Below are 144179 nucleotides of genomic sequence, written 5' to 3' on the forward strand. Positions count from 1 at the left end.
TTTCAATCACTATCTGTTTAAAGTTGCCTCTGGCTGACTCTGTCTGACTCTGTCTGACGCTAGTGTTAAACATGAGAGGCTCCTCGGTCATCAAAGAGGCGTTTTGCTGTTTCTGTAAAGGAGTGCACCAAGAACAAGACAGTACAGAGTGTAGTTAAAATTCAAAAGTCATGCAATCAATGAATGTGCCAATTAAATAAAATAAAATTACAATAGCAATGTGCCTCATTTTGAATATCCAATTTTTTTTTTTAAAGGACAAGAAATGCAAAAACATTTTAAAAGTGAAAGCAGTAACACTCATTTTCACACATACCCGTACATACATCTACACTGGGTGTTCTGACGGTTAAGGCACGGTAAGTACAGTATCTTTAATCTTTTTAAAAGCTGAAAACAAACTATGCATCATTGTCAAGAGGATCTAAAGCTGCTGGATTTGGTGCAAAATGTCTGAACGAAAACTGGTAGCAGTGACTTGAGTGCTGACGTTCATCCTTGTGGTTTCGGAGGATGGTTCTGTGACTTGGGGAGCTCATGGATACCATGTATAACTGGAGGAGAGCGTGAGGCGTTGGATAGAAAGACACACATTCTCTGGTGCTGCTACAAAGTTACCTGGATGTTTAGAGGCTACAGCATCTCTGTACACAGCAGAATATTGTAAGTGCAAACCCATTCTGTGATGCTGAAATCCATGTGTATACTTGACCAAAGTAAAATCAAAGAAACATTTCTTGCACATGCATCACAAAATTGCCTAAAAATGCATATACTCGTGTATCAACAATGTTCTACCAGTAATAACATATTATCACTTGCTTGAGAGAATTCAGGGGATTGGATAAAAAAGGCTCTATGGTGGAGAGTGGAGGCACATGCATCTCCGCATATTTTTTCCTGGTGGAGGTGATAGCTTGTCCATAAATATTTTCCATTCGGGGGGCTACAGCATCTCCACATAGTTTTCAGGGATGAGGCCCCTCTTTCCCTCCAGCTCCCCCTCCAGCCATCCCGGCTCTCTCGACTGGGTCACTGCAGGAAGAGGACACAACGTCACCGGGGGGGGGGGGGTACAACAGCACAGGGAGGGTGAGGGTGGGGGACAGGCAGAGGACACAGAGCCTCCGTTGAGTATAGAGCGCGTGCATGGTGCATGTGTCAGAGCAAACAGAGCGCAGGTCTGCAGAGGATACAGTGATTACGAGGTTACACTAAACTCCACTGTGAGTCATTTTTATCTCTACTGTACATCTCAAGTCTGTTTTTGGATCCCATTTTTCTAGAATTTCACCATGAGCTTAACTTCAGCAGCAAAGCAGAGCTCTCACAAACCGTTTAGTTATGACAGATGTGTCAAGGCACAGAACATTTCTGTGGCATGCCTTCTCAAAATCCTCCCAGGACTCATGATTTGCCAACAAAGTGAGCCAATTTAAAATTTTGAGTGCATTTGCAAGTCAGCTATTGCATGGATATATTGTCAGTTAGAACTTCTGAGGCAAAATCAAGACATAAACTAATTCAATGCTTCTTTTTTTTCTTCATGTAACATGTCACAGGACACAAAGAAATGTGTTTACCGAGACTGTATTGTGTGTTAATTAAACACAAAATGAACAAGGAACTTAAAAGCCGAGTCTTTTATACAGGTGTAATCAAAAGAGTTGACCCGCCACTAAAATTCAAAGCGGGATTCAAACATGTTTTTACTCCTCAATTGACTGACAGGTCCTCTAATAGAAGGGCAACCACAACAAAACAACTCATTGTGCATTATTAATGTTTTCTGACATTGTTAAAGGTATTTAAACATCAGCTCGTCCTCATCAAACTGAGAGACAGGTGATAAACAAACAGCCCCACTCCTATCCGAGCACAATAACATCGATTGTTTTTACTGCTATTTTTAGGGGTTTTATCGTCACGTAAATTATATATTTCATTCTTTAGTCAACACATAATAAAGCTAATGCATGTCCTTAAATGGAAGGACAACCTCTGTCAACATTCACTGCACTTCTCTACTAAGTACAACTAAGAACCTTATCTGTTTTGTTGTAGTTGTGTCCATGTTAACACTGACTATGTCATATAGAAATTGTTTTATGACACAATTAAACCAAACCAAGCCAACAATTATTACAGACTGCACCTTTAAGAAAATAAATAAGCGAGGCAAAGTTACATTTTCAGTTTTAAGAGTGAGGAAACATAGACATATGTTGATTTTTTTTTTCTTTAGACAAACTGTATGTACAGTGTTTGCTCAAGCATTCAGACCTCTTGACCTTTTGCACGTTTGTTATGCACATAGCTCAGGCCAAAAAAAAAAAAAAAAAAAAAAAAAAAGGCATATACATTTAGAAATAACTGAACAGTGCAGCAAAATATGCAAAATGTCAAGGGTCCTCTAGATACTGCAGATGTTTAGTTAAGGAGAGCCTCGTCGTATAATATTTATGTTGCAATGCTGTCTCTTCATTTGAAGCCTGTTCACGAGATGAGGGAAAGACAGACTATGAGCAAAACTATACTGAAACCTTCCAAACTCTGCATGTGGAAGCGAAGATTTAAGTTGAGATCATTCAGTCACACTTTTACTAAGCAAAACTTCAAAATTAAAATTCAGATAAAAAGAATGGCCTATGGAACATAACCTAATTTAGCTTTGAAAATTAATTTTATGTTTATTATTATTCAGATAATATGAGTTGGAAATCGGCTTTCTAGTAAATTACATTTTGCCATTGTAGGCATTTATCCTGGCATGAACTCTTTCAACCAACAATCAAATATTGATGTTTTAATGTGCAGGCAACATAACAAGAAATATTGTATGTAGAGTAGATAGAGGTTAAGGCGAGGTTTCAGTTTGTCTTATCCTTATTCATTAATGAAAGTTGTCAGATTTTGACATTTAGATCCTAATTTTTGATCATTAGACCTCTGATGGATCGCATTGGTTATATTTGCAGTGGAGGCTAACAATGTCAAAAAAGATGTGATCTCACCTTTTAAGCAAGAAAAAAACAAAAACAAGAAACTGCAAAGCACTGTGGGATCTTATCAAAGACATCCCCACAGTTAAAACCATAGCATATCTATAATATCTGTGTCTAACCAAAAAAGGCAAAAAAAAAATACCAACTACAAAATCCTCATTTCCTCTGAGAGTGATTAAAGCTCAGTCGAGCCTCTTCCAGACACACTGAAGAGAAAATCTGTGTCTCCTGCCCCCCTCCCTCCCCGTTCTCCTTCTCCTCGTCTCATCTCTCTATTCGATTGAAGATCAGATTGGGTGTTCGGTTTTCCTCCAAATCCAATATGCCAGGGCTGGTTCTGAGTGAGCGACTGGTGTAGGCGATAACACTTACCGGCATTGAATATTGCGCCGACCTGGAAGGAGAGCTCAGAGTCGTGCTCAGCCTCACATGGGTACACTGCCTTGGCTTTCCTGCTGGTGACACTGAAAAATGAAGGCAATCAGTGAGCTGGCGGAGCTTTGGGGAGGATTACCGCACAGTTCAATCTGGGCCCGAGGCCTGCTTGTTCATTCACTCACTAGCCTGAAACAGCAGAAATGGGCCAGGCTGGAATATAAGCAAAAGTACTAAGAGAGAATCCGGGCCGCTACACACTCTTGTCTTGCCCTATCTCCAGTCTAGACAGAGTAGCGTGTGAGTCAAAACAGACCCACGTGCACACGTGTACATGCACAAACACAATGAGATGCAGCGCTGTTTGTAGCAGGTTTTGTGCAGCCGAAAAGGCAGGCACACATCAGGTCCGCACAGCAGACAACCATCTATGGTGAGATAATTAAAAAGTGGCGGGGGGATTCTAAAGTAGGTTTGCACACAAACAGAGGCAGAATAGAAATCTCTCTCCACGGTGCTTCAGCTTTTAAATCCACATTTGTGAGCTTAGAAGCTGCATTTTAAATCAGTTTGATGTAAAAGAGCGCCGTCAAAGAAGCCATATTCATCGCTCTGAAAACGTTAGTAAAAAGGCGTATTTATGCCATTGCGCTTCAGAAAACATAAAAAACGTTTTCCACAGAAAGGTTGTTTTGCCCACCATTGCAAACCGCTATCTCAAATGCCAGCAACATTACCATGTAGAAATTGTGCCTTCAACACACGATGCCCTGATAAATATTTCATATTCTTTCTGCCGAGCAGCAACAATGTAGGATGAGAGAGGAGAAAGAAGATATACAAACTGAAAAAAAAAGTTTGTGGTCACAGAGTTGTCAATACAACAATGTTCAGCCGAGTTTCTGAATTCAGAATTGGAAGAATGCACTCTCGTGGAACCGCATTTGGAAAAAATGAGGATTTGTATTTCTATGAAAGTAACATTAATGGATTGCCCACAGAATGACCGAGCTGTTTACAATTTCCTCGGTAACATCTGAAAGCACTGAAAATGAATTCATCATTTAGTCTCAAGCAAGGAGAGCAATAGATCAGTGTAATGGGCAGCCTGAATACGCGGTCCCATCCGCTTCGCTCAGATACCTGTGTGTGTATCTGGGGCTCGACTGAAAGGGGAGAAGGTTGCTGCCCCTGCTACAGGCAATACTTGTGTTGCATTAAGAGAAAGTCAGGGAAAATATTGATGTGCAAGACCGCAAGTAGATGTTAGACGAGTGAGGGAGTTGGTGATTCTGTTGAGTGAACATGCAAGATAAGACGAGCAAGCGAGTAATGGAGCAAGTGAGGGAAAACAGAGAGTGAAAGAATCCCAGTGTGACATTTAGCCAATATGTGAGTGTGAAAATGACTAAACGAAACAGAGATAAAGAGAGGGGAAAAAAAGTAGTCAACTGCAATTATTAAATCCAGTTGGGAGGAAAATAGGAAAATAGTTGAAAGAGAGGGAGACACTGTCTCACCTCTCCTCTGGTTTGTCTTTTTCAGAGGCAGCGGTGGTGGAAGCAGGTTGGCTTTCTCCTGAGGCTCCAGTGCTGGACCAGGAGGCTCCTGCTGCGGGGGCCCTGCAGATTAAAAAAAAAAAAAACCCTTATTCACCACAGATCCTATGGTGCTGTATATTGACTGAAAACACAGCATATTTGCCCTGAACTGACTGTAGCATGCGTTTTCCCCTCAACTACCACCGTGTCTTTTTGATAGAAAACTGAAGAAAACACACAGAAGGCAGCAAGAATGTGGCCCTCACGTTAAAAAATGCTGAACCTGTTGGATTTTTAGCAAAGCGGAGAAGGTGAGATGTTTGCCACGACAAACAGACGCAGCATTGTCAGGTGTTAGATTGTTTAGTATTGGTAGCAACTACTGAAAGTGGTGGTATCAGAGCAACAGGTAAGCTAAATTGAGCAACCTGTTGTTATGGAGACAAGGTGAGAATACATTTCTACACCAATCCAGCACTTGTGAGGGTGGGAATTCAAAACAAAAAAATTGCACCGGGGTGTAGCGAGGTTTGCGAGTGGCAGATTTCGACACCATCCACAACCATAATTTTAACTAGCTGACTCCAGATGTCATGAGAAGACTGTCAAGTTGAGAATTACACAATCGGAGATGAAGATAAATGAAATCACTGCAAACTTAGGTCAAGTAGAGTCATGAAAAAACATCAACGTGCAGCATAGAAATGATAGTTTGATGATATATCACACATCAAACTTGACAAAAAAGGAAACGACTATTCCATTTTATTTCACTCTGCTATGCAGCAGCTATACGCAGAGAGACTCGCACTTTGAATTCTCATGTGTGCAGGCTGTACATTCATTCCAATAACAAGGACAACAGGCTTCCATAAATCAAATAATCCATTCCACTCCATCTGCCAAAAAGCCCCTTCGAGAGGACTGACTCTCGACAGTGGTCCTATATTAATCTGAAAGGTAGTCATCAAGAGCAACTTTGATTTATTTATCTGTAGGTCTAAAATTGAAACTCAAACACAGACATATAATCGACCTTCACAATTTTGAGACTTCTTGTGCCGCATAACGCAAGCAAACTAGGAACATCATTGTAGGATTAACTGACTCAACCCTAACTTGTCAGCCTGTCTAAAGTAAACAGGCCAGACTAACAGCAACTTCTCAGGCGAAATAATTGGGATTGACTGTATCTGTGAAACGCCAACAGGGTGGATTCAGAATGAGGGATGCAAACAGTCATGAATTAAACATAACGTCTGAATTCAGGAGGAATATTCATACACGGGCCAGTTGTTTGCTTTTGTGTTCTGAGAACAACCAGAAGTCAAATTGTAATTCAAACCTGAGAGTGAACCACATTGATAAAATAATTATACTTCTGAATGTAAAGTAATATTAATACATTAAAGCACCAAATGAGGGAATATCTTTTGGAAAAATGGTCTTAATGTTCCAGATATTTGTAGAATCTATGCCAGTGTGTTGAAGCTGATCAGAAGGTTTATGGTGGCCCACTTTATGCTGCTTTTTCCTTTAAGTTGTCACCCATACGTGCACCTTCAGTTCCTACAGGAATGTTTTTAACTTCTGTATGTGTTAAGTCAAACAATAACACTCCCACACTTTCACCATAAGCTTTATCTTTTACAGTTGTAGCTGTGCTTTACACTGGCTGCTGTTAAGGGCCAACGAGTCTATGGTCGACCTACAGGATGGAGGTAGGGGTCCTGGTAAAGGCAGAGTGGAGCAGAGGAGAGCAGGAGTCTAAGCCAGGCATCCCTCTGTGTTCCATGCCTGCCCCAGGGCCAGTGCTAATACAGTACATAATGAGCAAATTGCTCCTAGCTGCCGCTCCCATAGAGACGTTAATAAAGGCAATTAGAGGGAGCAGCTGGGGAGGGGCTGGAGGTTGAGAGGATGTTGTGAATAGTGGTTACGTTGGCACTGGTGGAAGGGAGAGAGTGAGACGGCCTTAAGGGGGGAACATGGTAGGGGATCTTGTGTGGACATAGGTGAGCACGCAGCACCGGGCTCATGCTTTCATTCCCTCCTCTGCATTGCTTCCTCCCTCCATTTCTTCCCCTGCCTCGCTCTCAGTGTGCTTGTCCATCCCCAGCGGTGGCTGTTCCGTTCGGGTCTGGCCTGACTGTGGGTGATTTATAGCTCTGCAGCAGTGTGGGGCCACTGTGGTGCTCAGCTGCTCCACATCAGCATGGGGGGATAGTGCGCTGCAGTGCAGCAAATCCACTCATTAACCTGGGCCCAGGCACAACCACTGTCTGCCTGGGTCACAGCCAAAAGAAGGGAGAGCAGAGGAGCACCAACATTTCACCCACCTGCAGGTGAACCCACTCAGATACACACAAAACACCTGAATGCCATAAAATCAAATGCATGCACACACATAAAGAAAAGTTAACATATCTCGCTGCTTTTTTCCAGTTGAAAGAGGATTATACAGATCTTTTAAATAAACAGATATCTAAATAATTATAGAATAAACAGTTGGGGAAAATCAGTGAATGCCACATGGCTGCCCTAGAAACTTGTTAAATGTACCAGAGGTAAATGGATTCATCCCAAAATTGCTTTCACAATTATAGCTAAGCCAAACCGAGGGAAATCGTTTGCCATTTCTCTTCAACAAAAATAGCATCAAGCTTTGAATTGCTCATCCGTTGTTTTCACCCATCACAGGCCTAGCTAAGCTTCTTCTGTAAACATGATTAAATACAGTAAATGGGGAAAATTCACTGTATGTGAGGCCCGCATGAAAATCCCTCTCGAGATGCTGGTTTGGGTGTAACAAGTTTATTAGTGACAAGTTTAAGAATATCATGTTGTGAGGAGGCATATCCTGTATATCATAATATGCAAGGGAATTGACATAAATATACATAAAAAAGCATCAAATTCCAAAGTGAGCTGCAACTGAAGGTCTCTTAGTTTATTATCTTAACAATTGGGGTTATCGCCGATTATCACACACTGCCAGGTTAGTAGCACAGTGAAATTCATCAACAAGAGTGGACTGCTGTTTCTTATTACTGCAGGAATTTCACCCTCCAGCATCCAGGCCTTGTTGATCCTGGCGTGAAGCTAACACGGGGATGATCAGGGCTATCAACGGTCTTTCTATTAAAGGAAGAAGGGCAGTGGTAGGATTTAATAGTGTTTCTAGTAGAAAGTGGGATCAAACCTACAGCCAAACTGCCCGCCCAGCCACCGCCAGTTTGGGTGGGCAGGAAATAAGCTCTGATCCACCATTTTATGATCTGCAGCTGTCTGCCAGCGAGAAGCATAGAGGGCTGGAGGTAGGGCAGGGGGAGAGGAAGGCAAAGTGGCCAAAAAATGTAACCTCATTGGGCAGGACTTGAGGCAACAGTACCACTGGGAGAAGCGGTGACTGAATTTAGGGAGAAGAGGAGAAATGAGGCAAGACATCGAAAATGACGGAGATGATAAATCATGCCACAGTCCACATAGAGTCATTGCATGATATAGTGAGTCAGGATGCATTTGTGTATGACCAGGCAGATTTCGCTGCAGCCATCCTGCAGGAAACCAACTAAAATGTGCTGTTTTCCAGGTGTACTTCTGAGCACACCAGAGTGCAGATAATACATTTCTGAGAGTGGCTGGAAGTAATCTAACAGTTGCCTTCCCCACTGCTCCTTTTGGCGAGGACTGAAGCCGAATCCCTGGGTTCCAGGCCAGAGAGGTGCTGTGCTAACAGGTCTCCACCATCTCACATGCTAAGATTTATGAGCGAACAAAGCCAGGGCGACACCCTGTGACATATGGCGCAAGTCTTCATAAAGGGACAGGGGCTGCGGCTATAAGGGTAAACAAGATGAATATCTCCCCAATGTCAATACGATTTACACGGCCAACGCACGGCCACCTGTCTCCCAAACAAATAAGAGCTGAGATTTACGACCTCCTCCTGGTTGCTCCTTCCGTCCTCCAACATGATGCCACATATGTGGGAAAGTGCAAAAAAATACCCGCAGGGGAAAAAAGAAAAAAAAAAAAAAAAAAAAAGGAGTTGGTTACATAAGTAAAATACTGTGGAGCCTTGTCTATCTAATCCTGCAACTTAGAGAAATCAGTTGATACGCACATGCCTACACACGCAGGTGGGCACATACCCACAGAGGTCAAAGTGAGAAAGGAATCACATTGTCCTCTGTCAAGTTGTAAGGTGGATTTGTTTTTATTTTACAGCTCTTTTCAGCTGATGGAGAAGGAGAAGGGGACAGTGAATGAGGAAAAAGTCTATTTCAAGGTGAATCTGTAGACATGACACAGCAGAGAGTCTAACATCTGCAGCATAACCCAATAATTCATCTCTCACATCAGCATTCAAGACAAGCCATGGGCTGGAAACAACAAAAAGGACCAAGGACTTAGTAGAGAGAGTGAGGACAGAAATGAGAAGCCAGAAAGAGGCAGAGCACCAAACTGTTGAAGCATTTTCCATCCAGTGCATTAATTCCACTATCGATTAATCTATTGTCTCATTTTGTATCAACAAGAAAAGAATTCAAGAATTGAGATGCTTATAGCTGCAATTCTGAGTCAATTCACAATGTTCAAAAATCGATTCTTGTTTGTTAATAATAGTTTCTCTTTGCTAAATACTCTTTATCAGGGTGGAAGAGATGGAACTGTGCCGCAACCACACAGTGCAGCGCTGTGTAACTGCTGTGATGCTATACAGGAGTAAAAATTTATTCAACCAGTCATTCTACAATGAGGGCAAGATGCATTTCCGATTTAATAATCTCCCGGGGAAGAGGGAACAAGATTTAAGAGAGACTATTTTCAGGCTCTTTTTCGTGTGTGCTGATTGTTATTGTGGGGAGAATTTACTCAACGTTTTATTCTGCTGCAACAGGAAACATAACGAACTAACTAGCAGTTCAGGTCATCATTAAAGTTACCAAAAATCTCAATCAAATTCCCTCCTAACACAAATTAGATTGCCAATAACACTCTGAGCATTACTACTGTCACTCATATAATCACAATAACGATAATTATGCCATCACAGAATGCAACCACATAAAAACTAACGATCCCCACAATAAAGAAATGGCTTCATACTGCAGTTGTAGTTTGCCTGTGTAGTGAAAGTGCTCTTGCTTGAAGTCACAGCTGTGTGTAGCTTAGTTCCAAACCTATGAGCCTCCGCCCACATCTTCAATATGTTCAGTGACTCACGTAGCGAATGAATGAATTGAAATGAAATGTCTGATTATCAGGCTAAAAACCAGCTAATTACAACATGCTCGGATGAAACACTAGTGACCATGCATGTCAGTGTGATATCAATGATTTGATGGAGTTAAAGGACTCTAAACACAAAGCAGTAATTTAGCCTCTAAACAACATTAAAGGTACACTATGCAGGATTGCTAGTTACTGTCTGCTCATCAGCAAAAGCTAAAAACATCAGATTCACTCTTGTTTTGTGTTTTGTCTTGCTTGATTTGCATATATGCAGCACTGTGTCTCTTGGATGCCTGCTGCTCATGGTCTGGCACCTAGTCGCTAACTTTTTATACAGCCTTGACCTCGCCTGAGTGCAGGGGTACACGCCCATGAATGTTTCAAGCACATAAAAGAGGGCAGAGTCGCACACTTTTAGTGAGTCACAAGTAGGGTTAGGTACTGAAACCTATACAACCAGAACCGACCTGACTGAATCACACCGCAGATTTTGGTGCCTCATTTCGGTTCCAGATTGTGTGCGTGGCAAGTGTGTGGCGAGACAGAAGGAGAGAGTGCGTGTGTGTGAGAGTGATGCTTAATAGTGACGCTGCAGCAACTAAAGCAGATACTATGAGGTTAAATACATGAATGAGAAGTGTGTGCAGTTTGTCAGTGAATAAATGCTATAACTCCTCAAGACTCAAGCCAAGTTCCTTGTGTCTTGCCACCTGCTGATTAAAGTGAATGGGATTAGCCCCGAAGTTAACGAGAGGTTAGCTCCCATTGGAACCTGACCAAACTTACTTGAGGTGGACTGTTAAGGTGGACCAGCTATTCTCGCTGCGGTGACAATATCAGCTGCTCATAAACAGATAATGGAGAAATGTCTGGCTGCTGAGTCTCTCCTGAGTAAGTGAGACAAATCTGGACCACAACTCAGAATTTATTTTGCTGTTATTAGTACTGTGGCAGATAGGCGGTATGGTGGTGCAGTGGTTAGCCTTGTCAGCTCACAGCAAGAGGGTTCCTGGTTCAACAATTGGGTGGGGGAGGCCTTCTGTGCGGAGTTTTCATGTTTTCCCTGTGTCAGTCTGGGTTTTCTCCAGGTACTCCAGCTTCCTCCCACAGTCCAAAGACATGCAGGTTAATTGGCGACTCTAAATTGCCCGTAGGTGTGAATGTGAGCGTGATTAGTTGTCTCTATGTGTCAGCCCTGTGATAGTCTGGTGACCTGTCCAGGGTGTACCCTGCCTCCCGGCCTGGTCAGCTGGGATAGGCTCCAGACCCCCAATGACCCCCAACAAAATAAATGGATACGGAAAATAAATGAATGAATAACTGTAATGGTTAATTAGTGTCAAATTATTGTAGTTGGGTTAGGTTTTTAGGTGTATTATGTGAATGTGTCATGTGAATTTGTGAAAAGTGTTTATATTCATTCATATTTATATATTTTAGCATACTTTCAACTGTTGAGAGGTAATAAATTGTTCAATTTCAAGTTCATATCTGCCTTTGCAGTAAAAAATAGTCATTCTTTCACATCATTGACCTTTGTTTTGCACTTCATTTTGAAAACAAGTATCAGTTCAGGCACCGGTACCATTTTAAAAGTATTGTTTAAGCACTGGTGTCAGAAAAAACCCAAACGAAACCCAACCCTTGTCATAAGTGATGACTGAGAGGGATAACTTCTGTATGAGTCTATACATTTTGTTAGGAAAATCCTGCATAGTATATCTTTAACTGTGGATACTGTGAAAATATTAAATTCCAATATTTCCGTTCCATTTGCAATCCATGAATCTAAACCATACCGATTCATTCATGGCTCTACTCTCCTCACAATCAATAGTTGCACAGTCACATATTGATCTAGGACTTCAATAGCGAACCACTCACCTGGAGTTGCTGCCTGAGCTGAGGGTGGCACTAAGTGGGACATGCTCGCTCTTCTCTGTTGGCACCTCTGAAGCCGAGGCTGACGATGACTGGGATGATACAGACTCATTGCTGCCCATCGACGTCTCATCTGTAGCTAGACTGGAACTATCTCCCACTGCTGACACTTAGAAGAAAGCAAACAAACAAACAAAAAAAAGCATTTGTTTTAATTACTTACATCATTTGATTAAGTTTATTCTACAGTAGGAGATTCAGCCTATTCCAGCGTACTGATGATAGCTTGCCTGATAAAACAGCTGAATAATTTATCAATAGATAAGGCAATGCTGCATCAACAGGGGATTTTATGAATCAAACTGCTGTCAAAACAGGCGAGACTTACAACCAAGTTTGTATTGTTCATAATAATACACTTCTGCAGTCATAGACAGGAACCTAAGAAACACTGGGGAGATCCAAGCTCTTTTATTTCAATTTTACTGTCAAGTAAAGATCCTGCTTTTGGGAGATGGGAGAGGCACGGAAGCAACTGCTGTTAATGTTAAAAAAATATATAGTTTGTTTGGACCATTTCTCCTTTTTTTCCAGCAAACACATATCAAAGTAAAACTGAACTGGTGCTGAGCTTATGGCCTAATCATTACCATATCTAATCACAGTATTTTTACATTCTGGGTGGACCATGTATGCAACCACGACATCACTGGTCTTATGTATTGTATAATTCGCTTGTTGTGTTTTGTTTACCCTGTAATATCAACCCTAATGGAATTAAACTCATTCATTTACTTCTACATAATTTTCCTCTTACCTGTAGTGCCATTTGTCAGCTGGGTGTTGGAGATAACAGCCATAGAGATGTCTACCTTCTCTTGAATATAATGGAACTAGATGCACTCAAGATAATCCACAGACCTTGTTGTGAGCAATTTCATATAGGAACTCGTTTCTTTCTGCCAAACTACAACCGCCAACCATATGACTGCACAGAAATAGCATCTACTCAAGGACAAGAGTCTCCTGCTTGTGACAGTGCGAGATGGAAACATTAATGACGATATGCAAGAGCAGGCAGACATCTCTACAGACGATATCTCCAACACTATGTAATTACCACCAAAACTATCTCGACTGATAAACAGCACCACAGGTGAGAGGGAAAACAATTTTATTTGGGGGTGAACGGTCCCTTTAATAATCATTTAACATGGAATATTTACAGATGTAACATGAGATGAGAAAGACATTAACAGCTTTAATGTCTGTATTTCACTTTGCTCTGTGAATTTCTTGGTTTTATGTCCTTTTGTCGGGGACTTTGTACTGTAGCTCTTGCCGGAAATGTCACATCTTTTTCTTGATAGTTATATAATAAAAACGTAGCTAATAACAATGTGAACACATAGTGAAACGGGTTGCTTATAGTGATGAAACTACAGAAAACTATCACCCAAATCTAAAGCTCCCCTCAGCATTAAGCTTTATAGTGACTTTTAGCTCATTGTTATCTGTCCAGCTTGGTTCATTCTCACCGCTCTCATAGCATTTTTTTTGGCTGCAGCTAGCAACTGTTCAGTGACAACGCTCTAAAAATCCCCTGTGTTCACTACCTGCTCAACACCAAAGAGCAGACAGATGACTAGCTGGTGAACACGGTGGAGAATGCAACTGAAGAGCCAGATATTACTCTCAGAAGTTGGTAGAGACCACAAACAGAGCCAGAAACATGACTACAAATGAATAATAATGTTGACCCATAAATGCTGAATGTGTGAATTAGCTACTATTTGCCAACAAGCTCGCCATATCAACTTATAAGTGTGTTCTTGTTTCTGCTGCACCCAATTAGCCAAAAACAAAAACCAGATATTGCAGGTTCAAGCAAACCCATAACAAATAAACAACTGTTCTGAAAACCTTAACTAAAAGTCATAATTGGTCTGCATTGTTCTCCTACACTGTACTTACTGTAAGGCTCCCTAAAACAAACTCCAATTAATGCATGGTATGTTGTCTTGTCTGCAGGTACATTAGACACATGCAGCATCACAGGTAGACCCACAGGTGCACATAAACACTCTTCTCTAGCCTATTTCATCATTTTAAAATTTGCTTTTACCCGCTGAACGCGGAGACAACAAAGTTTAAAACCATTATGTAGGACTCATATAAAAGACACAAAGGTTAAAAAAGGATTACGCCTTTCATCCCTGATATTAAACTACCCCATGCTAAAAGCTGCCATGAGGGAGGTAAAGAGAGGCAATCTGGTAAGCAGATTTGGATTCCTTTTGTAATGGCGGGGAAGGGATTTGACTGGCCCTGGATCAGAAATTGCTAAAGTTAGATCGTTTGGGGTCACAAGGTCCTGTGATCAGCTCATCTGATGCACAGGAGAAGGCCCCCATCATGACCCCCCCCCCCCCCCCCCCCCCCCCCCCCCCCCCCCCCCCCGTTTCATCAGAGGAAACTAAAGTTTATTTTAGGCATTTTATAGAAAAACAAAAAAACAAGGGCACACAAAGTCAGAGATGCAAATCTCTCCACATAGTAACACAGAGATGAGGTGACTGAGTTCAATGTGTCATCTGTAGACACTGCTATGGTTCAAAGTGGTCACTAGGGAACAGACAAGCTCATCCTCAGTGAGTGACTGAGTGAGTGAGCCCAGCAGGAATCAAGGGTTCACTCAGTTGCCAGTTTATTAGGTACAACTAGCTAAAACTACACTAATGCAGTCTAATGCAGCAGCCATGCAGCCAATCCAACCTTTATGAGGTTATAATGTTCAGTCTTTTAAAACTTTGTTAGAGAGGTGTTGATTCAAATTTATGATCATCTTGGAAGATGCAGTTTGGGGTGCTGTGAACTGTCTTGTGTTATACAGAGAGGTGTTTGTTATTTAGCACCCTCTCATTGATACAAATGAAGTGTACCTAATAAAACTGGCAACTGAGTGTGTTTTGTTAATCAGCGCACAAAAACTCCTTAGTTGTGATCTAAACTTCAAAACTTGTTAATGCAGATTGCCAATTCATATCCCTGATTTACCCTAAATTTGTGCTTCGATATACTTTGAGTATGAAAGCCCTGAGAGGCGAGTGAGAAATAGAAACCTCTGGTGATCCATTTTCTAAATTAATCTGAATTGTTTTCTCACCTCCGCTTATTAACTTAGAATGGGCGTAATGAAAAGTTTTGCCAGAATAATCTTTCTACGTTCCTTGATGCTTTTTTTTCACCTGTGAAAAAGTATTGTTAGGTGATTTTTTCGAGTGTTTGCTGTTGTAATACTCACTCTGGCCACAAGAGGCTACCCCATTTTCTACATGCGACTAAAATCATAAATGTTTCCTTCCAGGTGAGATTTGAATTTTCCGCATTCTCTAAACACAAGGTACACGTATTGCGCGTTAGCAAGTTATGTAACATAACTATCATGTCTGTCTTTTGGCTAGAAATGTATTTTAATTGGCACTAATTTCCATTAGTGTTAGCTATATTAACGTTGCTGTACAGAAAACATGAAAACATGCTTTGTTTAACACAATTTGCTTGCTAGCTTCTTAACTCTGCAGCTACATCTTGCAGGAAAATAGCATGGACTTACAGATATAAAAAACTAACAAAGCCACAGATTTCTTTTATCTCTGTAAGAAAAAAAGAGTTAAGCAAAATACTTGCAGCAATTCTAACTGCAGCTTCCGTATGGACTGAAAATGACAATGGTTAAATGGATATGTCACTTGCTGATTGCTTAAAGCAAAACGAAACAAATCCCCCCTTTTCCGACAAGATGTGGCTAACAGGAACACAAAGTTGGGATGAAATGATGACGCAAAACAAAATGGCTGACCATCAGGCTAGCATACATATGGATAACAAATCTAATCTTTAATATTTATCCCCCCCCCCCTTTTTTTTTAACAGGGAAACAGGTTGTTTATGATCTGTTCATTTGTGTGCACTATTATTTCAAAAACAGATATTACAAGTTCGGGCAAGCAAGTTATTTAAGAACATGAATTACTAATTAGCGCACACAAATGATTACACAAATTTAACCCTGATACATGTTGGGCTCCGTAAATGATGAAATGAATATGTGAGTTGCATACTCTCTGGATTACGAAGGTAGTTTACATCTAAAGAGGCTTATTACTAAGGTTTATATAATCATCCTAATTTGTTTTGTACATTTGTATAATGATCATACAACAATCTTAGACTGATCTTATAAGTCTTTTGCCTGGTTGAGTTCCTTTAAGATATCTAGAGGTGTGAAAATATGCAGGTGCACACGTGTATGTCTCTTACCATTCTGAATGTCTAGGGCTTGTGGATTGTAGACAGCCAGAGGCCGATTCTGTCGACTCAGCTTCTTGGACTGCCTTGTGGGAGCAGAGAATACTGGGGCAGCAGGTGAAAGAGGGCATGACTCCGGAGCATCTGCAAAGATCTGAATGCACAATGTGAATACAGTAAGTCTCAACCAAGCCTAAACATACAGTGCAGATACTCAGAGTGTCGAGCAGCAGCAGTAGTAGAAGCAGCAGCAGCAGCATGTCCTCAACTGACCTCACTTAGTGAACGGGTTTTGAAACTCGGAAGCCCTATGTAGTGGTAGATGAATGGAAAAGGCCATTTGCAGCCACAGCATGTGCTCCTAGGGAGAGCCGAGCAGCTCATTGATTGGACCCTAAAAACTGCATGTGAGAAGATTTTGTTTGTGCCAAAATAAACAAGAGCGGCTCCACATGCAACGCAATCACATCCCGTCCAGAAATCTGGGTCTGAGTTAAGGTGACATTTCTCCTCAGAGAAATTGACCCACTCTCTGAAAGAGTGGAGAGTAAAATAAACAGGACTTGGGCTCGAGGAGGGCTGGCCAACTGGCGCAGCCTGTTTACACCGGGCCGTGTTTACATATAAACTTCAGATGTGGAGTTAAAAGAGAATAGGGCTGCAGAGGAGAGGAAGTCTCAGCAGAGCCGCAGAAAGGATCACAGACGAGGAGAGGAGGGAGGTAGGGAAGGGAGGAGAGAGAGAGAAAGTGGCAGAGAAAGTGAGACAGAGTGTGAACGAGAGAGGCAGACAGGGAGGAGGGGGCATGAGAGAGAAAGTTTGTAGGAGAAAGGCAGATAGAAAAAGTGAGAAATCTGATATGGCTGAGAGTTTCTGCTGCCTCCCTCTCTCCCTCTCGCCTCTCTCTGCAGATGGAGGTGAATGTAAAACAGAGTCTACTGTTGGTATCTGGGGGTATCAACAGTCTGGAGTGGGACTAAGCTGTGAGGGAAGTTAATGCCTGTCTGTCTGTCTGCTCAACTTTTCCCCTGCTCTAACACGCTGTACTTTCCAAAATGCTCTTGCTGCATTCTAACACTACATCCTTTATCACCTGGACGGTGTTGGATACCTCTGGGTAGTCTCAGCGACTAGCAGTGTACACTGTGTTGCTGGTGTTGTTTTTGCACATTTGTATACCCCGCTGGTTTTCACCAGACCTCTGTATTCTTTCACACCCCATTTTAGATTTGTGAGCTTGGGTGGAGCTATTATTCACACAACGCCCATCATCTTCAATCTAATGAAGCTTAAGGATAAAAAATAAATAAATAAAAATAAAAAACTAAAAGCTCCTGGTTTCATCTGATTCTATGTAGAGTGCAGTGCTGCTCAAAACAGATTAGAAAACTAATCTCAAAACCTTTTTCTCTTTTGACACGGACAATTATCCCCCTTTGAGGATTGACACCGATTAATGACATTCTGGGGAGATTACATGATCCCGTGAACTGCAGGTTATGAAACAACTCATAAGCAAAATACATTCATTTAGGCAGGCAAAGGACCTTCCAAATATAATAAAACGTATATGATAAATCTACAGAATAATCAGCCTTTTGAAAATGAACAGAATGCAATGTGTTCAATCCTGGTTGGAGCACTTAGGGCTCCCCCTATTGGCCATATAAAAGACTGGATATTAAACTGCTGTCTAGCTCCTCTGCACCTTAACAACTGGGTGAAGGGGTGCACTGTCCTAAGGGTTCAAGTTAAATGTGGTACAAGTCTCATTATCTGAGAACTTTATTTCTGCTCATTATTTTGTAGAGCGAGCAATAAATGTGATACGACAGACAGCCCAGTAAGGACCCATTATTTAATATGATGCATTTTCATTGCTGGAACATTTGCTTAAAGAGGCTGAATCTAAGGTGGATCTGGTAAGATTTTTATGTGACTTTGTACGAGTTTAAACAGCCTTAACAAACAGGAAACACAGCTGAGAAGAGCTTCACATCCACCCTAATTGAGACTCTACCCAAATGAAATTCTGGTGTCAGGTACAGTAAAGTATGTGCACTTCTCTGCCAACAGAAACTGCCAAATCGAAACTTAAGAGAAAAAAAAAAAACCTTGCAAACAATAGTAAGAAAGCGCTCAGTGCCAAGAGACCAGGACTTCCAAACATTAGATCTTTTGCTTTGCTCGCACATTATTATCCTTGGGTATCAAGTAATTACACGCCACCCAGGTAGATAAACACAAAGGTGCTGTGTGCTGCTTACTGATGTCATGTCACCTGATTCAGATTTGATTTGGTGTTGTCATTGTGCCTCGTGTTGCCTGGGGTGCCTCGCATTTAATAAATGCAGTTCTGGATGGCAAGTGGAAACCCAATTACACACAAAATGTTGCACAGACAGACTGGATCATTGATGTGCAGTCAGAGCAGTAAAGCATCAAAAAAGAGACATTTTGAAAGAAAATAAAACATAACACAAGACTTTTTCTCTATTCTTACATATATGGAACTAATTACTTCCACTGCAGGATACACTGCTATGAGTAGACACTTCCCGTCTCCTGGAGTTCAGTTTTATGTGTATTACTTTGTGATAATACAGTCAATACTGCACTGTGTGTCTGGCAAATCCAGGTATTGAGTGTTACCTTTTCGTGGTGTTCAATGAGGATCTCCACCACAATGTTCTGGAACTTGAGATCCATGATGGCAGCGACAGTCTCCTCCTGTGGCCTCATTAATGTGGGGCCAAACACCACGCCCAGGTTGGCCACAGTCATCAGATTCTGTTTACTGTGAGCCGCCACACTGAGGAAGATAACAACTCGCATTAAATATGTTTCAATCCAACTCACTAACTCATCTTAGGAAAGAATAAAACCATATTAAAGTGACAAACCATTGAACACTTGATAGAAAAAGGGATAGATTAAATATGAACAAAGAAACAGGGCAAAATTGTACTATAACTGTAATGAGTTGCTACTTAAAAAAAAGGTTTTAGAAAATGAAAATAAAAGTTAAGTATATGGGCAAATAAATGTCAAGTATGGCTCGCCTGCTGCCTTAAAAACACCCTTGACACACAGTACAGGTTTTCCCCATGCAAACTGTTTAAAGAGGTCTTGCAGCTTCTGGTCTCATGATCAGTCTAGTTCCTGGGTCTTCAATGGCTGGTCCGCAACCCCTGGGCAGTCCTTAAAGTTCGAAAGGAGGGCTGCCAAATTATTGCTTGGTTTTAATCTTATTCTTTATTCAATTAAAATGTGTCTGAAAATACACATTATTATAAAGCCAACAAATTATTAGCAAAGATATATTGGCCTTTTTATGAATCTAATTTAATTTACAGCACAAAACATTAATGATAGGCACACTGTTACCCATGAATAATTGTGCAATCATGTGAGCTAGCATATGATAAATCACTGCGCCGCACCCATTTTTCTTCACATATTGGATAAATAGCTGTATTGTTCTTCCAAGTGTACCAACATTCTTGTGACCCACGACGGCTGGTTATGCAACTTTACCAGCAAGAAACTATGACATAGTGTCCACCTCAGAAACCGCCGGTGAAACTGCAAAGGGTGAGTATTATTTCAACTGCAACTCAATTATATACAAAATATGTAGTAAGGAGTCCCTGCTCTGTCTCTCTTTTAACTAAGGGGCCTGAAAAATGTTGAAAGACGTCTGATCAAGTTGGTAGATTGCAGCCTAAAAAACAGCCACACTCATTACATATTACACATTTGCTGTGTAAAATTGCCCCTCTGCTCTTGTTTTTGAAATGTCAATGTTGAATTTCATAAAATTGTAATTGTTTTCTATGGCGTTAAAAGAGAGGTGGTCTTTGTTTTAGGCAAGGTGGCCCACTTCTGCTAAAAAGCACTGCAGGAAACCCTCAAGTATGTATTGTTTCTTCCTATAATACATAATTCCTCAATGAGCAAGCATACAATGAGATGTTGGTATCTTTAGGGATCACTTTAAACCCTTTCTTGATCTTTTTGAGTCGGTGTATCACTTCTTAGTTTTCTTGTTTTTCTTGATGATCCAAAATTTTGTCACAGATGCCCTGAAACCTGCGAATACATAAAGCAGCCACTGCATTCTGAGATAAAATGACAACTAAAAATGGGGGATTTTAGCACATCTTCTGACATTTACATTTTTTGCCAACAACAGTAAGCTGTAGCAAATCCTTGCCAATACCCTTCAGTCCAAACATTAAGTTGTCCTGCATGTACAGTTTGGCATTTATAGTTCTCTGCACTGAATATAACATTAAATCAAAAATGAGAGATTTGTGCATCTAGATTTTTGAAGTTGCATACATGCGACTGATAAGGCTTTCCTTATCAATTCCAGCAACAACTATGAATACTTCTGGCTGTGGCTATTCTGGTTATTTTAACAACACGGTAATGACATTCGATATGGGGGAATGATAAGTTTTATTCAGCAGATGAAACACCTTCAGCAGATGAAACTTTATCTTCAGAGGTCAAAAAAAGTGGAGGAAAAAAAAACTCAATTTGGGAAAAAAAAAGTTATACGGACAGGTGAAGAGATTTCACACTCAAAATATGATGATATGCAGTGCATCTGCAGAGAGACAGTTTAAATAGCTTCAAAGGATGCCTTTGAAGACAAAAACATTGGTGACAACTCACATTTATAACATCTCTGAAACCATTTCAGATAGGAGTGTGAAATTCTGGCTTTGCTTCCTTCCCCTGCAGGACATGCACACACGCCAACTTCAGAAAAATATTCGAGTCTCTCCAGTCTGGAGAATTTCACGCTGGATAATCCAAATTCAATTTCAATAGCGCTGCCTTTTTACCAGAGCCTGATTCTGCAGCGGGTTTCTATGAAATAAGATCCACCAGACTTTCACTGCCTCAGGGAAGAGGGATTATTTACTTATCTTCAATTTGCTCATATTTAGTTTATAAAAAGCTTGCTGAGGTAAAACCTTGTAATGTTAGCTAACATTATTTCTTAAATCTTTCTTCCTATCTAATCTCACAAATGGAGTGATGCACAATAGTGGTCTATCCAGGGGTGTATAGAGTAATCTCAAGAGAGGGCTTAATTTGAGAGGTCCATTTCATTTCACTTCACTGGTGGGCTGCACAACAGCATGCTGAACAGGTATGGCAGGCTACACAATTCTTCCTAAAATGACCTATGAAAAGCCCCCCCCCCCCTTCCAAAAAAAATGTTAAGATGCTAGCAGCATCAATTTTCTTACCCAGCAGTCACTGAGTAGACAGAGAGGAGATAGAGTGACAGCAGGGAAGGGGGAGTGAAGAACGTGGGAGTGAGGGAGAGAGAGAGAAAAAAGCATGTGGAGTGAGAATGAGGAGACAGACAGGAAGAGCAGAAAGAGAGAACTGAGAGAGAGAGGGGGTGGAGATTGGGTGAACTATGACCAAGTAACTATGAAGACTCACTTGGCCAGATGCTTCATGAGCAGCCCGAGGACTTGTCGATTCCTCTCCGGTAGTTTGTGGACCAGGCAGTGGACGGCTTGGATGCGAGACTCTGGACTACCGCCCTCTGTTCAAACACAGAAGCAGCCATGCACCGGCATTAAACTACAAGGTTTTCTCTGTGTTCCTCAGGTGGCAAAGAGCCAACACAGCTGTGATCGAATACTGTACAACATTAGCAGGCAGCAAATTTAAAGAGATGATGATACACTACATACAGTTTGATCTGAGCAGTTCACAATCAGAGTTTATAAAGTACAGACACCAAATAAAAGTCACTTTGTGGAAGAAATAAACCCTCTTCTGCTTTAAAAGTCCTAAAACACAATTTGGATACATTCTGGAAAACTAATAATGGAGCAAAAGTCAGCGGACCTTTAAGGACACAATGATCGGAGGCTATACCCCTCAAGTATAAAGACTGGAGGATGATACATCCCAGTTTAAATAAGTGAAGAAGAGGTGTGAAAGTGATATATGGTTTGAAGCCTCCCAGAATTTGGCAGCAGGGCCCACTATGCTGGCGAAGGAGATAGCTTTACGTTACTGTCGCTACCGTATAAAAGGGTTGTGTTAAAACCCCCCAAGATCATCTCTTAAACATTTCCTCACACATGGGCATCTGACCGCCCACACACCGACACACACACACACACACACATACACAGACACACAAAATATCATTACTATGGGAACGACAAGGATTTAAACATGGAAAAAAGCTGCTTATGGATGCTGTCATCCATCAAAAAAATATTCGTTGCTAATCCATTTTTTCCCCCTCGTTATGAGGGCATTGCGAGCGCCTGATAAAAATGTCAACCTGATCCAATTATAGCACTTGTTGTAATAAGATTCAAGTTTGGCTTGCTTTAAAAACATTCCCCACATAAATGATGTTATGTGGGCGAATAAAAAAAAAAACAAAAAAAAAAAACATGTCTTTCTGCTGTTCAAGGTCACTCACCGGACCCTTAGAGGGCATGCAAATTACAGCATATTTATCATTTAAAACCTTTTAGCTTTAACCTTTAATGGCTTATTTGGCCACACATTTTTAGTAGCAAGTTAAAACAGGTGGAAATTAGATGGAGATGGGCAGTAAGCTCACATGGGATTCTTGAATGGCTAATAAATGTCAGAAACACAGTGTTGTAAAACAGGCTGAAATGTCAAAAATGTATGTCTAAGCCAAAGTCGGCTCAAAGGTTTTTTGGGCCACCGGAGTGGGAAGACTGTATTCACTGGCAGTCGGCAATAGATATTAAAACACAAGACAAGAGTGTCCTCATATATAGAAGTGCAAATTTCTGAATGTAAGTAAGAGGACATAAAAGTAGAGCGTTAAACGTTGAGACCCTTGTCAAGTGTTTTAAAAGTCTAAGGATGAGGACAGCTGTGGATGCATCCTCATCAGCATTCAGGGCATACACAGACCAATAGCTTTCAGACTATGAACACTTTACTTAAGAGGACTGACCACTATTAGCCACTTAAAAGAATTAGTAAAAAGGTTCCCAAGAGTTAATAAAAGTAATTTCACTGTTTTTCACTTGACTGCATGTTTTCAATAACTCACCAAAGGAGAACAAACCATTGGACCCCAGAGCCTGAAGTGATGTCCATGTCAGACTGATACAACACATGTGTACACTGTTGTTTGATTATAGTCTTTACTCAGATTAAGTGGTGGTAGAAGAGGTGATCAAACTTACTCGCAGGGCTAATAAACTCTTTGTAAAGTCCATAGGTCATCAACGGCTCAGGAAGGCTCCTTCACAGAGATAGTGAGAGAAAGAGAGAAGGGTGGGGGGGGGGGTTAGAGGCAGAGAGTTGAAGTGAGCGAGGGGGGGGACAGAAATAGCCGGCACACTGTTTTATAGGGTCTGCACACAGCAATGATTAATGTGGCCGGGCCAGGGGATGGAATTAGATGGTGCACACGTTGAGATAACCAAGTTCATCTGAAGGTACTTTCACACTGCAGCTGGCCAGCGGCCAAAGGTACTTAGCCTCAGAGGAAACTGAGGAGATTGACCCTGCTTTATTCCAGCAGGCCAGACACAAAGTAAAAGACAAGTCAGAGCAACACTCAGCATGGTTTAATATAGCATAACAATATGGATATGCTGTGTTAGCTTAAACAGCGTTTAAAAATGACTAAATGTTGTGGTGAGGGTTGCCTGACAAAACACAGCGAGGCTCTCCTTTACGCTGGGAGTTGAAATGAGAGAAGGTTATTGGTCCCACAGCCCACAAACTGTTACAAACTGCTTCCTTGAAAAGGTTAAAGCTTAAAATCAGCCCATCACAACACAATGTTAGCCTTGTCATTTACATCCTGATCAGAATACTTGATGGGTAATAGTCTAACTCATATGCTGTAGTGAACACTTAAAATTACATGAAAAACCACTTTAAAGATTTCATTGTGGCACATTAAAGGGCGCCTCTATTGTATTGTATTGTATTGTATTGTATCGTATCGTATTCTTATTCTATGTATTTATTTATTTAGATTTTTATGTCATTCTGAAAGCCTTCCAGTCGTGTCCCTGATGTATTCAAATCTGACAGTTCAAATTTTGGTCTAAGTATGTATGTTTCAGTCTCAAAATGCTATTACCCCAGGCCCCTTCTAAAATCTTTTTTTGCCACGGACCTGACGTAGGTTTGTGCACGAAGTTGCCCTACATATAAACCAAAGTTAGTTCAGTTCCAAAAGTCATACAATAACAAACAAACTAACCGATCACGTTGGCAATAGACCACCAGCTTCCTGTGTGCTGAGGTAAAATTACTGTTTCTGTCAAAGGAGTCTGGTGACTCTGAAGAGAGCAGAGATAACAGCTTCAGTTCTTTGTTGGAAAGGGCTGTCTGACAGCAAGGTGCAGCCTTAAAATAACGTTAAGATAGCGTACACTTAAACTGATGTTGATTTCGCTGAGGTGGTCCTTCTTTCAGCAGGATAAAATGTGTTTTACTGCTGCTCCTGTACACACCCACCAGACTCCTTTGATAACAGTAATTTTACTTTGCAGACCACACTAAGTTACTAGTTATCACTGCAGCTGATCGGTTAGGTTGCTTGTGTTATTGTGTGATTGTCAGGGCTGCATTAACGTGGCGTACATGGCAGTAGGCTACACTGTTTTGCTTTTATGCCCCAGTACTCCCGTCTGCTTCTCCAAACTGGGAGCGTACTGACCACCATCTAAATGTAGGTACACTAACTGGTGATCTATTAATGTGTTTATACAGTACAAATGCAGTTTCACATTGAATCTCTGTTTGTCTTTACCTGGTTACATAAAGGTTTAATAGCACCGTGTTCCACTTCAAAGCTTAAATCATCCAAGCTAACTCTCTTCTGACTCTCTGTGCTTACACTATCAGCAAAATCTGCTCTGTAACCTATGTCACCATATTTTGAGCGGGAGTTTCCACTTGAAAAACACAGAAAAGAACACAGATGGACCCGCCTTTTAATTAATAGAAGTGAAAATAAAAGGGGAAATTAAACAGAACTATCACTGTCAATTAAACTGTTATCAATGACTGAATAAGTAGCTGACAACAGTTTGATCATAATTAATATTTTGCTTTTTCAATTTGACATTTAATTGTTTAAATATCTAAATATCAGTTTCTTGTGAGTATTTCTTGGTAAGGACAACAGGCAAAGTCCAAACTCAGAGTACACAACTTTGCTTTCATTTAAATCAGCAAAGCCAACTCAATTTATTGCTAACCGCACATGTTTACAAAAACAAATTGGCATTCAAATAAAAACTGCCTCAGCTTCTTGCAACCCTGCTACATTTTTAATCTTTGAACTTCACCCACACTATCTGTCAACCAGGAAGGAGTTGGTGAATGTGGAACAGGCATACAGTAAGCAATGTGACCTCTCAAGGAGTTAATTATGCAAAGGCACTTTGCATAATTAACTCGTTTTTATAAAAGACAGAGACAACAATGGATTCAATGTTTCACATGCAAGTGAACAGAGGCTCGATCGTATTCATCAAAAGAGAGAAAGAAAATGTTGCATTAACCACTGGGGTTCTCTCAGGTCAGAGAAGGATTTGCTTAGACACATGGCAGCTCTGAATAATACAGTTTGGTGATTTATGATTCAGAAATGATCAATCCAGATTCAGGTGTTTCTGGACTCGTCAAGTTATGTCACATCCTCCGTTTGAATGTGTCAATACAAGGACAACTGAACTTGCATCTCCAGTGTGTTCAGGGTATGGCTGGGTGATATGGAGATCACAATATTTTTGACCAAATACTTTGATATCGATGTTGTAGGGTTGACTATTGGTGTCTGGAAAGTTCAGAATATTACATCACTTTATTGTAATGAAGCCTTTAAAACCAGGGAAAGACGACACTGAGGATATTATGATATCTATTAAGATATCTAGTCTCATATCATGATTTGATACTGAAATATTGCCTCGACCTAGTTCAGGGGTCACATTACTCAGAAAGGAGGTTTAACCAAATAGTTTTGTTGTAAGTGACAGTAAGATTTTAAGTAATCAAAAGAGATTATTAGCGTATTAGCAACATCATCAATGCTTACTGGGTAGAAACCAGGCCCCCTAGGAGGTGCCCAAGGCTTTGAAGCCAATTTTCAAAGTGGTCAAAAAGTGGTATTGCAATTTCCGAGGTTCGTCACATGATGCCACTGGTCCAACAAAGGCTTTTTCCCATAGACTTACATTGGGAAAGAGACGTCTAAAAATCAGTGGATGATTTTTTCTGAGCATCACAACCATTCGTGAAATGACTCCTTCCACTATCAATTAATTGAATCCATTCAGTCTGATAATATTTATAAAGTCTAAAAGAGCCATAAGATTAAATTATTTTATCCCTATTCAAGTTAGTCGAGTGCTAAACTGGAAGTCAACCGTTTGGCAGGTGGAAGTTGACCACTCAGCTGCGCTAGGCCTTGCTAGGTGGCCGTAAGTCTCAAGTGCGCAGGCTCTATGGGCCTGATGATGTGAAGGCAGTGCTCATCATCCGGGTAATTTCAAACCATGGACATACAGTAGAGAGATTTTGGTTTCATGTACCAATTATATAGGCATTAACAGTGCGCTAGCGCAAATGCTGTATCCAGGTCTCTTAATACATCCGTGGTAGAAGCTGATGGTTTTTGAGCTGCAAGTAAGGATTGTTCCATCACTGATTAATCGACCCATTTTTTCTAACATTTCTGCATGTTTTATTCATGAAATGTTGAAAAATATTGAAAAATGTCAGTAGTATTTTCAAGCAGTTCAAGATGATGCATACCTTATTTTTTAGCCAACAGTCCTTAAACCAAAGATACTTAGTTTGCAATCATATTTAACAAAGTAAAGAATCAAATCTTCACATTTGAGAAGCAGGAAACAGTGAATATTCTTGTCATTTTCACAAACAATTCATTGACGATAAAATTAGTTGCCAATTAATTTTCTATCGACTGGCTCATTGATTGTTTTACAGCTGATGGTTTACATTAGTTTATGTGTCTGTGCGTCTTCCATCTCACTGATTCTTACCTGAGATAAAGCTTCAGTGCACTTGTTATTGTCTTAACATCCCAGTCGTCATTGGTAGACAGATCCACTTCGTTGCTCTTCTCATCTGAATGAATCACAATCATAATCTTACTGGAAAAGTCCTTGACTGAGATAACACAAAGCACCAGCTAACTATTGTTATTGCATTCAGCAGCCAAAGAGTCTAGAAAGTCAAAATATGTAATATAAATATGTAACTTGTAATTAGCCATGTGAGGATAAAAGCAGTGCTACCAGCCTTGGGGGTCGAGTCTAGCCCCAGTGGATATGGAAGGAAGTTACAGCTTCTGTAGAGGGCTGCTGGTTCTATACTCATTACAAGTTTAATTAATCCCTCACTACTTCATTGGCTCCACAGGGACTCCAGGGCTGTGTTGTGCTGAAAATTCAGGGGGCTTTAGTCACACCTTAAGTAACCTCTGATGAATTACAGAGGATGGGGAAGTGCAGTGTGTCAGTGAAGTGTTGTGAGTCAGGCACATGCACTGTACAGGGCTCAGGCCACTTTAGCTTCGTGGGAGGTAGGTGGTCTGCGTTACGTGGAAATTGATGTTTCTGATTTCATCTAAGCACTGCGGCCAGGAGGACTGTGTGTTTCTCCGCCTGCTCTGTCCACAAAATGGCCTGTCCAACATCAACCTCTGAAAGCAAATGCTTTTGAAGAGTGTTTGTAGCCAAAGCTGTGCCTCAGTGAGTATGTATGAGTTGAGATTGATGGGGTCTGCACAGGCTCTGTGGTCTGCTCTTGCACAAACAGACTTGGACTTGGTTAGGTCAAGGACACAAATATATATTTTTGGCAGTAGCAGTAGAAGTAACATTGATTATGAAACTGCTGACCACAAAGCTGCAGCAAGTTCAAATATATAATTCTTTGTTATTTTATCTTAGTTATCTACATAAAGCCCTTGGGGACATAACCGCACTGCATGGTGACTGTAGCGTAGTAGCTAAAGTTAGAACTGCAGCTCCCATGATACCCTGGGATGCAGAAAAACATTTTGCCATATACATCCATTATGAAAGCAAGGTCTGTTAAAGGGACAGATCAAAAATACATATTTTTCCTCATACCTGCAGCGCTGTTTATCAGTCTAGATTGTTTTGAGCGCTGGAGATATCGCCCACTGAGATGTCTGCCTTCTCTTGAATGTAATGAAACTAGCTGGCGTTCAGCTTATGGTGCTCAAAACACCAAAAAATACATTTGAAACTCAGCAACAATGTCTCTTTCAAGAAATCATGACCTGGTTAATCAAGCCTAGACAATCAACAGACCTTGTTGTGAGCAGTTTCATGTAGGAAGTGGTTTCTTTCTATTGACCTACACCCGCAAACCGTATCACAGCGCAGAAGGAACCATGCCTCTACCCATAGACGAGAGGCTTGTGCTTGTGACAGTGCATGATGTAAACTTTAATGGTGTCCTCCTCAGCTGAGCTGTAATGTTAGCTAGCTTAAGGAATTCTTGAAATCGTCTTTTCTTCAGTGGGGTGGATTATGGAAGACCAGTAAATTGCTGTTGAGTTTTTCAAATGTTTTTTTTTGTGTGCTCTGAGCACCACAAGCTGAGTGCCTTCTAGTTCCATTATATTCAAGAGAAGGCAACGACAGATATTTCCAACACTTGGCAACTCACACCAAAAGAATCTAGGATTAAATATAACACTACAGGTAAGAGGAAAAATGTGTATTTTTGATTTTGTGTGCTGTCTCTTTAACTTAAAAAAATGTCCTGACCATCACATATTTTAAAAATGAGAGATAACCTTAACCAATTATCATGTACTGGCCATGCAGCAACATCTGGGGCTGAAAAATGAAGCCAAGTATAAGTACGGACAGGCCGCTTTGAGTGACAGGTTGTCTGCCAATAGACAGCCAGCACCCCTCACTCCTCCACAGCTCCAGCCTCTCGCTAAAATATGGTCACACAAATAGCAAGATGGCAACAGCCATAATGCCAAACTCAAGGCTTTAAAATGGGAGGCCACAAACCAATAGGGGACATCACCATAGCTACCTCCACTATTTTTAAATTCTATGGTGTTGACCTTAACCCAAATAAACAATGAGGTGTAGAAATTTTCAGTGTCATCGATGCAACATATGGATATGTGATAAATGGTACCAAAATTGAAAGAAAGGAGAAGATGCAGAGTGGAGGCCAACGGGTAAAAGGAGGAGAGAGTTAGCAAATGTGTCTGCTTAACAGCCTTGTGTGGTTCCCAACATTTTTGGCTTGTTGTTCCTTAAGAAGAAGTCACGTCTACTTGGCTGCACCCTTCCTATGTTATGACCACTTTCACTTTTAGTTTCTCTTCTATCTTTTTGATCATCTCGTGACCCCTTAAGCTTCCTGTTTGCCCCCAACGTCAGATTAGGGGGGCTGTGTCCGACCATTATTGTAACTTTCCGATATTTTTGACCGCCTCGCGCTGTGATTGTCGAGCAGTGTGGAGATGAGAAAGGAGCCAGAGTTTGAACTTTTCTCTCTAACACTCTTTTCTCCTTCTTTGCACATCTATTTCTGTCCTTTTTTTAATGTTAACAACAGAGTGCAACACTATGAATGTCTTCCAGAAAGGACTTTCTGAAAATGTACGCTGTTATATTTAAAGCTAGGGTGTGGGATTTCTATATGTAAATGAACGTCCGTTACATTCAAGCTCTTACCAAACGCTGATTGAGCCTATTGCCGCTACGGCAAGCTCTCTGTATATTGTCAGTATACCAGAATTTTGGCGTCAGGTGTCTGTGATGACTTTCCTGCACAGTTGCACCAGAGTGATGCGTTTCATGTCAACCAGCCTGTGCTAAAGAGGGGGAGATTAATTAATTTATTTGAGATACATTTTCTTCTGGTACTATGTATGTTGACAGTTGGAAATAAAGATTACAAAATAAAAAAAAAAAAAGAGTTTCTCCCCTCTCTAAGACGGACCACCCCTCACTCCCTCTTCATGCAGCTATTTGGAAAAACTACAAATACATTTGATTGACAACACATTGTGCAAACCAGTTTTGTTCTAGCATAACCTGACCCTTAGTGGGAGTCCTGACCCTCAAGTTCAAAACCACCAGTCTAGAGGGCCCTGGCTGACCCAGTCTGAACTGAACTCAAAGAGGCGAGCCCACTAGCCACAACGCAAGGTTGCAACATTAACCTTTTAAGCATCTGGTCAGCTCTCTGGAATAAATGGGCCAATATGATCCTGCGTTTGATACATTAATGGTCATTTCCGCCTTAGAACATGAAAATGGGGAATGTATTGAGTGTTGCTTTGGAAACATCTCACAGCATTCCTCAAATTTTGCCTCCCTCTGCAATAATATCTATAGAATCAAGAAGTCTAACTCAGCAACAGTGATAGCCATATCCCGACCAACACCACGCTCTCCCCTGCCACATGCTGTACGATGGACAGGTCAGAGACAGAACGCAGCTCACTTTTACAGTCTTCTTCCTGTTATATTGTTGCCTGACATTCAATAGGTGCTGCTCTCTTTGTTTGTACTGTAATATGATGGGAGACTCATTTTCTATCACTCTGTCCTCTCTGATTGGACCCTGGCCATGTCGGTGGGTGAGAGATGAAAAGGAGGAGGAGGAGTGGGAGGATCCGAAGTCTTTCTTCAGGGTTTAAAGCTCGCTTCACCCACTCACTGTGAACTGTTGTATGCATGAAATGTTTGTGAATGTGTTGGTTTGTGTAGAAGTAGTACTACCTCTGTCATTGCATGTAGAAAGTATAAGTAAGATTCTAGGTATCTAAATGAAAATATCAGTAAACCAACATTTGCAGACATTAACGTGCAGGTAATATCTATATTTCCCTCTCATTCACAACAGCATGTGGAATGTCAAGCCCACAGACAAACGCTTATTTTACTCTATCCAGGCTTTAAAGAAACTTCTCGGAGTGCCGCAGCTGAGTGTTAATGGAGTCTACAGCATGAGTCGGCAGGTTGCGAGGCTGGAAGGTTTTGGAGAGGAAGCTGAGACAAGCTGGCGGCTGCCTGAGTTTGTTGTCATTCTGAACACAGAGCTGAAAGTGAGCTGGTGTCTGCTGGAGACGGCAGGAAACCAGAGAGCAGACGGGGAGCAATGGAAAGGACAGAGGACAAGCTCTATAGAAAGGGACTTGAGTGAAAGGGGTTCAAGACAAGTGCGAGGCATAAAGGCGACTGACGGACTGAGTGAGCCGTGAGCACATAAGAGGCGGTACTAGTGGGGTGTTAATGAAGCAAAAGCCAAAAAGTGCAAGGACGTGGATGGGAGGGACCCTGTCTGGTTGTCTGGGGGATATAAAACTGAAATGAGGCGAGGCAAAGATACACCCCTTCACTTGTTGCACTTTAGACAGGCTCTGATAGGCTGAGTCATGGGCCGATTGTCAATCACTATCTTTTTTAATATCACCCCGACAGACACATCCATTACGTCAGCACATTCTGCTAACTGGGGGCAACCTAATATCACAGAGATAGTGCAGTAGCATATAAATTAAAATTTTAACTTTATTCAGCTCCTACCAGAAATTCTCTGCACAGTAATACATTTCCAGAGCAAAAAGGAAAAGAACAGACTTTAACTTACCGATCATTAATGAGAGGAGCTTCTGGACCTTGGAGCTCACCCCGACAACTCTGTACAGGCCTTGGTCATTAATACCTGATAAGTAATAACAGTAAGGAAACATTATTTGTATAGCACTTTTCTTAATGACGTTGCAAAATGCTTTACAGGGAAAAGAACAAACAAAACAAACAAGAATAAGGACAGAATATTATATACACACAATAACCCTGTACATTTATGTGGAGACTATGCAGCAGGTACATGAATTTGGCAGTGCAATCTGCACCAAATTCAGTGAAATAGATAACTACTTGCATAAAGAAACATTTGTCCCGTTGAGAATGACTAGACCAAAAGTGACTCTGATTGCAAAAGAGGTCAGATAAGCATGTGAGGACTGGAGAAAATTAATAAGAACTTCAGAGCTACCCAATGAAAGGCATCAGTATTATCTACAGTACACACCGCCTGCAGTACCTGCCAGGCAGCCTTTCTGTTTCAATATTGGAGCAAGTCTGCCCCCTTGTGTACACATATAGACACTGCACCCATGTTACCTGCAACCCATCTGCCACTTTTCATGTTTAATAATTCACCTTGTAATTCTCTCAACTGAGCCTTTCCATATTTACACATCTGAAGCTCACCTCTGGTCTCTATGGCGCTGATGGAGTTCTTCATAAAACTCAAACCCACATCATCCAGCTGGGCATCAACTGCAGGTGGAGGGAAAAATAAAAACTTGAAATGTGGTGAAGCATTGCGCTCAATAAACTTTATAATATTGGTTTACAGATACAAAGTCTACTACAGCTCGACTACTTACTTCCTCTTTCTTTAGAGAAAGTCCTCCCAAGATAGTGTCCAATCTGTAGAAAATATAGAAAATATATATACGTACAGTATAAACTATATATATATATATATATATATATATATATATATATATATATATATATATATATATATATGTTGGAAGTATATTAAACTAAAAAGGATGGTTTTCTATAAGATGGCAGCTAAACAGAATATAGTGGGGCTACATAAGCCAAGTGTGAGCGGTAGATGATGACACAGTACAGGCGGCTGACTCACAGGTTCCTTCCCACCCATGGCCTGCATCCAAAACTTGTGGTCATCCTCTGACAGAGCCTGTACTGTTAGCACCGTGCCTGGCCTGAAAGAGAGCCATACCACATCAGCATTAGGAGAAGCCTCAGAGGTGCAGCGCAGCGAGGCATTAGGGGGATGTCAGTGTCAATATGAAACATCAAATGTGTTTTGTAACCAGACATTACTCAAATGCTATTGCTTTTGCTTCCTTAATTGCTAGAAGCCTTGTACTTATGGGGTGGAAGCAGGAGCCCTCTCCCACTCATGTCCAGTGGGCTGGAGAACTTATGAGTCTTTTACACTAGAAAAAAATAAGTGTAAGCTGGGTGGCTCTACAGGAAAAAATTTTAAGGACATGACAACCATTTCTGACATATATGAACATGCTAAAACTGTGTACCCTTTCGTAACTAATTATTATTCAAACCAAATTACACTCTAGATTGGCTGTGGACAACTGTGAATGCCATTTTGTGTATGTGCGTGTGTATAGTTGCTCTGTTGTTGCAAACAAGGGAATAAAATCAAAAACAAAAGTGTGCTTAGCTATCATTAAAAGAAAAAACACCCTCTGCCAAGGACACTTGCACCTTGGATTTGTAGTAACTACAAATATGAGCAACTATTAGTCATCCCAGCTGGTTTATGAGATCTACAGTCACGTGAGGACCAGATGGATATCAAGTTACTCATCCCAATCTGAATGGGTGTTTGGACTCGAATTTCCATACTAAATCTGGGGTATTGCTCTTCTATTAATACTACAGAAAAAGGGCAGGGCAGAGTTAAGTTGTGTGACAAAATGTGATATCTATTACAGGAGTGCACAGCAGGGTGTGACAAATCCTCCCAGCTAACTGTGTGAGGGCAGCCCTCCAACACAAATCCTGCTGTCCTGCCCTCTGCGATCCAAAAACACATAGAGCAACAAGCTAAACTGTAATCAGCAAGTGTGTGGAGCTAAGATCTTTAGCAAAACTGATAATGTGGACTAACACAGTAGATAATCTACGTGCTCTGTGGCTGCTATGGGACAAGACACAGGAGAATATTTCACATTGTGTTCCAGCAAGAGTCATCCAGGAAAAAAGTAACTGTGTCACTTGTGACATAATGTAAAATGATACCTGCGACGACAAACACAATATCATTACAGCGTGAGTAAGGTGAAGATGTACCGATCTGTTATGTCGAGCTCTAGGCAGAACCTCCTGTCCAACATGTCTGTCGTTTTGCGGAGGCAGGATTTGAGCGTGACAGACTCCATTTCACCCTGAAAACAAAACAACAACAAAACTTTGAAAGGTGAAAGACTGCACAGTGAAAGTGGTAGAGAGAAAAACAGCATGGCATTTAATAACCCAATTCTATGTGGTCTATGACTACTCACCTGCTTGCCACCAGATCTGTGGTCGAAGGTCACCATGTGCAGGATTTTTTGCTCTTTGACAAATGTGCAGTAGCGCTTGACCCAGCTTGAACCAAAGGGAGGTGGCCCTGCAGAAACAAGGGCATGACACATATGTTTAACATAGTGTCATAGTATAGAGAAGATGTCTGCATTGACTATATGTGTCAGCTCAGCAACATTTCACAGGTGCATCACAATGCATCACTGCTGCTGCCGCTGCTTAAAATATGCATTTTATCCTCCATGTTTTGTTCATAATAGAAATGAAAGAGAATACTTTTCCTGTCCAACAACCCTTTAGATAATGTCACTGACAACCTACAGTAGGTACAGAGAACAACCCTCAAGTCGTGTTTTAATATGTGGCAAAACTACTCCTCTTACACACTTTTACAGGAGTTGAAGGAAATCCATAAAAGTGCCCTTTAGACCATGACACTGGACAGAGTATTTATGGAGAGCTTGTCATGCATTCTTGCCTCGACTACGTTTCCTCGCAGCAGTGTGCCTTATGAATGGGTGCAATATGACACCCCATATCAAAAACACATTTGAACTATATAAAGCTCTTACGTTTTTCCTGTACATAGAGGTAGCCTTCATAACTGATAGGGCTGGTCTGCCTGTATTCTTGAGGTGCCTCCCTTATCCTCTTCATCAGCTCGTACACCTCCGACCGCGCGCCCTCAAATCGACTCCTTGTCTGGGAGGGAGAGGAAGCAAACACACGTTCCAGGAAGTCACTTCCTGGTGCTCAGGGGTTAGGTTGGATGACCTTCCTAACAAGAGGTCACTGCTAATCAAAAGTTATGAGCTCCCCTTGGGAACCCTTTTATCTAAAGGGGGTAAAAATGAAACTAAAAATGAAACCGAGATAAGGCTGCAATGAATGGCACTGCAGAATAAGAAAACAAATTGACAGTGGTATGAAGTTAACAAGTGGCTCAAGAAGTGAAACATGGAGCAGAGCCAGATATTGCTCAGGAGTGGGTGGCCTAATCAAGACAAAAAGGCAATTAAATACTGGACTTGCATCTGAAGACATTTTCACTTTCACTATATTCACACAGCAATAAATGAGACAGATAATCTGTGGGGGAAAAAAGTCACTCTCCTCTGCCTACTCTATTGCCTTGTAACACTGGCCTTATGACGTGAATGAAGACTACCAGTCTGAGCCGAGAAGTCTCTAACTCAGGTGTCAACCATGTCAATCACAGCTCATGCACTGCGGTCAAGCTGCGTTTAAACTAGGCAGTGCTGATCAAATATAGACCAAGATTCTGTTACTGCATCGCCTATTTCTTACCTCAAATGTTTTCACAAACATATTTCAGTGCACTGTTTAGCTGTAAAATTAGAGAGTTTGCCCCAGCCAGTGGGCGGTGCTTGGTTCTTCCGTCAACTGTTTATAACATGGTGGCCGGGTCACAAACTTTCTCATTTTAGAGCTAAAGAGTACACTAAAATATGTTCCCGAGAACTTTCACTGGGGAGAAAAAGAACACACAATGTATATATACAAATGTTGTGATGGTAAGAATCATCCTTATCCACATTTTAGATATAATAATCAAACATTAATACTTCTTACATTCTGAATATTGATCTGCAGTGCTCTTTTATAATGGTCAAAGTCCTTGGCGAGCTCAAAGCCCTGGTGGTAAAAGGTGAAGACGGTCTGAAAGAAGGCCAGCATCTAAAAAGACCACAGCACAGGAAGACACAGAGATGTTAATCTAAAGAGTCTGCAGCTGAAATAGAAACTCATAACAACATCACGCATCACTTGACCCCATGTGACACCTTATATTGCCCTTTGCTTTTGTTAATATGACCAATATGCCACGTCAGTGCTGCCAAGCCACTGAGGTGAGTCACTCACCGGCTCCACACACTCAAACTTCTTTCTCTCTTGGATCTCCTGCAGTTTGCACACATAGTCCAGTGACTCCTCCTGAAAGTGCTGCCTCATGGTTTCCACCTGGATGTCTGCCTGTGGAGGTGGAGAACACACACCTTGATGATTATAGAGACGGACGGACGCATGGAAACAGAGCAGAAACATTTTGATCCCTCTGATGCAGTGTAATTTGAGGTTTTTCTTTATATGGCATCATATTCTTACACAGGGGATACTGACGTTGGTTAGTGCTCCATCAAATACTGATGATTTTCAACTCAAGTTAATTTTTATATCCCAAAATAACAAGTTTGACTCAAAGGGCTGTAAAATCCGAACAACATACAACCCTCTTTACACTGTCAATTCAGCTAAGGAAAAAATAATACACACAAAAACTAACAACAAAACCCTAAGGAAGTACAACAGAGGAGGGATTCCTCTTCTGAGATTACATGTATAGACAGATGACCCACTTAAACTTACACCTATGGGCAGCTTGAGTTTCTAATTAATAAACAGCGACCTGCATGTTTTTGGACAGTGGGAAGGAACCAGAGCAACCAGAGGGGAAATTTAAACACAGATAAAGAAAAAAAGCCACAGCCAGCCAGCCGGCCGGCCGGGGGACATTTGTTTCCTTTTTACTGTGAGGCGACAACACTAACCACTGTGTGCCCCAGAATTACAGCTAGAACTAACACTATAGTAACACTATAAACACAGTATATATACATTAGTGAACCAACATTTGCAATGTAACACAAATAAAGCATCTTTAAGCGTGACACGTGATACATCTTTTTAATACAGTAAGATTACTGACTAACATCATTGCCTACTAAATGTCAGCTACTGATAAGTAACATTTATTTTGTAAACTTTGAAATGAGTAAAATCTAAGCTCACATGCTGCTTTTCATTACACATGCAACTGTTCACTGAGTGGGCTTAAAAAACTGATGCAGTGTTGACTCATGACTCTTATGGCTGTGAAGGAATCAGTGGGTCTATTTATTCAAGTCTGATAGAAATCAGTGTTGGTACCACAGACCCTTGTATCAAAAAGAATCGCAGAGAACAGAACAGCCTGCAGTCATAATGTCAACAACTTCAAGTGTCCTCTCTGGTTGGTGTATACAACATATGGGTAAGCCTTAAATGGCTACATGGCATTGCAAAGCCAAGAAGACAGAAACCTTGTTCAGTGTTGCTAAATTCTCCACAATCTGAAATGTCCATGTCACGCTACTGTAACACATCCCCCAAACTGCAGCAACCGGGTTTGACCTTGGTTGTACAGTACAAGTGAGCACACATTTCCTTTCCAAACAAGCCAGGAAAACTGTTGCTGCGAGGCATGTCAGTGGAAACTCACATGGTCCAACAGGCTTTGCAGCAAAGGCTCTTCCCCCACGACACCAACGGCAGAAAAAAAAACCCAAATCAGGGAATCTCAACCCAAACAAAATACCCTTTTCCATCCATTTTGCTGTCATCACAAATTGCTACTCTGCATGTCACATATCTGTTGGGGAGTTCAGGCGAGGATAAATACCTCTTGTAGCTGTGGCTCTTTCTTCTTTGCTGACATGTTCAGAAGCTTTTCCAGGGAGCTGTAGTATTTCTCTGTTTCTTTCTCATACTTCTTTCTTTCCGCCTTCAGAGGGTATAGTGAAAGGAGCGGAAACATAAGGAGAACAAGATACTAGATTATTCTTGGGACAATGGAATCAAAGCCATGTGCAGTGTGTGTAGTGCAATTCATATGCCATTAGCAGTCAGCTGTAAGATATGGATTTTTTAACAATCATTAGGGTGCACTAAGCATACAGGCAGATCAACTAAGAGCTGCTACACATAGTAGGGAGAGGAAATAAAGCATCATACGTTACCCTTACTATACCAAGATGGTCTTTCCTGAACTTCTCCAAAGGTTTCATTAAGGTTTCTGTGATGTTTCTCATCTAGACAGAAGCCACAACAAGGCTTTCATTACTGCTCAACTCACTGACAAACCCCATTGACATTTCATATGACACAACATTTTCCAGTATTGAGTGACTCCAGTGAAGAGTGGCCGCTGGTACTAAATTACATAACTCACATGACATAACTATTATTCTAAATGTATCTCTGTCTTCCAATAATGAGCTCATAAAGTCAGTGTATTTTTCCTCATTCCTGCAGTGCTTCTACTATGTTGGCTGTAGGACGTGTCTGTGCCTGCATGCCCATCCTCCTCCTTTTCCTCACTTTGCACTGTGATGTCATCCCACTGTGCTGAGCAGCGTTGAGCCAAGCTGAGTGTTTACCATTATGGTCTAAGCCAGGCGCTAAAACAGTCATCTCAGTCAGCTACTGATGATGGGCCCACTCCCTGACCTCAGACACTACAGACAGACATTACAACTCAATGGCTCTTCAATAGAAAGTCGCAGACGGAACGTTATGCGTCCCTGTCCAAAGAAGAGGGATTTTTTTTTTAATATGTTTTTATTGTGAATGTATTTTAAAAAACTGGCCATGAAGCCTACTGCTTAAATTAAAATAAGTCTTCAAATGAGGAGCTTTGACAAGTATATCTATTGTATAATATCCAGAGGTCACAAACAAACTACAGGACCAGATGGCGCATCATCTCTGTACCAAGGTTATTATAGTTCATTTAAAATAAACTAAAAACTAAAACTATGTGGGGAAAAAACCCTTTGGTTAACAGGAATAAAGATAAGAACTAGACTTCAGAAAAAACAACTACCAACTGAAAAAATATTGTGTATCAACAAAACTAACTAAAAAAAATAAAAATAATAAAAATAATTGTGAAAATTTTGAACAGCAGGAGAAATTACTTTGTTTATCATAATTTATGCTTTACTTTGTAAACTGCTGTCAAAAAAAAAAAAAATAATAATTAAAAAAAAATTATAAAAAAATCCAAGAAAAAAATGTGTCAATACAGGAAGCAAGAGGAGGCATTAGTGCATGTTTATTGAGCCTGCTCATATTTAGAACTGCAATAATCATGTTTAAAGTGATGAATAATTTACTTCCAGGCAACATTAAAAAAATATTTTGTGACAGGGGAGTGGGTTACAATTTAAGAGGAGAATTTAATTTTAAAAAAACACTGTCTTCATGCAACTAAGAGGAGTCCGTGTATTGTGTAAATTAATTTAAAAAAATATATTTTTGGCAAATATACAAATGAGGAAAAGCTGTGTTAGAGGAGTGCATGTTTATGTTGTAACACTTGTTGGTACTTGGACTGTAAATAATCTGGGTTTATTACTTATTTATTTAATTGGTGGTAAATAGACTGGGGATAGTTGTATATTATTTGTAAACATATTTGGGAATTTGTTGAAATAATATATGGGGTAAAAGAAGAAATGTAAGAAAAGGGTGGGGACATGTAAGTTTAACTTCTACCTACTCCTTTTCGGACACTGTTATCTTGTTTTTTTTATTGTGGTTTTTTATTTATTTTGGTTTGAAATGAAGTTATTCATTCAATCAGACAGGGATGTCTACATGACTTTGAATCAACTGCCTTCACAAAGTGTTGTGTTTGTATTGTAATACCTATTTTTAACTTCTTAAATCTTGCCCCTGACATATATTCCCCCTGTAAAAATAATAAAAAAACTAAAACTAAAACCTATATTTAAACTAAAAAAAGCAAAACTAAAACTAAAGATTTTTAAAAAATAAAAAATAAACTGAAACGAGCACACCCACGCTGGAAAATAAACTGAAATAAAAACAAAAACTAAAATCAAAATCAATCCCAATAAAAAAATACATAACTTTAACAACTCTGTCTTATTATATAATTGTGCGTAGTAGAGTGACACTTTTAATACTTGAGGATAGCAGTTTATAAACCGCTGTCCTCCTCTAGGAGTGTTTCCTCTGTACTTCCTTTATATGAGACGTGTGATTTTTGTGGTTTATATATGAGCAACTTTAACGACGCAGCCTGATGCAGAAGATAGTTTTATGGTGGTGTCTCATAATGGGCTGTATTGTTGCGGACCTTGCTGCCAGTAGTAGCTTATGTGAATCTGTCTTGGTATTTAAAGCCTGGCTGTAATAAATTGGATCCCATCCTCTCTACAGCCACTCCCAGGCAGGTGCTGTGGCAGTGACCCTTAGACAGGCACGTGGGCAGGAACTGTGTGAACACTATCAATACGTATCCACCCACTAGGGAGCTGGTTTGCTCTGCCTGCTGGATGCTGTGGCCACACTGTACGTTGGAGAAAATTATATTATGAGTGCCTGTCTGGATCTCTGGTGGATGACAGAGTCGGACATTAATAGATGCAAGCACCAAATATGGGCAGCGAAAGGTGTAGGCTGGTTGGAAATGCACACGGTGCACTGTACAAAGTTAAACAAGTCAAGTACAATACACCACACAGACACACAGGTATTTCCCCTGGCTTTTAAGCAGGTTCTGACTGGTTGTTCTCACCATCAGCTCTCTTTGGTCTTCGAGGTTCTTGAGGAATGAGGAGAACTCTTGCAAAGACTCATCTGAGGAAAAAAAATCAAACACAGTAATAAATGCAATCAGTCTGCCTCTCACACACACACACACACACACACACACACACACACGCACACACACACGCACACGCACACACACGCACACGCACACACAGCCTGAAAACATGATGATTAACAGCTGTTCCCACCACAGGTGCACACACCAAAAGCTGCTCTTAAATGACTGGTGGAGAAAGAACCATAAACAAACATTTACAGTGCGTGTCTGCGTGGTGGCAACAAAATTAGTGGTTAGTTTCCATCATGTGAGGAGATAAACCCACACTTACCAATACATCGTTCATCATCAGTCTTCGCATCGCCGATGTACTCAAACTGAAACTCGCCCAGGCACTGTGCAAACTTTCGCTGTGCCATCCCAAGCTCTGAAAGAAAGTTTCAAATATTAAAAAAAGTGCATTTAAAAGGAGGCAGAATGCTGAATATGATTATACTGTATGTTCTTCAGATCTACAAGTTTAACTGTCCTGACAAAACATTTGCAAAAATGTTACACAATATAAGCCATCATGAAAAGAAGATCTGGTTGATGCATCACGCAGAGTTAACCACTTTGCAAACATCCTGTTTGTCTACAGCCTGCTACATCCTGTTGCACCTCAAACCCTAGCACACCAGGAGGGCAGGTACCACAGGTTCGCACATGCCAAAATATAGAGCAAACTATATTTAGTCATCTAACACTGAATCATGTGTGTGCCGATCATAGCTTGCACAAATAAAGAGCGAGGAAACAGTATGACACCAGTGTGCAACCGGAATGCTGGGTAGCCACAGAGACAAGCTGATAGTAAACCCACAAGTTGTTCAGTACACGCAAAGTATCATATCAGTTTCTAGTTTTCAAGATATATGACAGTGTTAAGCTTTTTCAGCTGAAGAAACAGTTATGAAAGATAATGTCAGTCACTTTAAAAGCTGCGGTTGGTAACTCTTAGAAGAGAAAAAAAAAAACGGATCGTATGTGCTTTAACTGGCACTATACTCACACAGCAACAAGTGAGACAGATCATCTGCCTACTCTATTGTCTTGTAGCGCTTCTAAGGGCATTACCACACATGAATGAAAGCAACCTGTGAAGTGTCAAAAATCGGTGCCTGGAAGTGGGCCTGTAGGCTCCCGACCTTGAACCTCTTGTCTCCTGTCAGTTGTTCTCAGATGTCGATTTGGTACCTTAGGCTCAGCTGGCAAATACTTAAAGAAACACTGGAAACAGGCAAAGTCCGATGCAATCAAGTTTAATGTGTCAACAGGCTTTAACACATACAACTTAGCGAGTCAGACTCCGGAGTGTGACTGAAAACCTGCTCTCAGAACCCCGGCTTATATGCTGGTGGAGATTCAAATGAGTCTCCGCCTCTTTTTGCTAATCTTTCCCTCTTAAGACCAATTCTATTGGTGGAGAACCTTTCTTTGTGTCCAATTCTGATTGGGCCCATTTTTAATGGTGTAATGCAGCCTAGAATTTCCCAAGTTTTCTTCCCTTAGATCTGGTCTCGCTTTCACTCTATTTTTAAAAAACATGTGTATTTTGGGGACTTTTCTATACAGTCCTCAGTGCTCTCAGTCTTATGCAAGGTGAACCTTTAGAGTGCAATCTGTGAATGTGTGTATGTATTACAGCATTTGAGTATGTGTTTCATCGTTAAACAAGACACAGTGTGTTCTTTCAGTAGGTGCATACAACATGATTACATAGTCTGGTGCTATGGTGCTATGAGTACTTTTACACATACAGCAATGTTTTACCATATTTAAATGCAGATTAAAGAGCTTTATAATGCCTTGTACATAAAAACATGATCATATAAGTTTCTTAATCAATTTATACATCTTAACCTTACTGCTTGATTTGTTGGCACAAACTTTTACACTACACCTGTCAGAGCCAAGGAGTCTCTAACACAGCTGTCAATCATGTCAATCACTGCCCGTGAACTCCAATCAAACTGTCAAACCAGGCATTTAAGGCAAGAAATAGGAAACGCAGTTACAGGATCTTGATTCATATTTGATCAGGGCTGCCTAGTTCGACACTTTGACTGCACACAAACAGTGACTGACATGATTGACAGCTGCATTAGAGATTCCTCGGCTCTGATTGGAAGTTTGCAGTGGCAGGAGGGACTCTTTTTTTCTCACAGACTATCTGTGTCATGTATTTCTTTAAAAATACAGTGACAGTTTCAGCAAATATGACAAAGTTAGTTTCATAAAAGTTACCATCAGCCATTGCTTACATTAAACCAGCATTCTAGCAACGACAAAAATGGTTAGTATGGGCTTTTACTGAATTAAAGTCTATTCTCATTTGGTTAAAAGTGCAAAGTCCTTTGCACTGCAGGTGTAATATGTAACTACATTGTGCAAATGTACATATATGGCACTGATGACTTATAAAACATGCAAACTTAATGTCAGTAAATCTCTTATTACAATGTACTGCCCAGCCCTAATAATCTAAAACAGCATTAATATTTCATTAATCAAAAGGAAATGCTGAGCAATATAACAAATACATACACCCATCCTGCTCTTACAATTTCTTATGAGACTGGCACAAGAACAATTAACAATAATCTTGTTGGTGCTGCATTAAATCTGCATTAAAACAATTTTAAGATATGAGAGGTGGATAAATGCAGTTTAAATCCCCCCCTCCATTACACCCCTGCACATCAGTAAACACAGCAAACCAAATCTATTTCCAAACAGTGAAGAGATTCCCCGAGGTGGGATCTCTGACCCATGGTAGTCCCCTCGGGAAGCATGACAGAATGCAGCGAGGGTATTTTAAGACCGGAGCTGTAAGCAGTATGCTGAGGAGAGGAGCAGTGTCATTAGATTTGGCAGATAGCTGGGACTCTATAGGGAACAATCAACTGAGCTTCACCACTGACTAGAGCTGTGACTGCCAAGCATCTGTAACTGCTACAAAAGCACTCGACAGCTGGCTGGAATGCGGAGCTGCAACTAATGATTATTTTTGACTGACTCACATTTTGACTGACTCATTTCAGAAAATATTCTAAATTGTCTTTTTTTTCTGGTGTAAAAACTGCTAATTATACTGAGAAATATCCATCATTATTTTCCGGAGCCGAAATGTTTTCAAAATGCTAATTATGTCTGACCAACAAAGCTATGTAACAAAGGAAAATACTTCAGTGGTAGGCTAAATACAGAGTATTGCTCTCTCGTTGCAGTTCACAAACTCTTTAAAATAATCGAATCTCACTGCAGGGTTCCTGCAAATTTTCATGGTCAAAACTACAAAAAATTTCCATGACTTTTTAAGGATCCATAATAAAGTTTCCATTTCACAAAACCACGCGCTTCGCTGTGTCTGCGGCACTTGCCTGCTGGGTTTTGGCACTTTTCTACACACACGCACACAGCAGAGTCTCACTTGCCATAACAAACATCGCTGCACTATGTCACATAATACATGTAACCTTTCTTAAAGGGGAAGGCTTGCTCAATATTTGTCATGGAATATGAGAACAGTGCGAGTTTTCCTTTTTTATCAAGCAGCAAATAAGTTGTTTATGTTGATTTGTCTCACTTGACATTACACTTCCTGCAATGCGACTATTGCGCAACACAATGTTGATGCTTAAACAATATATTGTGCCCTAATCAGCATATTGAAGCTACATTATGTCAACGGCTATCTTACAAGAAATACACTTGCAGTTATGTTACAACGTATGAAAGGTTATCCCCGGAAAATTATTGTAGCAATTAATTTCATTATGCACAACAAATTTTGACTTTTCCAAAACTTTCAATGATCTTTACTAATACCATGACTTTTTCAGGCCTGGAAAACAAGATTTTCCACAACCATTGCACCACAGGAACCCTGTCATTGGTTACCAGGGCTGCAACTAACGATTATTTTCATTGTCGACTAATCTGCTGATTATTTCTTCGATTAGTCAACTAATCATTTTATCAATAAATGTGTAAAAATGTTGAAAAATGTCGGTCTGTCTCTCCCAAACCCCAAAATTATGTCATCTAATGTCTTGTTTCGTACTCACGCCAAAGGGTTTTAGTTCACCGTCATGGGAGAGTGTGTAAAGCTGCCAATATTTGAACGTAAGAAGCTGCAATAAGAGTATTTTGGGGTACTTTTATAGTACTTTTCTATGAAAAATGACTCAAACCGATTAGTCGACTACTAAAATAGTCACTGATTATTTTTTATAGTCGTCAAATTCGGCCCCTCCTATCAGACTCAACTCTCCCGGGTGTACGGAGCCCGGAGGTACGGAAGAAGGCTTCACAGAAGAGGTTCAGGCAAGGCTTGCGCTGGTGCACGCTCAGACACGCTCGGGCACGGCACCTGCGTTCTCTCATTGGCTGGGGAAATCTCCGCCCAGAAGCGGTCCGAGCTCACAAAAACATCAAAATACAGTTAAAGGGCAGGAGCTCTGCAAACAGAGTCACCACCACACAAGAGTAGAAGCCCATAGGTGATGATTAAGCAGGATTTCATTTGTATATGTCTATATTTTGTTTTGTTTGAAAATCCTCCAGATCCTACCTTTAAAAAGAAGTCAGTTTTAAATTCATTTATTTGAGCTGTTTGCTATGTCTCTTTAATTTCTATCTATGGCTAACCTGCTGCGTATACACTCCAGGTCCTCTGAGCAGTGTGTGTGTACACATGCTACGGATTAAATCTACAGCAGGGCCCAAAGCCCAAACATGTGAGAGGTGTTGGACAATGTCTGCCTGAGCCTGGCACAAAGGGCATAGCTTCTGCCTCGACAATTTATTTCAAACAGTTTGAAATCCACTGCTGGTTGCTCTTCAGCTCAATCTCAAATCTTTACGATCCCAAAACACACAAGGAAATGTGGGGCGACCAAACACCTGTGGTTGATTCCTTTGACCAATTTGTATAAATCGTCAAACTGCAGGAAGCTAAGGGATACAGAGCAGACAATGGGACAGCTTGTGTATTGCAGTATTTACAATTGTTTGTTCTTTGAGTGGGTCTTAATATAGCACTTGGAGGAAATGTTCTTTCTTTACTTGTGGGTGAAGTAATTGTTGTGTTTAAGAAATTAAAAGTTTAAACAGCAAAAGAAATGAGCACACAAAACGCAGGCTGAGTCACGAGTAAAATTACAAATCAGATACAGCTTTTAATCCACAGGAATGTCGCAAATATACTCTAATGACAGTGGGCAAAACAAAAGGATTCATAATTTGTTTATGGCTGCTAATAGCTCATTTCTTGGCTCATGTACTCCTGCAAGACACTGAGCAGGCCTAACTTTAGATCATTAATCAAGGCGGGAGTGGGTCTACATTTGTCTTTCCCTCAGAGACGTGGTAAACAAAAACAGGCCACTGCACAAGCAACATTAAGAAACTCTGACAAACAATAGCAGCAGAGCGTTGAGTCCTCTGTCCCAGGCACCTCTTTAAAGACAGTATTTTGGTGAGGTCAGAGGGGGGAGGAGTATTATGGGATGGCCTTACTAAAGTCAACTTATAATCAGATGTGACTTACTGCGAGAATTCATTAGACTAGAATAGTTTAGAGTGGAAAAGTTATATTATAAACTCATGTCAGCCACACCAAATAAATTTGGAGCTCTTACTACTAATACACTTCTGAATACATTAAAAGCTTTTCACTTTTTGGCTAACATGTTTCTGTCACAGAGGTGACTTCAAACTAGTGTAAACACAACCTGATGAACTGCTATGTGGGAGTATGTAAGTACGGGTTACGGGCATTATTTTCAAAATAAAGGTATGGCAAATATAAGCCTGTCAGGTCATTATTTTGGGAGCAAACACTTGCTATGCTGAACATGGCAATTTTCTTTAAAGTTACAGTAGAATCTAAGAGAAATCCAAGCCACACAGACAGACGGGACAGACGGCTAAACTCCAGACCAGGGTGTGCAGGTCCATAAAAGGTGATTCTGGTCACTCTGGTGTAGACCATAGTCCTTAATTTGCAGCACATGGAATGACTGCAGACAGCACAAACAATCCTATATTGGTGTGGTCTATCACAAACTCTATAATTTGATATATTCAGTAAGCAGCATGGAGGCAAGACATACTTTTCATTGGATCTAGCATCTTATACCTCTACTAGATTCAAACTGGCAGGCTTTATCTATGAATATATATAATTCAACACTGCTGGTGTTTTTATTGTCCAACAGTCACACAATGTACTAAGAGTGTTGTAAGGTGTGTTGTAAGTATACATTTTTTTATGGAACAGCATAGCTTTATCAGCATGGAAACCTCCTAAAACAGGCCACTAATAGTATAGTCAAACAAATATACCTTTAATCATGTTAAATCCTGTATGAACCTCATTTTAAAGCTCACCACACTAGCAAGATGTTCTAGCCAAGCAAACTAAAAACCTCTTCATCCCTGCTGACACAGCTGACTGCAAAAGCTGGTTCTGATAATGCCATTCTGGTTAGGGGAACATCCACATTGGGTAAAATGTCCATACGTAATGTGAGAGGGGTGAGTACCATTTCAAAAATTATGATACCAGTAACCTTAAAGTGAAACCAATACCAGATTGAACTTAAGGCAATATTGGGATATGCAATACCGAACACATGGGAGGTCTAATACCTAAGCAACCTGACAAAAGAATCTGTTCAACGTAAGGATTAATCTAAATCCTTTCAGCAGCAGCGATGAAGGCTATTACCAGGAAATGGCACAAAGAGGATCCTCCTTTTCTTAGTGACTGGAAAGACATTGTTGAGGAGATATATGACATGAAAAGACTCATTTACTAAGACTCCAAAAATCAGAATTCACAAAAAAATGGTCCAAATGGACTGAATATATGGCCCAGCGCAGAGACACCAAATCTCTTGATGGTCATGGCAAACGTGTTTCAGGTGACCACTAGGATAAGTACAGTAACGCCTTATGTGTAATTTACCTCAGTGACACGCCAGTTTTGTTTTTATGTTTGTTCTGTGATAACAGATTGCAAAAAAGCGATAAAATTCAAGTTAAAAAAAGTGATACCAATAACAATACAGTATTTAATTTGATACCCATCATGTGGATGGAGTAACGTGTAGCATAGCCATAACTTTAAATGTTTTGATGGCATCTTGGCTGGCTAAATGTGTGCGCAACTTCTACACACTAAAGACTGTTTGGGTTGTAGCTGCTGCTGTGGGAATGTGAGCTCTGTGTAGTAGACAGTTGTGAGGTCCACCTGGCTGCACGCACACAGTGACAGGGCTAACTGTTAACATCACACAGCTAACGGTTATTAATGGGTTTTACAACAGAGTTATCTGAGATGCTAGCTGTTGCTGCTGTGTTAGCTTGTGCTATCCACGCAGAAGTTGAACCGACTGTTCCCCGGGAGGAGAACAGCTACGGAGATGGCTGCAACAGAAAGTTTGCTGATCCTGCAGACAGTCAGGACGGTCTGGCATCAGACCCCCAGTGCAAAAAGGATCAAGGGTATTATTTGACTGGAGACGTTCTGATACAACTTGGTACTGGGTTATTTTGGTTGATACCTTCAAGGGGGTCCAAACTTTTTTTGAATGGGGGCCAGATTAGATAATGTGAAAATACCTGGGGGTCAAATGCTTCTCGCATCAAAAACAAAATCCCACACAAATGAGGCAAGCACGACTGTTTCATCTTTCACTGAGAAAGTATTCAACTTTTCACCGCTCCTGAAAGTGGCGGCCTTCGCTAACAACTTTACGCGTCTTTGCTGTGGCCATGTCTGCTACCTTGCAGTGAATGTCTGCTGTCAGGTAACCATTTGTTCTCTTGTTTACTGTCTGTTTATGAAAACACAATAGTTACAGCTGTGTAGTTCCTATTTCTAACTGCATGAAAGTCCTGCCATCGTGAGGTAAACGGAAATAATGCAAAGTGAACTTGTTTGATTAACAAATATTGTGTGGTGGGCCACATATAGAATACTCTGAACAACAAACCAGGGGACATTTAAATTGTTCCGCGGGCCACGATTGGCCTCAGGGCCAGAATTTGTACGTGCCTACCTGCTTTAAAAGGTATCATGTAGCCATACTCAGCCCTATCAATTGTAGTGACACTCTCACAAACAGGTATCACCAGTTAAGCTTAGCGTCTTTCAGCACATTATTTGGCATGACACGCTGCTGAAAATTATATGTAAATATTGTGTTTACAGGCTGTTCCACTACCCCTGAGAGGCTAAAAAAATACACTACTACTAACATCCTTGAATCATTTTTATGTTGGGACTGGATGTTCCTTCCTCGGCCCTTGGTGCCTTTCAATTTACAATTCAACTCAAAGCTAGGCTCCTTGCTGTTTCCATCACTATACCCCATCATAGTGACATCATTTTGGAAATATAACATTTACTTTGATTGTTGTAACACAATAGTCCTTGTTTGACCTTGTACTGACCCTCATATCCAGGCTTGAAACTAAGAGTGACCAGGTTCCTGCAGTTGGCGGCTCTCTGTGCTTTGAAGCAGTCTGCCAGAGGAACGTGGGGAAGATGAGTCTGTCATCTTTTAAATCCCTGCTTTCAACCTTTTATAGAAAAGCAATTTTAGAGGTTGTATATCGTTTTATTTCATCCTCATACCACGTCTCTACTACTCATGCCTTTTCTAGTGATTTTGGTTCTGCTTTGTTTGCAGTACTTTTTTCACTTGTACATATTTTCCACCTGTATGCCGTAAAAGAATGAAGCTTCAGCTACAACAGGTGTTAATGTTATAAATAGCAAGCACATGTTGTTGTTGATATTGGTAGCAGTAGTGTTTGGAGTCCTGTAACGAGTTATATTGTGAAATGAAGCATTGAAAACACACATCATAACTTAAACCTGAATTCTCACCCTCTCTAATGGGTGATCAGTGACCCTTATGGAGTCATTGTTGGTCAACTGCAGCGCTCAAATGATCTCAAAACACACATGAATGTAGAGTGGAAAGTTCAGCTGCTCTCCCACATAGTAAAAACATGTTTTGTCAACATTACACTGAACCTTGACACACCTTAACAAAGCCTCGCCACACTGTATCGTGTCTGACACGAAGTCAGAGCAGTGTCCAATGTCACTGCATTGTAAAAGATAATGAAGAGCTGATGGGATGATGACAGTAAAAATCAATACAATTCGAGCATTCTTTGAGGTGTGATAAGAGCTCTTTTCACTGCCCCATTACAGAACATCATAAATGCAGGAATTTAATAGGGTTGTTGAATGTTGCAGCACTTTGGCATCTCTTTATGATGTACACACCAACTCATACTTTGCTTTCAATTAAATGTGTTGGCCTCTTTTATTATCCAGAGATAAATCTACAGTGAATTTGAGTCATGTACATTTTAGTGTTGCATTTATTAGAATATTAAGAGTATCTTTTTTCCCCAGCAAAGACAGCATCAAGGCTCAGGTCACTGTGGACAATTAGTGTGTACTACAAGAACAGTGATGTCAATAGATAGATTTGCAAGCCCTTTATTGGAGCCATATGTGAGCATGGTGCACGGATCACACCCATCCACAATCTGATTACACAGGCTGCATGCATGTTTAACTCAGCGCAGGGTGGACAGCTAATATGAGAATATATGAGGCCAAGCTGTGCGGACGTGATTACATAAAACATGAAGAATGAATGTTATCTGGTTACATGAAGCTCCAGAGTTAATCGACAGCAGGCAACATCGAGAGGAGGAAAAAACAGCGACAGCATTCGGGTCCCTGTGCAGTGTCAATTGAAGTTAAAACAGCATAGATCAACTGGATACAATCAGTGGAGCAATAAACAAAAGTGTCAGATGAGAGGTCTGCATAACAGATTGAAATGATAGCTGCTGTCCTGGAGGAACGAACTATCACAGGATAGAAATACCACACACACTAGGGCACACAAGTCCAAGCCAAAGGCTTCTCCCACTTTTTGCCTTTTAAAGCAAGGCATTTCAGAGCAAACCTGGGAACTGTCAAACTTGGCTAGTTTCTCTGCAGAAAGCCAGAGACCCCAGTCTACTGGCTTCAGCGTGTGAGTCATGCAGACCCCACCTTACATATATCTGACGTTACGGGCCAGATTGTTCTGTAATAGGAAAAACATGGGGGGAAAAAAAGCCTAAATTGTGACATAAACAGTAATGCCGCTGTTCAGATGAGGTGGGAAGGAAAACAAAGATGACACAATGGGGAGGGGACTGAATTAAAGGGCTCTGGTTTTTATGGAGCACCACAGTCCAAAGCAGAAGTGGCTTTGTTGTGACCACTGTCACTGTGACCACTGTCACAACCAGACAGAAACATGATACAGAAATCACATATGTGGATAAACTTCCTAGTTTTAATTATGATTTTTTAAATGTCCACCGTTGAGTTAAGATTATTTTGTCATGCATGGCAGTACAAAGGTTAATAACAAGCGTCCAACTTAAACTTTTTAACAATTTTATATCAACATGTTATGTTTTTATGTTTTTTATTTTATGTTTTATGTTCAACATATTTTATATCAACCAATCATCAACCATCAAACACTAAGGTTCTTAGTGTTGTCGATTAATTTGTCAATTATTTTCTTGATTAATTGATACACTTTTTGGTCTCTAAAAATGGCAAAAAAATTTCCAAAAGCCCAAGAAAACATCCTTCAATGTCTTGTTTTGTCCACGACCCAAATATATTTAGTGTACTGTCATAAAGAAGTGAAGAAAATATTCACATTTAAGAAGCTGGAATCAGAGAATTTACTTGTTTTTTTCCTTAAAAAACTACTTGAACCAATTAACTGATTATCAGATTTAGTTGGCGACTAATTTAATAGCTGACAACTAATGGATTAATCAGTTAGGCTCTACTTCAGGGGTGTCAAACATATGGCCTGTGGGCCAGAACCATCCCGCTGAAGGGTCCAATTCGGCCCACTAGATGACTAGACTAACAGGTTTCAGGAGCAAGTTAAACAATGTGTTGCCCACATCATGTAAAATTCTGTGACAGAGTTTTTTCCACCCTGACCAGAACACAGCTCTCTGATATAACAATGAATGCTTACTGTGACCATGTTTAAAGATATTGAACATTGTGCAAAATATTGTCAATCATCAGCTTCAGTTCAAAACAATCTGTATCAGGAAATGTATGAGATATGTCTCATGCTTACTACATTCTAGACAATGCAAAAACAGACACTCATTAATATCTGCATGTGAACTGCAGGGCGCCGATAGACATTTTTACTTTACGTCTTCCTCAGTTTCTAAAGCATGATGAACGATAAAGGTATGTGTGTCCCATAAAAGAGTTTATTTCCTTTATTGATTCAGGAACAGACACAATTTCCCCTTGAAAATCATAAATATGTTTGCATTTGACATTAAAATATAGTTTCCATTGTTATTTACACATAATTCTAGTTTCCAAAGTGTTTGATTCAGCTGTAATTTAAATAGGTAACCACTTGAGATGACAATAGGACACAGGTTTTCCAACAAGGATTGGCTTGACACTCTGTCCATGTGTTTTCCAATTGGTTTAAAATGTACAGTTTTAGACTGTTTTTACTGTGAATCCTCCTGAGGTGAATTTGCCATCCTCTATGCTTACAACCTTAGGCTACTGTGACACTGGCCTTTTATATAACGTTTTATACTTGTCTGTCTCTTCCAACATTGTCCCACTGTTTCCTTAATTACAGTCATGCTCATATGATGAAGTAGTTATTGCCATATTACAATAAATATTATGCCTAATTATCTAAACTCGCTTTCTACTTACTGTAAGTCTTAAAGCAGGAAACTTAACATTGTATGTTCTGACTGCTGCTGCAAAAGTTTTCTGCAAAACAGATCAGAAAAGGTATGTATATGTCAAAGTTCGGCCACTGAAGATGACCACAGTGTATTGTCATTGGCGCCTGTTGCGGTGATGTTTGTTATGATTTCTACAGTCTCATCAGATGTGCCACTTAGGTCAGAGCTTGCCTGGTCCAGGCCCTCAAACAGCAGCCAGCGTTTACATACTGTGCCTTTCCACAGTCCTTCCTGTTCCACTCTCCCATCTTTTCCAGTCCGAATCCCTGCTCCGCACTCGCCTCCCACCTTTGCCCTCAACAGAGCCTGCCCACCCATCCCCTCCCACAACCTCTCTTGCCCCCAACTCCCTGCCCACAGAGCAGGCATTACTTCATTCATGACTTCCTGATCCTCAAAACAAGTCTGTAGGGTGAGGCTGCGCCAAGCAGTATCCTGTCAATATTGACCAAGTGGCTGATGAAAGAGCGTCTCCTATCCAAAAAGCTATCATGCGGTCAAAGGTGCTTCAAATAGTTCTCAACACTTTGCTTGCACCAAAAAAGGAGCCCAAAACGCATAGTTGTGCTATCAAGCATCATTTTTATAGTAGGTCTTATTCTCTCTGGAGTAAGAGATAAAAAAAAGCGTTCCTCCCACATGACTTCACGTCTTGTGCTAATGCGATTTTAATGAAAGATTGTGATGTGGCTCTTTGGCAGAGTCAGTAATGTGATTACAGAGAGCAGCAGTGAGCCAAAGCACACCATGGCAGGCTACTCTTAAACCTGTCTGCCAATGAGAAAAGAAAGACCTTCACATGGCTGGGTTTGTGGAACTGAGAGTGAAGAGAGAAAAAATATGTATTTTGCTTTATGAGCCAAATGGTCAACTCACCAGAGGAAGTCCAGCTGTGGAAGTGACAATGATTGACCCCCAGCAACTCTGTCCAACTTCACTTTTCCAATGATTGCAGCAATAACAAAACATCCAAGAAACACTATGACACTAATAAAGTGAAAGAAATTCAGGAATTGGGAGTTCATATTTTCTCCCACAAATGAGAAACCAATACGACTGCTAAGGACAACAGTGAGGGGTGGTTAAGAGGGTACAGACAGGACACAGTTCCTGTGGAGGAAACCCTCCGAAACAGAAGCACATCTGCATGTTGCTCCTCTAGTTGGCACTTCCATGTCATGGCTCTCTGGCCCGGGGCCCCACTACAAGGTTTCCTCCCAGAACCAAGGACTTTCCGTCATGGGACATCCTCCCAGTCACTGACAGGCTGAGAAGGGAATGGGATGTGGAGTTCATCAATTGTCTTTTGGACAGTCCAAACAGCAGATCATTCTGAGGTCAAACATAAAGTAGAGCAGTTTGTCATACACCTTTTTAATCCACTGTGTTTACTATAAGTTGTAATCAAGACTAAATCTGTCAGTGTTTACTACAGAACACTCGATCAACCATGTTAACGACACCACTGAGTGTTAGATATTATGGTGTGAACATCATACACAGAGCAGATTACACAGCTTAGCGTCCCCAAATCAACTCCACTCATCAAAAACAACTGTCTGAGCTTCAGAGCTGCAAACCACAAACAAGGCAGATTTAGGAGGAAAGAAAATTATGGGCGATTCTGCATGATTGCTATGACAAGGAGAACAAAACACAGGGTCACATTCTCATGAGGCAAGATTATCAGAGTAATGGCTCAGTAATAAGAGCAAGGATGGCACTGAGCTCCACCCACAGTGTGTAAACACACAACACTGTTACTTTAACACTTACTTAAACTTGAGCTTTAGCTACTATGTAACATACTATATGTACTGTATGTACTATCTAACTACTATAAACATGACTACCACCACTGTGCCTAAACAATGTCTGAAAACAGAAGATAACAAAATAAGAAAACAAAAGACTGCAGAAATAGCCATTAAATTTGGTTTAAGAATCTTATTATTTATAGAAAATAATTAATACAAACTTTAATCCCTACAACGCCAGCCCACATTGCATTTGATTACCAGGGTAAAACCCTGCAATTAAAATCAAGACTTAGTCATTTGTAATAGAAATCAAAATTGAAAATTGTGATCATGATGTGAAAGGTGCAAGATTTCATCTGTTTTCTACATGTGGGACCACATGAGTTACACAAGTAACTCAGGCTGCAGCTAACAATTAGATTATCTTATTATTGTCAACTGTTTGGTCACATGTTCCTTGAGCCAAAGATTATTTTTGTACTAACAACAACAAACTCAAAAATATCAAGTTTACTACTATGTAACACAAAAGGCCCAGACACACTACACCAAAAATAGCGGCAGCGTAATACAACTGTTGCTTCACCTCATGTCACCTGTGCCTCAGCCAGAAAGTTGCACATGAACATAACAAATAACTCTCCACACCAAATAACTCTCCTCTCCACACCAGCGGATGGCAGTAGTCTGTATTCAGCATTCAAAAACGGAAACAGGAACACTAGTTGGCACACTAGTTGGCACGTAACAAACCAATCCAATGTTAAAAGAAAAGAGAATATTTACAGTGCACCAGTGAACAACAACAAACAAAACATTTCTGCTAAAAAGCTCAATGGCTAAAGAAAAATAATCTTACCCTATGTAACAAGTTTGTTTTGATCTAACTCCCTCTTGACTTTAGCGGTTTGTTTACTTTCCTCACTTCTGTTTCTCTTCTTGTGCACTGAACTAAACTGCCAATCAGAGTGATTTTCATTCACTGATGGGCACCACTGTCTCCAATAGGGTTGTCACGATACTAAAATTTCAAACTCGATATCGATACCCAGGAAAATATTCAATACTCGATACCATTTTCAATACAGCAGCAAAAATTTAAGAGGCATGTCATTTTTTAAAAAAAGATCAGAACAGTAACATCAATGATAACAACAAAAAATCCCCCCAAAATAAATAACAACCAGACACAAGATCTGTCCATACAAATGTATTTATCTACAGCCCTGTTTACTTTCTGTGCTTCTGGTGAATTGGCACCATGTTTTCGTTGCTGATCAAATAGAGTTGGTAGTTTAGGCTCAGGATGCTCCTGTTTCTATGTCACTATGTGATCAGAGAACCAGGTGTTACGGGAGAAATCAAACGTTTTTTCAGCTTCAATCTGTGACTTTACAGTTAACATAACTTTTCAGACACACATAATTGTGTTGTCCTGTTAAACTAACATTGTCTATTAATGTTACAGACGGGCATGACTGATAAAGTTTTCTGCTTAGCTCCCACATTAACGTTAGAAGTTATATTTTAGTTTGATGCTGGCGACACCAGCTGCTCAGCTGCTAGTGAGGGGAAGGGCTGTACCTGCCGTCTGCAGCGTGCTGTGTTCACTTCACTAAATATTTCCAAAGAGTGCTTTTTCCTTTATCATTTTTTACCAAAACTGGCTGCTCTGATCCTCCTGCAGCCGCGCTGGCCATATTACAGCAACAGAAATGTGTGCATGCATGCACAGCGACGACAACAAGCCGGGTTGCAGCGAGGGCTCTGTGCCTGCCAGACGCTGCCTGCACAGCGCGTGTCCTTCGGACCCGTCGCGCGCACCCGTGGCATGCACTGTTAGTATCGATACTTTTGTAAATTAGTATTGTATCCGGATACAGCGTTTGAGTATCGATACTTTTCAGAGTATTGATACTTTTGACAACCCCAGTCTCCAACACTGATTTAACATGCTAAATCATCTGAAAAAAAAAAGCTGGCAAGGGTCGACAAGGGCCAACGGTTGTGGGACACACCGCTTGCCTAACGGTGACTGTTGGCTTGGTGTGTCAGGGCCTTTAGAAAAGCAGGACATTTGAGATGCTAGAACCAGCAAATGCCTGGGCATTTTTCCTTCAAGTTCCCATATTATGCTCATTTTCAAGGTCATACTTTAAGGTTTCTACTAGAACATGTTTATAAACTGGAATGTAGAGCAATCAATAACCAGGCGGTATTCCAATAGCGAACCTAATCAAAATTCCAGCTCCAAAAATAGAAAATCAAAACGTGGCGGCAGATGCTTTAATCATGGCGGGCTGCCACAAATAAATGAATGTGTGGGAAACCCTGCTGTCTGCCTGAATATACCTGTATTCAACCTCTGTCCAAATCACTCTGTTTTAGCGCCTATCTTTGTAAGCCCCCCCTCATAAATAAGCCAAGTCTGCTATGATTGGTCAGCAATTCTGGGTCTTCCACATCTTCCACATCACACTAAAGCAGCAGTTTCTTACTTGTCATTGTATAGTTGTGACACTACAATTTCACTTAAGTCCTGACGGCTCGTTTTAAGGCACAGTTTCTGAATACAGACTGTGTGCATTTCTCTGTGGATTGAGAATTTTGATTTTTCCCAGTATTGATAGCACCTATACCTCCTTCATTTAAACACTTTTTACAATGTGGGACCTTATAAAATTACTTTAATCGATTATTAAAAGTGACACAGATTAGTTTTCCACTGATTGACTTATTCTTTCAGCTCTACCTTCAATATGAGCGTTACTCAAACATAAACAGTTGACAGCAATTCAGCCCAGTTTGGATTCATCAGCCTCACCTTAAATTAAATATCAAAGGACAAAAAAACCTTTGTAAATAGTGTTGTATTGTTTTTACTGACAACATCAAAAACAGCCAGGCCATGGGCATAAATATTTTATTATTTTCCTGTGGCATGTGGATAATGTTTAAGTTGCTCTAGAGAGTAAACACTTAATGATTACAGCGATTTAACAATCTTAAAAACAGACATCTAGAAGAAGTCACATTTTCCAAATTGGTCTCCACTGGCTGAGCAAAATAAGACGAGAGCACTTCATAAATGTCAGTACATACGTACATGACCGTCAGTTCCTTCCTGAAATTTCAACTGACTTTGCACTACTCCCAGAGGAAGGGTATGACCACGGTTCCCTATTTCTTGCCATATTCTCAGAGGCAAGAGGCTATCATAGAACTAATGAGGGTTAACAGCCCTGATATCTGATACACGTCACTATGTTGTCATAAAAAGTGACGCATACTGTAGTCACAGTCATTTAAGGCATGAAACACAAGACATGACATGCCCCCCCGAAAAAGGATACCGCGGATCAATTTACACCACCATAGCAGAGCATCAGTATCAACTCATCTGTGGGCACCAGTGAATACCAGAGTTCACCATGGTGCTGTGTGGGAGTTCGCCTGGTAACTCCACGTGGCTGTAAAAAATGGGGCTCAAGACAGTGGCATGTAGTCTCCCGACTGTAAGTCAAAGCAGGTAAATGAAACATGAGTAGAAAGAAAGCATGAGGACAAGGTCAGGGTGCTTTTAAGTATGTTATTTAGGTAATGCTGAACACATGGTATCATCATGTAGCTTCAGAACAACTGCCTTCCTCAGAGTTATACATAAACTAATCAATCTAAAGTTTATATATTTGATAGAGTTAAAGTTTTGGGGGAATATTCACCATGACGAGAGAGGTCAGAGGAGAGCGGTGGCTAACAGGTACAACAACTATGCAAACAACAGTCCAGTATGACAGTAATTTACAGTACAGGAGGACAGTGTGACGCAGAGGGAGCTACAGCAGCTCATGTTAGCTACTGTAAGAGCAAGACTGAATCTATAGCAGGGGTGACGTGCATAGACAGCCTGAATCCACAGATCCATCATGCCTGGTGTCAACAATGGAGTAGTTTCCCTGACACACGAGGCATTTAAATACTACTACTGCTTCATTTGGATACTTAAATATGTTGCAAACAGGTGCTGAATCCCTTCATGACGACAACTTCAGATTGAATATGCCTCAAGTGGAGAAATATTGTTGAACTCACCATGGCAATGCACATTTTTTAGATGTTTTTTAGGTACAGAGAAATATGTTCTGGACCCTGGCCTGGAGCCTGATGAAGGATACAAGCTGAAATTCGATGGTCTGACAAAAGAATTGTTCTTACTACAAGTGTTGCTGTGACGATAACAGCTTTTGGCGGACGATATTATTGTGATATTATCGTCATTTTCAAACCATTTCTCTGTAAAATAAAATGCTTAAGTGTTGCACCTTAGTGTTATGATGGATGGGAAAACCCTGTTGTTTATTCCAGCATCACGTTGATGACATTATTGTGGTAACAAATGTACATGTAAACACAGAGGCAACACTGCACGCTCTATGGACGTGACCTTGACAATATTTTGCTGGCCTCTTTAAGTCGATAACTAGGTATCGTGACAGGGCTGGTTGCTGGAGATTTTAACTCTTCAGTGCAATACTGTTTCCAAACCATGTATGTGCTGATAAAAATCTGCTGCAAGAGTTAAAATAAAAAAAAAAAGCATTAAAACAAAAGCGATGAAGTGAGTCTGTTTGGAGGTTTTTAGAGTACAAAAACATGTTGTGTGACAGTCTGAAGCAATAACTGATGGTGGCGCAGCAGCTGGAACATGCCTGAAGCCTATCTGTCAACAACACAGCACTGATACCAGAATATTAGCAATGATGCGTCTAAAAAAAAAACAGTGTCAAAACTACATTCACACTAGACTGAAGTGCTTTGACATTGGATAGATGCTTCATAACTGCAACGAATCTTCCAGCAACTGGATGTGATTAACAACATGTTGATTTAATGCAGTCATAAAACACTGCATTGGGAGACTTAGGGATTTTCCAACTACACACAGTGACAGCAGGCCACATTCTGATGACTGTGTGTTGAAGTCTGGCTGTGAGCACCTTGCACACAAGCCCAGCCCACAAGACTGGAGTTCAAACAGATAGCAATCTAATCATTTTAACCCAGTAGAGGTGTGTGGCTGAGGGCAAATACAGCAGGGGGGTTATTAAAAGGAAACTAAGGGCCTATTGGTGCAGACTTAAATATGAATACATGTCATCAAAACAAAAAATAAAAGAGAAAGCAGGATTAGGGCAGATAAGAAAGGCCTCATATCATTTGACCATTTGTGCATTGGTTGGTGCATTAGATGGCTAATTTATGCATTTATAACACAACCAAATGGAAAGCATAGTTATTGGCAACCTGAGGAAGAAGTTGTCCCAACATGAAGACCCCCATACTCTCCCAGGGCATGTGCATGACTCCTGTGACTGAACACAGCCATTAAACAACTTTAAAATCAACTTACGCTTGGTTGCATTGATGAGGTTCTTCCCATCTTTGTACAGCTCTTTGATAAATCTGTTGGTCTTGTCCAGCTCTGCTTCGTGTGCCTTGATTTTCTCCCTGAAGAGGGGGCTGTCCAGATAGCATTCACTGAATTCCAGCGGGTGTAGTCCCATGTCTGTCACAGATTGATGGCTTCGCTTACAACAACGGGGAAACTGCTCAAACTGACGCTTAACTTCGTAGTATAAAAACTAAACCAGCCGTTACAGTCAATTTACCGCTCTTTTCGATGGCAGCTTCAAGTCAAAGCATAGCTACGTGAAGCAGCAGCAGCAGCAGCAGCTAACGGGGGGTTAGCATTATAACTTCTGACACAAGCGCATGGGTGTTGCTCCACAGTTGTCAAATCACGCAAAGAGCAGCTAACAGGTATGACAGTTGGAAGGTGAGAGCAACACGCTAACGGATGAGGTGTTCATCGGCTCACGGGAGTTGTCAGAAAGTCATGGTGGCTGTGTCCAGTTTTTCCTTCCCTCATCAAACGTACTCCACCTACCGAAGTGACAGATTGAGAAACTCTGCTGACATCTGTGTGCGTGTAGCAAAACTTATACCAAAGACTATGTAGCCGCTGCGAGATGGTTCAGTCCGATCCACTTCCGGCTTCGCTTCGCTGCAGAATGAGACCCGATCTGGTTATTGTGGTCATTTCCAATTATTTCGGCGGAAAAAAATAGAAAAATTATCTAAACAAAAGAATGTACCAACACTCAGTGCACATGTAGGTGTAATTTGTGGAGTAGTTATGAAAGAAAGACAAGAAAATCTGTTATTATGGCCAAATACTGTATGCACAAAGCTAAATCCATGAAAACATCACCCATCTTTAAAGCTTTTTTATAATTTTCTGTAGTAATATAATTTGATGTACTGCAAATCCCTAAAATGTATTAACTTTAAATATGCAAATGTACTACTCAACTGTGTAGAAATGTACAAACAGACCCTAAAAATGATATGGTTTACACTCAAATGAAGACCAAATAACTTTTTTTGTGTTGTATATAATTTGTATCTTTATTCATTTTCCATCAAGTATTTTTTCCTTTATTTATTTTGGCTGACGAATCTTTTTTTTCTTTCTTCTTCTATTCAGTTTCATGCCCATGTTCTCTGATATTATGTTTGGCTGGCCTCATGAGAATTTTTCAATAAAGATTTATTACTTTCGGCCAAAATATCCAGAAACTTCATCCTCCTCTACTGCCATGTTTTGATTACAAATAACAGGATCGTGTTTTTTTATTTTGTTTTTTCAAATACTCCATTATAAGTTGAAGTCTTACATTTAAAATATCAATGACTGAATATTAAATAGTAGGCTTTAAGGCCATTTGATTGGTAGAAAAAAAATATCTAAAAGTATATAAAAATAGATTTAATATGCTTATTGCACAGTGAGAGTGTTGTGTTATTATATATTATATGCATTCATCATTATTAGTAATACATTAATATGTAAGCAGGATTTTATTGTTGTAGTGGTAAATGTGCAATTTCTATTGTTCATGGTCTGTTTCATCATTAACAAAACACATCATCATGACATGTTTTGTGTTTGAAATCTTTATTTGTAAAGTAACTATTACAGCTGTAAAATAAATGTAGTGGAATGAAAAGTTTAATATTTCTTTCTGAAATATGGTAAAACAGAAGTAGGATTAAGTGGCTGAAAATTAAAAAAAAAAAAATCCTCAAAATTAGACCGAGGTACACTAACTGAATAATTGTACTGAGTTAATTTCCACAACTTCTAGTAAGTTGCTAAAGCTAAATTTGGCTGAAGAGATTCACTTTTTAGACATGTGGTTGTTAAAGCAAGATTTAAATGACTGCATATCAGAGTTAAGCATGACGCCACATTAAAACAGAGAGTGACATGCTATCTAAAAACTGTACAGTCAGTGTGTATTGAATGGAGCCCAAGTTTTTTTTATTTATTGTCATTCATTCATTTAGTTGTCATTCATTCTGATAATACATGAGAGGCAGAAGCTGCGGCTAACAGGATGGTGAGGATAACACTGGAAACACAAGCAAAGACACAGGCCTACATGTTAATTACAGCATATAGAGAAGTATAAAATAAATTCAGTTAAATCTGCAATATGAAAGAAAAAGTATGAACACGATAAGTAATTACACGATGCATAAAGTGTAAGTACATGAGGCTGCACAAATTGTGTGAAACAAACAATAGGCTGCAGAAGTGTCACAAAATGGGATCCTCATTAGTACAGCTCTGGGGACTGCTAAGTAAAGGCTTACAGCAAGGCAAGGGAAATACAACAGAAAAGGGGAGGCCCTCCAAAGAATAATCAAAAGTGATCTCTCAGCTGCAGTGCAGTATCAAGCCCATATGAATCCTTCAGTACCTATAGTGGCTCTACTCAGGGTCAACAAACAAGATAAACCATCAAGAACACCAGAAGCCATCTCAGTACCTTTCACAGGGGACTAAAACCTGCTGCATAAATTCTACAAAAGTTCTGTGCTTCAGCCCCCCTCAGGCAAATCATCACAAACAGCAAGTGGAGAAGGCTACCATCAAAAACCTCACAAACATGAATGAAAAACCATAGGCAATAACAATAAGGAGTCTTTTTGAATGTGAAAATATAATGAGCACTAAAGGGATTAACCTACAGGAATACCACATACACAACAAAGATATGAAATCATGTGTATTCATTTATTTTACGAACGCTCCCTTCATGTTCTCTGTAAGGGTTTGTATGGGTGGGCACTATCTTTATTTTTTGTACTCTTTGACTGTGCTTCAAGATTCGTCTGTCATTGGTTCCGCCAGAGGCTAATCTGAGGCGGGAACATTTACCGTGGCGTTATTATTAAATAAATACGAATAATATTATTCACCATGTTCTTTATAGTTGATGCGTCTTGCTCATAACCACTTGTACGATAAACATTATTCACAATTGCGCATGCGGAACCTTGCATCGTTACATGTTTCTGACCGGCTTCTTTAGCGCGCGGACTCATTTCTTGTTAAACGTTAGCAGAAATGTGCATTACGCTCTAATCAACGTCCAGCCGTTGTAACGTTGATTTAAACAGTAACGGTCATTTTTTGACAAGCAGTTAAAGTATCGCAGCGGCTGTCGAGCAGCTTTTAGCATGTAAGCTAACATTGGGATGCTGTTAGAGGACGGACCGCCTGCAACGATGCTAACGGCCGTGATGTTAACGTTTGTGTATTTGGAAAATTATCACCGTAGCTAAAAGGCAGTGATATTTTCTGTGTGTCTCCATCCCATAATTCCCAACCTGTGATATAAACCAACAGACGGTAAGTCGAGTTAAATTATCAGAAATGCTTTTAAAGTACTTAGCATTTTGTTTAAAGTATTACTGTCAGCGTTTATTTTATCAACACTATCTTACTTATTGCTACTCATTTCTTACTACGGCATATTTCCTTTTTAAGTTGACGTTATTTTTATGATTATTGTTGTTAATGTTACTGTACAGAAATATCTGCATGTATGGGTGCCCATATTTCCAGGAAAATAAAAATAGATTAATTATATTTTGGCATAACAAAAGTATGTAGGGTAATTAAAAAATATAAGACCCTCTGAGTCAACCAAAATTTTGCCTACATAATCATGAGGTCACATGTCATGATTTTGACCAAGAAACAACAAAGTTGGCTTGTTGTTGATTTAGTTTTTTAATTATATCACTCAGTCTACAGCCATACATTACAGCACAGAGTCACATGTGGAACCTGATTGTCTTATTAAAAGTGGCATTAATTTGTAATATCAGACATTATCATTAACTAACAGACTCTCCTTTTTGTCTTATAAGCGATGCCTAATGCCAGTGCAAAGCCAAAGCATGGCAGGAGGACACGCAGGCGACGAAGAGAGGACCCTGCCAGGAACGAGCTGGTCTCTAGCTCCCTAGAAAGTGCCCAGCAGTGCCTCTTCAACCAAGATTATGGGACTGCATTTGTGCACTACCTTCTGGTCCTGAATCTTGCACCTATGTTTAAGGACTTTGCGAGGGTAATGACTGTTTACACTACTCTGACAACCCCATCTGCGTACATGCACTGTCAAATATTGTCCACGCATAACCACAATCATACAGTCTGAAAAGGTGTTTAATTTTGGAGCTGGATTTGTGACATCTTCCTTTTAGGAGTCCTTCAGGTTCACTCTCTTCAAATGGACAGAGGAGCTGGACTCTGTGGGTCGCATTCAGGACCTCTTTGACTGTTACGAACAAGCGCTGGAGCTGTTTCCTGCTGATGAGGTCATCCTGAACAGCATGGGCGAACACCTGTTCAGGTATCATCCTCATCTGCATAAATGCTATCAATATGTAGGGCATTATTTATGCAATTTTTTTGCTTTATGCTGTGTTTGACAATATTGTGGCTCTTCCTTTCTCATCCAGGATGGGCTTCAGAGATGAAGCAGCGGGTCATTTCCATAAAGCCTTGAAGCTAAGACCAGACTATCCAGAGGCCAGGGAGAACTTCTACCGTGTGGCCAACTGGCTGGTGGAGCGCTGGCATTTCTTAATGCTTAACGACCACGAGAGGAATCAGAAGTACCAGCAAGCTATTCAGAAGGCTGTGCACAGCGGCTGCAACACTGTACTTGACATAGGTACTGGCACTGGGATCCTTGGGTGAGATATTTTCCATGCGAACTTGGAAACTCTCTATTTTTTACGTTGCGGAGTGTAGTTTATTTGTAAGTTAGAGCTCGGTCCTTATCAACCACACTTGGTGGTACAGCAGTCGCTACAACTAGAGTAGGATCCGTGTTTTAACGTGTGGGTTTTGTTGGTCTGATTTCCTGTTTCTCTGTGTGAAGTATGTGTGCAAAGAAGGCAGGAGCTGCTGAGGTGTACGCCTGTGAGCTGTCGAAGACGATGTATGAATTGGCCTGTGAGGTACTGACTGCTAATGGGATGGATGGTAGCATAAAGATCATCCATATGAAGTCTCTGGAGATGGAGGTGCCAAAGGACATTCCTCACAGGTGCAAGTTTATACCAAAAGATATTTTACAGTGATGCTACAAGCACACAACCTTTATTTCTGTTAATGCTGTTATAAGTACTCACTAATTTTTCTTCCTGCTTCTCCATTCAATGTTTATTTTTCTTAGGGTATCCTTGGTGGTGACAGAGACGGTAGATGCAGGATTATTTGGAGAGGGCATAATAGAGAGTCTCATTCATGCCTGGCACCACCTCCTGCTCCCTCCACAGGTAACTTCAATTATTAAACACAAACACAAAAAACAGAACTTCTGTTCTCCAGTTGCCACACTGCAATATTAATGTTTCTATGAGTTCATGGTGCCCAAAATCTTTTGCTGTTTTGGCACTGACAACAGGGTTAGAAAATGCCAAAAACAGCTATTGTGAATTTTTCACAATTCAGTGTGTGGGCTAGGAGTCAAAAAAAGTTTTAGCCTCACAGAGAATGAAACTAAAGATGGCTTCAAGGCACTCCTTGTCAACTTTTATTTCGAGGAACATCCAGCATCCTGGGTTTTTTAAACATCCAGCAAAGTTCAGATCTCACTGACAAATAGGCAACTTCCACGATACCCAAGTTTACAGAACGAGTTGTGACATTTCACTCTTTTCGACACACACAGTAACCAGCTTACACGTAAATGTATCCAGTTAACTTTCACGTTATGTTGGTGTCATTAAAGGGGTGTTAATGTGCAGTTTTCTTGTCCTAAAGAGAGGTGAGAATGAGTTTGAGGAGCAGTCTGCAACAGGACGGGTCATCCCCGCTGGAGCCACTGTGTTTGGTATGGCTGTCGAGTCCCTGGAGATCCGCAGGCATCACAGGTAAATCCCTGGAGTCCACCTGGCTTCTTTGAGTAGGCTGTGTGTCAGATATAATGTGTATCAGGACAACAGAGCAGCAGCACAAGTGTGTGGACCTGTCCTTAGAGCGCTGTTTGTTTTTCCATACAGGCTTTGTGTATCAGAGGTGGGCAGTCTGTCCTTAGCTGCAGCCGGGGAGCTCCGTAGCCCAGTGAGCTGTAGCCCCGAGCCGGACGACTCCATGGAGCCGTACACCACAGAGAGACTGAGCAGACTGCCAGGGGGATATAAATCTCTCACAGAGCCATTCATGGCCCTCAACATAGATTTCAACAACGTGCTGGTGAGCAGAAATAGGAAAGACAACAAGTGCTGTCAAACTATGATAACTAAATTTTTTCAGCTACTATTTATTTAATGTGTTTTGACTTAACTTCACTTTTGTCTTTGTGTGTGATACTCAGCCAAGTGAGAAATCCTAATATTCAATGTGTACTTGTCGCCGTGAGTCAAGCTGAATAATGTACGTCTGAGAAAAATGATTAATTTAGCTGACCATATTTCTATTGGTCCCATTATATGAACATATTGGCTGCCTCACAGGCTAAAATATTGCTCATCAGTGGCCACTTATTATTTAGCTACGGGCCTGCAGGGATTGTTGCCTGATTCATTAGCTCCCAGTGAGCACCTGACAGATTGGAGGCACCGTGTTTATCTCCCGAACAGCACCTGTAGGATGATTAGTTGATATTTATCCACACATGTGCAGTAGGAACTATCAGACAAACTTACCGTGGCAATCAGTGAGGCAAACTCTTTTAGCAGAGAAGGGAGTGTGATTCACTTAGTTAGGTCTTCAGTTTGTGTCTCAATCCCAAGAATATGATCATAAGCAGGGGTGGAAAAATAATAAAATTCTTCCACATTTGGAGGGTTTCTGTTTGTGTTGCTTTTCCCATTCAAGGAGTTGAGATATCATCTAGCACAGGAAATCCTATTGGCGTTACCATTTTAAATCCTCAGCCTTCAGAGGGGTTTTCTGTAAGAATATAAGCAGACCTTGAGTATTATTTACTTACTGTGATTTTTAAACTCTTTAAATATCCCTAGCTTACTCACAAAATGCCACAAAAGAGAGGTACATTTACAACACTGGCTGTGGTGAACTCTTTGAGACGGAGATGTGTGTTCTTGGTGCTTGGCAGCAGCCAGGCAGGCCAGATTTCATATCATATTGATGTTACTGGTGTGGATGAAAATACAGCAGGTAGCCCATCAGGTGTAGAATTAGACTTGTGAATTATGAAAGCTACTGTTATTTATACACAATGTAAAATGCATATCTTTACATAACTCTTCTCAGTGTCTGACTTAAAGCTACAGTAGATAACTTTTATAAAAAATAACTTTTTGCCATACTTGCTCAAACAGTTTCAGCAAGTATGACTATAATAGTCAGACAGTAGTACATGACACAGTTAATCTGTGTGAAGAAATCAGGTTCCTCTGGATCCTGGTAGTGCTCCTAATAGCTCTTACATGAATCCACAGCACCTAAATGAAAATAACCAATCAGAGCCAAGGAGTCTCTAACACAGCTGGGCATGCCCTCACTCAGCTAAGCTCAATATCTGCAGTGCATGGCCTTCATCTGTTTGCTTGTTTTTGCCTTGTACGCTGTTGTTGGCAGTGCAGAGCATGCATGAGCAGTGACTGACACTGTGTCAGAGACTTCTTCTAGCTCAGATTGGGGTTTTTTTTTGTTCAGGCACGGTGGATTCTTGCAAACACCATTAGAGGCACTAGGTGGAGTGACTTGATTTTTAACAGAATATCCAGCAAATATGACAAATAGTTATTTTTATTAAAGACACCTACTGTAGTTTAAACAACCAAGTTGAGCATGAAAAGGCACAGGACAGTAACATCCAAACTGTCTATCAAATGCTCAGAGGACAATAATGTTCACAACTTCTTTTTCAACATGAAACCTTCTAAGATCTGATCGCATTTTTAGATCCTTACAGCACTTTTTGTTCACTTCCCTCTACAGCCAAACTTCATTATACTTGTTATTGTAGCTGACATCCATGTAACACCTCTCTGGCACCCTGTAGGAGCTGGAGGGGCTGAGCTCCAGGGAGGTTCAGCAGATCCGCCTGCCTGTCACTCAGGAGGGGGAGCTGGACGCTCTGGCTGTGTGGTTCCAGCTCCACCTGGATGAGGAGAGCAGTCTGTCTACTGGACCCCAGGAGGACACCTGCTGGGAGCAGGCCATCTACCCTGTCCACAGCACCAAGGGTAAGATTCAAGAAACACATATGTCACACTGATTTCTGTGTGTTACGTTATTAAGCATTAATCTTCTGGTTCAGCATGTCCATTTTTTCATGCATTTCCATGTTACATCGGATGAGGGCAGTGTGTTGCAGACTACATACAGTATTTAACATTTCCAACTGTGCTAAATAATGTCAGGGATATTTGCAGCAAACATGTATGGTAGTATTGGGGGTTACCCACCTTTCAGCAAAGAAGCTATTGGAATATATAGGAGAGTAAACCCACGTCCTCCTCAGTAACCTACCCATCTACCTAGTCGTGCACCCAACTCATCAACCAGCACTCCACCTCTGATTTCAGCTTATAACCATAACTACTATTTACATCAGCCCTCAGTTAATTTCAGGCCCAGGTTTATAACTATTTTTAGTTGATCTACATGTGAGAATAGTGAAAATAATTTACTGTGACGATAGAGTGATAATGTATAAAGATTTAGCTCCTTGAAAGTTTTAAAAATTAGATTAAATCACCTAATTATCATCACTGAAGTCCACAATATGCCAGTTTAAAAATCACATCTTAGAACATACAGTACACTGTGAAGACCCATTAATGGAAACGCTACTGTAACAAATAAATATAACTAAAACTGTTATGGTCTTAGCTTGAAATACAGCTATTACACCAAAAATAAAATTGCTGTTTGTCAAACATCATACTTTTCGGGTGCCAAATATCACTAAGAGCACTGCATATTCTTTACACTGCTGTCATCCTGAGCCACTGTGAAGTTAACAGCCCCTGACACGAGGTGACATGTTCCAGTTGGCATTGCAGTACATCATCTCTCAGACAGGGCTCAACAGCATCTCGCCGCGCTGCTAATTGGCGACGGCAGCGTCAAGGGAGCCGCCACCTTTCCCGGTGATCACCAACATCCGTTTCCCGGCCGCCGTGACGTGTGCGCCGTGATCGCCTGTGACACTCTTTAGTGTTCATGAAATTCTTATAGGCAATAAATATGCATTTTTCCCAAATGCCTCTGACGAGCCGCGCGCTGACATGAAGACACGGAACAGATGTTATTCCTGTAGGAATCCTTTCGGCGCCTCTCCCCCTCTCTCTGTGCACCCGGTCCCCTGAATCTCATTTCTCTGTTGGGCTCGCTCTCCCTTTTTCCCTCTCTGCAGCTCCTTCTTTTTCTTCAGTGTGTCTCCTTTAAAATGGTTTCAATTGTGAAGTCAGTTTTATTTATAAAACCCCCAAATCACATATTTGCCTCAAAGGGCTTTACAAGCTGTACAGCATATGACACTCTGTATCCGTAGACCCCTGTCAGCTTAGCATTTTGACATAAAATAATAATTTTATCATTTTGTATCTGCATTTTTTTTTTTTTATAATTTCAGGTGTTTCATAAGTTCTCTTTTTCCTTTAATACTTAATTTTGAGAAATATGAAGATGTTTTTCTACAATAACCTTTTCTAAATGTTGTTAAACACATGAAGCTGTTAAACTTTGAACCTAAACCTTAATAAAAGAGTCTAACTTTAATTTAAATCGGGAATTATTTGATTTAAAAATAAGTAAACAGCATTACAAATCTGACCGGACATTCATTGCCATTTTCAGTACTTGACAGTGCTTAGTTTTCTTTGCTACAGTACATTGAGTTGGTACTAAAACTACTACTACTAACTACTAAAACAGCTCCGGTATAATCAGGTCAAGTGAGTGTTTTCTTCTTCTGATTCTTTTCAGGTTTTGTCCTGAAACCTCAAGACGAGCTGCTTGTCGAAGTCTCCTGCAGAGATTCCTTCCTGAGGCTCTGCAGTGTCGCTGTGCTGAGAGACGGGCATGAAATCCGTCTAGACAAGCGTCCAGATTTGCAGGACTCTGGAACCCCCGTTTCAAATCTAAACCCAGAGGCAGAACTGTGTAGCGCGCTAGCATGTCTTCAGACTGACCAGAATCAAACTAAAGACTTCTGCATGCTGGAGTGTTCGGAAATGGCGCTCCTGAACAATCAGGATTACCATCAGAGTTTCTGCAGCGCTCTGGCCAAACTCATGTCTCAGCTGAAGGTGAAATGCCAAAACAAAGAGCGAGGATCAGGTGTTCAGTCTGACCCCACTGACTCTGCAGACTGTAGTGACCTGCTCTATGTCCTGGATGTGTCAGAGGGCTTCTCCCTGCTTTCCCTCATCGCGGCCAGCCAAGGTCATGTAAAAGCATACAGCTCAGTGGAAAAGAACAAGCAACAGGAAGTCCTGAAGAGACTGGCTCGCTCCAATAATGTCCCAGAGCAGCGTCTAGAGTTCTGGCTCAACCACATGGAGGATGAGCAGGGGATGCTGAAGAGGCCGTCCAGGGAGAAGCTGTGGAGCGCCATCATGCTGGACTGTGTGGAGACTTGTGGTCTCATTAGACAGAAGCTGATGGAGAAAGCTTCACTGGCCAGGTAAAACTTAACACATATTTCCAAAGAATAAAAGGAGGCACAAATGAAATAGAGATAATAAATATTCAAGGATAAAAAAGGCCTGAGTGGGGAATGCAGAAAGGTTGTATCATGTCTGTTTATTTTGCCCTGTGTGTTTTGAATATCATTTTAGTGCTTTTATATATTACAGAGTAAAATGCATGTCTGTGACCCATATTAGATGTCTGCTGGAGGACGGAGGACGTATTTTCCCAGCAAAGATTGTGGTGCATGGCATGCTGGTGGAGTCGGAAACATTGCTGCTGGAAAGTGCTGTCCAGGGTCAGGAGCCAACACTGGGATTCAACATTGCTCCTTTCATCAACCAGTTCACTGTAAGTATCCCCACATGAGCTACCAGGTTGACTTATTTATTCATACTTAACTCCAAAGCCACATTTCCATCAAGCAGTCCAGCCCAGTACAGTTCAGTCCAGTACAGTTCAGTTCACTTAGATACGCATTTCCACTGTGAAAAGTTGTGGATGGTACCTATGTAACCGTTCCTTACTGTTACCAATTTGGTCTCATTCCTTCCTGTTCTGTTTTGTTCTGAAAATGTCAGCGTGCAACCCCATTCTGTGGACGATGAATGAGGTGCAAACCTCCATCTGTGTCACTGGTGATGAGGAAATAAAGTGAGTGCTGGACGGAGCAGTGAGTGACAACAACCCCGCCCACATTTAAGAGTACTGTTTGTGGTGGAAAAGTTAGTGTCTAGGTACCATGTCTGAAGGGTTACTTTTGGTTTCATAGGTACCATACTGAAAGTGTTGAGTGGAGACAAGGCTTAAGGGGCCAAGTCATTTTTCCTGAGACCAGCATATTTGTTAAATTCTCTGCAATGGGAGCACCCAGTATTTACACTACACTACAAACGCCAGCAACATGACAAAGGACTGAGCGTCTGTTCTGCAGTAAGCAGAACGCCCACTTGGCGTGTTTTTTTCTGAGCACCAAGAGTTAAAAAATGTTTAACTTTGGGTAAAACTCTGCACTCGTCACTGTCACGTTTCACCCAGCTCTCCAATCACAATATAGGAGGGGCGGGACAAATACCATAAAGACCAACTGTCAAATTCAGAGTGCTAACAACAACAACAATGGAGGAGAAATATGTTAATGTACTCTTTCTATATATATATATATATATATATATATATATATATATATATATATATATATATATATATATATATATATATATATATACCTATTTATGTGTCTCCTCTCATGAGCCCACATGTACCAGCAGGCCGGGACTCTCTCCTCACATGCTTTAGCCTCCCCTCATCCAGAGCAAGTAACTCTACCTTGTGCCAGCATTTTACTTCTGCAGATATTCCGTATCATAGCAACCAGACGCAACCAATTCGTCTCAGCTTAAAAAATGCTGCACCTCCGAAGTGTTCTCATGTGCCTCCATTTGGGCATTTCCTGAGGTGTACCTGGTGTTTTCAGCTGGTAGAAAATGCCTTGGTGGACACTGGGCTTCAGATACCACTGACAACTGTATGTTTCTTTACTTAGTTTTCTTTTTTATATTGGCCTAACAAAAAATGTAGGCTACCTGTTTTTTTTTTGTTGTTGTTTTTTTAATTCTCTTTTTTATTTAGTTATTTTAGTGTCTAGTCAGACAACTTCATCATACTCAGAGGGCTTATAGCCCTATCTTTCCAGGCCTTCCGTAGGACACAGTTACAGCAGAAAGTAACATGAAAGTGTGTTACAGTGTATGCAGAAGCCAAAATGGACAAATAAAGTAAATGTAAATATGGGTATGAACAAAAAAGAAACTGAACTCGTCTGTATACTATTAAGTCTTGAGATGTTTTTTTGACTTGAGTTCAAAACGTAAGCCTCTATGAAAACTTTCAGTATCACAGTATCCACATACTCTTGTTTACTTACCTTCATTAACTGGCCAATATGGTGCCAAACTTGAGGAAACCTATAGAAATTACTGTTATTCACCCATGCTGCATTTTTAGATTTTGAAAACTGTAGGCTACCATTACTGAGGCAATCAGTAAAAGCTGCCAGATCACATCTTGTGCTTGCTTCTCTTTATTTTCATGGAGAAAGTTCCATCTTGAGCAACAAAGGGAAAGATGATTTTGCACGTGTGCAGATTATGAAATGCAATGTCATACCTATTTGTCAAGCATGACTTTTAAATTCAAACATTTTAGAAGTTATTGCTGCACAGGGACAAACATCGTTAAAAATATGGCATAAAATGTGATGTACTGCATGTAAACTCCTGCAGTTGCCAGGAATATCTAGGCTGATGATGTGTTGATACTGAACAGTATTTTTAAGTTAACTAATTAAGGAAAACACACTGAAGCACACGAGAACCATATTGTGAAGCTGAGAGCTTCTTCAGTTTTCGTAGCAGAAGTTTCAAAATCTTCCTTTTGTACATCTCAGGCCACTCATATTTTGTATTCTCTCTCATGTTCCTGATGCAACAGTCAATATGGCCAGTTTTCACATGCAGTACGTTGTGTTTGTGAGCTTGCGTCATTCACATTTAAAGTTTGACCATTAGGTGCAAATGTGTTGGTTTTGTTGAATATGATTGGCATATAGTGCAACACTATAAAGGCACAACAAAGATAGGCCGTGCACCCAGTTGTTTTGTCTCCCACCATGTTTGAGTTGTCTTTTGTTGAACAAGGTATTTCACTTGGAATACTAAGGTCCAGGACCATGTTTTCTGTTGTGCACTCCTCTTTGATGTGTGCTTTCCAGCTGTGTTAAAGAAGCTCCAAAATCCCTTTGAATTCTTTTTCTTTATTTGGTCTGGAAATTATCTTTTTCTCCCAGCATCGTGTTTGTGCTCTAATTTCACAGGCCCCACGTGGGACGGTCGTTTGTTTTAACAGATGTTGTCTTTGAAGCCCTCGGTGGAGGGCACTTTTCTAGCACAACTGTCACACAAGACACAACACACAGCTTGGCCCAGGACATTCCTACCTGAATCCATCAGTATACATTACATCAAGCACATCAAACAGCGGGCTCCGAGGTCTACACAACTGTGACAGGGAGGAGGAAAGATTCTTTTGTTCTGCAGTAAAGAAAACTGTGACACTTTCTGCGCTGCCACTTTGGTTTCTCCCTCAGCTTTTATGTGTGCTGCCTTGAAGCCGTGGCCTGTTTGTCAAGTTTTGAAGAGTTTGAGGTGGAAGATTAGTTTCTGAGCATTAATCAGTGATTGAGTGATTATCCACTGACACTATGAATTAAAACCTAATGTGGATAAATAATGGTGTGGGAGAAGGAGTGCCAAAAACTTTGAGTCAGCATCTGCATGATTTTTAATACACTGTAATGAAGCTTTTGTAAAAATCTGTATCAAATATAAACAAACATGATGTGTAGTTCCTCTGTCTGGCAAAAAAAAATCAAGTTACATAAATCAAGGCTCACTAGTACAAGCAACATATAATACACTTTGGTCTTCTTTGAAAATCATGTAGCCACAATAATCATCTTTTTACTTTGTGTACTTAAATAAATGTGCCTTGATTTTTGTGGCGGAAATCCAGTCTTCATCTTGCGGACAGTGGTTGCCAAGCTGTGCAACAGAAGCACCTGTTTTGTGTTACATCGCTGACATATCCGAGCAGCTCTTCCTCTCCGGTCTTTTATTGGTCTTCACGTCATATAGTTCCTTATTGATAACATCACCAGACAGTCCTGCCAACACTGTGTTTATCTTTTATGTCCTTCAGGTGCCGGTCCATGTGTTTTTGGACTTTTCCACGCTGGTGTGCCGACATCTCAGTGAGTCTGTGGAGCTCTTTGTTCTTGACCTAATGGACTCCACCGCAAACTACACTAACAGAGAAGTAAAGGTGAGCCTCATGAGCGCTGCTGACATGATTGGCATTTATGTAAGTAAAGTTGATAAAAAGTGACACCTCATTTTAACGTTGCTCAAACTTGAATTCATGCTTTGACTCTGCCAATATAGAAAATCCCCCCAAAAACTCCCTGAGCTACCTTCTGGTACACAATCATGCTGCACCAGAAACTTCGAAATGAGTCATACCTACTGTGCACATCTCCCTTAGACAAACTTAAAACTTTACTTTCCCTCTGAACTTTTTATTTTTGGTCTCAGCACAAACCCACTTTTTGAATTTCATACATAATATAATAATAAAAATGGAAAAACTGAAAGTAACTTAACAGTCAGGGTTGAACTAAAAAGAGTTATCATCTTGCATATTAGTAGCTGACTGTTCTTACATACTATTATTAAAGGCACATAATGCAGGACTGTCGGTTATAGTTTGTAAACGTGCCCGCCAGTGAAAGCAAAAGTAAAAGTCAACCCTAGATTCACTCGTTTGGCATTTTGCCTCGCTATATTTGCATTTTTTCCGCACTTTGTCTCTTGGATGACTACTGCTTTCGGTTTGGCCCCTTGTCGCCACATTTTTTTTTATAGCCCCAGCCTCACCAGAGTGCTGAGGGGGCACACACCCATTAACATCCTGAACACAGAGAAAAATAACAAAATAAGAAAACACAGGCAAAGTCTATGCAGATAAATACACCGCCATACACTTGTACTGAGTCATAAGTGATGAGAGAGGGAATTTTTTTTTTAGAAAAATCCTGCATAGTACTGTGTATCTTTCATTATCATGTTAAACCATAATCTCTGTTTCCCAGGTTCAGGCTACGTCAACAGGCAGAATAACTGCAGTTCCCTTCTGGTACCACATCTACCTGGATGAGGAGATCAGTGTCAGCACCCTCAACAGGAACTCTCACTGGAAGCAGGCTGCTGTTGTGCTGCAGCAGCCCCTGGAGGTACAAGCCGGAGACTGGGTCCGCCTCGCTGTGAAGCTTCACAAGAGCACCATCTCCATGTCGGCTCATATAGATAACACACCTGGGCCGATGGAGTAATGATCTCTGTCACTGTAGTTTTCCCTAGTAATTTCATTTCTGTATATTTTAAGCCTCAATTGAATAGAGGCTTTTGACACATCGGGAAATGCATGAAATATTATGCATTCGTTTTCTTGTATCGTTTATAGATTTTGCCTTTTTCAGTATAATTTTTCATAAATGTTACACCTGTCTTCAGAGTTTTCCCAGACACATTTAGTAGAAGCCTGCACCAGCCACACCTTTGTAAGTATCAGTGGAAAGCTGAGTCATCGCAGTCACCTTCAAGTCATATTTTTATCTGTAAAATGTGCTATAAGATCACAGGACATATATAATTTATACTTATAAATATATTTGTAAGTATATTATATAAATATTGTAGTCTTTTGGTCATGGGCACCATTGTTTGTCAGTATCAATTAAAAAAAAAACTTCCAATAAATGTGACATTTTCTTAATAAATGCAAGAACAAAAGAAATCAGAAAATGTAGTTAATCTGATTTATTGAAGAGACTGTCAGAGATGGAATTAAATTAAAACGTGGTACCATTTACATCAGCTTTGATGTAATCCTGTCAGTTTTAATTAAAAAAAATAAAATAATGTAAGGCAATGCAACATTCTTTAGCTGGACATGATGCAGATTACACTGCTGATTCATTTGTATTTTTTCCCGACACAAACTGATATCTCACACTGTACATTAAACATGTCAATACCCCTGCACAAATCCATGTAAGTCACAATGACGAAAGAGCTTGGAAAATCTGCGGGTAAAAAGTAAATGGCTTCGGTGCAACAGCTGCAAAGTAACTTTATCTAAACAAAGGCTAAAACAATTGGAAAAATCTCATCAAATAAAACTGATCCTGGAATATAAAAGCTAAATTGATGTAGTGGATACATGAGTTCAACAGCACATGAAACAAGGCATCTGAAAAGACTAGTGAACAAATCTCTATTAAACATGATAGAGTGAGCTGTATGCTGTAAAGCATCGATGGGAATTCACTAGAATGTGCTGATTGTAACTGACTGAATTGTGTATGTTGTTTTAATACTTAATACTACTTGTTATAACCCTTAGGAAATACATTACATTAAAGGTCCAGTTGGTATGATTTAAAGGCATCTAGCTGTCAGGTTGCAGAACTGAAACGTCTGTGGAGGAGGTAATGAAAACAATTCTTATTTTCAGGTACTTATGAAAACATAAATTATGAGTATCAAATACCATTTCTGCTAAGAGATGCCACTAAATCCTACAAACTGGACCTTTAATATTAATTCTGTAGTGATGTCACACTGTCAGTTTGGACACATCCCTCAGCATGTGCCATGTTCATTTGTTTTTCTTAACTGTGCATCCCATTAAAGTTGTTGCTTCGGTTCTTTTCACACATCTTACATAGGTTAGGAACAAACAAAACGTGATTCTGGACATCTAATGTGCTTTACTATCATAAAGTTTGATTTACACTTGCTTCAGTCGACGTCCTCTGAAATCACTACGAACTAAGATAAAGAGTAAAGAAAACATTTGTATTTTAAAAGTTGCATATTTCCCTTAACCATCTGTCACATGTGAGATCATGATATGACTGAGATGACACCAAAAAAAGTGCGTAATAACTTCCAATCTGGAGAGGATACACATGGAAGCTTCGCTCAAACTTTAGGAGGCGTTATTTGGCGTCTTATCTCAAGAAACACGACTAGTGTGCTCTTTGGGATGCTCGTTAAAATTGACCAAAAGACTTTCACGATTACAGTGACTTAATACCCATTTTGGCCGAGCCTACTGAGCCATGTAACTCCCAAGTATGACAATATCTGCGAGTCATTTAGTACCATAACTTCACTGAACATTCTTGGAGCTGTCACCGGCAGAGAGGTCCATCTGGTTTTGCATTTGTTGGCAGACTTCTACTATCACTTGTTTGATGTGCCCTTTGAAACAGTTTATTTAATGTTTCATCAGTCCAGTAATGTCTGAAGAAATATGGCAAGGCTGTAATTGGGTCCTGCCCAACCATGTCTGGTAGTCTGTGGGTGACGTCGTCGGCCATAACGATAGGCTAGGTGATCACGATGAGATCTCCTTCTGTTGGTTCTTTGGTTTGGTTGGTCCTGTCCTCTTCCTGGGTCTCTTCAGCACTAGCTTCATATCCTTCATCCCACGGGGCTGAGCTCAGCCCAGCGGGGGCTGACAGAGAGTGCGGTGTGAGGGTTCTGCCCAGGCCCTCGTATTGACCTTTGGGTGACACAGGGTTTTGCACCGCCTCTGAGATGGCATCTTGGGAGGCTGAACAGAGCAGGCCCGACCGCTCACCGTCATTCTGTGCCTCACCAAAGTAGGACTTCCTCGGACGACCCATTACTGTTCTCCCTGTGAATGAGAACATAAAGTCTTGACCGGCTTCTCCATGTTGGAGAATATACCAGAGATACAAATACACAACTGTGCAAGTACTCCACCTACCAACATTGCGGACTTGCTCAGAAATGTCTGCTCTGACATCAGAGATGTCCCACATCGCCATGAAAGAGTCAAAGCAGGAACCCTCCTCAGCCTCCTGGATGTAAGGCTTGTAGGTGAAGCTGAAGTGATGGGCGATGGCTGCCAGAAACATCTCCACACAGATGATGAAATCCTGAGGAAACAGGACAGTTTGGTGTGTTTGGTTGTGTTTCAAGCTGATAAAAAGTAAAGTTCTAACAGGTACCATATGGTTTTATATATATTATATGAAATCAACTGTCGCTTAGATCAAACTCAACTCATCTACTTATTCTCATCTCAGTTATGTCTTAATTAAATACACTTTCACTTACCTGTAACCCAGTAGCTACAGCCTCCACACTTTGCCAGTCCCATGTACGCGTCTCTGAGATAACACCCACTTTCACCAGCAAAGCAATAAACACAGCTTGCCTAGAAGAGTTCAGAAAACAACTATTCTCAGTAGCTACCACATGCCACCATCTATGTAGATCAGGAGACTGCAGGTATACTTCAACATATACAGTATTTACAAGCACAGTAAAAACAATAAGGAATCAAAGTTCAAGATTTCGGTCATCTGTCAATAAAACAGTGTCAATCCTGATATCTTAATGTGCGATGGAACTTTGACTTCCTGTTGGTTTACTGTGGTTTATCCTGCATCACCTGGCACCCTGGAGAACAGCCATGAACAGCCACTAAGTTTGAAAACACTGAGAATTACCAGAAGGAGACGAACACCACCATTTTGACGCATAGGAATTTGCCCACTGGTTTGATTGGACTCAGTTCCTCTCTCAGAGCCCTGTAGAACAGCACCAGGCAGTACATGGCAAACTAGATCAAGGCAAAGAGAAATCTAGTTCAAGATAGGATGTAACATTTTTTTACATCTATGTTACCTGTATTGTACAGTCATTAATTGAGGCAAATTACATATAGACTCATAAAAAACAGCAGCAGTATTACCAGCTGTGACATATTGTTGAAGATCACCAGGTACGTCCATGCATTTTTCGAACTAAAGTTGCCTTCATCATACACGCCACACAGCTGACAGATCCTACAAAGAGACAGAAACATACATCAACACAAATAGTGACCGAAAAGCTGTGACGAGTGCAGACGACGAGCAGAGGTTACTTACAAGGCAATCACTGTTGTGACAGGTCTCACAACGGTGTACTGCAACACTCCTAGTTTGCATCTCAACAGCAAAACCCTGCCAAGAAAAATGTATGGCAAATAAATTGAATTAGAATTAAATTAGCTGAACAACATCTAGTTTGCTCATATCAGTAAAAGCTACTGAATCTAAAATCAAACCCAATCATGGACAAAAATGTGGTGAGTGGGTCCTTAAAACAAGTGTAATGACAACATTTTAACATTGGACTGTGCCTCATTTTCCTCAACAACTATTCAACAATGGCAAATATCATCATGCACAATACAACAATCCTGTCAAGGGTCACATTTTTAAGGCAGTATTGTAAAATTCAAAGTTAATAAATGGGACTGATGCTGCTGACCTTCAGGCAATTGTTAATTAATTTGTTCCCCTTCAGTTTTGGAGAACAAACTGGCTCTCATGGAAAAAAAGACACAGGCTTGTACATCAATTACAGATGTTGCCTGACTGAGTCTAATTTGAAGCTGGTGACTGTCATTAATTTGTGTACTAAAAATACTTCAATGGTTTTAAACAAACTGCGAGTTCAAGAAACAAACTTGTCATCTTTTATTTTTAGGTCACTTTTGTTGCATTTCTTAAAAACTGTAAACAGCTCTTTAAAATCAAATATCAGAGGGATAATGTTGTGATACATCATTTATGCAAGAAAATTGAGACCACTGATAAATCCTTAGTATTAGTAGAATTTCAGTTGGACCTATAATTGTGAGCAACTGAAAGCAACTGAAGTAAGAAAATATGATTACAGTCAATAAAGCTGACCTGTTTGGGTCAACGTATGGTGAGCAGTGATTCATTTTACACCCAATCTTTGACCAGTGTTGGATGCATCGCGCTTATTGTATGGTCCAACATGGATTGTATGCATGCAAGTCCTCATTGTAAAAAATCATCTAAATTTAAAGGAAACGTACTCTCCCATTGGCCAGGGCGGACAGCAGCAAAGAGGGGGGAGGTGTTTCTGCTGCTCCTGGGCCTCCAGCATCGACACCAGGCTGGGGTACTGATTCTCCAGGTAGTTTAGCAAGAAGGTCATGAAGTTGTAGATGACATAGGCCTCGTAGCACTCTCTGCATGTGTCCACATAAATTGCTATACGAGGGTATTTCAATGCAATCCACTGCAACAGGAAAAAGAAACTGATTACATGGAAAGAGAGGATACAGGCAGTCTCTCAATGGTACGGCTTACGGTAATGTCTCCAGTGAATGGTGATATGGCAGCAAAGATCTGGTTTTGCCTGTATTTAAATGTCCGTAATTCTGTATGTACATATATATGGATTCAATGCATAATATACAGTAGGTGTTGCACAATGGCTTTGATTATATAATACACAACTCACACTATCCAAGCTGTAGATTGGGACCATCCATAATATCCTAAAAAAAATAAAAACAAATACAATTAACAAGCAGTTTGAGACTATTGTTCAAGGCTGACATGATTGTTGACATCTTTACCTGATGATAGGTTTCTGCAGCTCTGGCTGAGTGTAGTGAACCAGATGCTGGAGGATGCCCCATAATGATATGGGTATGGTCATGAAGACAAATATCCCAGCGATGAACCATGCTTTATTATGAGTGCCAACCTGTCATTACATGGAAGAAAACAGTCAACACAGTTAACATTTATCCTCGTTGTACATTTAAGTCTGGCAAGCTAGAATTTTGGTGACCCAGAATGTAACATCTCTACATTTAAAGTCAGGGGTGGAAGCTGTTTAGAAGTTTACATTCTTTACTCAAATAATATAGCAATACAACTTTGTACAAATAAAATAAAAAAGGAGGGATGCACAAAATTGGATATCAACACATCCACTTTTTTTCCCCACATAATTATATTGATTATCAAGTCTCTTCTGTAGCGGAATTAACATCATATTATGAGTGCATACTCTTATCATGATGTCCCACCAGCCACTGGAGCCATGAAATACAATACTTTTCGATGATGCAATATGTATGTAATATTAATGCATGCACCTGCAACCACTGATTTAAATTTCATATCCCATTTTACTCACTCCACTTCAGTCCGCTACTCTGCATTGTCTATGTAGCTGCCTATGTTTTGTTGTTTTGCCTCTGTTGATTGTTTCTGTTTTTTTTCTGTATTTTAATGTGTTTTTGTTGCATAACAGGAACTAGCTGAAAAACAATTTTTAACTGAATCAGGCCGGTTTTAACTGTAACACATGATGTTACTTTTAATTCCTTTCCTGAATAAAAAAATAATGTGAAGTATGAATTCATCCATTGTGCAAAGTAAGAAAAAGCATGTTGACTGATTCTGTTAGTTCGATTTAAAGCCAATATCGGCCGATACTGATGACGTGCTGATGTTATCGTGCATCCCTGTAAAAAAGGAATTTAGGAAAAATGTCATAAAAGCACCCTACTCCATGTTTTAGGTATGATCTTGTACGAATATGATCACTGATATCTGAATAGTAATTTCCAGTTGATCAACTATATTTCTGTCTAACATTCAGACCTGACAGCATTGTTTTCTTAAAATAAAATCAATAAAAAAAATCTGTGGGAGCATTTCAGACTCTTTATAATTGTAATCAACATGTTCAAAGATGGTTTTAGAAATGATGGCAGGCTGCTGGACTGGAATTGTGAAGAAAGGCTCTTCATTATAGCAAAAAATATTCATTTGAAAACAGAAATATTCTAAGTGCAGGAGAAGATTTTCTCATTTATGGAAGTATGACTCAAGTAACAAACTCATATGATTTGATAATAAGGAAATGTTCTGCAGTGAGTAATTCATGACACCTAAAAAAAGTGAATCACATGCTTTGTATGACTATAAATGTAATGAGTACCTACTGCAGTAGTGTGAATGCAGTAGAGTAAGAAGCTGAATACATAATTCTGAAATGTAGAGAAGTATTAATATGTATTGACATTAAATTACTATGAATTAAATCAAGTAAAATGCAAGTTCTTTAAAAAAAATTATTGATGCACTTGAGTACCATGTGTTTTATGTTGCATTTCACCACTGTGTTAAACCAACAGAACTCCTACAATCACCATCAGACATCATGTTAATCAGATTCATCGATTATTCGAACTGACCTCTGACTTCTGCAGCTCCCAGATACACAGGGGCAGGACGACTAACAGCAACAATATGTACAGCACAACCACCAGCGGCCTAATCCATCTTCTCCAGTTCCCACAGGAGCAAGGCATCTTGACATGAAGACGCTGTAGGGCCTTTAACACCGCCGCAGGTACAGTGACAACACTATTTAACCAACGCTCGACACATTAAGCGTTAGCTTCGCATTGTTACACTTTCACCGGCTCACTGCGACCCGAGACAACCCGTCACTTATGTCCAGGCTCGTTGGGCTCTGTCGCTAGTGTTAAGTTTCATTCATGAGGACAAAGCTTCTGGATAATTAACAGCTCATATGACTCGGTTCTACCAAGCTAGGTTGCTAACGTTAGCTTAGGAGCTTTTCACCATGTAAACAAACAAAGAAGATGAACCAGTCTGAACCGCTGAAAGTGTCTCAGTGTCGACCGAGATAAAGCTGAGCTCCTCAGTTATATGTCCAACGACTCGTTAGATGAATGTACACTTTACATTGCTTTTACTGGGTTAACGCTGGTAAAAGTTTCCGAAAAAGTAATTGTTGTTGAGGGTGTACTTCCTGCTGTTCGCTTTACATGTAGTCCCGCCTACAGTCTTGAATCTGATTGGCTGATTATCTCAGTTTAACCAATCAATGAAGACTAACTGTTTCCCAGTCTAACGTCAGCTATAGTTAGGTTGGTTGCTCTGCATTCTCATTGATCACATGATATGTGCTTTGGCCAGCAGATGGCAATGTGAATTAACAATTACCAGGATACCAGACTTTAAATTTGTTGTGGTAGAGTTAGACTGGTCACCATGTTCACCGTTTTATAGATCACATTTAGGCAACCCAGACCTTGTAGAAAAGGGTTTTTGTGGCCTGTTAATGCATTTGGTAGGTTACAGGTGATTCAATTTGCAAATAAATTAACCTACTTTACCCCCATCTCTATAAAAATGACAAACCTATCAAGGAATATGTGCCTCCTAAACTATTCATTATGTCTGACACCTAAATTAGCCTTTGTAACCCACCCATAGTAGCTGTATGGGCAATGTTCTGTCTCATAGTATCTATGTTTGTCCATACTTGCAAATTAGGACTAAAATACAAGATATCAGACAAATGCATCTTGATAATTCTGCTTCTTTCCCTCTCCCATATTGAGTTTGTTTGCACAGATGGACTCTTTCAGATTCCAAGACTAAGAGAAGCAGTTCTGGACTGAGATAGTGCACAGACTGTACTTGAATGTCAGCAGGACATTCAGTATCTGTAAATTTAAGTTTCCCCAGTTGAAACACACAATGAAAATAATATGTTAACAGCTTCATATGGCAATGCATGTGTGATTTGTTGAAGTGCAATACAACCAATTATACAATAAATATGAAGTCGATAAAACTGCATCCATATAGTGCCTCTCCACAGCAGACATTTTGACTTTTTATGGGTGGAAAACACAGGTGATACCAATAACAATGATGGATTCATTCTGTTTAAATGTCCCGGTAAGCCAAAACATTGAGTCAACATGCACAATACCTTTCATTTTCAGCTTTCATTTTGTTATTTACACAGTATCTGTGCTTTTCTTACTGAGAAATGTCAAAATGCTGTCAGTGAGAAAGGCCTATAATAGCTGAACAGCATGGTTTGCCCATATCTGAAATCAAGAAGAGCCATATCAGTCCATGATAAAATAATCCTAACTTGTTACATTAATTTTCATCATTAAAAAAGATAAATTTGAACGAAGCACAGTATCTATATTTTATGCAGGATATTTAGATGTTTTTCAAACTGTCCCTGTTTTTAAAGTTAAATATCTTAAATATAATAAACAGTTATGACAAAAAAATGTAATAATGTTTTATGTTAAATGAAAAAAACTGTTAGTTTTCCAGCTTTTGGAGCAAAAATAATCATTATCCATTGTTCACTCCCTTCAGAAAAGCATCTGTCACATGAATGCAGAACTCCATTAGCAATTTGTCCTGTTTTTGTTTATGGTTATCCTGTATTTTTTGTTCAATCTAAATCCTGCCTTAACAAAGTAGTTGCCTATCCGAACCTCTTTCTTACCTTTTGCTCTTGTATGCATTTGTACGTGCACAGGCTTGAGTGTACTTGTGTCTGTGTGTCTTCCTGTAAAATGAGGGGAGGCAGAACTTTCCTTTCTGTTGCCTCCATGTCTCCACTGCCCCACAGTCACAGAAATCACTGGTTGTAGCAGGACAGATTGTTCATGAATTTTGAATCGCTCCTTTTGGCTTTTATGAATTAGAAATAGTCTTTGCCACAAGTCGTGCGAGCGAGTGCCATGGTGGATAGCTTGGAGGGATTGCCATGCAAAGTGGCAAACAGGGTACAGCCATGTAAGGGCAGGGTAGATAAACATATGCTGTGTTTGATCAGACCCAAAACATATTTTAGCATAAAGGATGTGGCGTCCATTATGTCTCGTTGAATCGTAGCCATAACTGTAGGGTGAAGTGCGTCGTACAGTATGCGCCTTGCAGGAAACACACAGACGGGATAAGCAGAATGGATAGGTCTGAGGAATAATAATAATCAATGCACAACAAAGGAGGAGACGCACTGTCTGATTCCTGCGATATAATGTATCAGCCAAAGTGCACCTCCTTTGTCAGAGGAATACACAAGTCTGCAATTGTTCAACAATTACTTATTTATCTTAATATGTCTGCCATAGGCCTTTGTGTCAGGAAATGTTCAGGCTCACTGAGGGTGTTCACTTCAGTTCATCTGTTCCTGAACAACAACATAAGTGAAGTAGGGTGACGTCAAAGAAGCTCATACAACATGAACAGCAGTTCTTTAAAAACAAGTGTTGTAGCTCTGAGTCTCTTAAAGGATATCCAAAGCCTGATGTATCTTATTCCTCTGTGCCATAGACCTCCATTGTTGTCCAGAACTTATTAAATATACATCAACGAGCCACACATTCCCACATTACTATAAACACTGTAATGTAAGGCAGCAGCTTATTTCGAGTACAACATGTACTGTCCTGCTGCTGCAAATAACCACCAGGACGCCAAATCCAGGGCTGAAAACAGTCTCCAACATTGTTTACTTCTGTTTGACTCATGTTCATAGGATATTATTAAGCCTTTAGAAACTATATATCTGTGACCTCTCAGGTTTTGGTATTTTTGTGGGGTTTGTTGACAATAACAAAATTTTAGGATATCGGCAGGCTCATGGCCGGATTAAGCTGCTTGGAGGCCCCAGGGCAAATAGGAGCTGCTGGGCCCTCTGCTTGCTTTCACTGTTTGTTGCTCAGTTTTTTTTTCCTGTCTGCAGTGTGTGGATCTGAAGGCTTGATGTGCCCCATGCAGAAAGACCAGTTGAAATCCCCTATTCTCTCACATGGTTTTAGCTTTATAGCTTTTGTTGTCTTACCTATTGCAATACAACACCTATGCTGCTTACTCCTATCCATTCATTTTCTACACTACTGATATTACAGTTTCCCTCTGATTAATTTGTTGTAACAGGCTGGTTATGACAGTATAGGCATAAACAAAGGTCTTTAAATCAGATTTTCACACACAGACATTCTTTAACACTCAAGAGCAGGTCCTTGTCACGTCAGTTAATATTGTGCTTCTGTGCTGCATAATTCCACACAAGGTTTCAGTTAATTTAGCACAAACCAATCGACATAGAGTAAATCTGGAGCTTTTGGGGCCCCTGGAGTGCTGGGGCCATTATGGGTCATTATGTTTAGGAAGACGGATTCCTTGATAATGGATTTTATATGGAATTGAGCAATTCTGAGACAGATTTCACTTCCTCCGATACCAGGAATCAGAATACTCACTGCATCTGTTTCATTTTTGATTAATTAGTTAACTTTTTTCAATTATTTTGATGCAATTAAAATGGATTCGGTAATTATGGGCTGTGTGGTTTTGTGGCAAGCAAGTAAGTGTTTCTGTGAATTAAATAAGATGCTGTAATTCTCTTGTAATTCTTTAATTTGAAACAATAGAGAACACTGCTTTCATGATATCCAGTCTGTATTACAAACACAAGAATGACTGAAAATGATATGTTGTGTTTAAAGATTGAATTAAATACAGACATCTGAAGTTTAGTTCACAAAAAAGGAAAAGAAAAACATGTTTTAAGAATGATTGAGAGCAGATTGACTTGTACTGTAAGAATGAAGAAAGAAAGAATGAAGTGAAAGTCTGAATTAGCAGTCAGATCCTCCCATAGGTGACACAGGCGGCTGCAAAAAATGGTTTAAAAATCAAATATAAGGGGAAAATGGTTGGTCTGTAGGGAAACGAACCTTTAGTCCATCTAGTTCATCAGTGAGTGGTCTTCACAGTCAGAACATGCTGCAGCATTTATGGTTATGGCGGAGTGGAGTGTATTTGAGAAGCATTAGTTTATCATATTAATATATAGTATAGTAATAGTTTGTTATTTATTGTTGTTTGTTAGCTAAGTTGTTGTACTTGTTTGTAATGAATGCAATAAATCTAAAAGATAATAATAATCAGATAATAAGTGCAGGGTGTTTGGGGGCGTCTTTGTCATGAGCATTGACTGGTCTTTAACATATTTGCTGAATCACCAACCACATGTGAATAAGCTCTGCATGGAGAGGCACTTTGGACCTTTGAGATCCTTTATTATTTGTTTTTGAGCTTTATTCAATTCACCGCTGGCAAGAAACAAGGTTCCCACCAAATTCCACAGAGCTAAAAACGCTCCCCTTCGCTCTCCCTTTCACTTTCTCTCACACTCTCTGATTCTCCCTCTCTCACTTCCCAGGAAAGCATGAATATGTTCCAATATGTTTCACAGTAAATATAAATGATTTTTAATTCTCTGATACGTTAAACCTGAAAAAAGCTGTGGTGCAACCAAAGTTTTGAGCAATTCTGTATTTCTTCAGGGTTACTGGAACCTGTCTGTGGCATGATTTCATATGAGGATTATGGAGCAGTTTCATAAAGTTTATGACCTGGCTGAGACTTCAACCCAGTGAAATAAATAACAGACCAACATCCGATAAAGCCGCGACTGCTGCAGTGCTCTGTTGGTCTTGGGTGTTTTTCAACTTTGCGTATGGGATCACACTGCTCTGGTAACTGTCTCTTTTTGAGAGGTATAGAGGGCGTAATCCTGTGTTAATGAGACTTTTGGTCGACGCTGAATTGTGGGAAGTTGCCACAGACTCAGTCGGGATACAACTAGTGCTTTATTTAATGGGAAAAAAAGGCTTGTGACATTAAAGTTTTCAGCAAATTCTTATTATATACGACCATTATGACAATGTTTACATGAGAATTATATACAATCCTGCCATGTCAGAGCTAATATATGACTAAAGCACAGATAAGTAACGGTCAAACTTTGCTTTCCTTTATCCTCTTTTGGCAACACAGATGAGAAGTGATTTTTGTGTATCAGATTCCCACCATCCGAGCTGTTCACATCCTCTCCGCTGACAATAGCAACCCTAAGGGCTCAGTTGCCAAGCAGGTCACAGTGTGCTTCAAATCACTCCCAGACGCCTCTTTCTCACAGACGCAGATGAAAAACAGAAGGGGCCCCCTCGGACTTCCTGGAGAAACCAATATTAGCACAATAGTGAAATAAACCTTCTTACAGTGGAGATGGAAATTGATTTATTGGTTTAAGCAGCAGCAGCATCAACGACAACAAACAGTATATGGATTCCATTATGAATTGCTCTGATGGATAGTGGTAAAGTAAAACTGTACAGATATCAGCCTGTTGTTCTGTACACAAGTGTGCAAAACACTCCAACTAAAGAAGTGCAAGTAATTATACACACACGCACACACACACATACATGCTACCAAACAGTCACACACACACACAGGTTTACATCTATTCACATATAAAATAGTATAAGGCGGTGTAGTTTTTGGTAGCTTAATATGATTTTAACAGAGAAAGAATAGTCTGACATTTTGAGAAATGGACTCATTCACATTCTTGGCGAGAGTTAGATGAGAAAATTGACGCCACTCTCTTGTTTGCTTGATAAATGTACAGCCAGCAGCCAGTTAGCTTATCTTAGCTTAAAGACTGAAACAGGGGGCAGCAGCTTGGCTCTGTCTGAAGGCAACACAATCTACCTGTCAGCAGCTCTAAAGCTCATTAATTTACATGTTATCTATCTAGTTTGTTTTTTTAGCTACAGTCATTTCCGCAGCCTGTTAGCTGTTCGTAGGGTCGCAAACTGTGCTGTAAAATATTGAGAACTGAAAGACACATTTTGTATTGAGCTGATACGAGATATATTCAGCAGGTGGAAATATTGTCATTACATTGATTTTGTTGTTTTAGGTAGTGGTACTAAGTCTCTTCACTGAGAAAAACATGTCCTCAAACCAGGTCTGAAACAACTCCTACAACCAACAGCACAACGTGAAGCATGTGGAGATAAACCCTACCTCGGCTGCAGGGGATGGCTGGAGCTCTGCAATGGCTAAACAACCCAAACTGGATTTTAATCGTGGACAGCTGCCGGCTACAAACGACAAAGAGCTAATGAACTTTGTAACTGGATATGCAGTGGATGAAATGTTGGCTATCTCCACAACTGACTCAGACAAATCATTGGGGAAGAAAATCGCAGACAACGAAAGATCCTCAGATAAAAAAATGTTTTTGAAAGCTTTCTAGACTTAGCTGGACTTTACCCTGATATTTACAAAGGCACACATGCTAAGTCTGAATTTTGAGGAGAAAGGATTTTGTGGGATGTGAGAGAAAGGTAATATAACGAGTAGTGCAACAACTTACTGTGGGACAAGTCCAACATTGGCTGCCACTCATGAGTGACAGCATTACCACAATACACCTGACATTGGCACAACAATTAAAAAATGCCAACTATAAGCACAGTGAGCCGGGCAAAAAAGAAAAGGCTACAGAACTATCATTCTTTATCACCATTTCAGGATGCTGGCAACCCTAACTGCTGGCTAACAAGCAAAACCTAAAAATTGTTACTCTAGCATTTTGGTTTTGTGGTGGATGACATGTTGCCTCCATGACTCTCTTGATCTTTCAGATCGATCACTGGGGAATCAATCAATCTTTTGAAAGCTATCTAGCCTTAGCTGCACTTTGCCCTGACATTTACACAAGTGCTAATGCCAAGCCTGAATTTTGAGGAGAAAGGATGATACTACCAATTTAGTGGGGTGTAACAGAAACGTAATATAACAAGTCTTTACGATGGGCAGACACTAATAAGTTAAGTAATAATACTACTTTTGTAAAGAGAGTCCAACACTGGCTGCCACTCATGAGTGACAGCATTACTATGATATGCCTGACAGCAACGCAACATGTGAAAAATGTCAGCCTATGAGCATCATGAGCAGGGAAAACCTAAAAACTGTCACTCTAGCACTTTGATACAGATTAAACTAACTTTAAAGAGCATGTTAATTAGTGAGCTTTAAAAGTGCTAGCAGGAGGATCTTGTCATCTTCAGACTGAGCCAGGCTGGCTGTTTCAACCGTTTCCAGCCTTCACTCTAAACCAAACTAACAATCTATGGCTGTATCCAAATATTCATTGTGCGTATATTTATTGTGGTGTCAGTTTGCTCATCTAATTCTCGGCAAGAAAGCCAATCAGGGTGTTTTCCAATATGTGAAACTACTCCTTCAATATTTGGAGCTTTTATCACCGCCATTAAAAACTCATTTGCCTATGTCATTACACAAGTAATGTTGTCTGAATAAAATACTTTAATATAACTGCAATATAACACTTTATAAAAGTGGACACTATAGGCCTACATACTGAATATATTCCACTGGTTATACAAGTTGATTATATCTGTTGAAATTCACAGTGTTTAAAAAAAATCAAATTCACGTCCATTTTGGTGACCTACCGTAATGCATTACCTCATATTTATCATTTGTTTGACATGTATGTAAATACAGAGTTATACCTTATCAGCTTTAAAACCTACAACACTGTACTTGGTTTTGTGCCAGTGTATTTTGGCTTATTCTGGCACTGGATGTGATTCTGTTATGAAATCTGTCATTTTTGGATTACTAACCAGAAGTTTGGCAGTATGTGGATCATGATTATCTTAAGCAGACCTTAAGGTTTTTTAAATTTAGGATGCATTTTATTGTTTAAACACATTTTCCCTCTTTTCCTACTAAATTAGAAAAAGAAAAAACTCCAAAACATTCTTCTTATTATACCACAAAGTAGCTTAATGAATAATGAGTGTGAGTAAAATACACTGTGCAACCACCCGCATGTTTAATGGAGAATGAATTGTTGTCTGCAGTCAGTAACATGCTTTCCTGTTTTCCACCGTCAATGAGCAGCAAACTCCTGGGGACGACGCATACTCATCTCCCATCATTCCCTCTGACAGCGAGCTGTCTACTTTTTCCTTCCTGCAGCTTCGTGCATCCTTCCCAGTAGTGCTGCCCTTTACAGGAATAGCACGCTCTCCTACTTATTGAGAGTAATTTATAGTCACCGCTCAGCTGCATCCTGTAGAAAAGAGTCCTCCTCCTCCTCATCCCGCCCTCCCCCTTCTTCTCTCACGCTACAGTGTCACTGTCCATGGGTGTGGGAATACAAGGAGTTTGTCTTAGGAAGTTTAGCCCACTGAGAGGCTTGGTAAACTTCAGAGCGTTGTGTGCCAAATCTATTGTTTGTTCCTTTTATCTCCAGTTCCTGATCCATCCCTGCCAGGCTCGTTTGTTGCTTCAGTGGTCCTAAGGATGTGCATATTGTCTGAAGTACTTTTTGATGTATATATTTTAGGATGAGTGCTGGTTGTATTTTAAAAGCTGCTGGGTATATGGGAGAGCTTGAAAATAGTCCTCAGGTGAGAGATCAGTCGCTGTCTTTCCTCATGCTGCGATCAGTGTGGACGTTGTTGGGCTCGGGGCTCTTACACTGGATACTGGTACCATTCATGGGTCCGATGCTGCTCAGCTGGTTGTCAGAGTAACACCAGCAGCACAAACACGACTTGAAGAACATATGAAGAAAGAGAGAACATTTTACAGGAACAATATTGGGAAATACACTTAGAGAGGGTTAGATGGAAAGATTGATATCTGTGTCATATTTCTCAGTTTAATGTGAAGCTGGAGCCAGGAGATGGTGCTTAGCATAAAGACTGAAATCAGGGGGAAAGTGCTCGCTTAGCTGTGTCTTTAGTACTTCTAAAACTGACTAATTAAAATATTAGATGTCATTTGTGAATTCAATACAAAAGCTGAAGCCAACATGTAAAATTCCGCTTCTATACAGAGATATTTCTTGATCAAGAGCAGTGACTTCCAGTCTTTATGCAAAACTAAAGCTTCATTTCCACACAGTTTTGTTTTGTTTTGCTGACGTGGGAGTTAGTATTGCCCAGGAGACCTGGATACAGAATTAGACCCACGACTCTGTTCATTCCTATGAAAGCTGCTCATTGGTGCATGAAGCCAGAAACATTCAACTGCCTCATATAAAATTACCAAGATGATCAGCACAGCTTCAGTATTTGGGCCCATATCGCAAATGCACAAGAGACTTCCGCTGGCCAAGATGGCTACCTCTGGTTTAGTGCTCTACTAACTTCAGTTGGGATAAAAGGATGTATATATACAGTATATATATATATACAGTACAGGCCAAAAGTTTGGACACACCTTCTCATTCAATGCGTTTTCTTTATTTTCATGACTATTTACATTGTAGATTCTCACTGAAGGCATCAAAACTATGAATGAACACATGTGGAGTTATGTACTTAACAAAAAAAGGTGAAATAACTGAAAACATGTTTTATATTCTAGTTTCTTCAAAATAGCCACCCTTTGCTCTGATTACTGCTTTGCACACTCTTGGCATTCTCTCCATGAGCTTCAAGAGGTAGTCACCTGAAATGGTTTTCCAACAGTCTTGAAGGAGTTCCCAGAGGTGTTTAGCACTTGTTGGCCCCTTTGCCTTCACTCTGCGGTCCAGCTCACCCCAAACCATCTCGATTGGGTTCAGGTCCGGTGACTGTGGAGGCCAGGTCATCTGCCGCAGCACTCCATCACTCTCCTTCTTGGTCAAATAGCCCTTACACAGCCTGGAGGTGTGTTTGGGGTCATTGTCCTGTTGAAAAATAAATGATCGTCCAACTAAACGCAAACCGGATGGGATGGCATGTCGCTGCAGGATGCTGTGGTAGCCATGCTGGTTCAGTGTGCCTTCAATTTTGAATAAATCCCCAACAGTGTCACCAGCAAAACACCCCCACACCATCACACCTCCTCCTCCATGCTTCACAGTGGGAACCAGGCATGTGGAATCCATCCGTTCACCTTTTCTGCGTCTCACAAAGACACGGCGGTTGGAACCAAAGATCTCAAATTTGGACTCATCAGACCAAAGCACAGATTTCCACTGGTCTAATGTCCATTCCTTGTGTTTCTTGGCCCAAACAAATCTCTTCTGCTTGTTGCCTCTCCTTAGCAGTGGTTTCCTAGCAGCTATTTGACCATGAAGGCCTGATTGGCGCAGTCTCCTCTTAACAGTTGTTCTAGAGATGGGTCTGCTGCTAGAACTCTGTGTGGCATTCATCTGGTCTCTGATCTGAGCTGCTGTTAACTTGCCATTTCTGAGGCTGGTGACTCGGATGAACTTATCCTCAGAAGCAGAGGTGACTCTTGGTCTTCCTTTCCTGGGTCGGTCCTCATGTGTGCCAGTTTCGTTGTAGCGCTTGATGGTTTTTGCGACTCCACTTGGGGACACATTTAAAGTTTTTGCAATTTTCCGGACTGACTGACCTTCATTTCTTAAAGTAATGATGGCCACTCGTTTTTCTTTAGTTAGCTGATTGGTTCTTGCCATAATATGAATTTTAACAGTTGTCCAATAGTGCTGTCGGCTGTGTATTAACCTGACTTCTGCACAACACAACTGATGGTCCCAACCCCATTGATAAAGCAAGAAATTCCACTAATTAACCCTGATAAGGCACACCTGTGAAGTGGAAACCATTTCAGGTGACTACCTCTTGAAGCTCATCGAGAGAATGCCAAGAGTGTGCAAAGCAGTAATCAGAGCAAAGGGTGGCTATTTTGAAGAAACTAGAATATAAAACATGTTTTCAGTTATTTCACCTTTTTTTGTTAAGTACATAACTCCACATGTGTTCATTCATAGTTTTGATGCCTTCAGTGAGAATCTACAATGTAAATAGTCATGAAAATAAAGAAAACGCATTGAATGAGAAGGTGTGTCCAAACTTTTGGCCTGTACTGTATATATATATATATATATATATATATATATATATATCTATCTTCAAATGTTTTCAGACTGAATGGATCAAATTCTGATAGTGAAATGAATCATTTCAAGGCAGAACAGTCTCACTCGGCGAAGTCCCTGAAATCCGGCACTTGGGTAATGACTTGCAACGTCAGAGAATGATGAAAAAGCCATCTTTAAATGTCGGCATTATATGTGTCCGGTCACCATTATAGTTAAATTGCGCTTGGCGGCATCAGGGGGAAGTGCAGTGGGACACAAACGAAAGTTAAGGCGATGAAAGTCCGAGTAGGGCAGATGGGAGGGGTGGTAGATGGGTACAAGAAGCACAGACTTTCACTCAGGAGAGCTGTGTTCGCATACCGTAAGGTTATCAAGCCAAACCCTCTTCTTTTTTCCTAAACCCAACCATGTGCGTTAGTTGTTGAAGACAACAAAAACGTCAATTCGCAGTGTTTTACTGATGTAGTGCGTTTATTTTGAAAGAGACTTAATGTAAACTTTAAATTTCCTGTGAAAACGGTGTATTTTGAAAGAGGACAATGCATGTAACAGGCAGAGCTTGACACAACGTCCCAGAACATCAACATCCAACACACCCAGGGTACCTTTCACGTCGTATCTGGATGTGGAAAGTCCATGACCAAACGTTGTTAAATGTTGAGGTCGAAGTGAGAATGTGTTGTTAGAGGGGGCTTGAAACGCTCAAAGAAATGTATCCACTCATTTACAGACATCTCTTTGTGAATATAAGTCTATAGGAAAAGTATTTCTGGGCCCAGTTGCATCATGTGACGGACTCGGGAGTTGTAATGCCACCTTTTGGCCTCTATGAAAATCAGCTTCAATTCCCAGTGCACTTCCTGGGGTCCTGAGCAAAGCATGCCATCAAACTTTTTACTAACAAAAATCATAAATATTGCTGTATTACATTTATCAGTCTGTTAGCTAATTTGTTTTTATGCTAACTTCCTGTGGCACAGTGCATACGCTCTGCTCTGAATCAATAGACCACTGGTTGACTCACATATGTACACAGAGCTATGTGGAAATGAGACATAAGCTAACCAGCTTATGGTTGTAGCTTGATATTTACTGTTGGCAACAAATATGAGTTCTACTCTAGATCCAGATCTTCACATCTAACTCTCATCAACAAACCAAATAAATGTGTTTCCCCAAATGTTGAACTGTTCCTTTAACACAGCAATATTTACAAAGGTTTTTTTTCTACACGTGCAGTCACTCTCTCATTTGCTCTCCCACCACCCTCCCTTAATCCTTTAACGTGCAAACTTGAGTCATGGTTTATCTCCAGCCCAGGTCCGTTTGACAGACATTTACAGCGTGTGACCTCAGCCCTACAAAGTGAGTACATAAATCACCAGGCTGCTTTTACATGTTGCTCATGGAATGTCATCACCATCACAGGCTCTGTTGTGTCACGGACAAAAAGCCTGAGTTCACTGTTTGCTTTACTGGCCAGACTGAATCTGAAGTGTGTGCGTGAGAGAGAAAGATAAAGTGTGAGCGTGTTACATTCATTAACATCCATGTGCTGTAGGGGAGTACCATACCTTGAAGCAGTTTTTAAACTTCTTGCTGACAAAGTAGAGGATAATGGGGTTTATGCAGGAGTTGATTGTTACAAGGTTGATACTGAGGTGATCCAGGACCAACAGGAAACTGAAAATAGAAGAATCTGATTTTAATTATTTTTATAGAGCACCACAGAGCCTATTTAAATCCTTTTTTTGGCATAGCATTGAATGTTAAACACTTCTGGCAGGATCTGCCTTGTTTCAGGTTTCAGTGCCATGTCGTGTACATGTGCATACTCTGTTTATGTTTAGGGTTTATTCTTCCAGTGACTCACTTGAACAGCTCACAGCGCTTTCTATCTTTTGGCCTGTAAAGCATCTTCTTCAGGATCCTGCTGAGGTGCAGTGGAAACCAGCACAGGGCGAAGATGAGGACGAGGCAGAACACGGCTTTGGCCACCTCCCTCCTCTGCAGAGAGATACAACAGATTTCATTCCACTGTTAGAGAGGAGATGACGAAGTTTGTGTAATGGAGGATTAGAGGTTAAAACCATGGAATAAACAGTGCTGACTGAGCCACTGTGGAGTCATCTCACTCCATGAAAACGTTGCGTTACATGATGAAGCCACATCACAAATGTTCATGTGCTTGTAGTGAAATAAACCTGACATTATGTAGGTTTATTAAAGTTAGGGGCTTGTTACTGTATTAATATTTGTCCCACCTGTTTGAGGTGCTCACTGAGGGCAATGCGAAGGCTGCCGTTCCTGTGGTTGAGCATCTCGCAGGTCATCAGAGTGTAGAACACAGCGGTGCAGAGCAGCGGTACACAAAAGTAGAAGCCAAACAGCCACCAGTCCTTTGCTTTCGTATAGAACTGCAGCAAACAAACGTGAGACAGTAATGCACATTTAAACTAAAATAAATGCATTAATTATGGTGTGAACCTGTATGTAAAAAAGAAGGGTTGTAGTTTTTCAAGTCACAATTGATCTCTTCCACACACTTCCTCTGACCTGCCCCTTTTTACGGATGAATCTAAGACTTCCTGGGACAAAATACAACTTTCTGTTCATTTTTCTGTCACTGTCCATTTTCTACCAATCGCTCCTGTTGGACCTCCATCTATCTGTAGAGGGAGGATCTCCCTTTAACTTTGGACAGCTGCTTTTGATGTGGGTTTTTAAAGTCCAAACGAAACATCATGTGTGATAATGTATTGTACTATAGAAGTAAAGCTGAAATTACTTTTCCCTGCATGGTACGACCCAAGTAATAGGGATCTGTGCTTGTGTAACTGAACCTTATCCAGACTACCCCTTTCTTGTGAGCCATCGCAGTCCATGTGAGTGCTACACACGTGTGCATCTGGCTCTCTGCGGTTCTTAAAAAAAATTGTAAGTATGTTCTGTAGAAATATCACAATTTCACAACCCTACAAACTTTTACTGGATCTAATTATGTCATTTCCATGACAGCAAAAAACTTTGCTGATGCACTCCAAACATTGGCCTTGTTAAGAATATATTTTAAACAAGAAAATATGCTGTTTCATTGTTAATAAATAATGCTGTTGAGAAGCTTATTTTGCTCAGACCTCAGCATTGCATTGCCGATATCTGAGAGAGGGATTACTCCAATTTTGTACATATGGAATAGATATGCACATGTGGCTCAGCTTGAGGCCCCAGATTTCAGGTCTCAGTAATTGCACTTGGCCTGCAATCAATTATGTGCTCCAAGGATGTGAAAAGGGCCACAATCACTGAGAGAGGGTAAGTAGACCAGGTTTATTTTTTAAAGCAATACTACACCAAAAATCACACACTGAAATGGCTAGAAAGGGGAATTTGGATGGAGTACATCTTAAAGGTCCAGTGTGTAGGATTAAGGGTAAAATGGAATTTGACTAAAATCATTGTGTTTTCGTTAGCTTAGAATGAGCCATTTATATCTACACAGGAGCGGGTCCTCATCAACAAAGTCCGCCATGTTGCACCAACATGTTTCTACAGTAGCCCAGAACAGACAAACCAAACGCTGGCTCCAGATAAGGCCATCACGTTTTTGTGTTTTCGCGTCAATCACTGTAGTTAGTGGCCCCTCCGCGATTAGTGAGTCAAAGACACACTGATTTGTTACGTTAAACTGTTTCATTCAGTGTTTTTACTGGTTTTATCACCTGTTTGTTTTGGTTAGATAGACACCTCTGTGGATAATTTGGCTCCCAATAAAAACCTCCTAAACAATGAACACTGAAGGAACCCCAACCAGGAGAAGTTTCAGCTAGTTGCAATCTGCAATCATCACAACTAGAAGCCATTAAACACTCCTAAATCATACACACTGGACCTATAAGCATTAGTTTCTTGTGGATTTAATTATTTATTGCCCAAGCAGAAAATGTTGTAAGTGATTTATTATGCCTCCGGCACTGAGGCATTATGTTGTCAGGGTGTCCATCAGTCTGTGTGTACATACATCCCGTTCTTGTGAACGCGGTGTCCAAATAAAAACCTTGGGGGAATTTCTTCAAATTTGGCACAAACGTCCACTTGGACTTAATGACGGTCGTATTAGATTATGGTGTTTAAAGGTCAAGGTCACAGTGACCTCACAAACATGTTTTTGGCCATAACTCAAAAATTCATACACTAATTATGACAAAATTTTACCCAAATGTCTAATAGAACAAAAAAATGAAGTGATGGCATTTTATATACGAAAGGTCCCAGGTCAGATTCACTGTGACATCATAATATTCTGCAAAAACAGTTTCTTGGCCATTACTAAACACAATAATTCAGGAGCAGGAGGTCAGATACTGAATTGGTGATTCTAGACTCTACACTTTTAGAATATGTTGCTTCTTTGCAGCAACATCCATATGTGAAGCTTTGTCTACTGTCATAGCTACATGTGAGTCTGGACAGAGATAGTCTCGCCACCAGACAATCAGAGATCTCCGCCTCCTGATAGTCTGGGGACACTCCTTTCTAAAGTGTGTTTAACACACCGGCGAAAACGGCCGGCAACAAAGCAACGCCTCTTGCATTTTTGAAAAGGACATGCCTTCTCGGAAATGTGCGCTCCTCCTTTTCTCGTCCGCAAGGAAACAAACACACAGAGAGCTTGAAAATGGATGCCGAGAGATTTAACTCCGTTTTATCAAACGTGTGCTCATCCGTGAAGAAAATATTTTTTCCAGCGGATGTCTTAGTTACAACATTATTGAGCTAACTGGAGTAGTTTCATGTTGTATCCGACAACGGGAGGCTTTTAACAGATGACGTCCTGATGTTAACTTTGCTGCTGCTGTTAGCTGTCCCTGTTAGCTGCAGCCACTGATGCTTTCTAGACATCGTGATTTCCCAAAACTGAATAAATACCACACATAGCAACACAAAACTGCTTTGCTAGCTCAATCATGTAGTAACTAAGATATCCACTGGAAAAAATATTTTTTTCACGGACTGTTTAATGAGTTATTACCTATTACAGACACTGCTAACGGCTAAGAAATAGTAATGTTTGTTCAATCACTGTGTTTATAGACTTTACAAACATCGGATTAGTCCAAACGGTCATACAGTGATGTGAAAAATGTGATATATAAGCTATATATATAGCTAAAAGCTCTGCTGGTTTTCTACCCGGAAGTATTTGTAAACAACAAGGCGATTCCCTCTATAGTCCGGACGGATGAGTCATGGCCTTGTAAAAGATTATGTTTGTTTCTTTTAGTTGGCGAGAATGTGTCGCCACAAACGCGACAAACATCCACTAACTTTGACGCCATTTTCTGCGAGCGCGGCTGAGCCATTTTGTACCGCTACACGTGTTTCTAGTGGGACGTTGTTTACAAGCACAAGAGTTCAGCGAGCCACCGAAGGACCGCCCTGCAGATTTACTATTGGTTCTGCAAGGTAGGGAGTTTTTTTAAACTCTGAAATTGTATCCGCCCATCTAAACACAAAATCAGGGAGAAAGTCATCAGTCTTTAGTTAAGCAAAGCATCTAAAGACTGACTTGTGAGTCTAGGACAGAGATAAGTGTAAACTGTAACTGCAACTTGACTGGTTCGTGGAGGCACACAACTGTCTTGGCCTTAATACAAGCAAAACACTGGGACACAAAATTACTAAACAGCAATTTTTCTTATCCGAAAACGATAAGAAAATGGATGATAGCGTACCACCATGAAGTCAGACTTTGGGTTAAGCATGCAGGTGCGCATGGTTTCATTCTTGTAGGTGAAGGTGACCATGTCGAAAACAATAGCCTCCGGTACTGCCAGGATGAGCGACAGCCACCAAATAGTTACAATCTCCACGACTGTAAGCAGAGGGATGCCCACTCCCTGAACTCTGCTCCAGGATGCCACAGCTCTGTACCTGTGAGGGGCAGACACAGGAGTGAGGTCCAGGCATAACAGATGGATGAGACATATTAAATTGATTGGATTAAAGTAATATGATTAGGGGATAGTGAGTTACTGCAGCAGGAATGATTATGATACAGCACTCCTGGGACACAAATTTTCTAAATGAAATTAAAAAGTAAAGAGTGTAACACAATTACTATGCTATGAAAAAAAGCCTATTTATTAATTGAAATAGGGCTGCAGGAGTTCAGTTGTTCTCAGTCACCGCTCCATCATTAAATAGAAATCAGTAAAGTCATCGTTTTCTTTGTCTCTCCTGACTGACAAAGCTAACAATGTTTTCTCTATGCATGGCAGCACACCAAACACAACAAACTGCTCAGTCAGCAAAGAATATCAAAATGTTAAGAATTAATGAGGAGAGATGATCAATTGTTTATTTTAAATATCTAATATTTATATTTTTGTGAAGCCTCCAAACAGACTGGCCCATGTTGGCAGAGAGGTCTGTCTGTTGGCTTGTGTTTCCCGTGCACTGAATACTTGTTTGCTTGTTTGTTTCATTAATGGAAACCACTTGTCGAAATGTTTTAGTAAAACCCTGCATCAAGATTTTATGGCAAAAACAATATATTTTTCATGACACATTTGAATTTCTCTGTTGAACAACATGGCGGCATTTATATTTCACTAAGTGGTAATGTATCCACCTTTTTCTCTTCCTCCAACATTGGAAGGATACAAAAGAGACCCTGGTACTTTCATAATACATACACACAGAAATATGCTACACATTTCCTGGAAACAAACGGTGAGCATCTGCTCTTGAACACAACTCTACAGCACTGCAGTCTTTTTAGAGGTCATTAAAAATGTCTGCCTGGTTGAACCTTGGAGCCTACAGTGTTCAGAGCAGGCAGGCGAGCCTCTTATCTCCAAAGTTGTGTCTGGTGCACAAAGTGAGATGAGACTGAGCTCCAGCACTTCACACTCATCATTTATTCATTGGGGAATTTCTATTAAGGTTCTATTAAAAAAGAAGTTGTCAGGATACTTGCTATCAAGGTAATGTTTTTAATATTAACATTACACTGAGAGTTTACAGTGCATATATCACTTATACACTTAATGGTGCATACAAAATAAATGACTGTTATAATTCCATTAGAGAAGTAAAGAGCATCTCTTAAAACAGCACACCACACAAGTTTTGAGCACCAAGGCAACAAACAGAGGAGCAGAGAGATAAATAACATCCCAGTGAGGATGCACAATAAGTATCGACCTTTCCCAAAAGTGATCGTCACCTCAGCTAATCAGATCTGCTTGTCATTAAACTGCAAACAAATAAAAAATATTCATATCTTTTTGTCTTAACTCATCTCTGCAACTCATAATCACCAAAATCATATTAGAAAACATCTAAGACAAATTAATTTAAAGCAATGCTCTCTTATTCTGAGTAGGGATGAGTGAACTGGCCACATTAACTTTGTTTAATTTCCTTTTTCCAGTGATTTTGAATGCCTCTTCAAATTTTGTGCAACAGCATCTGTTTTTTTGAGCTATGAAAAAACATATCTGGAACATTCAGGCTTCATGTTGGCTTCACAACACTGTGTAAAATCGCAGGAAAGTTGCTGCTTTTCATATGTTTCTAAAAACACAAACCTCTTTTATGAGAATGAGAAACAAGTCCAAAAACATTCAGAGAGAAATTAATTTCCTAAAACCTAATTTAACATTCATGTTTAATGGAACGCCACCTCATAAAATCTATTGTGGATGAACTGGCAAGGTGAGTCATCCAAATTAAAATTGTTTAATTTCTTTTTTCCAATGATTTTGACTGCCTCCTCAAAATTTCTGCAACAGCATCTGCTTTTTCACCTATGAAAAAAGATATTTGGAACATTCAGGCCTCAATCTGGCTTTACAAGATAATGTCACCTTACAGGAAAGTTGCTGCTTTTCATATGTTTCTAAAAACACAAAAAAAAAAAACCCTTAATGAGAATGAGAAATAAGTTCAATAAGTTTGGTTTCAGAGAGAAATTAATCTCCTAAAACCTAATTGAACTTTCATGTTGTAATGTAACGCCACATCATAAACATGCACAAAACCTATTGTGGATGAACTGGCATGGCGAGTCGTCCAAATTAAAATTGTTTAATTCCTTTTTTCCAGTGATTTGACTGCCTCCTCAAAATTTCTGCAACAGCATCTGCTTTGAAAAAGGGTTATCTGAAACATTCAGCTGTCAAGCTGGCTTCACAAGAGCATGTAACCTTACATGAAAGTTCTTGCTTTTCATATGTTTCTATGGAATGATATAAACACAATAAAACCTTCTTTATGAGGATGAGAAAACAAGCCAAAAAAAAAGAGTGGATTATTCTGGTAAAATCTACTTTAACATTCCTGCTTAATTGAACTCAGCATCATAAACATATGCACACAACCTGTCATGATAAAAATACTTGTGTTTCACTTATTTCAGCACACACATGAGCAGGATTTTTGCTTTAGTTTTTTGCTGGCCCACCAAAACTGACCTTCACATGCCACAGCTCTCGATGTGACGTAAAAACGCAGTGTGGAGAGTGGAAGCACTGACCTGTCCACGCTGAGGGCACACAGGTTGAGAACAGTGATGCCCACAGAGGCTTTCTGCAGGAAGGGGAACAGCTTACACAGACACAGGCCAACAACACTGTTGTGAAACGGAAAGCCTGACGCCAGGAGCTTTAAAAAGAAAACAAAGAAAGAAAGCACATACAGTAAGTGTGACAAAAACACTTATCTAACAGCAGTTAAATCACATTTGTAAGAACATTTATTTGACAACATTCACATCAATATAATTTGTCACTGAATCACAGTTTGGCTTTGCTAACGTTAATAAAATATTCTGTCTTTTACAACTCTTAAGGGACTATTAATCTCAGCTCTGTTGCTGGATTCACGCTGACCATCGTTAATATCTATTTAAGGCAATTTCCATGCAGATGGAGGCACATCAAAGACCTCTCAACGTCATCTTTAACGTCAGAGTGATTTAAGTCTGACACGGACCATATGGAGCCCATCAGCTGATAAAACTTTGCGCAACTTTTGCAAAACTTTCACATCTCCTGCAAACACATGGATGTAGTTTTTTAGATTTGAATCGTTCGAATAGTTCCGTTGTGAATTTGTGACTTTTCTGCAGCAATTTATGGTGTAAATGTCTTTGATTTTGCCAAAATAAAAGTCCTGTGCAACTTTAATGTTTTTATTAGGGAGGAACAAATGCACATCTTCTAAATATTGAGCCTGACGTGTCCCCTGCATCCCTCCTGAAATACAGTACATGTGCAAACACACAGCCTCTCAAGACGTAGAACCAAACTTCAATGATAATTTACTGTGTTGTCACTAGTAACTCAGAGCCACTTCCACAACCTCTTCTAATATTACTTCCCTTGAGAAAATAAGTCAAGGCCATGCAAGCTGAGACCTTTGTTTCCATCAAAGTGGTCTTGGCAGCATTTTTCCTTCAATACGACATGACCTGCGTTAAACACGTTTCCCAAAGCTGAAGCCACAGGAAGAACTTCACAGCGCTTCCTGGCCCTCTATTGTTTTTACTTGTGCCGTTTAAGTTTCCCAGGAGCCGCAGAAGAGCAGCAGGGAGGAAAGGAGCCCACACCACTGTTTTCAGCATACAAGTGGCTGATTATTTTTGGAAACACTGACCCAGCCCCGGGGAAGTGAACATGGGGCTTCAACATGGTTTCAACACTGTAGACGTGGCTCTTGTCTTTGTTTGTGCATAAACTGTTCCCCCGCTAAGATATTTGTGTCTTTCTTGCACATGTGTTGCTCAGACCACAGAGTCGCTGTCCCCTCAAAGTCCCAAGTTAATTCTAACCAGGTGGCTTTCTCATTTGCCGTCCCATAATGCACTGGAGAGATCAAGTTGACTGATGACCCCATTTTGCCATCATTCTTGGTTATTATACAAAGGGTGACACTATTTATTGGTATAAATCAAGCCAAGACAGGAGCCCCAATTTATCATCATTAAACACTTCATATTCCAAAGGCACAATCCAAAGTTGAAAAGTAAACAAAATTGTTGTGAGACACCAAAAATGAAATCACAAAAATAAAATCAGTTATTGCTCTCTCGAATCCCCTGATAATTATTACACAGACGCTGTTACAGGTTTGTTTACATCAGTAATGTTAAAACTAAGCTGACACTGATTCTATTTACACTACATTATTAGTTAAACTTTTGAACCTCACTTTTATTTAGATAAAACATTACAGATGGGGCTTTAATGAAGAACTGGGTTCAAAACTCCACAAGTGATTTATCAGGGTTGTTTTTTTTTTTTCTTTTCTTTTTCTTTTTTTTGTTAAACCTCTAGATAAGGGACATTGACTAATGTCCGAGGTCAATGCATGGCCCCTGACATGTGTGACTACAGCCTGATTCCCATGTTTATTTAAGCCAGCCATATCCATGCTCCTCTCATCACTAATCTGCCCACACGAGGGAGATAATGGCGTCCGACTGATTACACTTTCCCGTCTATTTGCACACTCCCCCTCCCCCCTTTTTCCCGTCTGTACTATTCCACTCTGTCTCTGCGTATCACCTCCATTGTTGCTGCATTTCATCATATCAACACAGAGACCTGTCAATAGGGTCAAGACTTTAATGAAAGCATGCACCAACAGAGTGAAAACTGTACCTTGTATACATTGATGGGTATATCGACGATTATGTAGATAAGGTCCCCCAGTGCCAGACTAGCAATGAGGGCGTTCGGCCCGTTCCTCATGCACTTGTGCTGGTATATAATCCTCAGCAGGGTGGCGTTGCCGACAATGCCGATCACAAACACATGGATGGATATGATGGTGTTGATGTACTTGAAATAGTCGTTAACGGAGGTAGATTTTTCACACATTGGAGACGGTATGGGCGTCTCTGTGACAGTTTCATTCCCAGAACTTACAGTTTGCGCATCAGCGAGGCCGGGCCCCGTGCTGGGATTGATGGTGCTGTAGAAACCTGGAGACTGGCGTGTGGAGTGGACGAGGGAGCCTGGGAGAGAAGCCTCCTCTGTTTCGGCTCTGTTTATCTGGCACATTCCTCTGGCTGCCATACAGGCCATTAGCACCAACATATGCACAGCTGGGGTGCCCATTATGGAGCACATTTGGCGCTTTGATTTCACTGATTGAAAGACTGTCCCAGTATATCACTGGTGAGAGAAGAAATCAAAAAAACAAGAGGAAAATTTGGTTATTTTTCAGACAAAACATTTTCACTTGTCCTGTGTTTTGCCCCTACTTAAAAATCTAACCAAATTGGAGTAATATACGTCAGCTAAACAGCATCACTGTCCTTTCAAAAAGTGGTGAGGAAGTTTAACAACTCCTTCAAGACTTCAAAAAGGTTTTGCCAAGGGGGCACAGATGGGAGATGCCAGGACTAGTTAGAGTCAGACAGTTCAGGAGGAGGCATCAGCAGAGTGCGTTGGGCATCTTGTTTGCTCTCAGTCGTCCCTGACAGAGGGAGCTGTCTGTTATATGGCTTTGTGTCAATAATGTTGCAGCCGCACAGTGAAGCTTCATATGCTGTTTTCACAATGAGCCCCTTGCGTGGGTTTGTAACTGAATGATTTCCTCAGTTTTGCATTCTCCCTCTGTTTCTAATTTAGAAGGGTTTAAACATGTGGTCACAAAACAAAGAGCTTTTTTTTTACATGACAGAAGTGCTGCAGGGCTGATTTCCAGACAAAGTTTTAAATGCAAGCGTAAAAGGTTAAAATATAAATCAGGTGAAGATCAGAAAATACACACTATAGTTACACCTTGGATTTTCTTCTCAATCTTTTGATTCTTGACGTAGTGTATTGTTGTGAATTTAGAGGTATCTTCACCTTTACTGCCTACTTCCCTGGACGAAATCAGAGTAATTCACTCCACAAAACTCCCGGTAAACAGCAGATAAAGTTTCAAACTGTCAGATCGATAGTGAAGCCCTTTTCATCATGTCACAGCACCGGCAACTCTTATAGCCCAGAGTTCTTCCTGTTCAAAGTCCCAGCTGTCACCAAGTACACAAAGAACTATTTAGCAGCCAGCCCTTCAAGTAGCATCACAGTTTAGCATCAGCATGACACTGCTGGGATCTGTGACAGCACGCAAACTGATCTATCCATAAATAATAAATACATTTGGTTTTCACCTACCGCTTCTAAAATGTCTGCCTGGCCCCCTTGGAAACCGTCAGGCAAACTTTCGGCTGAAGCCCCCAGACATCTGTATCACATCACATGAGTAATTAACGCACTATCAAAGCCGCAGCGTATCCCACTTGGTTTGAGCAATGCACCCGTCTGCTCTGAGGTGCCTTCGCATTATGGCTCAGAGTTTCCTGTGGAGAGTTTGCAGTATGTCTGAGTGTGTGTGGTTGTGTGCGTGTACGTGTGAGGTTGTGTGTATCTCTACATGTGTGTGTGTATCAGAGCACCAGTGAGACACTTTGACTGGGTGGGATAGTAAATCTCCACCTCCCTTTGGTAACAGACTGGGCCCCCTTTGGAAACTTACCCCCCACACCCCTCCTTCTCCTCTCTCTCAGAGGCACCGCCTGCTGACAGTCATCTCCAAGGCACAGACACACACACACACACACACACACACACACACACACACACACACGCAGACACAGGGTGCAAGGACATCTGGGAGCCCAACGCCCCTCCAATCTGCCCCCTTTCTTCAATCCCTCCTACCTTCTCTTTCAATCCCTCTCTGACTCACATTATGTCTTGTATACGTTACATGCAACTGTTTCCTCACACGAGAGGCAGCAGAGATTAGATGGGAGGCACGGGGAAGTCAGTGTCCATGTTGTGATGTTGTGTTTCCCTCATTTGAGAGGGGCGGGAAACTAAGACGGGAAGTGGGAGCTAACCATCAGCCTGCCTTTACTTTTACAGAGTAACTGCTGCGTGGGTGACCGGACCACATCACACCTTCTCATAATGCAGTGTTGTAATAAAGTTTTATATTAGCTGTAAAAGGTAGATAATCACTGTGTGGTTAAGTGTAAGGTGGGGAAAAAGGGGTGAAGTCTAAGTAAGTGTTGCCTTCAATTACCAAACATCTAAATTACAAAATGAGAAAAACATAGAAAATCCAATCAATTGTTTTCCCTCACATGCAGAAAAAAACAAACAACACAAACAGACAGCGCTCTGTGAGATGACTTAATGCCTGAACAAGAGAAGACAGTTCAATGTCAAGAGAGAAGAGTGCTCCTACATCACTGTCCATTATGGATTCCAAAATGGACCATTTATCGTGAAGTGCGCTGAGAGCAGGAAGAGGGCTATCAGCGTCACCACGATCAGTCTGTCCCACTGCCAAAGAGCTGACACAGCAACTGCTTAAAGGGAAAAACCACTCAATTAAAAAAAAAAGGTTATTACTCTTGCCTGATGTAATTTGGTTCATATTTGTTAAAACGGCAGTTCTTTACTGTAGACATTAAACAAAACACATAGATTAATATGTGTAAAACCTTAATGTGATCCTCTGATTGATTGATTTTGTGAGTTTGTGTTTTTTGTGGGATTTGCTTTTTCATCAGAATTTAATAAGGTTAAGCTTAAATTGTATTTAATTTCAAAATATATTTATTTAAAAAAATACAATGTTATGTACAGAAATGTAATGTTATTAATCTGATGTATCATTTAATCATGACAATATAATAATATCTACACACCACAGCAGAGAGTAGAGTTATGTACCAGATCAGAAATGCATCCTCACTGAATCACTGTCTGATGAAAGAAAGGGAAATCAGGGTAAAGACATGCACACATAGTACACACACATACACAAATATAAACACACTCTAATTGACTGTGTCCCTGCGACCAGTGTCAAAAGGTTTTGGTGTGTTTCCACCAGTGTTTCCAATTATTTCACTTAGATCTGCTGCCCCATCATCAGGGTTACATTGTATGTCAGTGCGTTCCAAAACCTATATGACCATTACAAAATAATTCATATCACAGTTTTCTCATTTGCTGTGGCAAGGTTTGGTTAGGGTTAGGGCTCTGACTCCAAGCTGACGGTTGGCCATTAGTCAATGTTAGGCCATCAGTGAGCATCTGTCACCCTAGTTTTTGAGATATGTCCTGTGCTATTGGCAATAGTCAGCCCTTGTCGACCCTTTGCATTTGTTTTCTCTAAAGATTCAGCATGTTGACACGTTGTCAGAGATGACAAAGCCTGTCGGTGAATGATTTGGCAATTTAGCTCAGTGCACAAGAAGAAAAACAAAAGTAAGGAATGCAAACAAAAGTCTAAAGTCAAGAGGGCGTAAGATCGAAACAAACTTGTTATATAAGGTAAGAGTTTTTTATCTTCTAGCCATTGAGCTCTTTAGCAGAAGCTGTTTGTAATTGTTTGTGTTATTGTTTGTTAGTGCACAGTAAATGTCCTTTGTTCTTTCAACATCGGGTTGTGCTTTTAATGTGCTAACTGGCTAAATGGCATCTTAAATCCGTCCTGCTGGTCCCCTAACCCTAACCCTACAGGTGCAGAATGTACATGCTGGTTGGCTGTTGGCTGTGGTCTTTGCGATGTGTTCATGTGTAACTTTCTGGCTGAGACACAGGTGATGCATCAGCTTGCCTTCATTGGCATTAGTTCTTTGATGTTGGTTTGATGTGTCTGGGCCTTTCCAAACAAAAGTGAATTGGTTAAGGTCAGGGATTAATTAAATGATAATGTGAAGAAACTATGAATACTGTTGTTCTTATCTGGTGAGTTTTTTTTTCCTTTTAACCATGTTATGCAAGTACTTTTATATAAAGCTTTTTAATGCAAATATACTGTATTTTGTAATGAAGGGTTTGCAAAGGTAATGTAGCTTGAACCTCAATTACATGAACCAGCAGGAACTATCTTGTTATTTTGCCATCGTGCCTCTCAAAACTTAGAGGAAACATGTTGTAAAATAGAAATAATTTCTAGATTCTATGTATATCATGCATTAAATTCATATTAAATGTAACAATTATATGAAATATTTCCTATAAAACAGTGCCTTGCCTAAAGGTGAGTTCTTTTCTAACTTTGAATAAAACTTTTATGCTTCCTCCCACAACATGTAGGTTCAGTGTTTATGGTTCATTTGCAGGTAATTTTCCTACAGTCAAATAGTGACTTAATTGGGTAATGCCAATATTTACAGCCATTTAAAATTAAAGGGATCGTGTTTTCTTTAATTGTAGTCATGAATTTATCATGGCTTCTGAATTAGTTATGGTCAGCAGTGGCGAATATTTAATTTATTGGAACGTGATTTGCTGACGGCATCTGATTTCTTAACAACCCCACCAGCCCCCCCACCCCCCCTTTTTTTTTCCAAAGTCCCTTGATTGTTGGCAGCTTCTATGACATTTTAACTTTTGAGGGGGTAGTGGAGGCTTTGTTAGTAAATCCATTAATATATAAATGATGAAACCTTTACCTGCTCCCAGTTGCTTTGGCTTTCATGTTGTTGTTGTGTTGTTGTTTGGATCGTAATCAGGTATTAATGCCATTCTGTCTGAACTCAAAGATGGCAGGCTGCCTGGTAATTCATATGCTTGTTCTCTGATGGCATCTGTCGAAGTGTGCTCTCTGCATATTGGTACATACCCTATGGGAAATTTCAATCCAGCCCCAGACTGAGTGGGATGTAAGCAATTTCTTAACTGGGACACTTGCGCAAAAACAGAAAGAACAGAGAGAGAGACAGAGATAGATACAGGGAGAGAGAGAGGGAGAGAATAAGTTTGAGGCCAATTCTACTGTGACAAGCAGTGACAGAGGGAAGAGGGTTCAGTATACTGCCTGGCTTTATTAATTTGGGACATATGCTCCTCACAAACAAAAAGTTGCAGCACAAGAGAAAAAGAAAATGTGAATCTTGATGGATTTTCATAATAGCCTGATTAGTGCCAGCACTTGACTTCATCTGAAATTAATCAATATAATATTAACAGACTATCTTAATTAGGGGGAGGGAAGCTTTGTCAAAGCAGCGATGATGATATCAGATGAAAAGAGCCTGTGGAGGAGTCTGCGCTCTCGAGAAAAATGTGGCTGTTGTAAAGTTCCTGCAACTTTCTTCTCAATGGCCTCGAGTTATCTGAAGGTGCATGGTTTATGGCAACTGACAGGAGGCTATCTTTGGTACAACTTAACTGTGATAAGTCTGCAGAAACAGCTAATATGGGGCTTCTGGAGCTCTCAGCTGGTTATCTTTGGAACTTTGTACTCATCAATACCATACACCCTAAAAATGAATGCATAAAAACAATCAAAATTGTCTCCAGTTATAATTTTTCCTGTCTTTTCTCTTCTCATTACACATAAAAGGTTTGCTTGAGCTGCAATACAAGGTCAGTGCTGGCAATGTACATCATGTCATTGCTGTGTCAGACTTGCATTTACTCAGATGAAAACAGAAAGCATGCTCACTGAAAACAAAGATCACAATAGGTTTTTATCCAGAGCACAAACAAGCCACTTCAGCAGCCATTCAAAGTCCAGGTAGGGAAAAACAAATGTTATAATAAATAAATGTAATAAATGTTCTGAGTTTGTCTCACCATGGAAAATGTGTTATTAAACACCTAGCTAAATTTTAATGATTAAAAAAATCGCCAAATATATAATATTAGGTTTCAAAATTGTTGAAATCCGCTGAAGGAGCTGAAACAAAGAATGAGCCGCTGTGAAGCATCTGAGTCCCGTTAGCAGCTTACCCAGTAGCACAGAAACATAAACACCCAAGTCAAAGAACAAGCCGCCACACAACGAGGGACTCTTGTTATCAGCTAACCCAGTAGCACAGAAACAAACGCACCTCAAGCCAAAGAACAAGCCGCCATGCGTTGACGGACTCTCATCAGCAGCTAACCCTGTAGTACAGTAACATACACAGCCCAAGAACAAGCCCCAGTGCAGCGACAGACTCTCGTTCGCAGCTAACTCAGTAGCACAGAAGTATATACCCCAAGCTGAAGAGTACAGTAACATACACACCCCAAGAACAAGCCCCAGTGCAATGACATATTCTTGTTAGCAGCTAACCCAGTATCACAGAAACATACACAGCCTAAGCCCAAGAACAAGCCATGATGCAGTGACAGACTCTTGTTAGCAGCTAACTCAGTAGCACAGAAACATACACACCCCAAGGCCAAGAACGAGCTACCACGCAGCTACAGACTCTCGTTAGCAGCTAACTCACGCAGAAACATACACACCCCGAGCCGAAGAATGAGCCACCATGCAGCGACAGACTCTCGTCAGCAGCTAACCCAGTAGCACAGAAACATACACACCCCAAGGCCAAGAACGAGTTACCATGCAGCTACACACTCTCGTTAGCAGCTAACTCACACAGAAACATACACACCCCGAGCCGAAGAACGAGCCATCATGCAGTGACAGACTCTCGTCAGCAGCTAACCCAGTAGCACAGAAACATACACACCCCAAGGCCAAGAACGAGTTACCATGCAGCTACAGACTCTCGTTAGCAGCTAACTCAATAGCACAGAAACATACACACCCCGAGCCGAAGAGTGAGCCACCATGCAGCGACAGACTCTCATCGGCAGCTAACCCAGTAGCACAGAAACACACACACCCCAAGCCAAAGAGCAAGCTGCCATGCAGTGACAGACTCTCGTTTGCAGCTAACCCTGTAGCACAGAAACATACACACCTCAAGCCAAAGAACAATCCACCATCCAGTGACAGACTCTTGTTAGCAGCTACCCCAGTAGCACACACTGTCTATAGTAGCACAGCACACACCTCCAAACTGAAGAATGTGAGAGCCACTGTGTCGCAACAGCCTCTCGTTCAGCAGCTTACATCATGTCAGCTGTTAGCTATGATTGTGACATAAAAGATTTTTATTCATGTATTTTTCAGAATGGAAGACCTAGGAGAGCTTGTGGAACATCAGGAACTTGTCCCACACACACAGGATGAACGCAACACCAATAGCTTTCATGTGGTAGGGGAAGGGTTATGATAAATATGACTCCAGTGCATCATCGAGCCATGATTTCAGGCCTGCCCAAAAAATCCTGGACACATAAATGATGAAAAACTCTAACAGTCTAGCTCAACAATGCAGTATTACACAGTTTACTTTTTTTTCCACGTTTCAGCAAGTACTTTGTGACATGTATAATGTGTTTAGAAAGAAATTACAGATTTTGCTTTACTTTAACAAATAAGGTGAATTTGAACTGCTGCCATGGAGTCTTTTGTGGGATATTTCACTTAATTCTCTACCTGAGGAGCCAGAAAAACAGAGACAGGCATCTGAAAGTACATTTGTACGTTGTGGGCCGTTTATCACTTATAGGACGTAAAATTTTTGCTGCTTCATATCTTGAACTGCATTCCAGACAGACAGACAACACCTTAGTTCCCAAACTCAACCATCTCCAAAGGATGACTCAGCCTTACTGGCATCAGCGCTCCCAACTGAAATCAGGGAGGAGGTGAGGTGCATAAATGGGGGAGTGTGATTGCCAGTTTGAACATCATCAGGTTGAATACCGGGAACATTTGTAGGGAGATTAAGACAAATTGCAGTAATGTTTTGCCAGTTTAATCTTGCAAAATGCCAAGGGTTGTAAGGCTGATTTAGCTTTGTGTGCCAAACAAACATTAGCAATGTGGTTGTGATTTTTGTTTGTAATCCAATTAGTATTGACCAATTATGTTTGAGCAGGTTGGTTGGTTTTAAAAGAGGCAAAACACATTGACTGAAGTGCAATTTTGGAACCTACCCAGCTGGCCACCAACTTTGATAGATATAGATACTTGGGTGAATTTAGGTTGTGATGTCAGGTGACCAAAATTCAATGTCAGAACAACGTCTAATGCCAATGTCAACTTGATGGAGAATACTGATAGCATTTGATGCTGATATGCGTCCCCTTGGTTATGAGCTAATTGGTTCCTACGGGACAGGTATGAATGATACACAAGAGAGAGTGAATGCCTCGTGCTTAACAATGAAGAGAAGTGGCTGTAACCCTAAGTTGGGATGTGTTAGTACTGTCTTACCGTGTTCGTAAAAATTCAGCAAAGAAGAAACAAATGTTGTAGCCCACTTTTTACCAAACGTCTCATGCCAATGTCATCTTGAGATAGAGTAATGACATTTAGTGGTATGGTATGGAAAACCATCATCTGCAAGCCATCATAATGTTAAGAGCTACAACGTGAACATCGTCAACCCAATTTTTATTCCAACCAAAACTTAACATCTGCCTAACATAAGAGTCCAGTGTCTTTTTGACGTCATAGTGACATCTGGGGCTAGCTGTGTATTGTCTGACAATGTTGTAAAGTAAAGGTAAAGGTAAAGTTCCACTGATTGTCACACACCTGAATGTGTGAAATTTGTTCTCCGCATTTGACCCATCCCCTGAGGGAGCGGTGAGCAGCAGCGGTGCCGCGCTCAGGAATCATGTGGTGATCTAACCCCCCAATTCCAACCCCTGATGCTGAGTGCCAAGCAGGGAGGCAATGGGTCCCATTTTTGTAGTCTTTGGTATGACCCGGCCGGGGATCAAACCCACGACCTCCCAGTCTCAGGGCGGACACTCTACCACAAGGCTACTGAGCTGGTTGATGATGTTGTGTTGTGACAATGTCCGGACCTGTGTTTAGTTGTCCATTGAACTTTAAGCAATGACTGGTGCATGAAGAGGAAGACTTGGCCCGGATGTCCGCTCGCTATAACTCCAGATCTTCCAAAATATTGGCCATTTATCCCAGAAACTTTTATTGTCATCAGATGATAGCCAGCTGGTTTTGAGATTGGAATAAATGCAACTTGGATCAGTCTCTTAGCTGAAGGCACTGAGATGAAACTGATTGTTGAACTCTTCATCTAAGTATGTATTAAAAGCGCCAGCATGTCTCTGAAACGTTCATACTACTCTTTTAATGTACATTTTTCCAGGTTAATTATGACATTCAGATGATAGTTTTGTAGCTAACACATTTAACAGGTATCAACCAAAGAAATTTTGCCAGCAGAATCATTACACGTGACCAAGTCTTTAAGGTGAAGCTTTAATATACAGCAATGCGACACAATGGCATCAGTTAAAAACTGTAAAGTGAAAAGCTGTCATCTGGGAGGATAATGATTGCAAAACCATTTCTACTGAGCAAAATCCTTGTGATCCATCCTGCAAAAATGATGAATTATGATTTATTTTGACAGCTGTAGCTATAATACACAGACCCAGTGCATATAGTATCCACAAGCTTTTCACAGAGCTCTCAGACAACAGGGTAACTGCTTGTGGAGTCTTTGACATGGCACTTACAGCCGAGACACATTCCTGCTTACAATCTGGCTCTTGTCTGACAGACCCTAAACGTGCTGATAAATGCAAGAGTCTAAGCCCATCGTACTTTGCTTGCCCCTATCAGGGAGCCCATGAGCGCATGCTCCAAATGTCTGGAGCATAATTATAACTCCATGTCTGTCAGACAAGCAAGCAGGACTGTTTTGGATGTTTCTGTGGTATTTTTTAAACACTGATATCTCTGTGTATGTCCAGTATAAACTTCCAATAAGTGTGAGGATGTTGCGTTGTGAGTCTCGCCAAAACACAAACTGCCACTGAAGCCATGGTCAACACTTTGCAGCCTTTACTTCAGGTAGGTTGCATTTGAATAACATCTGCGGACAATTTGAACGTGGCATGCTACTTGTAAACACAGCTGTGAAAACCCAGTGACCAAATACTGAAGATAACAAACCTCCGTCAAGAGAGACTGATGGGGTTTCCTTGAACTTCCAGACGTTGCTCTGTTCGAGGTTGTTACCTGATAAAGATCTGATATCAGGCAACAGTTTGAATGTATTTCACCTTATAATTGTATCCATCTGCTTGGTTGGAGCAGTGTTTTTAGGAAGCAATTTTGTCAGAAAAGGAAACATGGACATTAAACATGAATGTTAGTTGAAATGTCTCTGTTTTTAGCTGCTGTTGGACGAGGGATTTACAAAATGCTTTCTCGTCCAACATTGGCAACTAAGTTGACATGTATGTAGCATGTGATGGCAGTTTGTCAAAGGGTGCCCTCCTGTCCGCTTACTCTCTGCATGCTTCCCTCCCAGTCTGTTCCCAACTGTCCATCATAACCAGTTGCTATTTTAATTGGACCAGCCTCCTGCCTTACTCCCGACCCACCCCCCCTCGCTGCAGAACACTTAATCCCTCCACTTATTCCCCTTGATTGCTTGCAGTGTTGTTTTCTGCTTTGATGTAGGGCATTTGGCCCATATGCATTACTCGCTGAGGCTGCCTTATACAACTACTGAATACAATGCTTTTTCTTTACATGAATACTTAACAGTTGTAAAAGCTAATGAACTGAGATTAGTCTGTTAAAGTCAAGGTGATGCCTCTTAGCATTAAAGAGTAAATTGAAACTAATGGGGCCTCACTTAGAACAACTTTTATTTTTGACCTCAAATTATAACGTTAAATACCAGATTACTTAAGTTCTGAAGCAGAACTAACACTGCTGTGGTTCACATCAGCCAAAATGCTTTGGGCTCAAAACCCTCCATATTAAGGCTGCATCAGCCAGTTGGATATAAATTACAGGTCAGAACGTGCCTGTTTGGAATAGGTTGACTGCTTGGCCTCCGGTTTTGCTGCTTGCAGCTTTCGCAAGAATCGCTCATCCAAACAAATTTACGCTCGACACTGCACTTACATGTGAACAATACATTTGTCATTGCGTCCCCAAGCAATGCTAGAGAATACATATTATTTGGGTGCAAAGGCATTTTATGGAATCAAAGCTATCCAGGAACAAAATTGTTTATTCCAAAATTTAGGGCTGATGCTTGAAATGTTTGAGTTTGCTACAATGCATCATCTCCAGTCTGTCTTTCTTCATCTGTTCTTGGATGTACTAAAGCGAGCAACAGAGCAAGCTGTATCCAGTATACTATCCCATAGTGTGACAGTTAATAGGGGTCCCCCCTCAATGCACTACACAATGTGAACTTCTTGGGTCCTTAGAAATTTACGAGAGTTAAACTTAGATGTTCGAGTGCAAGTGAATGCAGCAAGAGATAACGCTAGACAGCAGCTCTGAGCTTTCTCTACAGCCTCTCCTGGCCACAAACAAAAACTGCTGATGGCTTTTTTTCCTTGCTAAATGTGTGTGTAGGGAAGATACATATATACATATATATTAGGGCTGTCAAATTGAACTCATTAGATTAGTTTTTAGAATAACTTATAGTAATGTATAGCCTATAATTTAATGATCTGTCATGGCCAAATGTTAGGCTACGTGATGCCACCTTTTGGTATTTCTGTTCAATGCTTTACTTATGTGCCACAATAATGTGCTTTTTAAAATATAAAATCCTTAACATGGGGGCTTTTTCAATCAAATAAAAATTGAAGTTAAAGTGATTTCTTGCATTTAAATAATCTTATACAGTATGTATTTCGGCCACCCTTTAAAGTCTCCATGCCAGTAACACCCTCCTGATGAACAAGCACCACACAATGACAGTCCTACAAAGGCCCTGAATTAGATCTTGAAATGGACCCCCAGATGCTTAAGGCCGCCCTTCAGGATAAGGTCTGCCAGAAATAGTGCCACTACAGTCCCGCCATACGGTAATCAAATTTTTGTGTTGTGTTACAATACAAATTGAGCTATTCAGGAAAGTCTAATTTTAACACATGCACACATACACGCACATGCTCATTGTATAGCTTGCACCTGTCAGAAGTAGTCAGACACAATTAAAGGATATACTGCTTGTTTGTGGTCTCAGTTTTTTGGCAAAGAAAGCCATTGAAATATTTTGCAATTTGCATACAGTAATTATTTTTTTTTCTCATATAACCTGTACAATACATATCCTTTTTAAAATAAAGCTGGCACTATTATATTTTTCATAATTTGTTAACAAATCCCATAAAAATACCAAATCGAACAATGAACTGATTACTCTAATAACTACTGCCTGTGTACTTAAAACCACTCTGCACCATAGAGCTTTAAAAACACATCAGTGCTGCACTGGCTGACATTTTCCTTCATTACAATAAACATGGGCACTGTAATTGGTTTTGAGTTGATCCCACATACAAGAAAGTCGGAAGAAAAAAGGCCCCCAAAAATATATCAATTACTCCTGTTTGTGTAATGTTTGCTAATTTTTTTAAAAAAAAATAACTATTTGTGATAACAAGAAACCAATGGGCTTGAGTGCCACAGACAGGGGTGTAGAAATCAGAAAAATATTGTTGTTATATGGGAATTTTTTTTAACAACTTTAAAAAATATGGAATAATGTAAACCCATCCTTTAAAGGCCCGGACACACCAAGCTAATGGTCAGCCGTTGGTCGATGCTGGGCCGTCGTTGAGCATCCACGGCCCTTGTCACTGCAGTGCATCCCACACTGTGGCACAAGTCTGCCTTTTTCCACTGATTTAGCATGTTGAGTTGGTGTATGTGACTGCAGAACCCATTGGTGAATGAAATCACTCTGATTGGCCGTTCATCATGGTTGGTGTTATTGTTAAGTGGGGCACGCTAAATATGCTCTGTCCTTTCAGCATTGAATCATGTTGTTAATGTGCTAACTGGCTAACTAGTGTCACAACAGTCTTCCTGTTTCCCTTTTTGTATGACGATTACAGACTATGGCAGCTGCTGGTGTGTAGAGATATTTTCTCTCATGCTGGCGCAGAATATAACTGCTGGTTGCACGTTAATTGAAGTCTTTATGATGCGTTCATGCGCAACTCTCTGGCCGAAACACAGGCAACGTGAAGTAACGCAACGGGGGGGCTTTCGTCGCAGTTAGTTCTCTGAAGTCGGTTTGGTGTGTCTGGGTCTGTTGAACTGTAGCACAGATTCATCACAATTTTCTTGATGAAAACACCAGAAATGAATACACAGACGGCGTTGTGATGATAATCAGTGTTTCTCAATGTTTATTGACATCTCATGTCATCAAGCTGTCTAACAGCTGCAGTGTTACAGACTATGGTTATCTCGCAAGACCTTCATGCGTGATACATTGCTTTTGGTTTTTCTGTTTTGTTTTTCCCTCCATGTTGATTAACAGACCACAGGGATTTCCTGGCCTCATCTGGCCCTTCATACTGTATGACCTCCTTCTGAGTTTTACTCCTCCAGCAGGCTGGACAGAAACTCCGCAGACCTTATCTTTCCCCCTGTGTTCATGAGCAAGAGCCAAAGAGAAGGGGCAGTCAAAGGTTAGAGGGGAGACGACTGACACCATCTGGCAGTAATTATGTCTCTGATGAGAAGCTGAGATATCATCTGAGATGTGCCTTGAATGTGTATTTGTGTGTTTGTGATCTGTGTGTGTGTGCAGAATACCTTGTAAAACATATTTCTGATTATTAGTACCGGCCTGTGCTTAGAAAAATGTCAGTTTAACCATTTTACGCACACTGACTTAAACAAAGTGACATTTTTTAATTAGTAAGCATGAGGCTAACAAACACTTAACACAAAATCTATAACGCTAAAGAAATGTTAATCCCTGATGGCCCTGCATGTTCAAATACACAGATAATCAGACTGATTAGGTGTGACTGCTGTGATTCATGGAATATGCATATCTAAGCACCGCTCAGATCAATTAGCCTCGAGCACTAAACTGACCTTTGACTTGTATAATGGGACCCTCATTTGGCCCTGAGGGTCAAAGGATACTCAGAGGCCCACCTGTGTGGACAATTAAAACAGGAAGCTTGTTTTCAAACTGAAATGCAACACCTAAAAGATCATTTTAATGTGCAGCAGCAGCTGATGGGAAAATCTGACATTATTGCTTGTATATTTATTTGATTCAATATAGCATACTTTGAAATGGTTTAATTGCCTCTCTGTTGACTTGAGTTAGCAGTTATTGAATCATTCATAATGCTTTCCAGATCTGCAATAAGATGTTACAATGCATAAATAAAAATGTTTGCATTGCCAGGTTTGGATGAAAGCCTTATTGCCTGCATTAGGTTTCACAAATCTTAAAACATATGAATATTCATGACCCAAAAACATTACTGAAAAGCTGATCACTTTTTTCCTGATAACTTAAGATCCAGACATTCAGGTGATTTTTACTGGGAGCTAAATTATCTGCAGAGGTCTCTTCCCCTTCCAAAACAACCAAACCTATTGATCTAAACTGGTAAAGACTAGGGCTGCCCCTTAAAAGTTGGAGATTCGAATCATCAGTCGGAGACCCCTCAGTCAACTGAGATTGCCTCAAGTCGAGCACTGTTTTTCTTTTTTTTCATTTGTTTTTTTGCTGGTCAGTGTGCTGTGCAGTGAGCTGCTGAAGCCGATTTGTCACAGGTCCTTTTGTTTGATATTGAGTGTTGGAAAAAAATTTTGTTGCACATTTCTGATCTGTCGTTAGCGCTGTTAGCTTGTTTAATATATTACATGAATTCCGCTGTCACACTGAACATCCTGTTGAGCCCCATTAAAAACTTTAAAACTTTATGTGGGAAAAAATGAATTTTTGAATATTCGCATGGAACGGCTGAATCTGATTCGACTGACAGAATTCTGAGTCGAGTACAGCCCTAGTTAAAACACTGAATAAAGCAGTTTAACGTTAAAAATCAGTGTTTCGCCGGAGCGTCGGTAGCGTAGTAGATAGTGCCGGCGCCCCATGTATAGAGGCAATGCCTTGCTGCAGCGGTCGCAGGCTCGACTCCGGCTTGCAACCCTTTGCTGCATGTCATCCCCCACTCTCTCTTTCACCCCATTTCACTCTGTCCTGTTCATTAAAGGCAAAACCCCAAAAAAAAAATCTTTAAAAAAAAAAAATCAGTGTTTCGCCAATGCTGTTTGGCTCATTGAGAAGCGCTGCAAACTATGGTGACTGACATGGAAACGCAAAAGGCCCTATAGAGCCAGTCTTTGGTTTGTCTGTTCTGGGTTTCTGTAGAAACATGGCAGTGCAACACTATCCTTATTATCCTTATTTTCAGGTGATTATACACTAAAGACAATGTAATTATTACATTATATTCCATTTCTGCCAATATATCCCTCTTAATCCTACACACTGGACCTTAAAGGGGAATATCTGTCTCTTTAACTTTTAAATGCTTCATAATGTTCACCAGATAGTCACTAAGAGTATCTCCAGTTATGGCAGGTAGTGTGCAGTGGGTTTGTCAGAGCTTATTTCCTGAAACTAGCTATCTGCAGCGGCCCTTGACAACACTGATGAGAGCAGTGAGAGTGAACCAAAGCAGTAAGGTTGCAGTGTGGAACACCAAAACAGCAAGCTGAAAGACCCTACAACATTTACTTGTGACAAAAGAAACTATGATGGTAAATGTTTTCTGTGGGTTCATCATTAGGCGCAACCCAACTCAAGACAATATCACACACTTACCAGCCAATAGGGTTTCCCTCTTACTGTAAATGTGAGCTCACAATCTGGCAAGTTCTCCGTTAATGCATGAACAGTTTTGATCATGATTGATTCAAGCAGCATTAACAAATGATTTATCAAGCCTTAAATGAATCATTAGTGGCAAAAATGTTGTAAATATTTTATAAGATGTTGCCTATTGTAAAAATGTAAAAATGTATATACTTAATTTTCTACTCTGTCCTTTGCCTCCACTGTTTTCATGCTGTGCTATGTACCAAAATTTCTAAGAGTTGGTTCCCTTCTTATTTACGTATCGCTCATGCAATCCGTTTCAGTGTAGTCTCAGAGTGAGTAACACTGACCATGCCTCCCACATTGGCTTGTGTTTCCTGCTCTTGATGATCAAAGCTGAGGAAATGGGCACTGCCAGGCTTGCCAGGGCAGGGCTACCAAGTGACTTACTGTATGTTTGCAGACACGGGTTATTAACAGCAGGCTCCGTGCTTTTACAATGCTGTGTTCTTTTTGCTGGGTGTGTTTCTCTGAGAGATGTTTGTTGAGGTTACTGGGTTGATAAAGACCGATGATGGATAAGTGTACACAGCATAAACCATGCTCGTATGTGAACAAACATACAATATTTTGAGAGAAAAACTATAAAGATAAAAGATAGATAAGACATAAAAAGAGATGATCATTCAGCAAATCATTGCCATCAAAGGTATCATTGCTTTATTATCCCATGGCATTTGGTGGTGGTGGTGGTGGTGGTGGGGGGGGGGGGGGGGGGGGGGGGGGGGGGGTGATAATAGAGTAGCATGTTTATCTTGATGAGACCACTAAATGTTCAGTGTTTCACAATATTCTGACGGCAGCAAGCTTGAGAATTTTTTTTTTCCATCTATGAATATTCACACAAGAATTAGGTATCGTCAGACAACCAGTGTGTCAGCACCCAAATGACTTGTAAAGGCCAACTTTGCTGACATAAAACCAGCTGACTGCCAGAAACAGACTTCCAGAAAACCATCAGCATGCTCGGACATCATCATCATTTCCTGTGTTTGTTTACACTAGCTGTTCTTCCAGAAGACGGGGCTGCTGTGTGTGAAACTGTGATTATCAGAAATGTCAAAGACAATCAAAAATGTCTGTTAATGGCCTTAATTTTACACAATGCTGTGCCAAGACAAGCCTGAAGTGAAATAAACCATTTAATGAGTCTGCCAGCTATAGCTGATTTAGAGTATACATGCAGTATAGTGTAAGCAGCCCAAAACTTGGAAGACATCAAAGCTGGAGAAGGCAGTCTAATTTTAGACGTCACTGTGCAAAAATCCCATAGCAAACTGCATATTGCAATTCGAGTGGTCTGAGAGAACACTAATCACAGGTAATTTCAGAGAGAGGATGCTCCTGTTGGCTGTTTTACAAATACAGATGTGTACATCCCTTCTGTGAAAGCCTGATTCAGTGATGGAGAATCCTGCAGAGAAAGTTGCTATTCTGGCGTTGGAAACAACCCCTTACGCTGCAAAGCATCCATAAAACAGGAAGATGGACTTATCAAAAAAGTACAATAAACAAACAAAACCCATGTCAATGTTGGTGAATCATTTCAGAGATGGTGCTGCTAACCAGAGCCAAAGGCTTCAGCTTCATGTTCATATATATGTAGGCCTAGCTGAAGTTAGCCAGAGCTGAGAGGAGAGCAGGCTACAGCTCTAGAGACTGACCCCCAATCAGCAACCGCTGTCAGCCAAGCTCCAGCACTGAGGGACTGGACAGCCCAGAGTCATTGCTGGATCAGCAAACTTTCTGTTGCTGCCACTGGCCACCAGCCTGCTGTAACATCCAGAAATGAATTTGAGCTGCTGCTATTTGAGCTGTCTCATGTGTGGTCTGATAAATGCAGAGAGATAGAGCGGAGCAAGGAGGGGCTGAGTGAATGTGCTGTGTGTAACTCTACAGTTAGATAAAATCAGATAAGTCAATGTATGGGAAACACTGGGTTACTGTATGAAGCATGTGCTGTATGAGGCGTCTGGTGTGAGGGGCAGGACAGAGAGGGGGAGAGCTGCAGGAGGAGGATGTATTTTCAAATTCTGTTTTTTTTTTTTTTAATTTTGCTCCTCCAGATTTTCGTCTACCACAATTTTAAATTAGATAAAATACAAGAGTCAGTGCAAGAATTAACAGCTAGTGAATGCTAAAACAATGTATACATAGTCTTTTACTGAAATCACAACACATATTTTTTTGTAATTGCAAAAAATATATATGTTATTTTAAATCTTTCAGTGTTTAGTAGCAATGATACAATATTTCCTCAAAGATGCACAATACCCAGAAATCTGTTAAATAATAAAAATAATAAAATAAAATAAGATAAATAAAAATTAGTAATGATAACAATGATAATAGAAAAAAAATTCCAGAAGGACATTTGCAGCAAGGTGAAATACAGAGCACGCACACAAATAACATAGGACACTTTAAACATAATGAAATATATGAATAATAATAATATAAATGTGCTAATATTATATGTTAAAGCCCTAAAACCTACCCCATGATCTCGCATGAAATACCACGCACATCAAGTGACAGCACCACCTAAAACCTAAAATACATCCTCACAATCATCAGCTACCAGGATTTCATCAACATCAAAGCATATATTGCAGAAAGAACTCTGTGACAACAAAGGAGTACCTGAACAGCCACATAATAACTGCCCTTTGGAGCTAATTGTTCTCTAAAAGTCTGGTTTACAATTGAGATCACACTTTTCAAAGATACTCTTAACCTCGTTAATCTCTCATGTTACATAGTCCTGGTGAAGACAATTGGATTATATCTTTTCTTGTTGAACTAACAACATCAAAAAATCCATACACTGACTCCAGTCTTTCATATTGAACCAACAACACAGACATCATAAACAACAAGAAGCCAAGCTGGATCAATGCTTTGGAAGTCTTTTCACCACACCTTTATTGCCATATAAAACATGATGTCATCTCTTTATTTATTTTTTGGTGAATCCGGGTGAAACATGTTAAGGTGCACTGAGGCCATGAGGTAGAGATCAGTGGAGCAGCATGAGAGACTTCCTGTGGTTAGGGACCCTCAGAGGAGAGTGGATTACATGTTTAGAAGTCTTGGATCACAGCACAGCCTACAGCCATACCTCCACCTCCATCTGGTGTCGTAGCCGCAGCAGCAAGGCTAATGACCCAAGCCTGCCAGCTCTCCACTTAAATGTGCGAGTCATCAATACGTCTAACCTGAGGACGGACTTGAAGCTCCACATCAGCAGGAGGGCCATTGTTCTTCAAGTCCAGATTAGCATGACAATGTGTTCATGGATCTCTAACATCTTTACTTCAAAGATCTTTACTTTTTATTATGTACGTTACACTCTTTAAAAGCTTGTGTATGATTCTGATTCTGTAATTTATCTACTGCCCAAAATGCATCTACTGTATCTACAAAAAATGACATGCACCTTTTTAACCCCCTGCTACTGTAAATCCTCTTTTTTGTTTTACAAAGTTTTAGATACATTCCAAGATGCTTGCCTTGAAGAATAAAAAGAAATCACCTTGTATATAAAATAAGGTTTCTAAATTGTGAAAAAAATGAGCAGTATTCTCTGCTCTGAGATGGCTGGGAGAGTGTCATGCTGAAGGATCTTAGAGGAAGATCAAGGGGCTGCGAAGCGACGGACTCTTGTTAGCAGCTAACCAAGTAGCACACTATGATAGCACAGCTCACACTATCCGAACTGAAGAACGAGTGAGACGTTGTGCGGCGACAGATTCTCATACAGCAGTTAACAGCAGCTAATGTTAGCACAAAGCAAACACCCACAGCAGTGAGCAGCAACTGCCAGTGGGCCAGCTAACCAATTTGGCAAACCGGTTTCATTCCGAAGTTGTCGAATATCTGCGCCTGGGCAGTGACCTCTGATGTCAGACACAAATGAAAAAAGCTGTCCTTTCACATCAGCATGATAAGCAACTGGTTACCCATTATTGTGCAATGGCGCCCAGCGGTGTCAGGGGGAAAAACAGCCGGACAACAACATGGATTAAGAGGGCAAAAGTCTGAGAAGGGTGTGTGGGACGGGTGGTGGATAGGCCCAACAACCATCAACCTTCACCTGGGAGGCCAGTGTTTGCTTCCTGTATGATTGTAAAGCCAAATACTGTTACTTTTTTCTAAACCCAACTATGTGCTTTTGTTGCCTAAGCCTAACTGCGTGCGAGTCTTGGCTAAACGTAACCACGTGCATTTGTTGTTGAAGGGAATTCGGAAGGGACCAAGCATCAATATGTGACAAGTTCGGAGTGAGAATGTGTTGGATATGGGCTGGAAGACTGACTGTAAGGTATGTTAGTGATGGCTATTTTGCTTGTGTTTATGTGATTGTAGCTTTTAGCAAAGATGTCTATTCATAAATTTATTAGACTGAAAAAGCTGAGAGAGCTCATGGGATGTAGTGACTTTGTCAGGGAGCTTTCTCAATGACACTGATGCTTTGCACTCCAACGTTAGTGGTAACGTATTTTTTATGTCGTATTGGAAGAGTTATATTAAAGATGGTTCCAGTAGAGATCAGGCATCTACTGGCAGACATGGTATATAATATTCAGATCTATGTTTTCATTAGTTTATAATCACCCAAAAATAAGAATAATTGTGTTTTCTTTACTTCAGAATGAGCTATTTATATATATGTACGAAGTGGGCCTCTTCCATGGAGTCCCCCATGATCTTCCTACAATAGCCCAGAACAGACAAACCAAACACTGGCTCCAGATTGGGCCTTTCAGTTGTTTCAGTTGTTTGCAGTCTGCATTCTCACTGCTAGATGCCACTAAATCCCACGCATTGGACCTCAGCCGTATTAAAGAATAGTAGTCATTTTTTTAGGAACTGCTCTCGTCAAGGTAACAGATGATTTACTCCTCCCTGCTGACTCTGGTGATTGTGTGATTACTTGGGATGAGCTCAGCTTTTGATACAGTTGATCAAACAAATCAAATCGCAATAGACATTTTGCTGTAATAAGAAGAGCCTCCTCCTCCCATTCTACCCTTTGCTGAGGTGTTCCTCAGGGTTCAATTTCAGATCCCCCATTATTTTTCAATATAGCTTTGTGCCACATTATTTGTAAACACAACAACCTTAGCTACACATTTCACTGACATCAAGCATGTTGTTTTATCTGTTTTCAAGTATCAATTTTTTACTCTCTACACTTGATGCACAGCAAGTTTTAACTCCAAAATGCAATCCACTAGTTCCAATCACATCTTGACACTTTGTCAATGAATGTCAAACACCTTGCCCATATTTCTGGCATCCTCTTTAAGCTTTCATTTGATTGTCAGGTGACCTAAGTTGTTTTCAACACTTGAGGAACATAGGCAAAATTAGATATACCTTGGCTTGCTGACATTTTAAAGGTAATCCATGACTTTATATCAACAGAACTGTATTATGCACATAGCTCACACTGTTCAGGGATCAAACAAAAACATTTTTTACCTCCCACTGATACAAAATTATACAAAAATTGATACAAAATTCAAACTCAAAAGAGGTAAGACGAACTTCACAGTGACCTGTTGATAAAAAACAAATTAATCCAATAGGTGAGGTCAATACAACTCATGAAAAATGTAATATGGTGCATAATTTGTTGATTAACTGCAGACAAGAGTGTTATTCAGCATCAGTGTGCTCAGGCCTGTGGCTGGAACAATAACACAGATGTACAGTAGGAGCGAAGATGGATGCAGTACAGCATGGCCTTTTGACCATACAGAAATGTTACTTTCAGATCTATAAGTGTTTATTGCCTACTTGCTGTGCAATTCTGTTAATACTTTACAATGGCATTAACTTTTGGACCCTCAAGTTTATCACAAACTATCATAAACAGGAATAATCTCCCTGCTCTACCCTCCTCCTGCCGTGCACCCCGTGACACACCAGAGGAGAAAGAGGTAGACAAATTCAAGAGCTCATCTTATCCAAAACTTCAGTGTCCTACAAACATTGCTGTTGTGAGTTCCTTAATAAAACATAAACAGAGCAAACATTAGAAGACCTGAGGTGACCTCTGGCTTATTGTGGATGCGAGGCCACCCACTGGGAGCCTCTTCAATCAAAAACCAGGGTTGCTGGGGGTGTTGAGGTGCAAGACTGAGATGAGTCTGTGCTCAACAATTGTTCTGATGTCCAAATCCAGATCTCAAACCATCATGCCTTTTCGCCAAAGGACCCAATTCCCAGAGAGAACACATGCAGTCTCATGAAACATGTCCAAGGAAAACAGCCACCCCTGTGACCTGCAGGGACTGTCAGTGTGGGCCTCTGAATCCTCCAGGGGGATCCCATGGGCCGAGCATGGGATGATTTAATTACACTAGGAAAACATAGTGTGTGTGTGTGTGTGTGTGTGTGTGTGTGTGTGTGTGTTTGTGTGTGTACATGTGTGTGTGTACGTATAGCCATGTTTTGCTTCCCTTACTTGGCTTAACTGTGTGTGTAGACCATGGCATCAGGGACTGTTTGAACCATGCTATTTCTGCCTTTCATGTGTCTTCTAATTTCCAAGTACTCCAATGAATTATTTCTATTTCTATGAGTAAGTGTGGAAGGAAACAAATAGAGAGAACGTGTGTGAGTGTGTTTTGGTGTCTGTGGCGTGACACTGATGTTACAAGATGGAGAAATGTTTTTCAGAGAGAAAGGACCCAAATGAGATCAGAGGCTGTTTTGATCTGGTTAAAATGTCGGCTCTTTACGAGTGTTGTGCGTGCCCCTACTGTTTGTTCTTTTTATGGCCTCCACTCCGCAAAGAAATTGTGGAAGTATCTCACTGTGACACAGAGAGGTGCATAGGTGTGTTATCCAGGAAGCTGTTTATGTTATAAATAAATAAGATGAAATAGAGGTTAACTTTTAGTCTGACTTCACACACAGACATATCCAGACTATCTAATGCTAATGGTATGCATAGGATTTTACATCCCGCCGAACCAAAAACATTACTGCAAATTATAGTAATTATGAATTCTGGCCATGGTAAATCACCAGTATCAGCTGGCCAATCATTTCCAGAAAAAACACTTATTAAAAATTATATTGTGCAGTGTCTTCCTTGCTACTAATGAAGCCACCGATAATTCAGATTAAGATTTTAAAAAGCAACTGGGACCCTTTTACTTCCAAAGTAGTCCCCACACTACACTTTGGTTCAAATGACCTCTTTTATCAACAAAACCTCCCAATGCAAAACTATAAATATTAAAACTGCAAACAAGGAACAAGGGGTGTGCAGTTAAATAAAAAAGGGTGGTTTGGGGGTTAAAACAAAACAAAACTTTGTCTTGAAGCAAACAAACTTTGCAGCACAGATGTGGCTGAAAGAACGTATACTGACCAGTAGGTCGAGAAACAGTCATTCCAGAAACTGACTGTTATGATTTATTATACATGCGGTGAGTCCCAGAGCTTATAAAAATAAAAACAGACTGCTACAGTGTGACTGACAAAGGTTGAAGAGTGCAGACACTGATAAACTAGCATTTTGTCCAAGAAATGTCAGCCAACAGATCTATCACGTCTATCCATAAGCGTGCTGAGATCTCACTATCTCACCCTGGAAATCAGCATTAATCTCTGGACAGCGTGTTTAATCTTACAGATAAGACATTTTCACAGACATTTTCCTCAACATAATGTGTTTTATTTACCCATAATTCCACATTTTTTTCATTCAAAAGGCTATTAGAACTAAAATCCTAATGCCTTGATGCCTTTGTAATTGCTTCTGCAGTGCATAATCGCAAACATGTGACAGCGCCGATGGTACCCTCTACCCTACATGTGGTAGCACTTTGCTGGTTTAAAGTCTTGAAGGCCTGAGCTGGTTCCTTGGCGGGTCGATGGCACGACTGAGTTTGGTCAGAGAAAAAAAAAAAAATCAAAATAAAAGATTAAATGGGAAGAGAATACTAAACACTGGCGTGACTTGATGCAGGAAAATATAAATACGCCACATTCTGCTCTCTAAACAGAGCTGTGTTTGCTTTCAGAGATGAATCGAGCAAAACGTTTGGTGAAAATGACTGAAAATGTTTTCACCTGTTTTGACCTTTGCTGGCATTGCAAATATTTAATTTGGTCATGAGTTTATTTTGTTATTTACAGATGCCAATTAACTTTTTTCAATCAAATATATTTAGTATTTGTTTTTATTCAGAGTTGATGATTTATCAGTTTTGTTGTAAATAATAATATGATTTAGTACAATGAAGTTATTTTTCTGTCTTGGAAGATAACATTGCATCAAAAGAGCTAAAAGAGAAAGCAGACAATCCACAGCAGGGTAAACTCTCCCATCTGAAACTAATTTTCCTCTGCCACTGAGCCTCCTTTGAGAAGAGGGAATACACAGGGTCAGATCCTAGTGCAGATCATATAGCAGCCGGACACTGCACGTGTTTGTGTTCCTCCTAAAACTGCACAGAAGCAACAAAATGCCCAGTAACCAATCTCAGATTTAAATAAGAGAGGTAGTATAGGGACTGATTATTATATTACCTCCGTATATGACTGTCTAAAGTAGTCCAACCCTTCCCTTGACAGCCTTCACCAGAGACAAACAGCTGATGTGTAATGACACTACAAGGGAGACAAATTCATAATCATTCAGCCGGCACATGCACCAGCTGTCTGTGTGTTAAAGGACAAAAATGCACAAAGTATATCTACAATTATCTTGTTTATTAAAGTAGTTTTGTGGCAGTTGTAGCAACCATACTTTGGATAATCCTCCCAGGCCAACTAGTACCTTGAACTTATTTTAGCGTACAAAAACACATATACTTCAAGGTTTTGGAAATGCTCCTGTGTTGTGTACTGTCATTGGCAATAAAAACTGTAGCGCAGACTTTAAGCATAAAGCACGCTGAGTTGAGACTTGCTCGAGACATGCGTGAGAAATTTCTAACCTCTCGCAGGGTTCAGTGGGGTTTGGCTCTCTGCCTGGAACCGTCAGGCTCTGGATGATATTCGGGCCTTTTGATTTCTAATATGTAAAATGAGAGTTTCTATAAACAGTTATAAAATAAATGACAAAATTAGAGAAGTCATATTGCTTTTAACATTTAGCACGACTTCTAAGTTAGAATTATGATCAAATATACATGTCTGAGCTAATGATACACAACCTTATAAACTTTTGACTCTCTAAAACCAAAGTTAGATAATGATCACTTATTTAAGTTTATATATTTTTCTGAGCTATATGAACACTTTTCATATTGTTATTTTGAATTATTTGGAAGTTTAATAGACTAAAGAAGTAAAAATTTCTATTTGTTCTCAAGAAAAAAGCTACGATAAAATCTAAACTTTTTAAATTTTTTGCTCTGACAAATATGTGTATTGAATTTTTCATGTAACATAACATAACATAACATAGCATAACATAACATAACATAACATAACATAATGCTTAACATAAGCAGAAAATACAGCTGCTCAATAGTAAAAAAATAAATTCAAATTACCGTAATTAACTACAAGGCCTGGGCAAATTCTCCCTTCTCCAAAAAATTAATGAGTTGGCACTAAATCTTGTCAAATGTGCTGCATTTCCCCTTTACTAAGTTTTTCCACAGCCAGACATTGCAACAATCCATTAACCCATCTTTGCTTGCTTGGCCTATTAATGGATTTCCATGACAGAGCAATTTTGTGTTTAGCTTCAAGTAAACAGAGTATAAACCATCTTCTTATTTGTATTGTTAAGTTTAGTAGAAGCTTCTCTTTTGTGGCAGCAGATAAAGTTATTATCTCCTTCTTGTGAGAGGTGATGGACCAAAGTACCCCTGTGTAAACCACGTGTGAAACATAAATCAGGTGTAATAGGCTTGATGCAATGGAGTAAAACTGATGTAATATAAAGTCTCATTATCCATTTGTACTGAAGCAGTTTGGGTGTTTATAGTTTGGACTGGAGACTGTAAACAAATACTCTGTCGTTCTACTACTGTAATTTCTTCATCGAGATCTGAACACGGAGCAGGCCATTTATCCTGTGAAGAGGATAAACAAATTCTATGTAGAGTATATGAGTGTTTGCATCTTTCTTGTCTTGTTAATCATTGTGTGAGTCTTCAGATGTATTTTGTGGCCACTTTGGGGGATGTACAAAACCACACGTTACATGCTGGGAACCATCGGTCTACACATCAGATGTGTGAGGTCAGATCACTTCAGTCATCTTTTATTGGATAGAAACTTTCTGTAAACATTTTTGGCTTTGTATTGTATAAGAGAGAATATACTTTACATTTCTCTGATTTTAGTTTACTTCTATTACTTCTGCATTGCACATGTTTTAATGTAACTGTGTTTTGGGGTTATCATTTTTGACATAGAGCCTTTTGGAGGGTGAAGTCTTTTGTCCAAGGATGTGAATTCTTAGATGCTCAAAATCTTACAGCTTCATCATTTTAAGCTCTTGAAGTTGTTTGTGGGAGCTCACAGTGTTTTCTGACGCTTTCCTGCAATACTGTGTTTTAAGGAAATGACCACTAGATGTCACAGTTGTTTGGTTTTCAGGAATATCCAGCAGTTACAAATCTTTGCAGACCTTCCGCTAAACTGAGAACAACACTCATCAGGAAAGAAGGTTGTTTCCATAGACTGTTTTGTGCTTTTGATAATGAGCTTATAAAATCAAAATATTTCCAATAATACACTTAACAGGATGCATGTCCATTAGATTTATTTGCAGCAGATGCCAACACTTAAATAAAGAGGTACACATGGCCACAAAGGCAGTATAAATTCTTTTAATTTAAGTCAGTGTTATGTTTCTGATCATGTCAGTGTTGTTTAATGTGTTTTTTTAACATGCAAAAAAATAAATGAACTTCACATATTGTTAAGATTTAATCAATAGAGGCTTTACTCTTTGGCAGAAATGAGAAAAAACAGTAAAATTGATTATGAAAAATAAGAAAAAATTCTACCAAATTTAATTTCACACTGACAGGCAATCATTCAAACCTGTCTGCATTAATAACGATAAAAAGTCGACCTTTAACATTTCACTTTACTTCTGCACAGTCAGAACAAAAGAAGGGTATCGTCAGCCCCCACATGATCCCCCCCCCCCCCCCCCCCTTCCTCCCCTTTCCTGTCTTGCTTCTTCAATTTCTCCTCTGTCTAAATTTCTCTCACTGTGCATCTCTCCATCTTTCCAATTCAAGTCAGACAGATGCCTCTCCGGAACTTCAGAGCTGTGGAGTGGAAGTGATGAAAGCCACAAGCCGGGTCCCACTGCAAGACCCCAGCTCCTCGTCTGCCAGCACAAACTCCCTCATTTAGAAGCACATCCTGGAACTGGGGCTGCTTTTTAATTAAAGCCTTGGTGGATTGGACGAGACTTAGCAGAGGTTGCGAGGGAAACTTTAAAGTTGCACTTGACAGGTATATTTAAGTTCACCAAGTTTGACCAGATGGAACATGTATATTGTATAAGTCTTTGAATATGTTGGTGGTGGGGTGGAAAGAAATATATCAAACAAGCAAAAAGAAGAAAAAAAATCATGGAGGGGGAAAAGGGAAAAAAAGGAAGAGTGGAAGGGTGGGTGTTAGTTGAGGGATGCAGGCGTGGGGGGCATATAGGGAGCCCAGAGCAACTAGCATGGAGCAAGCAGAGCACAGCCTTCTGGGTGAATGTTAGATGTTTCGGCAAGGAGCATCTCAGGATTTAATTCACTAAGAGCAGCAGTCTTTATTTGGCGTCAGATAAAATAAGACATTTGAAAGACTTAATTGTTAATATTCATCAATATGTCTAATTATGCAGCGAAAAAGTGAAAAATGCATTATGAGCTCCTCCGCAGATGAATGGATGTCTCCCTCAGAGAAGACACTTCTAACGTGTCTTTTTATGATTCATTAATCTGTCTTCGCTAATCAGCTGCATCACAACATCGGACAAACAAACACTGCTAAGTCAAGTGATCAAAAAGAACCCAGCATGCAGTATTGAACTGCACTCCCTGCGCGGGATCATCTTTGAGAGGCAGAGACATTCAGTGGCTTTGCTTTGGAGAAAACCTTGTTGCCTCCTCCCCTGCCATTTGTGAATGTTCTTCATCCAAAATGAAAGTTTTTAAAGAGTCACAGTCAAGTATCAGAAGATTTGCACAGGAATGTGGAGGAAAGTATGAAGTATGTAAACTGCCTTTCTATAATATACAGAGTTCAAAATGTAGTTGGTACATTGTTTACTGTGTGCAGTATTTGGTTTTAGATAGAATTCGCTAATAGATAAATAAATACAAACAACCTACAGTGTGTTTTGTCCACTTGTGTCTTCTGAGTGTGGAAAGACTGAAGAGTTTTGTATGTGCTCCCTCTAGTGAATAATTTGGAAAATGACAAACTGGACACTTGATTGTTTGTACATATGCAGATAAAGACCAGACACAGTTTCTTGCATCTTTGTGTGCATTTATGGATACTGAATGGGCCTACTGGGCACAGGCCCAGGGGTCCAAAGTGTCTGGGAGACCCCTAGCCTTCACTTGCACAATGTCAAATGTGAAATAAAACACAAAACGACAAGGAAGAGATTCAAAATGATCATGAAGAAATGCAAAGGAACTGCCAAGAGACACAAAACAACCACACAGAGATACAAAGCAACTAACAATAGACACAAAATGATCAAAGATGACACAAAATAACTTCAAAGAGACCCAAACGACTACAAAAAGACACAGCACCACCTCAAAGAGACAAAAAACGACCACAAGGAGACACAAAACTACAGAAAGATGCATAACGAATACAAAACCACCACAAAGTCTGTTTTTCTTGCTTCTATGTAAGAAAGATGGTTGACACCTTTGCCTATCTGTGCCCAGGGGCCCATTGTCTCATAATCCACCCTTGTTTGTATTTATTTTACATGCTCTTTCCTTAAGTACAGTCATTTCCATACATTCACAACATTAATAGCTAAATATACAGTATAATACTGTATTCTCTTGATATAAAAAGAACATGTATAACTTTCAGAAAACCTTCAGCCAGAGAAAATCTTAATTCCTTGGAGTCCAGTTGGTCAGCGTGGCTATTTCCCAACACCCAGCACTTCTTTCCCTTTGGCCATAACCCAGCGCCCAGCACTTACACTTTGATTTCATCATCACACTGGACTTTGGTAATTGGGAAAAAACTGTTGAGGAAGTCATTTTTACTGTCGATGAGTCTATACACATAGAAAATTACTACATGTGTGTCCTCTGATTAGTCCTTAATTTTCTATTTTAGTTTTATATAGTATACTGTATGTAATGTGGTAATATTGGGCAATATGATGCAACCATGTCTAACACACGGAACCTTTAATGCTGTGCTACCTGTTATGATTCTATACAAAAAAAAGAAAGGTATAAAATGACCTCTTTGTTACTAATCGTGTGTATCAAACACATACGTGTAGCCACTGTAGGGCACTTCTTTTCCATAGCTGGTACTTCAGTGAGCAGTTAAGATTTAAAAGCACTGGGCAGTTCTCTTTTGCTTCTGTGAATTAATAATCAAAGAAAAAGAGGAAAAAGGAGTGAGGCCTTCAAAAATCAATGGACCCATCAACAAGGCTGGGTGTTGTGTGTGCCTTCCCTCACCTGGGTGACTGAGTGCGTGCATGTACTTAGGTGTGTGTGTGTGTGTGTGTGTGTGTGTGTGTGTGTGTGTGTGTGCGCGCGCATGTGTGCGTGTGCGTGTGCAACGTGCACATGCGTGCCTATGCCCATATGCAGCGGCAAAGCTCTTGCACAAAGCCCGAGCAATCACTCCAGCAGTTGTACATCTAAATCAGAGAGCTCTAACTTGTGTAGAGACAGAGCACTCTTTTGGGTTTACTCCTTCTAAACACCAGTTGTCTCCTCCAATCAGTGTGGTCATGTCTGCATTATTGATACAGCAGGGGCCTGAGGGGCCCAGGCTCAGATGGTGCACAGGCTCTCAATGTTCTCCTGTGTGTCTGGAGAGAGTCTGGTTCTTAGGAGAGCTTAGAGGTAAGCTAGGACAAAACTAAAATTAGGCCTCAAGCTGAAAACCTGAGCCAACTTATTCTGCTTTAACTGAAAATAAATGGTAGCAAGGCCTCTCTTGGGAGAGTGGATGGTCAGGGATTGCACCGGCGCCTTATAGAGCAACACTGGGAATGATGAAGAGGGAAAAGGAGGGCGTGCTGCATGGAGAACAAGACACATCAACGAAGGCTATGTAGACTAAAAGAGAATTGTATTTTCATTGAAAATGGACAGCTTCACTATTTTCTGCACCTTTTAAATCCATTTGTCAATAGTTAATAGCATAAAGTAACTTAAAACAGATCACATGATGTAGTTTGAGCGGCACAGGAGGTGACATTTATTTCTAATGTGAAGCAAATTAGTCATAAACTGGGCATATGAATATTATTCTGATCACTGAAAATGAATCTGCAGCTATTTTGATAACTGATTAATTGCTTAAACCATTTTTAAAGCTAAAATTGTCAGACATGTTCTGGTTCCAGCTTCTTAAATGTGAGGATTTGTTGTTTTTCTCTGCCTCATGTGATACAATTTTGAGTACCTCTGAGTTTTGGAATTGCTTATAATATATAATAATATATAATATAATGTATATTTTTTAATTCATTCTATATGTGATGTACTTTTTGTAAGGGTCTTTTAATATTTTCCTGCCACGTATGACATATAGCTGTGCATGGGCCCCTGTTAAATAAACTAGCAAACTAAACTTTGTGAGACAAAACAACTAATTTGAAGATGCAAACTGGATCTCCAGAATATTCTTATGTAATTTTCAATATTTTGTTGACCAAATATTTAACTGGTCAATCAAGAAAATGAAAATCATTGCTAGTAGCCCTAATATAATACAACAGTCACATTATAATCAGATCAGATCAGTCATATTCTCAAAAGACAAACACAGAAATTGACTTTATTAAACCCCCTAAACTAACAAACAAAAGTTATGCACATTACTTTCTTTCTTATCTTTTTTTTTTTTCCCCTGACACCTGCAGGATCTGTATGAATTCTTTGCTGCTGCCTGAAAAACTTAACAAGGCTTGAGTTTTTCACTTCTTCCCAGGGCCTTCTAGCCTCACAGGGCTACACAAAGTAGTGTAAGTGATTGGTTAAATGCTCTGGGAGCGTGGCTTTTTGTTCTGGTGTTGAGCAGCGTACACGTTGTACTCGCTGTGATAGGGGTTAATGTGATAGACTGTAATTGGCTGAAGGAACTGCCGGCTGGGTCAGAGTTAATTTGGCATCTGCTTTTTCACTCAGCCTAAAATAAATAGCCTGAAATTAAATAAAGTGTCACATTTCATTAGACATCATGCCTGAGTGGGAACAAATAAAATGAGGGGGGCATTAAATAAATATGGATTAAACTGCAGACAAACAATTTGTGGTGCCCAATTAATAAAATTTGATATGAGAAATATTGATTCAACAACACATACGGATAATTGAGTACAAAAAGACAGAGGATATTAGCTAATTTAACAGTGATAGGGCTCACATTACAAACTAACTAAATCATATCAGCCTTTACTTCAAATATCAGATTATTTCAAACAAAATTCTTAAACTGATAAATTGCATTTGTTGAAGATATTTCGCATGTTTTCACCACCTTTAATGAGTGTAAATCAGCACTCACTGTTTGAAGCATAAAGAGCCTAATCAAAGCCGGAGTCAAAATATGAAATAGTTCAGGATGACCATAACACCGTGTTTCATGCAAGCTAAGTTCAGGTTTTAATATTTTAAGTTACGGGGCAATATTTATTCACATCTGTCATAAAGGAATTGGGAATGTGGTTTACCTTGATGTGTTTTGATTTATTCTGCAGGCCCTGAGGTTATACCCGTGAATTAGAGAGCGATCAATAAGGAAAGACCATCTCCCCTATCCCAAAAGTGATAATTACCAACATCACTATTGATCCAACTATTGATGCATCGCTAATTGTTTCTTGCAGTTATTTATTTAATTCCATCTCTGGCCATGTGAATGTGTTGACCTTGTGCGGAGGGGAAATAACAGGGTTGTTCAGTAGAGGGAAAAACACACATTAAGATTCCACTTAAAACCTTAAAACAGCAAAGACCGCTCTCTTTTCCATCCAAAGGAGAGCGTGAGCTGCTCATGAGGTTGAAAAGCACAGGCAGAATGGCAATTTGAGCCAAGACGACATCGGATGATGCTTTAGTTTCGTCTTCACAGCAGCCTTGAAGAGTGATGTTCTTATAAGTCTCGGTGGATACTACTGAAGGTTCAAGATGGCATCATATTGATCAATTATAACGCTACATTATCTAAGATATAGAATAATAATGAAGATTATTCATCATTAAGGCTGTATTGGATTTAGCACATCAAAAATGCATTTATATCTCTTAAATTAGTTTCTCTACACATCAGTCTTAACAGATCGTCAAGGTCTGACTTCATGAGAACATAATTATATATGTGGCATAAATAGTGAAAGTTGAGACTGAGTATTTAACAATAACTTAAATCAAGTTTGTCTTATGTTTGTGGACAAAATCTGTAAGTTCAAAGTGTGTACAGATACATTTAGTCTATTCATTTATATCTTTTTATAATAATGAAATACTTATAAATAAATAAATTCTACCAAGTATAATGAACATTTCATTTGTTATTCAGGAGAGTTCCGCATCCTTGCAGGGATGATGTCCTGACTAGATGCAGAACTAACAGACACTATATGTCATGGACAAAGGGCTTCTGTAAAGTAACTTTTTGGTCGCTGGTTCCATGGGCGGATTATGACACAAAAGGGTCCCTGGGCACAGATATGCAAAGAGCCCCACTACCTCTCACACAGGAGCAAGACACACAGACTTTGTGGTGGTTTTGTGTCTCTTTGTAGTTGTTATGCATCTTTTTGTGTTTTTAGTGTCTCTTTGTGGACATTTTGTGTCTCCTTTTGGTTCTTTTATGTCTCTTTCAGGTCATTTTGTGTCTTTTTTGTCTTCTTGTCTCTCTTTGTGGTTGTTTTGTGTCTTCTGCAGTCGTCTGAGTCTCTTTGAGGTAATTATGTTTCTTTCTGAGGTCATTTTGTGCTGCTTTTTGTTGTTTTTGTGTTACTCTGTAGTCATTTTGTGCCTTCTTGTGGTCATTTTATACCTCCTTGTTGTTGCTTTGTGTCTCTTTGTGGTTGTTTGCAAGTTTTATGGTTATTTTGTGTCTCTTTGTAGTCCTTTTGTATCTACTTTTGGTTCTTTTGTGTCTCTTACAGGTCATTTCTTGTCTTCTCTTTGTCGTTTTGTTTGTCTTTGTGGTTGCTTTGTGTCTTTTTGCAGTCGTTTGAGTCTCTTTGTGGTGCATCTGTTCCTTACTGAGGTGATTTTGTGTCTCTTTGAGGTAATCCTGTGCCTTTTTTGGTCATTTTTGTTACTCTGTAGCCATTTTGTGTCTCCGTGTGGTTGTTTTATAGCTCTTTGTTGTCGTATTGTGTCATTTTGTGGTTGTTTGCAAGTTTTTTTGTTCTTTTGTGTCTTTCAGCTCATTTTGTGTCTCTTTGTGGCTGTTATGTGTCTTCTGCAGTCATCTGAGTCTCTGTGAGGTCATTTTGTTTCTTACTGGGGTAATTTTGTGCCTCTTTTTGTCATTTTTGTGTTACTCTGTAGTCATTATGTGCCTTCCTGTGGTCGTTTTATACCTCTTTGTTGTTGCCTTGTGTCTCTTTGTGGTTATTTGGAAGTTTTTTGGTTCTTTTGTGTCTCTTTGTGATCATTTTGTGTCTCGTTTTAGTTCTTTTGTGTCTCTTTCAGGTCTTTCTGTGTCATTTTTCTTTTAATGTCTCTTTGTGGTTGTTTTGTGTCATTTTGCAGTCATTTGAGTCTCTTTGTGGTAATTATGTTCCTTACTGAGGTAATTTTGTGTCTCTTCGAAGTAATTCTGTGCATTTTTTGGTCATTATTTGTCACTCTGTGGCCATTTTGTGCCTTCCTGTGGTTGTTTTATAGCTCTTTGCTGTCGCATTGTGTCCTTTTGTGGTTGTTTGCAAGTTTTTTGGTACTTTTGTGTCTCTCCCTCATCATTTTGTGTCTTCTTTGTTGTTTTGTCTGTTTCTGTAGTCATTTTGTGTCTCTTTGTGGTTGTTTTGTGTCTACTTTTAGTTCTTTTGTGTCTCTTTGTGGTCATTTTGTGTCTCCTTTTAGTTCTTTTGTGTCTCTTTCAAGTCTTATTGAGTCATTTTTGTCATTTTGTCACTCTTTGTAGTCGTTTGAGTCTCTTTGAGGTAATTTTGTTTCTTATTGAGGCACTTTTGTGAGGTAATTGTGCCTCTTCTGGTTGTTTTGTGCTACTCTGTAGTCATTTTGTGCCTCCCTGTGGTTGTTTTATATCTCTTTTTGTCACTTTTTGTTCGTTTGTGGTTGTCTGCAAGTTTTTGTGTTTTTTTTGTGTCTCTTTGTAGTTACTTTGCATCTCTTTGTGGTCATTTTTAATCTCTTCCTGGGACAGTATGTGTTTATTTGACATTTGACATTTTAAAATTGAAGGCCCCTGACACTTTGAGCCCCTGTACCTGTGCCTGGTGGGTCTATTGAGCATCCATCCATGACTGGAGTTCTTTTGGAGGACAAAAATAATACCAGCATGACACTGCTTAAAATGTACCATTAACACTTTTCTGCATATGAATCTCAGTACACATGAAGTAGAGGATGCAACCTCATATTGACTTCTTAGTGACATTTTTAGGCTGCCATAGATTGACATTACATAAAATCAGAGTACATATATATATATATATATATATATGTAGTCCATTTGCATGAAACTGATTTAATCTGATAAAGGGAAGATCTGAAATGCTTTTTAGGGAAGGGGTTTGCAGGAGTTTAAGTATAATCATAACTGACTTCTATGTTAAAGCGATCTGTGAATTGCTAAGAGAACGCTCTGTTGTGTTTTTGTCAGGGTGTTACTTATGATGTCAGGAAAGAACAAATTGTAATCGACTTGTGGGAGAATATTGTTTTTCATTTCTTCATCATCAGGTGGCCAAAATCTTCAAAATATAGGGAGACATTTGTTTTGCTTGGTTATGAAGCTAAATGTGTGTAGCAGGGCATTAGTATGATAGCCACTTACTGCATGTCAGACCACAGGAGCTCTGGGACATGCACTGCATGGGATGCACATCATGGCCAAACGTGTGTGTGTGTGTGTGTGTGTGTGTGTGTGGGTACATGTGTGTGTATGACTGCATGTGTCTGTGTGTGTGTGGGAAGTGGTTGTCCATGGAGACAGTTGGCCTTTGCCAGGACATCTGGTACCTGTCACAGCACTTTGTGCGTGTGTGAGCACTTCATTGATGTGCCCTGCCCAGTTCTGCCCACCCATCAGGTACGTGTTTAGACCTTTAGTCAGAGCTGTAACAGAACATCAGCAAGGGCCATGTAGGTGTCTAATGCAAGGAGTGTGTCACGCTTGTGTCCCAGCGTGGCGGTAGGAAATCCTTGAAGAGGGGTGCAGCCTCTGTGCTCGTCACACATTGAGGGTTTTTGGATTTCATCCAAGAGTGAAGTGATGATGTGAGTAGATACGACATGGCTGGCCTGAGGATGAGTCTGCCTGACTGGTGACCTCAGTGGATTCACCACAGATAACCCACGGCTGAATCTCATCTAATAAACTATTGTTTTGACACAACAGTAAGTGATGCATTATGGCTTTTACTGGAATATGAGCACACACACACATGCACATATTTACAATGGACGTCAGCGGTTGATGATCTGAAGATAATTACAGTGTATTTATTTTCTCCTTCTCTCCCCTCTGTCTCTCCCTCCAACTCCCGCCCCTCCAGATTGTGAAGCCAAGCCTCTAGCAGTGTAGTGCTGAAGGTGTGTTTGTGCTGTTATGCCCTCTGGCTTGGCTGCCAGCTTACTCCCACTGATCTGAGCCAGAAGGCAGACTGCCGAGGAATACCGATCACCTTGCCCAGACCGAATCCTTTGAGCTCTCTCTGGCATCTTTCCCCCTTCTGCCAGTTTCCTCCTCTGCTCCTCTCTTCCCCCTTCTGAAGTTGACAACAAAGACATCCTCAGGGTCCTCCTTGATGTGAGACCCACTCTTGATCTTTTTTCCCTATGTTTTTGTACCTTATAGTTGCACTACTTTCATATTCCGCTAGCACAATATTTACACACTAGAAGACAAAGAAACAGGGGTCTTTTCATGTAGGAACCCCTGCCAACATGTTAATCACCTGAGGACCTGCAGTGGTCATGTTGGCCCGGAAGAGGCAGGACATTAGTGAGCCACCGCTGCACCTTATTGCCCCCTATTTGACCAAAGCCTTCAGACATTTTGCAGGTTATGCTATCTATCTATCTATCTATCTATCTATCTATCTATCTTGATCTGTCAGGACATCAGTGTGCTGTCATTGGAGCCATGATATCCAATAAGACCTACTCCTCCACATACATCCTCCTGCCTCCTCTCCTCCTTACCCCACCCCGCCCCTCAAGCCCCCAACACCCCACCACCCCAACCCCGTGCTTCCATGAAGAGAAATCTCTGAAGAGCTAATTAGTGGTGGAATGGAGTCCAGGAACAGCCAACGGAGCTGAAGAAGGGAGATTGGCGCTGGTGCTAGCTTTATCGGTCAGGGCCTGACAGAGGGGTGACAGAGAGTGGAGGCAAACCACCGGCTCACAACTGACAGAGACAATAAATTGAGCCTGTGAGCCAGAGAGAAAGAGAGTGACAGACATGCAGGCGAGGCGGAAAAAAGCTGGCTTCTGGCGGCTGTCCTGTGGCCTAGGCAAACTGCACAGTCCCAGTCACTGAGGCAAGTTTCTTCCTGCCCCTGCCAAAGTGTTGTGCTTGTTGACCATCCCATCTGATGGTGTGTTACAATGGATTCAAAACACCTGTTTCACATTAAAGCAACTGGACTATCTACATGCTGTAGTGTTTGTGCTAAAAAATACACTAATTACAGACCAAACATGCTGTATGTTATTTATATGAACAATTTGCATCTGTCTTTAAAGTGGTAGCCCTACATTACAAGCATCAAATGTTAAATAGGTACATAAACACAAAAAGTATTGCGTAAAACATTAGCAGAAGTATGTAGCTGCATTTTTTCCACACTAATAAGAATTTAATACAGTCATGACAGTACTAACCATTTGTTTTAAAGTTTTCAGGTAATTATCCTCAGGAATAAAGTAGGAATTTTTGCAGCTGGGACAATATGGTTGGGCATTACATTAGTGTATTAATAAAGTGACTGCTAATTAAAACATTATTTCAACTGTGAAAAATCACACAAAATGTTTGGCTGTTTGTGGTAAGTGGGGTGAGTCTGTAGCCTATAGGCTTGTATGTACTGTAAGCCAGTTTTCAATCCACCTTTATTGGTATAATTAATATAGTTAGTAGTTCTATTGAATTTAGTTGATTCAAACCACATTGGGCCCTTTAAATGTTAGTACTTTTTAACACTTGTACGCTTGTTTTAAGCCTCTTTATTTACCCACACTTGAAGACAGCCTGAAGACAGAAGAAGAAGAAGAAGAAGAAACTGCTCCACCCGTCTTCCAAAGTGGAGGTGGAGGGGGGGGGTAGAAATGCTCCAACTTCAAGGTGCAGACAGTCCAAACAAGTGACCACAGGGATGTGTGTGTGTCGGCGGATATAAATTATTTCCGTTACTTCCGTTAAGGAGTGCATGACGTCACATAAAAAGGTAAATACGCGCTGTAATGTGAATACAAATGCTAATTGCCGTTAGCTGTTTGTTAGCATAGCTTTTAACTTGCAGGTGTTGCGTCAAAGCAATGGTTGTGTGTGTGCTTGTGAAAGCTTGTAGTAATACTTGGTTAGAGATAACGTTAAGCTGAAGGAAAGTAACTATTAACACTACTGAATATATCTAAGTAGAGCACCTTAAGTTGTCAGCACTGCCTCAAACAAGGTATGTTCCTGCTAGCATACTTCAGTTTTATGTATTTATTAATGGTGTACTCTTGTTGCTAGTTAAGCTACACATATAGGATATTATTGTATGCCATTGCATTCCGTTCAAGCACGATTAAATATTATGGATATGAGAAATAAAATATGGCCAGAGTGGTGGAGAAGAGCCATAATTTTTGTTATTATAGGCTACTTGTTAAAAGTTGGGAGCCAGGCATATGGGTTTGTCAATGCAAATGCAGCTAAGAGAGTTGGAAAACCAGAGGCTGACTAACTGACCACATTTAGTTGATATGTAGTTGCTGAATTAGTTTGTCCACTGTCTTAACTAATGCCACAGTAAGGTCAAATGAAGCAGGCTGTAGTATTTGCTAATAGAAGCTGATTAAGAAGTGGAGTGAGGCTGGCCTCAATGTGTGGGATCAACCTGTACTCTAGGGAAAGTATATGGAAGAGAGATGTGGGCACATCAGATGTGGGCCTATGTTGTTCTTTATTATTACCTCAATGCGTAGTGCAGTTTTTCCTCTATGTTTCTGTATACTTGGAGATCCTTGCAAACATTGTTTAATACATGTCAACATTTGAGTAGGGGAGTATATATTTCACATCATTGCCTAATCACGCTATTGTATATCTTTAGCTCCTTAAAGTTAAGGCAAGTCAGGTGGCCAGCAGGTGGAAGCTGGCCCCACTTAATAACTGGCTCTTGAAAAACATTGCTTCTGCCCTTAAATATGGTGTGTGGCCACTTAAGGACCATTAGGACGTGTTGTTTAGCCAATTCAACTGAGTAAGGGGATGGACATTTGTGTTTATTTAACAGAGGACCAAGACGCTCTCCTTGGACTCTGGGAGGAGTTGGCATCACCTGCCATTCGTCACCTGCTTTCCCAGCTTTTCATAGCTTGAAGAGCTGCTTACATCTCCTCAGGGTAACTTTCCACTATCTTGTGAGTACTGAACCTGTTGCATGTGAAATTTTATTTGGTAGTTTGCTGTAGCAAGTCAAGCAGCCATTTGTTTCAGGCCTCCATGCGCCATGGTGTGTTTTTGTGTTTAAGTTGTATTGGGATGATCTGAAGACTTTCAAGAAACCTAAAATATCCACAATAACGATTGCCCGATTGCCCGGGGCAAGTAAAACTCAAGGTCGGACATGTAAACTAACAACTCACTTGCCCAATCGGGCAAGTTGCTAAAAATAGTAAAAGTTAATAACTAATTGATAAAATAAATGTATTTTAAAATGTGCTCCTTCGGCTCTGATGCAGCGGTCTCTCTGCTTGAAGTCACAGACACAGCTGTGTAACAATGTCCTGCCCACAGCCCCCATTGACATTATTTTGCGCGACGGATGCTTCATATAATAACATAACAATATACTATTTATGGTGTTATGTCATCGTGTCATTTCTGTCTCTACATGGTCACGCGTTAACAATTCTCCTCTGCTCTCTGTATCGCACACGACGGAGTTCTGCCACACACAGGCGATCACGCTAGAGCGGCTCGGGCCGCATTTTCCTGACCAAACCTGACCCTGAGCCCGGTGCAGTTTGTCAGCTGACAAAGTTATTGTTATGGACACTGTGTAAATAACCATCAAGAGACTGCTGTTATGCACAGACAAACACGCTGCTCGCACAGCAGCGCAGCACAACACTTGTGCTGAGCTTGTGTTGCGTTCACGCGTTGTCACGTAAATAACAACTTCCAGCACTTAAATAGGTCATAGCACAAAACAGCAGCATGTCAAGTGACTTTTTACTTTTATTATATTCAATAAAATTGTATGTTCCTAAATCTTGAGACTCCTCATATGTAAGCTAGACAGACATTTCACCTGCTCATACTGTGC

General features: G+C 40.3%; 4 protein-coding genes across 9 annotated transcripts; 1 reads left to right on the plus strand and 3 right to left on the minus strand.

The window, feature by feature from the left end:
- Positions 1-798: 798 nt before the first annotated feature.
- Positions 799-60577, minus strand: arhgap10 (Rho GTPase activating protein 10). 6 transcript variants are annotated; one of them, XM_033624462.2, is made up of 23 exons: positions 60035-60577; positions 41301-41396; positions 40937-40998; positions 38349-38420; positions 38012-38113; positions 36436-36546; positions 36145-36249; positions 35124-35253; positions 34530-34636; positions 34318-34412; positions 33122-33203; positions 32853-32895; positions 32674-32742; positions 32045-32119; positions 27424-27508; positions 23575-23633; positions 21821-21926; positions 19004-19163; positions 16364-16505; positions 12044-12209; positions 4901-5002; positions 3378-3469; positions 799-1035 (listed from the first exon to the last, which is right to left on the minus strand). In XM_033624462.2, the coding sequence occupies exons 1-23, from the start codon at positions 60186-60188 to the stop codon at positions 947-949; spliced, it is 2304 nt and encodes a 767-aa protein (XP_033480353.1). In that variant the 5' UTR covers positions 60189-60577; the 3' UTR covers positions 799-946. The 6 variants fall into 6 exon arrangements, with proteins under 6 accessions (XP_033480353.1, XP_033480354.1, XP_033480355.1 ...); XM_033624463.2 differs by lacking the exon at positions 4901-5002; XM_033624464.2 differs by lacking the exon at positions 3378-3469 and having other exon boundaries at positions 830-1035.
- Positions 60578-63161: 2584 nt separating this feature from the next.
- Positions 63162-76080, plus strand: prmt9 (protein arginine methyltransferase 9). Its single transcript, XM_033624306.2, has 13 exons — positions 63162-63385; positions 63910-64109; positions 64246-64394; positions 64504-64740; positions 64929-65096; positions 65226-65328; positions 65816-65925; positions 66055-66247; positions 68025-68208; positions 69956-70655; positions 70858-71011; positions 74420-74542; positions 75369-76080. Exons 2-13 carry the CDS (start codon positions 63912-63914, stop codon positions 75606-75608), a joined length of 2559 nt encoding a protein of 852 aa, XP_033480197.2. The 5' UTR covers positions 63162-63385; positions 63910-63911; the 3' UTR covers positions 75609-76080.
- Positions 76081-82995, minus strand: tmem184c (transmembrane protein 184C). Its single transcript, XM_033624307.2, has 10 exons — positions 82394-82995; positions 80759-80889; positions 80641-80677; positions 80210-80415; positions 79248-79322; positions 79070-79163; positions 78825-78937; positions 78430-78529; positions 78077-78248; positions 76081-77983 (listed from the first exon to the last, which is right to left on the minus strand). Exons 1-10 carry the CDS (start codon positions 82508-82510, stop codon positions 77673-77675), a joined length of 1356 nt encoding a protein of 451 aa, XP_033480198.1. The 5' UTR covers positions 82511-82995; the 3' UTR covers positions 76081-77672.
- A 5067-nt stretch (positions 82996-88062) lies between these two features.
- ednraa (endothelin receptor type Aa) lies at positions 88063-106196 on the minus strand. The gene is made up of 8 exons (XM_033624478.2): positions 105912-106196; positions 104403-104918; positions 102275-102402; positions 99468-99666; positions 95997-96149; positions 95606-95739; positions 95307-95415; positions 88063-91446 (listed from the first exon to the last, which is right to left on the minus strand). The coding sequence occupies exons 2-8, from the start codon at positions 104871-104873 to the stop codon at positions 91309-91311; spliced, it is 1332 nt and encodes a 443-aa protein (XP_033480369.2). The 5' UTR covers positions 104874-104918; positions 105912-106196; the 3' UTR covers positions 88063-91308.
- Between the last annotated feature and the right edge of the window lie 37983 nt (positions 106197-144179).

This window comes from Epinephelus lanceolatus, chromosome 3 (genome assembly GCF_041903045.1).
Source record: "Epinephelus lanceolatus isolate andai-2023 chromosome 3, ASM4190304v1, whole genome shotgun sequence".
Classification (NCBI taxonomy): Eukaryota; Metazoa; Chordata; class Actinopteri; order Perciformes; family Serranidae; genus Epinephelus; species Epinephelus lanceolatus.

What these genes read in the sequence shown, in the direction of transcription:
- prmt9 (XM_033624306.2), top strand. Translation starts at nt 63,912, where the DNA reads ATGCCTAATGCCAGTGCAAAGCCAAAGCATGGCAGGAGGACACGCAGG. An exon ending in GAGATCCGCAGGCATCACAG is followed by an intron (nt 65,926 to 66,054) that starts GTAAATCCCTGG and finishes TTTTCCATACAG; the next exon opens with GCTTTGTGTATCAGAGGTGG. An exon ending in CTTTCATCAACCAGTTCACT is followed by an intron (nt 71,012 to 74,419) that starts GTAAGTATCCCC and finishes TATGTCCTTCAG; the next exon opens with GTGCCGGTCCATGTGTTTTT.
- tmem184c (XM_033624307.2), bottom strand. Translation starts at nt 82,510, where the DNA reads ATGCCTTGCTCCTGTGGGAACTGGAGAAGATGGATTAGGCCGCTGGTG. An exon ending in CTGCAGAAACCTATCATCAG is followed by an intron (nt 80,678 to 80,758) that starts GTAAAGATGTCA and finishes TATTTTTTTTAG; the next exon opens with GATATTATGGATGGTCCCAA. An exon ending in CCGCCCTGGCCAATGGGAGA is followed by an intron (nt 79,323 to 80,209) that starts GTACGTTTCCTT and finishes TTTTCTTGGCAG; the next exon opens with GGTTTTGCTGTTGAGATGCA.
- ednraa (XM_033624478.2), bottom strand. Translation starts at nt 104,873, where the DNA reads ATGTGCTCCATAATGGGCACCCCAGCTGTGCATATGTTGGTGCTAATG. An exon ending in TCAGTGAGCACCTCAAACAG is followed by an intron (nt 95,740 to 95,996) that starts GTGGGACAAATA and finishes ATCTCTCTGCAG; the next exon opens with AGGAGGGAGGTGGCCAAAGC. An exon ending in AAGCGCTGTGAGCTGTTCAA is followed by an intron (nt 95,416 to 95,605) that starts GTGAGTCACTGG and finishes TTCTATTTTCAG; the next exon opens with TTTCCTGTTGGTCCTGGATC.
- arhgap10 (XM_033624459.2), bottom strand. Translation starts at nt 60,188, where the DNA reads ATGGGACTACACCCGCTGGAATTCAGTGAATGCTATCTGGACAGCCCC. An exon ending in CCATGGGTGGGAAGGAACCT is followed by an intron (nt 32,896 to 33,121) that starts GTGAGTCAGCCG and finishes TATTTTCTACAG; the next exon opens with ATTGGACACTATCTTGGGAG. An exon ending in AGAGTTTATTAGCCCTGCGA is followed by an intron (nt 21,927 to 23,574) that starts GTAAGTTTGATC and finishes GTGTTTGAACAG; the next exon opens with AGGGCGGTAGTCCAGAGTCT.